This window comes from Sinohyriopsis cumingii, chromosome 13, assembly GCF_028554795.1.
Source record: "Sinohyriopsis cumingii isolate HCF-2022 chromosome 13, ASM2855479v2, whole genome shotgun sequence".
Classification (NCBI taxonomy): Eukaryota; Metazoa; Mollusca; class Bivalvia; order Unionida; family Unionidae; genus Sinohyriopsis; species Sinohyriopsis cumingii.
In genome coordinates, this window is record NC_142973.1 from 13,769,696 (window position 1) to 13,902,699 (window position 133,004).

Below are 133,004 nucleotides of genomic sequence, written 5' to 3' on the forward strand. Positions count from 1 at the left end.
TTGATTGCTTAAACTCACCCCTGCACCAAAAACCAAAGGCCCTTTTCAGGGCCACCCACCTCTCTCGAAAAGAGATAGACTTTCAATTGCCAATAACTTAAAAAAAAAAAAAAAAACTTTTACCCCTATATTACGTGTATATGAGTGCGTGAGTGTAGCTTCTTATTTAAAAATCAAAACTCAAAGACACTTACCTTTTTATACCTAATTTATTCTTTTATCAATAGTTACAATCCAATTCACAATTCACAACAGAGCACTTTAAAAAGTTCATACACTTCTTCTGTCTAGTCTCTTGTTTAGTCTCTCTGTTTTTTAAATTTCTTCACCGTCACAGTCCTTTCCTCCTCTTCCTCCTCACTTTCTTCCCTTCTTCTTTTCTTCTCCTGTTTTTTTTTCTTTACCTGGCTGCTTTCTTCCTCTGAAGAATCACTCTCTTCTTCTGAAGAATCCCTCTTTTCTTCTGACTCCTCTTGTTTCTTTTTTGGGCAATCTGGAGACCAATGTCCTTTTTCTTGACAATAATAACAGGTATCTTCACTTTTGTCTTTTCTAGCCCCTTTTTTTCTTTATTGACGGTCTGGACACTCTGAAGACCAATGCCCTTTCTTCTGACAGATATAGCAAGTATCTTGACTTTTAATCTCGAAAGGAAGGAGAGTAGTCCGTCGGCTGGTCTGAAGAGAATTTTCTAATGACCCCTCGCAAAGCTCTGATGAAATGTTCCATCTGGGTAGTCTCTTCCATCGTTGTGCTCGGTTTGAGAGTGAAATGAATAGTGAAAGGACAAGACACACACCCTTTTATATACGCTGGTCTGCCATGACTATAAATTAGTCAATGGTGTTTAAACTTGAGTCATTTGACGTTTTGCACTCAAGATGAAACGATCCAATTCATTTGAGAAGAAAGAAGAAGAAAGTAAGAGGCAGAAACGTGATCTATCGCCTCGTACCAGGGCTGAAGTCTTGGCACAAATTCATGCCAGTGATTTTGAAGAGGACATGAGTGAACCAGAATCCAAACCCTCTAAACGAAGTTCACCACCCTCAGTTAACCCTGAAAATTACTATTCCATTCGAGAGACGGAAAAGCGCTCCTCTAGAAAATTTAGAACCACGGCTTACAAATACACGGTGAAGTTTAAAGATTTCAAGGCTGAAGTACCGTTAGAGAAAGCAGAAGGGTTCATCACCGGGGTGTGGGATTCTTTACTTACCACACTCAAACAACAATGTCAACCCAAAGAAGACGATCGCTTGAGACTTTCCATACAACACGATGGTTTGAAATCCCCTGTTTGGATTGAGTTTAGCACCCCTGCAGAATTGACCGTTTCCAAAGTCATGGACAAGATTCAACACGTGCAACAATCCAATGACCAGTTTGACATCACCGATGGAAAAGCCACACTGTCCATGACTCACGTCTCTCCTCCTCAAGGGACCGGACAACGCAATAAGGTGTTATTGGTGAACGAACTTCGCAACACCAAAATAAGTCTCGTCCGAATTCACAACCCTCAAGACCAGATGTGTTTAGCCAGGGCTATTGTGGTGGGACGAACCTATGCCAACAAAAACGACACGGTAGAATGGAAAAGAGCCTGGAAAACTATTCAACGATCCGACCGAGCCAAACAACGAAGTGAAGCAGAACTCCTGTTGCAACAAGCCGACTTGCCCAAAGACAAACCCTGTGGCATTCCTGAAATGCAAAAATTGCAAGATGTCCTAGCTCCACGATACACCTTGAAAGTGCACCCTCAAGAAGAGCGCGGACCTCTGCTGTTTCGAGGGAAAGACTTTAAGGACGGAAAATACATTCATGTCTATTATCACGATGACCATTTCGATACCATTACCAGTATCACTGCATTCCTGGGATACGGTTATTACTGTGAGAAATGTGACTATCGTTATAACAATCGAGAGCAACACAAGCATTGTGGATTGAAATGCTCAGGATGTTTGGCCTCTCCACCCTGTCTGAGCGAAGGGCAAAAACCAGTGCATTGTTCAGCTTCTCTGCGCACGTTTGTCAGCCCTACCTGTTACCAACAACATTTGAAGACGCAAGGTTCACAGCAGAAATGTGCTTGTCAACTGCTGAGACTGTGCCCTACGTGTGGACAAGGTCTACGTACCAATAATGCCAAGGCACACGTATGTTCAGGAAAGAAAAAATGTCACATTTGTCACCACATCGTGGACTTGGAACACCAATGCTACGTGCAAAAATACCAACCCCCACCAGAGAAAGAGGACGGTCACAAGAAGAAAGGCAATTTCATCTTTTTCTATTTCGAATGCATGCAAGAGACCGGTATTCACATTCCTAATTTCTGCGTGGCTCATCGAGCGTGCGAGAAGTGCATTCAGGAACCTATCTTCAGTCATTGCCCTCGCTGCAGTAAGATTCCCGGAGGGCGTGAAAAAAATCTTTCCAGGACCGAACACGTTAGCCGATTTTGCACAATGGGTCTTAGACCCCATCGACAAGACGTGGAGCCAAGAGGACATCGAACGTTACGGAGATTGTCATCGTCATGCCACGGTGGTGGCTCACAATTTCTCCGGATACGATGGACAGTTTCTTTTGAGACACTATACGGAACAAGGCACCGAGCGTCCTAAAGTGACTTTGAACTTAGCCAAAATCATTTTCATGCAAGTGGGACAAGTACAGTTTAAAGATTCGATGAGTTACTTGGCCATGCCTTTGAGCCGAATGCCTAAAACGTTTGGAATGACAGAAATGGCTAAAGGGTACTTTCCACACTTTTTCAATACGGAAGCCAATCAACACGCCGTTCTACCCCATTTACCTGAGGCTCACTAGTACGACCCGACAACATGCGTACCGAACAACGAGAAGCTTTCTACGCTTGGTACCAGGCTCACGCCTCCGACCCTTTCGACTTTCAGGAAGAAAGTGTCGTTCCGACGTGAACATTTTACGACGTTGCTGTGAAAAATTTCGAGAACTGTTCATGGAACACGGAGGGGTCGATCCTTTGAAAGAAGCTTGCACCATTGCCAAAGCGTGTTCCTTAGTGTACCGGCAACGGTTCATGCCTGAAAACACCGTGGCTGTCATCAGTCCTCAAACGGCCAACTATGTCAAACGTCAATACTCGGTCAAAGCCCAACGCTGGTTACATTACTTGTGCGACAAGAAGACAAATGGATTCAGCATGCCCGCAACGGAGGAGGCGAAAAGACCATCGGAACGTATTCGGTCGATGGCTGGGACTTAGAAAACCCCAGGATCGTGTACGAGTTTAACGGTTGCTTATTTCACGGATGTCCCGTCTGCTACCCTGATCGTGACACTAAAAATCAGTTTTTACAACGGACCATGGAAGACTTGTACCAGGACACTTGTCAGCGACGCTTGAAGCTAGAACAGCAAGGATACCAAGTGGTGGAAATGTGGGAACACGAATACGATCACCGTTTGAAAATCGATCCCGAGTTTAAACGTGTCGTGGAAAGTTACCAGTTCATGGACCCCCTGAACCCGAGGGATAGTTTGTACGGAGGAAGGACCAATGCCACCTGTTTGCTGTACCAAGCCGACGAAGAGAAAGGAGAAGAAATCAAATACTTGGATGTGTGTTCGCTGTATACTTACGTGTGCAAATATTGTCACTTTCCTACAGGGCCCCCGCGATTGCTGACGGAACACGTTGACCTGGTCAACATTCGACAATACGAAGTCTTGATCAAGTGCAAAGTTTTGCCTCCCAAGGACTTGTACCATCCCGTCTTACCTCACCACTGTCAAGGCAAACTGATGTTTCCATTGTGCCGTACTTGTGCCGAAACGTGCAACCAAGACCAACCTTGTCACCACACCCAGGAAGAACGGGCCTTGACGGGAACCTGGGTCAGCGTAGAATTGTTCAAAGCTCTGGACATGGGATACCAGCTGTTAGAAGTGTACGAAATTTGTCACTTTCCCAAGACAGAACAATACCACAAGGGTGACCCCACTCAGAAAGGCATTTTCGCCGACTACGTGGATGCCTTTTTGAAACTGAAGCAACAAGCCAGCGGCTATCCTTCCTGGTGTCACACTCCCGAAGACCAAATAAAATTCAAAGAGAAATACTATGAACAAGAAGGCATTACTTTAGATCACATCGAGAAAAACGAAGGCAGGCGATCGTTTGCCAAAGTGATGTTAAATTGCTTGTGGGGAAAAATGGCACAACGTCCGTGTTTACCCAAGACGGAATATTTGACAGAACCTTCCCGCTACTTTCAGATGATTCACGACAAAACCAAATACATGAAACACGTGGATGTCGTTCGCGAGGATTTGATCTTGGTCAATTACGAAGAAGATCTGGACTTTGTACAAGACGACCCTTTTGGAAATGTCATCATTGCGGCTTACGTGACAACCCATGCTCGCTTAAAATTGTACGAAGCTTTAGAACTGTTAGGGGAACGCGTCCTGTACTTTGACACGGACAGTTGCATTTACATCCATCACCCGAGTCAACAGCACCCTGACATCGAAGGAGACCGTTTAGGAGCCTGGACAGACGAGCATCCCGACGAAAAGATTCTACGTTTCGTCAGTGGCGGTCCAAAAAATTACGGCTACGAATACCGGGACAAACAAGAAGTGCACACGACGTGTAAAGTGAAAGGATTGACTCTGAATTATCGTACCAGTCGAGTGGTGAACTTTGGGGTATTGAAAGAAGCCTTGCAATCTGCAGAGGATGAACACTTTAAAGTGACCACCTATCAACCCAACAAAATTGTACGTTTACCCACTCACCACATCGTCAGTCGGCCCGTATGGACACGTCGGTATTGGTCTGTATATAAAAAGGAACACTAGGCAAGAGCGATAGTTCATTGTGACTACCAAGACCAAGCGAACAAGATGAATACTTTCAGAGAAACACAAAACAAGTTCAGACAGGTACACTTCAAGTTTGGGGCTTCTGAAGTGGAATGCGATTGTGAGCCTTGCGATGGGAACGATGCTGTACGCTGTGACCTTAGCGATGCCGTAAAGCATCATGGGAACTTTGTTCTCACTACCCCTATCATGGAAAGTGATGCTGTGCGTGTCAAACCTGAGGGATGCGAAAGCGATGCCACTCGTCCTCTTGGACATTTTACTGGGTTTCGTTTTAAAGGTGGATGTTCACCTTCACGTCTACTTCCCTACGGATGTCATCCAGCCCTGAGCAAACTCCTGTCCATGTCACCCAGCCCTCATCGAAACGAACCTGTGAAAGACGAATATTCGTTTCCTGTGCGTTTGTCGGAATACTGCGACTTTGAAAATCGTCTTCAATCGTTCAAAGGAAAATGGCCTAAGTATCTGGGAGGCCCGACCACCGAAGAATTAGCCAGAGCCGGATTGTTCTACTTGGGCGAAGGGGATAAAGTCAAGTGCTTCACTTGCGGTGTGTCACTTCACCACTGGGAACCGCAAGATTCGGCCTACGTAGAACATGCTCGATGGTCACCGAATTGTCATTACTTATCCTTAGTGGGACCGAGACATTGAAGTAACTTACCACGTCCTTGACGAAGAAGAAACCAGATTGGCTAGGAGTGAAATGTTGGACATCACCGAGACCAGTATTTAAACTTCATTTCAAAAGCGATATTGAATCATTACCTAAAGAACTGCAAGAGAAGATTTACAAGGAAGTTTGGCAGGGGTTTGCCAGAGTGAAATCTCAATGGGTCACTGTAGAACTTTTGTGCCGAGAAATTCACAAGAGGAAAGTGAAAAAAATCAACCAGTGTGTTAGATTTCTCTGGGTCAAGTGTGCATTCGTCCTATTATATCACTCTAGACCGTTTACATCAAAAGAGTTCATTGAGATTCTTGGACGTTACCCTGAATGGCAGTGGTCAGAAATTACTCAGCATGTGGATTACTTTTGCTCTAGGAGAAGATTGTGAATTGTAAAAACTGACCTATTCATGGATACTTTACAAGAGAACATTCGTGCTTTGCCTGTGGAGTTGAGAGAACGCATTTACCGAGAGCTGGTCAAAATACAAGTCAAACGTAAAGAACAGTTGCATCCGTTACGTCACCAGATCTTTAACCACTGGTACCTGCATGGTATAAAAGAAATGATTCGTTAGAAATTGTTTCAGCGGTCAGACCTTGTTAGTGAGTTAGTGAATGAACGAAATGTTCATCATTTTGGTTACCTGGAGATTCACCTAGAGCAACGCATTGAGGAAAACGAGTTAAAGGATTACCAACATATGTTACGTGGAATCTGCTTAGTGGAAGAGAAAACTTCTAATCGAAGTTTGAACTGTAGGTTACAGTATTCTAGATTTCCTACTGGAGAACGAAGATGTCTGGGTAGAATGTACGTGTATTGCTTCCGAAAAAAGAGAGTATAAAAACAGGAATCCATGCCACGGCTTATGTCACAAGTGATTGAACAGATTCCGTTGAAGGAACTCAATGACCATATTCAAACCGTGGATCATTACCATCGATTATTAGAAGAACTGTATCCATTCAATTTGGGTCGACAAGTGGTGTGTGTCTTAGTGACTTGTTTTCTAGGATTTCGTTTACCAGCCGATTCCTTGTGGAATCTTTACGATCAGTACTTACCACCCCAATGACCCTAAATGGTCACGAAAGACTCCTTTTGCTGAAAGCCTTGCGTTTTCATCTGGATACTTCTCGACCTCTACGGGAAAAAAAGATTCGTCAACTTTTAGCTACCCAAGACGTGTATGACGATGTGTGTGTAGCTTGTGACTTACACCCCCATTGGACAGATGTCCGTGACTGGAAAAATGGGGATTTTGAGGCTTGGACCCAAGAAGTGGCCCAGTATGCACGAAAGTTGTTCAAGGAAAAAAGTTACTTTTCAACCTATGTTAGTGACAGTGCCAGAAGAACCCGTCACCCATGACAGGACTGTCGTGGACATGCCTGAAAGACCCTTTCGGGAAGACACTTGTGTGACCTTACCCCCTATAGAACTGGTCAGAACATTACCCAAAACATGTTGTAACAGACACTTGTGTTTATTTCACGTTAGTGGTTATCATGTGCCTTTTATCCTTGTACTTAAGCCTTTGGCTTTTATGTATTTTTGTCTTTCGTGTTCATGTTTAAAACATTCAATAAACGTGTTCTGAAAAAAGTATATAAACTCTCGTCTTGTTTGTTTTCGTGTCACAAGTGATATTCCTAACACTATGGCTACCTCTGCTGTCTCTGCTCCCTCTTCTTCCACTGTCAAAGTCATCGACGAACACTTAGATCGTGCCAGTTGGGAGGCTTTGTATCTTCGCCATCCCTTTAACACGCTCATTGCTGGACCTAGCGGTTCAGGCAAAACCGAATTCGTCAAACGTTTGATCGAACATAAACATCATTTGATCGATCGTCCACCTCAACGCATCGTGTGGTGTTACAAAGAGTGGCAAGCGGCGTACAGTCTCTTGCGAGAAAGTCAAGGCGATTCCATTGTGTTTGTGGAACGCATTCCTAAAGAAGACGATGGCATCGTCTCTGACTGCCGTCAAACCCATTTGGTCATTTTCGACGACATGTTAGGAGAAGACGAAGAAGAAATTACATTGTGGTTCACGCGCAAAGGGCATCATCGTAATGCCAGTGTCGTTTACATCACTCAAAATTTCTTTCAACAAAGTAAAGCCCATCGCACCATCAGTCTCAATGCACATTACGTGGTCTTGTTTAAAAGCCCTATAAAATCTATAAAAACCTCAGACCCTTTTCGTCTGTCTCACACACATTTTGAACATGACGTCCCTTCAGTCGCATCTTCCCGTCAAATTGATTCGTGCCTTGTATGGCATCAGTCGAGAAAAAAATCCACAAACACGAGCTCGTGTCGTAGAAGCTAGTCTCAAAGAAGTCTTACGATGGTTCACGGTGACGGCACGTCAATTACTCCAAGGGATCATTCAGATTCCTCATCAAACCAAACCCTTTTTTGATCGAAACAAAGTCGCCTTGACCCAACTGGCCGATCCCCGCATCGACACTCAAACCAAAAAACAAATCATTTTGAAACCTGGAGGGAGCGGTACTCTAGGAGGGGTCATCATTCGCTCTCTCTTAAGATGGGATCCTAATGCCCCCAAACTTCTCCCCAAGAAAAAAGTCAAACAACGCTCCAAGAAGAAGAAAAACACCAGGTCCCCAAGGAGAACTTCTCCAGTGGTGGGACCCTCCTATTACCAGACACCACCCCGGAAAAAGAAAAGAAGCCCCCAGAAAAAGAAACAGAGAAAAAGTCCCCAGAAAAAGAAAAGTCCACAGAAGAAAACTAGTCGCAAGAGAGGCACTTCGGCCAGGACGCAACCTTACACTCGCAAACCACGACCTGCCACGGCGGTGACTGCGTCTCCGGCATCCTCACGTTCATCCACTTCTCCGTTGATGACACCAAGAACTGAAGAGTACTTGGAGACGTTGATCACACCAAGAACTTCTCCGTTGATGACCCCAAGAACTTTCCCAGTGGCAGGACCCTCCAATTTAGTGACAGTGGCCACTGCTCAGAAAGTACCAGCTCCCAAAATCAAAGTTCAAGAAAAATCGGGCATGTTACAAAGTTTACTGGATTTGTCCAAGCAAGAACTGGCTCGATTTAGTCCGTTGCGTACCCCTGCACGACGTGTCATGCCTGTCCTCAAGTTGATACGCTATTAAGACAATCAGTGGCGACGCGTTCCAGTATTAAAAAGGCCTGTGACTAAGTCGGGGTATCAGTGTTTTTGGTGCTCCTGAAGACTCAAAGATGTCACCCTTCGGAAAACATCCCTCTTCTAAACAACCCCAAGGAAAGAAAAGGAAAGGACTGCCACCACGTTTAGTCAAACATGGGGACATGTTATCTGTCCTGTCCAAAGCTTCTCCACCCCTACGAAAAAAACTCATTCAATCAGCCGCCAAGGAGGTCATCGATACCGTGTGCGAATGTTGTTTGAACGTCTTGAAAGGTACGATCCCTTTGTCAAAACACCAGAAACAATGCTTAGGCAAACATTGTCACGTTCTTCGCCAAATGGTTCAAAAGAAAATTCCCATTCGTCAAAAGATGTTGGTCCAACGTGGAGGCATTTTACCCCTCTTGTTAGGCCCCTTACTGAAAGGAGTCTTGGGAACCATGTTGGGAGGACTGGTGGGAGCAAGATAAAAAGGCCCTCGGAAGTCCCAAGATCTCAGAATCGACCCCTGACAACCCCATGGAAGGACGAAAACTAGCTTTAGTACCTTACAAACGATGGATGGAATACCATCGTTGGCAAGAACAACACACCCCGCATTTACCTCCCAATCCCCATTTGAGCGAGATGTCCCATTTACAACACGAATTGCAGTCCTTGATGGATCGCCAAGATTTATCCAAAACAGAAAAATCGCAAAAGTAAGGTCAACTCTTGCAACAACTGCAACTCTTTCACCAGAAAGCTTTAGACGAAACAGCTCTACCCACTCTGAAAGATTTTAAGACCTTGATGAAAAGTCCAGCACCATCATCACTACCACCACCACCACTACTACCATCCCCAGGGGTCACCAGAGATGCTACCCCACGAAAACCTGAGGACGAAGAAATGCGAGAAGTGTTTCAAACACCGTCAGCAGCTCCCCTTTCAAGTAAGATTGCAGCATCCTTGTTGACCCCGTCCCCCACACCCCAACGAGAAGAAATGAAAGCTTGGGTTAAAAAGATGATGTCCACTCGTTCTTCGACAGAAGTGAAAAAGAAAGAAGGGAAACCAGAAGTGAAAAAAGAAAAGAAGACCAAAGCCATTCCATTGCCACCTCCACCACCACTACCTTCGACTTCTACTCCCGTAGCCCATTGGACACGAAAATCCGTTTCCAAACCACCCTTTCGTCCCACCCAAAGTAGCATCACGGAAGAGTGGGTGACTTATTAACACACAAACAAACAAAAAATGGAGAAGGTGTTAGCCAGCATTTACTACGATCCATCCCATCCTGCAGGATACGCAGGAGTTCAAAAATTGTATCGTGCTGCCAAAACTCGACTGAAAAGTCTCCGTTTACCTCAAGTGCAACGATGGTTACAAGAACAAGTTACCTACACTTTACACAAACCCATTCAACGCAAGTTTTCCAGAAGTCGCACCCGAGTGGAAGGCATCGATCATCAATGGCAAGCCGATTTAGCCGATGTCTCTCATTTGGCCAGCTACAATCGCGGCTACAAATATTTGTTTTGTGTCATCGACGTCTTCTCCAAATTTGTCTGGGTCGTGCCCTTGACTTCCAAATCGAGCAGCGAGTTAGTGCGAGCCCTGCAACGGGTGTTGAAACAAAGCGGTCGTCACCCTCTTCGATGGCAAACGGACAAAGGCACCGAATTTCTGAACCAAGCTTTCCAAAAAGAATTAAAGAAACGTGACATTCACTTTTTCACCACCGAGAATCCCGAAACCAAAGCCAGCATCGTGGAACGTTTTCAACGCACTTTGAAAGAACGCATGTTGAAATATTTTACGCATCACCACACTCTGAAGTACATCGACATCTTACCGCACCTGGTGCAAGCGTACAACCAATCTTACCATCGAAGCATCGGACGTGCCCCGCAAGACGTGACTCCCGACAACGAAGTGCTGATGTTTGAGCGCCTGTTTGGTACGTCCCCGACGAGAGCTGTCCCCAAGAAAAGTGGAGAGTTGGCCGTAGGAGATTGGGTGCGCATTGGCAAAACCAAACGCACTTTCGACAAAGGTTACTTACCTAACTGGACGACCGAATTGTTTCGCGTCACTGGACGAATGCATGGCCGTCATCCTACCGTCTATAAATTGGAAGACATGAACGGAGAAGTGCTCAAAGGAACGTTTTATTTGCCCGAGTTACAACGTGTCACCAAAAAAGAAGACGACGTGTACGACATCGAAAGCATTCTCGAACGCAGAACCCGTAAAGTGGGCAAACGACGTGTCAAAGAAGTCAAAGTACGTTGGAAAGGATATCCACCCAGTTTTGATTCTTGGATCGACGCTTCGCAAGTCATCGACTATAAAAAGAAGTGACCATCATGCCCTTTCACACAGACGCAGCTACGTCGACCACTCCTTCACCCAGTCCTTCTCTGCAAGATTTACAAAAACAACCCTTGTGGGTGTGGTGTGGAGAACGTGTGCCTAAAACGCAAATCGTCTTTTTCTGCCAAATCTTTGTGGTGTATTGTGTCATCGGGGCAGCCATTGCCAATATGACTTTGCAACAAGGAGACAAACAATTGTGGACCATTTTATTGAGCAGTTGCATCGGTTACCTGCTTCCCAATCCCTCCCTGAAATTCTTCTCGAACGGGAACCACGGAAACCTTGTGTCTAGTGCCAGCGCCAGTCACCACTCCAATAACAATAACAACAACCCCATTTTGGGCGGAGACACGCCTCTGACGTCCAGTAACCCCTCGGACAGCCACAGAACTCTGGAATTATGAGTCACCAAAACCAATTTTACTTAACCTTACCCAGTAACAGTTCCATGGAGGTGTTTCCCCACAACACGTTGTGCTGTTACACGGCCAAATTACCTCCGGCCATCCCATTAGATCACGAAGCCCATTGGGAAGTGGCTTTGGTAGAAATGATTTACCAAACACAAATCAAAAACATCACTGAAACTCAAAACAATTTTGAGGTCGAAATTCTGGACCCAACAGTGCAGCAAACCATGATGACCACTCTCAACATAAATCATTTCTTGCGAAGACCCCAATACTCCGTAGCAGCAGTGACACTTCTCCTCCTTTTTACGTTTATCACTTTAAAATTAACCCAGGCCATTATTTTAGTGGTCAACATCTGGTGGAGGCCATCGCTGACAAATTCTATGCAACATTTGACAAAGTTCTGACCAAACTAAATAAACGTGTCACCATTGAGTACCACAAACTGTGTCACCGTCTACTCATCAAATTTGAAAGTGAGGACAAAAATATACGTATTAAATTTTGCCCTGAATTGTATGACATTTTGGGTGGAGACCTCAATATGGTCACGGATAAAAAGACCAAAAAGATTGAGAAAGCAGACATTGACAACAATGGGCATTTCGCGAGGTATTTTCGTTTCGCGGTAGAACTGAACCAGGGACTGAATTTGATCTTTGTGTACTCCGATGTGGTGGAGTACAACGTGGTGGGACACACCTCCGTGCCGTTACTGCGGGTCATTCCTTTCAAAGTAAATTCTGCCACGGTCACTGACGAGGAAGGTGGAAACACCACGTTCACCGCGAATTTGTACATCCTCACTATCTGCCTGTCAGCAAGTCGTATTTGGACACGGTCAACATTGCTATAAAAGGAGATCTGGGACAAAATATTCCATTCACCAAAGGAAAAGTCACGGTGAAACTCCATTCTCGAAAACGGTTCTCTCACGACTTGTAAGTCATGTATCCAGTGTACCGAGGGGTTGCTCGACAGCGAGGACGCGGTTTAGGAGATATGTTGAAATCGGCCTTTCGTTCAGTGGTTCCGGTGTTGAAACCGATGGTGACACGCGGATTGCACGCCTTGAAAGATGCGGCACTGACACAAGGCAAAGAATTTCTCCAAAATGTCATCATCGACAAACAAAATCCTAAAGAAGCCTTCATGAGGGCAGGCAAAAATGTCTTGGTGCAAACGGGCAAAGACCTTTTGGGCCGACGAGAAACACCTATAAATGCCCTGCACGCTACCGAGTCAGGCATTCAGCAAGGACAAGGCAGAAAGAGACGACGAAGAAAACACCCTTTCACCAGACTTCACACGTCTAAAGCTAGAAAGACAAAGAAAAGAAGAACCGTTCGAGACTTAGACGTTTTCGATTATTGAGACACAGAAAAAAATGATGCACCGAGAGTCATGCGTCTGTTCCAAGTCGGAACTGGATCTGTATGCCATGCCCCCCACCATGATGACGATGCAAGAATCCCAGTGGGTGGAATTTCACCCCGTCTCCTCACTGACAGATTCCGCTCCCATCGAGTTTGAAATCAAAGGACAGCCCGAAGATTACATCGATCTGAATAGCAGTTACTTGTACTTGAAAGTCAAAGTTCTAGATAAGGGAGGAGATTCTATAAGCGGCGAAGAGAAAGTAGCTCCCGTCAACAATTTCATGCATTCCTTGTTCACCTCAGTGGATTTGTACTTGAACAACAAACTAGTCAGTAGCAGCATGGATACTTATCCTTACCGTGCCTACCTGGAAAATCTTTTGACGTACGGAATAGATGCCAAGAACACCCATCTCAATGCTTGCGTGCTATGGGAACCTGACGAAGCGGGCGATTTTGATGATAAAGGTCTTGGTGATAACCCCAAAACAAAAGCAGACACCAATGAGGGATTTGTAGAACGAAGAAACAAAATCAAAGATGGAAAGAGTTTAGAACTGATGGATCGTTTGCATTTGGACATGTGGTTGCAAGAGAAATATTTGCTGAACGGTGTAAATGTTCGCTTGAGACTGAATCGTAGCAGTGCTGCTTTCCATTTGTTGGCTGATGCTGATGCTACTACTGGTGGCAATCCTAAAAGCAAAATCGAGGAGGCCAAACTCTACTTACGACGCGTGGAAGTGTTACCTAAAGTGGGAAATGACATCAGTCAGACGTTGAGAAGAACGACCGCCAAGTATCCCATACGACGCGTGGAAGTGAAAACCTTCACCATTCCCGCTAACCATCAATCCATGATCGAAGATCATCTGTTTCAAGGACAGTTACCCAAGCGTTTAATCCTTGGTATGGTCAACAATGAAGCCATCAACGGAGACTTCGATAAAAATCCTTTCAACTTTCATCACTTCAACGTGAAGAAAATCGGAAGTCAGTCGCGATGGCAAGAAATTGTATACCCGACCTTTCGAACCTGACTTTGGTGACGCAAAGATGAATTACTTGAGATCGTACTTGTCCCTGTACGAAGCCACTGGACAGTTAGGGACCAACACCAGTCACGGCATTACGTACAAAGATTACGCAGGAGGCTATGCTTTGTGGGCATTTGATTTCACTCCAGACCAAGGCAGCGACGAGGGACATTTTCACCCTATAAAATCAGGTCAGATTCGTGTGGAACTTCAGTTTACAGAACCACTGAAAGAGACAGTGAACGTCATCCTTTATGCAGAATTCGATAATACCATAGAAATCAACAGTTTGAGAGAAGTCATTCTAGACTATTAGAAGCTATGGAAGACTGTTATCCCTCTTTACCTAGTGGAGAAACTTTGGAGATGGAATGTGAGGAGACCGTGGAAAAAGAATCTCAAGACAAAGACGACGAAGTTATGATGAATTCAAGATGGCCAGAACAAGAAGCGCAATTAGTCTCCTGTTTTGCCAAACACTTGGTCGAAAAAATGACGGAATTGATCAAAAAAGATTGCTATGGATGTCAAAACGATCATCCCAGTCAAATTCAACACGATAAATGCCTGATGCTGAGTCAAGAAGAAAAATTGGACCAATATCTGGACGAAGCTTGGAGTCTTATCTCGGACGAAGTCGTGTTGCATCAGTGGTATAAAGACTTGCGTGAACATTCTTGTCCACCATTAACCACTCAAGAGATCCATCGTATCGAAGCTCTCCTGAATCAAAGTGAGGAGACGAAACGAAGAAACGGTTATTTGTCAGACATTTTCAAGCAAAAAGTCAGGATCGAATTGATGACTTATTATTACCTGTGAAGAAGAAAAAAACCACACAAAAAATGGATACTTGGGAACTTTATTACCTATTGAACCACAGTTCGTACACGGCTTCTTGGAATCCTGTCGTCTGTGCTAAAGATGAACTCCCTCATCGCAAACCTCAAGACCATCTAGCTTATGTGATCAACACGGACGACAGTCATCTCCCAGGAACCCACTGGGTAGCCGTCTACTTTCCTCAAGAAGGATGCGTGGAATATTTCGATTCGTACGGATTGCCCCCTTTGGAAGACGATATTCATTGACTTTATGAGAAGAAATGCTCAGACCACCCGATTCAATAATGTGAAATTACAAGGCACAGATTCCTTGGTGTGTGGACAATATTGTGTGTATTTTCTGAATCATCGCAGCCTGGGCTATTCCTTAGAACATTTAGTGACTCATTTTGATCCTCGTTCTTCTTCTAGAAACGATGTGAAAGTAGATCAATGGTTCTGTGACCATTATGCTTATCTTTTGTCTCAAGCTAGGAAACGTAGTGTCCATCAATGGCCTAATGACTTCCAACAGTGGAAATCACAATTTCATTTACAACGTTGTCAGCCCTGTCCAAAATAATGTGTGAGTTGAAAAAAATGTTTGTCATTTGAAACAAAATGTTTGATGTTATATTGTTAGATTATTGTTAAAAAATCTTAGAGTTGTTTGTTAGTGTTAAGTGATTTTGAATAAACAAATGTTGTGTTTTGAAAAAAATGCCTTGGTCTTTTGTTTGGCTATAGGAATTTTGATTCATGCTCTTTGACTTCTTACTATCCCTCTCATGACACTTATTGAACGTTGCGGCTCGAAAACCGTGGAGGGATGTTTTCCTTCACGTCCGCGCTTTGACTTTAAAAAAACCGGGGTAGCCTCCAGTCTAACCATCCGTTGTTGACTCATCCTCCTACGAAGATGTGCTCCAAACTAGCTAAGCTAAACGAAGTCTACGTGAATTTGCATAGGGTCAGACAGTCTGATACCGAAGCCAGAAGAGATAGAGAATGCGAGAATGCTAAAAGTCACTGATGACCTGATAGAAGAGCTCTATCACAACTAGTACCAAACAAGTCTGGGATAAGATTAGATCAATTAGAGGAAAGACAACTAACACCACTCCAAAAATAGCTGGAGCCATTACTAATAAAGAAAAGGCTGACCGACTAGCTCAGCATTTCTCAGATATGAGTAGCAACACCAACCACACCCCAGCATTTCAATTACATAGGGACAAAGTAGAAAGAACCCATAGTAATCTCTTTAAAGACCTCGGTCCCAAAGTCTCGAACCTAAATAAAGACATTACAACTTACGAATGGGACCTAGCATTGAAAACCAAAAACGAAACTAGCCCAGGGGAAGATCAAATAGGATACACAATATACAAAAATATCCCAAATAACATTAAACAAACAATTATTAAATTACTAAACTAAATATGGACCTCAGGCAAACTACCCGATAAATGGAAACACGCAATAGTAATTCCAATACCCAAGCAAGGAAAAGACCCTAACGATATTAGCTCCTACAGACCCATTTCCCTAACAAACAACATTTGTAAGATCATGGAAACCATAGTCACCAACCGACTCAAACACCACCTAGAGAGCAATAATTTAATCTCCGATAATCAATGCGGATTTAGAAACAAAAGATCCACCACGGATCAACTAATACGATTAGAAACCGCAATTAAATTGGCGTTCAACTCCAAACGCAAAGCTGATAGGAATTTAATTGCAGTATTTATTGACCTCGAAAAGGCATTCGACCTTGTATGGACCAAAGGCTTATTAGCCAAACTCAACCACTACGCCATCACAGGTCGAATGTTTAAATTCATTGAAAACTTCCTCGCTGACCGTAAAATATCAACCAGAGTCGGCGACACCTACTCTGAACCACACACACTTGAAAACGGTACACCACAAGGGAGCGTACTCAGCCCAACCCTTTTCAACATCATGATTAATGACTTGGACACCAACTTAACATTAAAACTAATTGAACTCTCACAATTTGCTGATGATAGTGGATTATGGAGAGCAGGAAACCCCTCCAACCACAAAGTAATCAGCGATATTCAAACAAGTTTAAACAAAATAGGGAAATGGGCTGATAAATGGGGTTTCAAAATATCCCATGAAAAAACCATAGCAGTATTATTCACCACCAAACGTAAATTACAAAATCAGTTTCCCAAACTCACCATCCAAAATCAAGAAATTAAATTCGTAAATGTAGCACGATTTTTAGGAATGCATTATGACTCCAAGCTAAACTGGGGACACCACATAAACGAACTAGTCAAAAGGTGCAATAAAGACCTTAACCTCCTTACAACCCTTAAAGGAACCACCTGGGGATCCAATCAAGAAACCTTACTAGCTTTATATAAATCGTTAATTAGATCTAAACTAGATTACGGATGCCAAATTTACAACTCGGCACCGCAAAATAACCTCAAAAAACTAGATAGCATACAAAGAAAGGCCCTAATTATTTGCACTGGTGCACTACCATCCACATCACTAGTGGAACTTCAAATCTTAACTGGAGAACTGCCGCTCCACCTTAGAAGACAAGAACTCACCCTCAGATATGCAGCCAGGCTAACAACACACCCCGACACACTCCCCACCCGGCTAGCTATAAATAAATGCAACATACCTTTTAGAACTAAATTATCACAAAACATACCAGCAGGGAAATTAGTCCATCAATTAGTTGAACAACTTCCTATAGACAAACTCCAAGCAGAAATTGCAAATCACTATGACAAAGAACCATGGATAAATATCAACCCCACAGTTAACACCCTCATTACGAAATATGGCAATAAAAACGAACAGGAACTCAAACTAAACACAATCTGTACAGAGGAAATCAACTCAAAATATTGCAACTACATTAAGATTTACACTGATGGATCCAAAATTACAGAACCACCCAGAACAGCAGCAGCTTACGTAATCCCCGAACTTAACATTAAAGTAGGACGAAGACTACCTAACCTCTGCTCTATATACACAGCTGAATTCTGGGCCATACCTGAAGCACTCAAATGGATCAAAGAGAACAAAATACCCCAAGCGGTAATAATAAGTGACTCGCTAAGCGTCATAAACTCAATACTTAATAACAACACCAAATCAAGAGAAAACTATCTTAGGCAAACCAATTTATTGTTAAAAATACTGAACAATAATAACTTACAAGTAGAATTTATGTGGATACCATCCCATATTAACATACCAGGTAACGATATGGCAGATATAACAGCTAAACAAAAACTAAACGAAACCACTCACATCAACCTAGATTATAGCATATGCGAACTCAATAGCATATCTAAAACCCTCATTGATAATAAATGGCAGGAATTATGGAACACAAGCACTCAAGGCAGGAAACTAAAAACCATCATTAAAGAAGTATGTAGAAATAGGAAACCACCCAAAACAAAAGGCAGTGAACAAAAATTCATAAATAGAATACTCACGGGCAAAACCAAGCTGGCTAACAGCTTCAGACAGTACATAGGACCACAACCACATAACCCTAACTGCTACCACTGCAGGGTCCCAGAAGACATAGAGCATATTTTTAACAACTGTCATACACTTGAAAAAGAAAGGGCTAAGTTTAAAGTTAAACAGCATAAAATTGGATCCCCTACAACATACCCAGAATTCTTGATGAACACAAACCCCAATATTAATCTAACATTCAAAAATATCATAAGTTTTATACACGAATCCAATCTACTCAAAAAAATCTAAGAAAGTAAATCAAAGACCAGTTAAAAATATAACAAATCACTGTTTGGGAATTATGACGGCCGGCTCGGTCTCGTGGGTTCATAGACTGACACAGCCGTTCATAGCCCGAATAATAAAAACCAGTTAAGGACGAATATTACAAAATCACTGTTTGGGAATTATGACGGCCTGCTAGGTCTCGTAGGTTCACAAACTGACACAGCCGTTCATACCCCGAATAATAAAAACCAATTAAGGCCACAAAAAATTAAAATAGGAAAATAGGAATTAATTAAAACAGGACTCCATAATAACATACAAACAACCATAAAACAAGTTTTCATTCCAAACCAATAAGATAGGGAATCAAAATAAATAAGGAATTCATGAATAAAAAAAAAAAGAAAACGAAAAAAAAAATAAAAAAAATATTAAAAAAAATACTCCTAACCGTCTCCTTGTCTCTTAAACAACATCTGGCTGAACTTTTAAATCAAGCTTCCACAGCTATTTCTACTAACATACTCAGCCAAATCCAGGCAATGTTGGCAGACGACACTGAAGAATTTGAAACTTCCACGCTGGCAGCGGCCCTGGAAGTATCATCATCCAGCGGCGATGAAGCTGATGAACCTGCACCACCTAAACAGAGTGGAAAAAAGGAAGGCTCTGTCTACCGGAATATCGGACTGGGAAAGGCAATTGATGATATCAAAAAAGCGGGCCACTTCGTCAATGCCACAAGACCGGGTGTCCTAATGTGACGTCATCGCTGCCGACCAATCGTGGCGGGAGTAACATACTGCTTGGTTTGACACCTGGGGCATTTCAATCCAACTAAGAAACACGAGTGTGTGGTGTGACTATTCCCACTCATGTCTATTAGTCTTTCAGTCAGGTTGTTAAGGACTAGTTAGTCCTACACCTGAGTGGCTAAATTAAAAAGTACTCTTTGAGTACATAAAAGCCTGGGGGATGAGGCTCCTTTTCCTTCCTCCAGGAGTAATTAAAAATCACGCAGTGCGTGAATAAAAAAGTGGTACATGTTCAAAAGAACGAAAACCACTATAATCCAACTAACTAACTAACTAAGAGCTCTTCAGAGAAGAAGTGAACAGGGAGAAAGAATGGACAGAGAAGTACAGCAGCAGCAGGAACCTGAACCTGAGAGAGGCTTTGTCGATTGTCGTATCGACACCAAAGAGTTCTTCTTCTCTTTCCGAAGAAGCAGACCTATCGTCAGAAAGTCTATCCTCAGAGGACGTCGCATTCTTAGAAACTAAAAGATTGCCATAGCAAACTAAAAAAAAAAGCCCTTTTCAGGGCTAACCAATACTCTAGAAAAGAAATAACAATAGATTTGCCAATGTGTGTATGTAGAGTAGTGTGAATATAAACACTGACTCTTTTTTATAGTGTGAGTGTATGTGTTTGTGTATATAATTGTGTGTTTGTAAGTGCTCACGTACATTTGTGTGGATAGTAGATTATGATGATGTTTTTTTGCTGTTTGATGTGTGGGGAGAGTAGATTTGGGGTTTGATTGGATTGCTTTGCGTATGTGGATAGTATATTATCTGTTTAATAACATTTTTTAGAATAGTGATGGGCAGTATAAAAAAGTGAGTGAGTGTTTCTTTTAGGTCCGCGCGTTGTTTGGTTATGATCTAGGTAAGATCAATTTTGTTTTAGGGGGATGTTTTCCATCACGTCCGCGCTTTCAGTATAAATTAAAAATCGTTCGGCAGTCTAGCTACCCTTGTTAATTGATCAACACCACCAGAATGAACACCAGACTAGCTAAACTGCATGAACTTCATGTACACCTGGAATATGCCAGGCGTATTGTGAATGAGCTGGCTGCAGAGGCCATCGTAGAAGAGGGAAGGATGAAAGAGGGGGAGAGAAGAAACAAAGAAGAGGAAGAAAAGGAGAGAGGAAATTTCAGAATCCCAGAGACAGAAGATTGGAGTTCTGAAGCCACTTATCCCGCCTCTGCTCTCCCCCACAAAAGAGTGAAAAGAGACTGGGGAAGAAGATGTGTGTGTGGTGCCAGGCCTGGAAGGTGCCATCATTAACCAGGTGTCACTGGAGTTCAAAAACAAACAGCCCTTTTCAGGGCTAACCAATACTCTAGAAAAGAAATAGTAATCGATTTGCCAATGTGTGTATGTAGAGTAGTGTGAATATAAACACTGACTCTTTTTATTTGTGTGAATGTGTGTTTTTTATGTGTGTGTGTGTGTGTGTGTGTGTTTGTAAGCGCTCACGTACGTTTGTGTGAATAGTAGATTATTGGGTTATGTAAGAGCTTAAGTTGGTTCGTGTGAATAGTAGATTAGGGTTTCATTTTAATGCTTTGCGTGTGTGGATAGTAGATTTTGGGTTTGTTTATTGCTGTTTGACGTATGTGGATAGTAGATCATATGAAATGAGAAAAGTAGGGGATGTTTTCCTTCACGTCCGCGTGTTGTTTGGTTATGATCTAGGTAATATATATTTTGTTTTAGGGGGATGTTTTCCATCACGTCCGCGCTTTCACTATAAGAACCCACAGTATTAGTCCTTCGCACCATTCTAAGGAATAAACAAAGAAGATGGAGGTGACAAAATTATTTAACGATTTGAGACATAGCTATTTTTGGATCATGGATGGGACTTATGTAGTAGAAAGACTGAATAAGGAAGGAAGATTTGAAGGTAGCCTGAACAATGTGAAGAGTCTTGGAGTAGCAAAAGATCAAATAGGGGGAATGATTGAGGAAGCAGTAGAAAGAATCAGAGGATTCATTGACCCACCTTACGTGAGAGTAGGTACTTTAAAGGAAGCCTTGGATCATATCATAGAAGTCAGGAGCTTCCTAGAAAATAGCTTTCATTGGACTGACTGGTGGTACATAAAGTGGGCTTGTAACCAGTTGATAAAAGCAGAAGAACTAATTAGAGAGGCAATGAAAGTAGAAGTGATGAAGATAAAAGAAAAATGGATCAAAGAGAGAAAGGAAGAAGAGAATAAGAAGAAGAAATTAGAGTTTGAAAGATTAAATAACAACTGGATGAAGATCCAACAGAAATTTAGAGAGATGGGCCATCCTGACTGGATAACAGAGGAGGAGAAGAAGAGGAAGAAGAAAGGAATTTTGGGAAAGATAAGGGGATGGTGGAAGAAGTGGAGGAGTTAGAAGAAGAAGAAACCCAAAGGCCCTTTTCAGGGCCACTCCAATTTCTCGAAAAGAGATCGACTTTTAATTGCCAACCCCCTTTTTTTATTTCATTTTTTTTTAAAATCCCATGTTAATTTCCCATTGTTGCTCAACAGTCCCACGATTTATTCCCATGTTAATTTCCCCTTGTCGCTCAACAGTCCCAAACTCTATTCCCATGTTAATTTCCCTTGTCGCTAGATAGTCCCACGAGTTTTCTCCATGTTAATTTTCCATTGTCGCTAGACAGTCCCAAGGGGTCTTGTAATGCTAATTCCCATTGTCGCCAGATCGTCCCACTTAACTACTTACCAGTTTAAGCAGAGACTAGCTTAAGCAGTGAGTCCGGACTACCAGTTTAAGCAGAGACTAGCTTAAGCAGTGAGTCTGGACTACCAGTTTAAGCAGAGACTAGCTTAAGCAGTGAGCCTGGACTACCAGTTTAAACAGAGACTAGCTTAAGAAGAGATGTTGTTGAATCATGATAATTAAAGTTTTGTGTTATATTTGTTGAAATCTACATCAGTGGCTGCATTCAGTTGAAATATTACGATAATATTACTATGGGCCACAGTTTTTAACTTAATATGCTGCATCTCATGTTGGATCAGCGTAATCTGTATAAACTTCGAAACTCTTATTTCAGAATACTTTCTGCTAAGTTAGGTCAAATTCTGTTGAGCAATTTTGGGGAAAATGTCATGTAAAGGTTTTTATTTTGTTACTGTTGGCGGCTTTATTTAACTGCAGACTGGTATAATTTGTTTAAACTTGCAAGATCTTCATACCAAGATAATATTTGCTAAGTCTGTTGCAGTAGGAGACGTTGTTTATCGGTCTATTTTTAGTAACGGTGGCCATAATTGTTAGCGGATTGGCTTAATTTGTACAAACTTGAAAAGCCTTTGTACCAGGATGCGCTGTGCTAAATTTAATAATTTGGGTCTGTCCGTATTTTGATAAAAAGTGGAACATAGCAACTGTTGAGAAAAGATTATCAGGTTATCTTTATTTGGTGGCTATATATGAAAGTTCTTCATGTCAGTATTCTTTCTGCCAAATTGTCCAAATTATTTTCATTGGTTTTAAAGAAGTTATTTAAAGCTGTTTAGTAATGATGGCTATAACCGATGGTGGATCTGCATTACTGCACACAACTGAAAGGCCTTTATGCCCAGGGCTGCTCTGTACAGTTAGTACGGCAGCACTGAGAAGTGCTTGTAAGTAACTATTGTTGTCCAACGCCATACATACACTGCACACCGCAAAGGACCATACTATAAATAAACTTTTCTTTTGGACATGTGAGCTAAGAAGTAAACAAGAGGCAGCAGTTGTCTCACATGGCTGACACCTGCCTAACAGACAAATAAAAGGCAGTGGACCATGAAATATGGCTTAGTAAGGCGCATTCTGTAGAAACATGTTCCAATAATGTTGATTCACATATTACAAAACAATTATCTCGGGGTGAATATCTTCATTAATATCCGAGGAAAGGACAGCGAAATGTGTCCAGTGCAGAAAGACTGATCGGCCAGGATCCTCTCTCTCTCTCTCGCTCTCTCTCAAAGTTTGCAAACTTCTGTTAAGCATAGTTATTTAAAGTTGAAAAAATATTTTCTATTTTCAAATAACTGTGGCCGCATTTGTTGGTAGTCGATATCATTGGTACTGGAAAGGTGCTGAAGCTATGACCTCTCTTTCAAATGTGGACAAATTATGTACCAAGCTTAATACGTTAAGCTAATATGAATCATTTCCTTCAAATAGGGCGCCAAGATAAACGGGTATTCATTTAACACAGTAAATCGGTGCGCAACATTTAGTTGAAAGACAGTTCATTAAATACGATAGTTTTTTTTAAAACAAAGAAGGCATTGAGTTTAAATATAATTAGACTTATTGGACCATCTTTATGCTAACACGTAATAGTTCTGCAGCATGACCAGTTCCCAAGCTATTTCATTTCGCTGTTACTACTACTAACAATGTGGACTTAGTACAGCACTTAATCTCTATGTGCTTTATAACATTAGATAACACATAAAAGCATATACAATGACAAGATTACCAAAACAAGCACCATGAAATTACAAAACAAACAAAAACTTGCTGACAATAATTGAGGAAGAAACGTTGTTAAGTCTGTAAGTCTTTCTTGTCGTTGAAATAGGTGAGCTTTTAAGATTACTCTTGCATGCGATCAAAGTGTCGCTGTGCCTAAGATCTAAGGGTAATTCGTTCCACGTACGTTGTCCGTCTTACTTAGTTTTAATAGCCGGAACAATGAAAATGTGAGCAAAGGATGAGAAGCGCAAGTTTCTAGATGGAGTTTTAACATGGGTGAAGTCAGATAGGTATAGCCTTTTTCGGTAACCTCATTTTCTGCCCCTTTTTCCGAACTCTTCAGTGTACTGGGGTTGCGCTAGAAGCAATTGCGGTAGGTATTGACACTGGTCGACATTCACCGATTGCAACACGGAAGAAAGTGAATAAAATTATATTTCTCACCATGTCAAACTTTCCAAACAAACGCCATAAATAAATGCGTGATAAAGTAATTGACGATATGTGTTAGGCGCAATGGATATAATCATATATCAAAGAGTGTGTGTATAACCTAATCAGATACTTGTAATTGAAATTTTTTTAAAAAATGTAGAAGAAGACGATACTTTGCGAATAATAAAGTAGTGAAACACATTACTTGGCAAATCAACAACAATTACAACACAAATAAATTTTTAAAAGAAACGAATTAAAGTTACACTGAATGTTGAAAGTAGCATTTTATTTAAGTAAATCAATTATAAACCTTCATTCATGATTATTTTCTTTATTATGCAAAACGCTTAGCATATGAATCTGATGATGAAATCTTTCTGTTAACATTCCTTAATTAAACAAAACACAGACAAATAAAATAAATAAGTTCCACTGCGTATATTGTTTCCATTGCGCTAGTCTTATGTCACTTGTTAGGCTCAAATAAACAGTAACACAAGAAAGAGTGAAAACAACAAGCTTTCAAAAATATACAAAAATTTATTTCCCTGGAAAAATTCTGTAAAAATGAAAAAAATATGAACTTACGCTTTTATAGAATCTAATCCCAAAATAATCCAAGAATCATCCAAGAATATAATTTTGATAGTCCTAATTACAAAATGTTCTACTGATTTCACGTTTGAATCCCGACGAAGAATCCAAGATAGAAGACGATGATGTATGCTGCAATCCGTAGTGTTGAAGTTTACAGTTCCTTGTAGAAACAAGAATTATCAATCCGGTTTCTGATAGCTGAATAAATTTTTATTACAAACTGTCCTTGTTCCACAATATTACATGAGCACACGTATTTTCCAGAAAAATAACAGATTTAATCCTTTTGAATCCAAGTAATTTGAAATAACTACAAAGCAAGTAATTTGAAATACTCCAAACAGCACAACAAACAGTTCAACAGCCCAGCCTCTACTGACTACTGAGATTAATTCTCCAAAACATGGGTTATATGGTCTTTCTAAAAGTAAACAAGGGGTCACATGATCATCTTCTGAAAGGTTATAAAAGCAAGTACTTGTTACAGATCATGTTTACCCAGTATGACCCTGACGAAAACCAATCATTTTAAATAAAGAATTACAAAAAAAATCTTTACATCTTAAAGACAAATTCCCATCATGACGTTGAAAACAACCAATCATTTTAAAATAAAATAGAACTTGTTTACGAATGTTGCTATAAATTCTGAAACAAGGTCAGGATTTAGATCAACACCTGGTGTTTATAAATTAACAGTCAAGGTCAAACTATATTCTAAAAAAAAGTATCTCTAGTGAATAAATTTATATTACAATATCATGTAAAGAAACATAATTTTTTTTTTAAACTGACAAACAATTTGAAATAAATATATATTAAATCAGATATAATTAAATCAAATATACATAACACTAGAGCTTTATACTATCCAAAAAGTAGTAAATGAACATTATTATTTCATGTGATCGTTTTCATTTCCATACGACGATTGCGTACTTTCTCAAATGCACACATTTCATACAATTATTAGTGTCAGTTTTGAAACTTCATTCTATTTTCAGTTGCTCAATTCAAAATGATAAACAAAATGAATTAATTTCCATTGTTTATTTTATTTCTATTCTGTTAAATGTTTGAATTCCGTATTTTTTTTTCTCCCATGCTTTCCATTTTTCCCTTGCGTATTTTAGTCCTACCGAGCTATAATCCACTGATTATGTTCTTCAACAAATAGACCGTTTGTCAAGTCCTTATACAAACGGTGAACTGTATGCTCTTTTATTTGTGGACACTTCTCCGTCCTGTAGCTATGTTAAGCTCAGTGGCGTACTAATGGGGGTGCGAGGGGGCGGGGGCAGTCCGTCCCGGGTGACAGCCAGAAAGGAGAGTTTAAATACCAGTACAAGTTTTAAAACAAACTGAAAAATTCGCCCAAGTTATTTCCAATTTGCTTATGACAGCAATGTACTGTTTAAAAATCTACTTGCAAACATAATATATTTTCTGTGTGTTTACATTCTAAAATTGGGGCCCCGAGTGGCCGATTGGTCTAAAGCGCTCACCGTTACGGATCACCTCTGTCTGCGTCGGTTCGAGTCTCCGGTTCGGCCAATTTGGGTATGTGAGAAAGCTTGCCAGTAACTTCTCATGGGTCGGTGGTTCATTCCGGGGTTTTCCCGGATTCTTCCTCCACTACTTTTATTGGCCGCTATGTATAACCTAATTTGTGCTGATAATGGAGTTAAACCCTATAACAACAACATTCTACAATTATTTGTGGTGGTGCCAAAGGAAGGATCCGCCCCACGTACAAAATACTTTAGGTACACCCCTGGTTAAGCTATCGGCCTTGGAAGTGTTCCCTCTTACAACCATACGATAATTTTAAACGCATATATGTGTTATATATCCCCACAGTATAGGTGTCTGTTTTTCTTTAAAAAATCAGACATAATTTGCAAGACAAGGTTATTTACTATTTTTGTATGGGGTTGCTCTTTGTTATTCGCATTTTATTATTTTATAGTGGATCGTACTCACAAGGTCCCTGGAGCTCGTCCCCTTGTTTTCCTTCCAGGTGTATTTTCTATGATATATACTTCCCTCTCATACATTAGGTCTTGCGGAGGGTTTCTATATCATGGTCCCTATATTTTTGTGATCTTGGCCACGAATTAATTTAACGTCCGTGTGTGTTATGTGTATGCCATTGTTTTAATCATGCTTGTGTTATGACTGACAATTATATATATTTTAATTTGTATTTAATTGTTTATTTACCTTTTTATGAAAGTACCGAAAAGAAAAAATGGCATAAGGTATATTAATTATATAAAATTGTATTGTGATGGTTCCCTGGTCTCGGTCTAGTCACTATATTCTAAATAGTGACTAGAACTGTGTTTTTGTGTTTTATATATATATATATATATATATATATATATATATATAGAGAGAGAGAGAGAGAGAGAGAGAGAGAGAGAGAGAGAGGTTTTCTCGATTGCGTCGCTGTATACATATTGTAGCAGAACTACATCGGCTTCACTACCCCGAGTCTCGCTATCTCTGGTTCTTTTTAGAAAAGGTCTTTGTATCTGTGGTGATCCCACGCTGTTTCTTTCTGATGACTGGAGCTCCAGAGTGCGACAGATTTGTACCCCAGGGATATATCGTCTTATTCCTGGCTTCTTGTCGCCAACTTATTCGTCCACTGAGTCGTCCTCCTGGGTCGCCGACTGATACGTTCTCTTTTTTGGCTAAGTCGTCGACTCGGTCGCTTTCTAGTTCGTCGACCGGTTGTTGACGGGGTCGCCGAGTAGTCGAGTGAGTGGTTGAGACGTCGATATGGTCGGCCTTCTTGGTCGTCAACTGTGCCGTGTTCACGCGTCGTAACTCGCTCAAGATCGACAGAGAAACGAACAGTGCGAACTGACGAGAGAAGAGATAACTTCAGTTAAAATGTGTACTGTCGCAAGTTCGTTATTCCATGATTTTCGCGCTTCTTGGACGAGCAAGGGGACATCTTCACACATTAGCGCTTCATAACACCATTGCAGCGACAGTTAGCTGAGCAGCAGAGAGGGTGAACAGACCACTTAAGGGAGTGGTCACCCTTGTGTTTGGACCAAAAAAAATAGTGACCACTCATAGAGGTCAATACCACGTCTACGATTATTGTTTGTCCCAAACAGAATTGTAGACGCCCCCTCTCTGCTGCTATCCATGTTGTAAAGAAATTTTAAGTTTGATGAATATTTTTCTTTTCATCTGAATCATGGGAATCTTCATCTGTTTCATCTTCATCTGTTTCATCTTTATTTGTTCTATGTTTCAAGTAATATTCAAGTTCTGATGGTGGTTTTTCTATTTTTGGATTTATGTTCTTTCTGTGTTTATAATATATCATCAAACTTCTGTATCGATCTCCACCGCAATTTTTGCAAATCTGATATAATCCTCTAACGCCGTTGTTACATCCAACACAACTTCGTGGACCAGCATGAAGGTTTTTTTTTATAAGATAATTATGTTTCTTGCAATATTCTCCACGGCATTTTTTATTACAATTGTTAGTGGTTCCTTGACGCAACCACGCACAGTTGTTCATTATATTAATGATATCTTTTTAATTAAATTTAATTTTATCATCACCCCTGTTACCCAAATATTTTATCAAGACCCACACGATATCTTGTTCTTGGATCATGTAAATTTATTGTTATAAATCCATGTGGAGTAGCTTGCGCTCGTGAGAAGAAATTTTTGAAATTAATTATATCCATGTCACCACCACACCAAGTTTGATGAATATTTCTAAGTGTGTGTGTGTCCACGCCATTAAACACAACTAAAATGTTGCAGTTGTCTCTGATCACCTTCGGAATTTGTGTATATCGTTGAGTAACATAGATCACGTCTGTAGTTTTATGTCTACCTCGGGAAAATATTCTGGCTGGATTTGATTGTTTATCTAGCATCACATCGTCGTATACAACTAAATTATTAATAAATCCGTCTATGGAATCTACGGATGGTGCTTCATCAATATCGGTTATAAACTCTATAACATCATTATCTTCATCCAGTAATCGCGCGTTTTCATTGAAATCTTTAAGTACATCATAACATCGTTGACCATCAGCGGATGGTGCTACTAAATACAATTTATCCCATTTCAACCATCTCATTATCAGATTAAGTAATAATTGCGTCTTACCCGATCCAGATGGTCCTATGATAATCATTCTGATGGAATTTGGTAACGCATGGTGGTGTTTAACTGGCTCTCGTTTTCTTGTTGCTGAGAAATCAATTATATCCATATATTTTATAACATGAATTTATATTGCTTACGTTGTAGAGTTAAAACTCCAACTACTGATTTAGCTACGGTTACAACAAAAAATAAAAAAATAGCGTATGGTGGAAAATGTTCTATATGCGGTAGAAAGAAATTTTCGTTCTTACCTAATAAGCGTGGTGGTGATATTGCTAATTTGATGTCAAAGTTTCCAGGTGCTCCATGGGCTAAATACAGCGGAGAAAAACATCTACCGGGATATAATTATTGCGGTCCTGGTACCAGACTTGATATCAGGCTCGATAATCAAGATCAACCAAAACCAGGCGAGGAACCAATAAACGCTATTGATCGAGCTTGTCACGCTCATGATGTAGCTTATAAAAGTCAAAATCTACAAGATAGACATATTGCAGATGTGAAATTAATTCATGCATTAAATTCTATAAAAAATAAAAATATTAGAGAATCATTAACTAATTGGTTAGTAAGATCCTCGATGAAAGGTAAATTAGCGCTTGGGGCTGGTAATTAATAATGGAATCGATTTATTATTCACCAAGAGGATACTGGAGAGGCAAAGAAGCAATTGGTAAACTTGCTGATGCAGCAGCAGTTAAACATTCTACTGCTAAAACGTGGTTATCCAAACAAGCAAATGAGACGCAACAGATGGAACGGTAAAACAATTAGCTAGTAATTTTTCAGTATTTTCCGCGTGTTTGCACTCTAAAAACTTCGCGAGATTTTTCATCTCGTCATGGAGGGATTCTGTTCAATATATTTTACCATTTGGTCTGACAAACTGATCAAATTCACCTTCCTCATTACTTTTAAATAACCACACAGATACAGGATCGGTTTTACTTATTTCTTTAATAAAATCAAACATGCTCATACCTCCGGGGTAAAATCTAACAGTTCGATCACGTGGAAATATTGTTACTGCACTAGTCCATGCGTGCGCGTTATGATCGATAATATTTATTGGAGCTCCTTTCGATTTATATTTAGATTCGTACAGAATTTCTCCCGTTATTGTCGCTACGGTTATTGGAAATTTTAATAGTTTTCCTAGTTCAGCAACATCTTTTATTGTAGCACCGGTATCCTTAACTGAATCAGCCCACGAGTTTATTTTTTCACGCCTTAAATCAGTTAATCCATTTCCACGCATCGCGTTTGTAAAGTGTTCTATTACTCGCTCGGCTACACAATTTAACCTTGAAAATTTCATCGGCGCTAGTTTATCAACGTTGGGTTTTTTATGTATCTCATAGATTCCATAAATAACCGCTGTTACAGGATACGCTCGCTCATAATACGGTTTGTCAATACCCGTCAGTAGACCCGGTCTGGAATTTTTACTTAATATGACAGTTTTATTATTGCCAAGGACAGGATCATATTTGTCACGGATAATCCAACTACCTGTTTCTGTTAATACAATAAATTTTACTCTGAAGAAATATTTTTGATTGCCCTCGTATTCAGCGATGTAGTTAATGATAGTTGCCGCTCGCTTGTCGTTCATTGTGGCGTCCGTGACTTTGTCAGCTTTCTTGACTCCGTCAAGGCGTATGATCTTGAACGTTGACCATGTATGAGATGCACCATCCGTGTAAAATTCCTTCTTGGCGTCGTGAATTTTCGAGATCAAACTTTTATTTTTCGGATCAACCAAATCTCGCACTGGTAAGTCTGGAGATAATCTGTCGAGGTTGAATTTATATTTAACAGGCCTAGTTTGGGATAATCTCTCAAACTCGTTCATATAATTAAAACAAATATTTAAAATAAAAAATATTATATATACAATGTCTCAATGCAAATGGTTGATGATCGGCTCAGTAAATCGATGCAACAAATCCTGCAGAAAGGAATTTTGTTGGATGCACTCACAAAGCATACGACGAGGAAGTCTAGGACCAATACCATGTCTGCGGTGTGGTATTGGAGTGCGAGGAAAAACAGGATTATGTGGAAAGTGCGGTGGAAAACGGTTCAGAGAACTTAAAAGATATTATGACAAAAAAAATAATAGCGGTGAAAACGCTATAAAATCCGTGGAGGATTATATATCAAGATTTCAGACAAACAATGATTTAAACAAATAATATTATTATAATGGAGCAAAATAAATTTGTCCCACATCCTGTCATAACAAACTATGAATCAAATATTAATGGTATCATCAGACACTGCAAGTTGCAGAGACCAGTTGGTTGTATTAATAATCATGGTTATCTAAGGTTCACATGCGAGGGGGCAAAAAAAAATTATTTCTGTCATCGTTTCATCTACGAATGTTTCTTCGGAGTGATCAAAGACGGTCTTGTTATTGATCATATTGACGGGGATCCCCAAAATAACTCCCTGCACAACCTTCGAGTTGTCACACGAAGCGTGAACTCTGCATGTGGTAATACAGGAAGATGTAAGACAATCGTAAAGAGGGCGGTAATTTCCACAAACACAGAAACTGGCGAAAAAATTATATTTCAGTCTATGCGTGCTGCTGCAAAATATTTTGATATTGACCCGTGTGTGGTAAAATACGTCGCAGAAAATATAACCAGATCTACTTTCTCGAAAAAATACAAACGGAAAATCACCTTTCAGTATCAATAATTATCATCACCACATTGAATTATATCATTATTTGAGGGGGATCCAGTACTGTCTGATTGTATACTACTGAATTTTTGATTATATAAAAGGGAGATTACTTTGTAATATATAGTTTTCTTCGTAGATTTTTGATTTTTTTATGATCGTAATTAGTCAGTTAACTAATTACGTCGTAATTAATTACTCGTAGATGTATTATTTATGTTTTTTAAATATTTCCCATCATACAACATTACGAGAAATCAAGATAATGTTATTGATCAGCAGGGAAGCTGTAATACAGGTACAGAATAGAAACCGTTGTTATGGTATAAATCGATCTGCAGGTGTGTTCATGCCACTGTTATTATTGATTCGCAGTCTGCTTAGGAAAAACGCTGTTTTATATTCAGAAACTGTTGTTATAAATACAGAAACTGTTGTTATAATACAGAAACTGTTATTATTCAGAAACCGCTGTTTTAGTGTAAATATTGGTTCCTTAGCTATATATTAACTTCCGAAACATATGTTCGTAACAAGGTTCGATAGGTCAATCAGTATGGTATTGGACTGTGACGCTCGCGGTCCAGGATCGAATCCCCATGGCTGACAATTTGTCGGTGGTGTGCGCATAATTGCGATTTTTATAATAATGGGGGAACCGCAAAACCCCCCGCTCAGCAAAATTCAACCACAATATTGACTGGTGGTTGATACATTTTCGTATCACCCACTGGATTAATTATTGTGGGTGGGATTTTTGCTGAGCGTATATGTTTGTACTGTCCTTAGTTAAGTTATATGTTTGTGCCGTCCAATGCATAATCTGAGCTCGCTAATACACTCGATAGGGGCTCTTCATTCATTGTATATATCCATTTCATTGTATATATCCATTTCATTGTATATATCCATTTCCTTAATTAAGTTATATGTTTGTGCCGTCCAATGCATAATCTGAGCTCGCTAATACACTCGATAGGGGCTCTTCATTCATTGTATATATCCATTTCATTGTATATATCCATTTCCTTAATTAAGTTATATGTTTGTGCCGTCCAATGCATAATCTGAGCTCGCTAATACACTCGATAGGGGCTCTTCATTCATTGTATATATCCATTTCCTTAATTAAGTTATATGTTTGTGCCGTCCAATGCATAATCTGAGCTCGCTAATACACTCGATAGGGGCTCTTCATTCATTGTATATATCCATTTCATTGTATATATCCATTTCCTTAATTAAGTTATATGTTTGTGCCGTCCAATGCATAATCTGAGCTCGCTAATACACTCGATAGGGGCTCTTCATTCATTGTATATATCCATTTCCTTAGTTAAGTTATATGTTTGTGCCGTCCAAGCATAATCTGAGCTCGCTAATACACTCGATAGGGGCTCTTCATTCATAATCTGAGCTCGCTAATACACTCGATAGGGGCTCTTCATTCATTGTATATGTTGTGCTGTCCTTGAAACATCCCGACGAACTCGCTAAAGACTCGATAGGGGTTCTAGGGATAATTTTTTTTTATTTTAAAGATTTATATATTATATAATGAACCATGAAAATATCAATGATGTAATTGTTGCTATTAAAAAATTGAAAAAAAGATGGAATTAATATATCTGATGAACTTAATCCTGAAAAAATAGTTTCTGACTTTGAGATTTTACAAGAACGTAAAAACCAGGGAACACACACACTATCATCTGAATACAAGCTCATGAAACGGATTCAGGCGGCAATGTTTCAGTCGCTAGCTACCGTAGAAGATGATCATGTGAAGGAGTTTGTTCCTCTCTCTGCCGCCGTAGAAAGAATTAAATCGTTATTATCCCACGAGTACAAGGCAAAGAAAACGATTAGTACTCGTATAAGACAATTAAGAAAAATTATGTCAGAGAGTAACTTCGTTACTGGTGAAACGATCCAGAGTAACTTCGTTACTGGTGATAATGAAAATGAAAGTTTTGGTAACTGGGGTCCCTGTCAACGCTGACCACGTGTAGTGTAAAATGATCAAATTTTCAGAAAAAAAAATATTTTTTTTGCAAGGCCGATTAATTTGTACCAAACACAATTTTGTATCAGTAATAAAATATTTTTTACTTATTTTTTTAAGTTGATCGAATTTGAGCCTGATCTCTGTTACAAATGTTCTTCTAACTGTTAAGAAATCCTCGTGTGTAAAAACCCTCCATTACATAAAGATCTACGATTTCACATATAGATTTATCACAAGTCTTCTCCACGTATGTCAATTAAGCGATTAAGGTGGTCTGTGAGCTTAAAATTTATTCGTGTTAACATATTATTGTGACACCGTAGATACACAGGATTAGTTGGTTCTTGCACGATTAAACTTCCAGGGGGAACTTGTGGTGTGAACGTGTACAGGATGTATCCATGTTGAGCTTGATTTGATCTTCCGAGATCTATTTGATAGCTGCCATCGATTACGTCACAAACCAGATTGACCGCGACCGTCGGTGTTATATTAACGATTCCCGGAGATACGTGTCTTCCGCCGCCATGTGGATCATTATCATATCTAAGAACGGTTGGATATGGTGCTAGTTTTCTCCATGCATCGAGTATTTTAGGAAAAAACTCATCAATGACATCATTGACAGATTTTCTTAATTTATCCGGATTATAATCAGGAAACTTAAACGTTACAATGTCAGCTTCGGGTATTTTGTATTTGGCTGCGAAAAATCTTCTATTATCACCTGATGATTCAAAAACCAGGTTTATGATTCTATTATGAAAATATTCAATAGTATCAGCTATATTATTTAAAATTTCCACTCGTTTAATAATTTCTTCACGCGTAGATGTCACATCGGACAAATATTCATGAAAAAGGATACGTAAATTAACCAGTTGTTCTTCATGATCTGAATTTACGATATGAATAACATTATTGATATTCAAATCGTAAAATGAATTACCGCCATCAACGTTGTGTAAGAGCCAGTAGTACTCACCGGTTTTATCGACACGAAATTGATCCCGTTTATCCCATACACGTTTTTCTATATTCCACCAGAAACTTGTATAATTCATTTTAATATTATGATGAAAACTTTTCGATGATGTAAAATCATCCCGAGTTGGTTCTGGTAGTCCTTCATACACCGGGGAAATTTCAGGCCAACCTGGCACGGATCTGATTGAAGATTTATAAATATCAACTACGTGATCGTGAGAATGTATTTCAACCGTCGAGGACAGGGTCGGTTCATGAACATTAATTGATATTTTTGCTTCTTTTCCCGTTATTGATTTTATTCTACGTTGAAATTCCTCATTGATCTCTTCAATCTCGTAACTGCCAGTTGGTATTCCAACAACAACCCAGTCAGGTGTTCCATCGGGTTTATTTTTACTAGCAAATACAAGCGAATTATTTGCTGGTGCACCATGAAATGATTTTGATCTGACATTTGGCCAGCTGTAATATACCCGTAATTGTGCTAGTGCTATTTCTTTTACTGGAATTGCAGTAGGAAAATTAACACTAAATTCAGGATTAGTTGAACTTACCGAGATCATCGTTATCTTTGGCGGAGTTGTGTTGGTTACGATCTGCTGGAGTAATTCTGTCATTATTAATACTTGTATCTTTAATACCGATACTTTCGTCGTATATTTTGGTCATCATTGAAAACTCGAAATCAGATATAATTCCATCACTGAGACTCGCTGATAACAACGAGGATAATTTCGAGTATGCTACCGTCGCTGTATGTAATTTTATTTTGTAATCGGATAATTTTTCGTTCGTGCAAGTACATATTTCTTTTGTGATGATATTAAGCACACCTGCAATAGTTGTTGCTGCTGAAATACAAATAGTTACAGCTACTGGTGCCATCATTGTCAACGCTGATAATATGACACCGGTTTCAGCAACAACAGCGGATACTGAATAAACAATCACGTCAACGATAACTAATCGTCGTCGATATTTTTTTACTTTTACTGTATATTGTTCGACTTGATCTTTTAGCGCCGTATTGTGCACCGTCCATATATATTTTTATGCAGTAACCAATTGAGGTGTTTCAGCTGCAAATTCCAAACACCACCAGTAAGATGTTGCGGTTAATTTCTTATCAGCTGCTTCCAGAATAAATATTTCCTCGGTTCCGCTATTTAATATAACAGATACAACCCCGGAAAACCTGTCGGTGGAATGACGCCATGGAAACGTTGTAAATATTTCAAATTTTGCAGCACTAAACACAACCAGCCTGTACACGCCAGTGACTGTTGCGGTATATTTGATAGTATTATTTTGCTGCGACCATGTTGCAAATCCCGATGATACCGTGCATACGATGTTTGTGATGTGCCCGGGAGTTATTCCAGCTGGAATTTTAATCAAATTTATTTTGTTGACAATCTCAGGAATTCCCGCTACGATGTCTTGCTGTGTTCGTTTGATCGTGTCTAGGTTAGTTTTGATATCAGAAAGTTTCATGTCGATGACTGGAGGAGTTCCAAAGAACTCATCTACAGATTCATTGGTTTTTTGAAAGTTTCTCCGAAGTCTTATAAAAGCGGTTACGTGAACATCATACTCGGCCCGCAGCGTGGATAGTTTTCCATCCACGTTGTCGACGTATTTTTTTGTTGCTGCGTCTTCGTCAGATGTTGGATCTCTTAAAACTACTATTTTATTTCCGTTCATGCTGAGTTCACCCATCATTGTGTCATCGGTGTTTTTCATACGATTAGCAACGCTTCTTGCAATTTCATTTCTAATTGTTGCTAATGATACACTTGAATCTCTGATTTTGCCGCTGTCAGTAAACACGGGAATATTATCCGTAACTGCACCGAGTACTCGCCGGACTATATCATTCCATTTGATATTGCTGGTTTTTAGTTTGCCATATCGATCTTGAAAAATAACAACTTCATCTGGGTCAACTCCAGCCAGGTTCATAATATCAGCAAGGTCATCTTTGGTCGCATACTTTGACAGATCAACGTCGCCGGGTTTTTTCTTAACGCGTGAAGATCTTCCGTAAATATCAACCATTATAATAAGACCCGTTGTTTAAAACGCTTTACGCGCAACGAATCGGTTACTTGTGTAATCATGCACAACTTTATGTGGTGGTTTGGATGATTTTGATATAGCGTCGAGTACATTAATTACTTCACGGCCGCATATTGGCGGATCTGTCATTGTTTGTGTGGGTAGCGTTGAATACCAAACTCTGGTTCCTGCGTGAAGTGGTGCGACATACTTGATAAATTCAACGGGTGGAGCTAACCCGTACGAATCAAAATAAACGATTCCACGTGGATCAACCGCGTATGATACCCAATGAGTACCGGGTCCGGAACGTTCGTCAAGATTAATAATACCTGTTTCGAGTTTGTTTCGTTGTTTCGGTAATTGATCTCGCATAAAAACACCTCTAAAGGCTTTTATTTTTAATTTTTTAGCAGCATTAAGTAAATCAAAATTTGATGCTGGAACGTCTAACGAAGTGATCCTGGAAGCCTTAGGCCTCTCCCCCAACGAGATCCTGGCAATCTTAAGCCGCGTCCCTTTTTTTTGTATCCATTTCCTGTTGCTTTCTTTAGTGCCATTCCAGCAGCTGTTCCAACAGCACCTAACGCGGCTGCTTTTGCTACGGCTGGAGCAGCAGCAGCTATTAATGCCGGAATGGCCGCGAGAAGTGGAAATATACCACCTGTTTTAACCATGTCTTTGATGGCGCTCGGAGAGAGATGGAATTGAACTCCAGTTTTTGATTCTAGGGCCTTATTGAAATGTTTAATCTGATTATTTGTCAACGATAATTTGTTTGGACCACCACTAATCTGATCTCGTTTTAGTGATATTTTAGTTCCGCATTTGTTGGCGATTTTTGATTGAAGCTTTTTTACCTGACCGGGAGTCAGAGTAACATTAACATGACTATACGACATTTGTATATAAATAATATTTTTTCTGAATAATTAAAGATTTTCCACTGGTGCATCAACGACTCTCATTCGACCACTACCACCTTCAAGTAACATGGCTTTATCGCTAAGTATGACCGCGATTGCTCTGTAATCAACACCACCGGTATTTAATGTTGCTTTGAGATGTATATCAACAACAGATTGTTTTGATAGATCAAGATGTTCTAATGAAAAATAATAAATCGGATATAAAGTTCTGAAATCATGTTGTGATATTTGTAACCCAGTATCAACATTTTGATCACGTCCCATGAATGACATTAAACGATGATATGCACGTCCTATACGATTCTGTTCATAATTTAGTTGTATGCTCTCTGTTGGTTCTTGTTGCCCGTTTATCCGTAAGGAAATATCCGTAATACCTAGTTTGTCAAATATCATGCGAGTACGTTCTTGATTACCTAATCGATCATAGTTCTGAAAAGCAATAAAAATATGTCGTGGTGCAGAAACACCCTGTTGTGATGCTATATGCCATGTAAACTGACCGTTAACGTTAGTTTGCATGCTATCCGTGCTTGTTGTTAACCATGACAACAAGAACTTACCACCAGTGTCCATGAAAGAAATCAACTTTTGTTCTTCTGCGATCGTTGGAGTCATTACCGGCATCCACAGTGAAAATTTCGATAATACTACTTTACCAGCATGAGCAGCGGGTCTCCACAGAGCATCATTATCATCACCTTTTCTCACAAGAACAACCGTGTGTCTAGCTCCAAAAATAACCTTTCTAACATTCCTACAAAATCCAAAAATATGCGATAGTGGAATTGTACATGAAAATCTTCTATCGGCTCCTAGCAACATACTTTTACGCGCTGCAAATCCCAAGTTGAAATTTTGGACAACATTTCTAATCACCGGCGCCACATCAGCATCAGCGTTATTGGCATGATTTCTTGGTCGTCCTATATCATACTGATCGTTTTCAGGGTGACCGGTATTATCTTTCACAAACATCATTGTAGGACCTGCTGATCTTGTATAATCATCAGAATATCTTGCCAACCCTATTATTGTTGTAGCAACGTCTACATCTTTCTCAATCGATTCGATATTTTTTCCATCGATCATATATGTGGCGCTACTAAATAATGCCATGATCCCGTTGTTGACAAAACCAACTTTTATCGCATCTGCATAATTAGCATTGGTTACTCTTACAATTCTACCTTCTACCTCAAGAAAAGCATCAGTGGGTAAAAAGTATCTACTTGTGTCATGAACTTGTAGTTCAGTTCTTCCACGTCGATCTGGTTCTCGTGCGTCATAAGAATAAAACTGATAATCACGTACCGATTCATCCTTAAGGACGGGTGCTTCCATGTCAAATGCTGTGTCGGATACGCGCTTGAACATTTTATTATAATTATTTTTCGTCTAACACGTTGATTACCGCGTTCGGGAAATTCCACTTCGGGAAGTTCCACTTCCGGATATCAAACTTGAGATATTATTTCCAGATTCACCGAGTCCTTGATCTGCTAACGCTGCTAGTTTTTGATTTGCAGCTTGATTTATTATTTTACTGACATCTGCAGGCATCACCTCAGTACTTGGTAATTTTACCGGTTGTTGTTTTCGTCGCAATAATCGTGCTAGTCTTTCTTTGATCGCCGAGAACGCCTTACCAGCAACATTGACAATTGCACCAGGAGCTTTATCACGAACAATATCAATAGCCTTCATCGATAATTATTTTGCTACAGGTGCTACTTTTGGAGCTATCCTTGTAAATAATCCCTGAATAACATCACCAAGTCCATCTCCGTAAGTAGCTCTATAGATTGGTAATCGTGAGTTTACCGCTCTGACCTGTACAGGTTTGCGATGATTATTATGTATTATCATCTTATTTTTATTTACCATTTATCTAACAACTAGTTATCAACAAGTTCATCGATAAGTTCTCGGTAAATGCCAATATCCATGATGCCGCCACGAAATAATCGCTGGCAAATATCAGCTGCTTCATTAATTATTTCTGGTGAATTATTTCCGGCACGTTTTCCTCCTATGAGAACTTCTAACCGTGACACGTCATTGATGATGTTATCAGGACAAACAAAATTGTTTTCTTCCAATGTAGTCAGAAAACCACTTCCAACAGCGCTCGGAGGATCATCATCATCCCTTTCTGCCAACATCTGTTCTCTTTCTTCTCTAAACTCCTCAATTGGTTTCCTCAATATAGTACTTCGTCGGGTGTACAATCGCTGCAGAGGTGAAGATTCTTGCTGTGGTGGAGGAAGTTGATACTGGGAGAATTCTCCTTGTTCTGGTTGTTCCAGTCTCTCTTTGTAAAGTCTTTTTACTTCTTCATTAAGTCTTTTGAATTCTAGACCTCTAGCTTGTTTTTTGTTGTAATATACGCGATATATCCATTTAATGAAAATATCATCATTTGTTTTTTCATGAAGAGATTTTAAAATATTAGATTTGTTAAATATATTTTTTACTATCATCTCAGGTAATTTTTCTCTTTCAGTATTTCTAATAATATTAACAACTCCTTCGTTAAATCTTGCAATTAATTTTAAGTTTTCTTCTGCTGATTTGGATTTAGATGCAAGTTTTTCTCTCACATCGGCGACTTCAGTACGAAGTTTTCCAATACTTTCAAGTATCTCCTCACCAACAGGTGGAGATTGAGCTGCAGCTATGTCAGTTGGAAGGTCTCGTAAAATCTCCCTTGTCTGTCTGGTTTTTCTTATTATTTTTTCAGTCTGCGCTGCAGTTTGTTTTGATACCGGAAGAAGATCCTCTTTGATGACAGTTGTAACTTTCTCAGTAGCTGCAGGGACGGGTTTAAACAGTTTTTTAGTGTCCTCTTCGTATTCAACTTTTGCTTCTTGCTGCGCTTGCAGATTTTTTCTGAATGAGTCTCTGACAGGAAGAAATTTTTTAATTGCTTCTAATCGTTCTCGAGCTATTCTTGCACTATGAGATTCCGAATGTACCATTATTTTTTAATATAATATATCAATCTTTTAATTAATATCAGCAGAAGAGGTGTAAATTTAATTAAAAAGATATCATTAATATAATGAACAACTGTGCGTGGTTGCGTCAAGGAACCACTAACAATTGTAATAAAAAATGCCGTGGAGAATATTGCAAGAAACATAATTATCTTATAAAGAAAAACCTTCATGCTGGTCCACGAAGTTGTGTTGGATGTAACAACGGCGTTAGAGGATTATATCAGATTTGCAAAAATTGCGGTGGAGATCGATACAGAAGTTTGATGATATATTATAAACACAGAAAGAACATAAATCCAAAAATAGAAAAACCACCATCAGAACTTGAATATTACTTGAAACATAGAACAAATAAAGATGAAACAGATGAAGATGAAACAGATGAAGATTCCCATGATTCAGATGAAAAGAAAAATATTCATCAAACTTAAAATTTCTTTACAACATGGATAGCAGCAGAGAGGGGGCGTCTACAATTCTGTTTGGGACAAACAATAATCGTAGACGTGGTATTGACCTCTATGAGTGGTCACTATTTTTTTTGGGTCCAAACACAAGGGTGACCACTCCCTTAAGTGGTCTGTTCACCCTCTCTGCTGCTAGCTGGCATCTATACTAACAGGCTGCATCATGTGATTAAAAACTGAAACGCCAGATGGTGCCACAGAGATCGCTAACATTTAAAATCAAACATAAACTTTAACGAAACAAAAGTTAATTTGCTTATACGAAACGAAAACTGTCCATGGGTTTTTCAATACGTACTTACCCAGACCTTTCTCCCCATAGTAATTTATACTGTGAGAGGGGTTACAGCCATACAATGTAATACAGCATTGTGAGTATATTTCGCGTTTGAGCCAGGTTTGCAAGTAATCAAAAATATGAAGAGATTTCTCCCATCCTTCATGTTGAATGATACGAAAGCAACAGAGTAGTTTTCCATAAATGGGCAGACTGAAGAGGAGAATAAAAATACAAATATATGGTGTAGGTCTTTATTTCAGTCACTTGGTTGTGAAATGAAAACGCCCCGAAGACCATCAAGAGCAACATAAAAAAGAAAGAAAGAAAGAAGATACTTCAGTAGAAAATATGTTGGGGTTTATTTTGTTTGTTCTTAACTGCTAAATACTCTTTGCAACAAGCCATCTCTATTCTTATCGTATCTACCTACAGTTCTTCAAATTTCACACTTTCATGTTACAACTTCATCATGTTTTGTAAACAATCCTTTTTAACAAAGATGTGCTTCAAGTCCATGGCACAGTGTATGTAAATTGACAATAACCAAATGGAATCCAACAATATGCAAGAAAGAAATACAAATCCTTGTTGAAGCCAATGTTATTCAACTTACTTACAAAGTAGACAAATATGACCAATGCAATAAGAACAAAAATCCTGTCTTTGTAGTTAGTGTTTCATATTGATGCACATTTCCCATCAATATGCTATTCTCAACTGAATAGCAGATTTTGCATGTAACCATCAGAATATCTAAATTTATCACATGATTACCATCTTAAAAATGCAACACTTCAGGACATAACTAAAAGTTGGTCATCTTATAAAAAAAAGGTACGATGTTCCAGTCATACAAATGCAGATCAATGGTATCTTAAATCAGTGTGAATTTAAAGTGAAATTTGAAAACCTTCTTCAATACTTGTCTTTTTTGCTTGTAGAAGCTTTCAAAAAGAGAAATTATTGCTAATTTCATAAATTGGATATGATTAATATTTTAAGGTCCTCCATGTAATTCCCTTTAAACACATTTCTGTAAAATATCAAGTACTGCAAACACAGATTAATGTTGGGTACACTTTTGAACAGTTTATATCACACCATCACATCTTCTATCACTTTTTCCAATATAAATGTCCATGATTTACTGTTGATATCTTCTATCCCCTAATAATATTTGAATGTCTGGACGGAGATACCCACAAGAAACCAAAGAATAAAAAGTAAAAATACACCAAAGAGAATATCTAAATGAAGACATGAAAACACTGAGAAAGATACAACATATTTCTGATAATGGGACTGGAAGAAAAATCATATTTCTGGATGGAGAGCTGAAAGATTTTCTTTTCATCTCTTTGATTATGTACCAAACCCATGTACAACATAAAGCAAACATACAAACTTGGATCATGTTGTATCTGGACCCCACCCCCCAAATGCAGATTTTATCCAAATAAAGACTGTCCACAAGAATGATAAGGAAGTACAATTTGTTGATTCTACTGCTCTGCACAAGTGAAAAGTCTGGACTACTGGTTTGAAGATAATTAATCCCCAACTGTACTTAAACACATGTACATGTCACATAATACAACAATGTCCATTTATGCCTTTCCCTTCAAGTCTGTAGCAGCCACCGATTTATGCCCCATTTTACTATACAACAAGTGCTACTGGGAAACAAGTGCAGCTCATCTGTGTTGTGATGTGACAGACACTGATTAATGGCTGTTCCGTTTAAACATACATGGTACCCAGTGAAACAAGTTTTTACAAATAATATGCCAGGGTAAAGTTATTACAGGGTACTGTTATTACTCAGAGTTCAGATGAATATTACACAAATTCTAAACTGCATTTATAGGCGACTACTCTGCACTGAAAGAGTGCCTTCCCTGGGACCCCAGTATTTTTTCACTGTAACGTCTTAAATTCAGGATTCACTGTGTTACCAACTGTTGCTAGTCACCCAGGGAAAATAATCAACAAATAAAAGGTAATCTAAAAATCTGATTAATGGGACATCCTGCTGGAGATTATGGGATTATCAGAGTATAACTTGTACCTGGTGCATGTAGAACATATAGTGCCAGAATGATACATCAGCATGCCATTGAACTACACTGAACTGCACCATATATAGCAGAAATGTAACGTGGTTGATGCACTTTGAGTGTCCTGTACATGCACAAAGAACCCACTATAAACAAGTTTTCAATCATGACAAACATGGAAATGACTTTTGAACAAAATAATGTAAAAATGCAAAAACTTCCAATAGAGTTATTCTCTAAATTTGGGATTCGTAACATTTTCTCTTCAAATAATTAATATCTCTCTCATGATTTCTTTTCCAAACCAATTTAAGGAGAAAATCCAGCCTTCAAATTTCTTATGCTATATTCAGTCCTCATTCAAGTCCAAGCTATTTGCAATGTTAATGAGATAATCAAGATATAGACTGAAAGTAATTATCTAAATTCCTCAGATTACTTCTACATTTTTGTATTTACTAAGGTTTTGCCTACTATTAAGATCGATATTAATTGCAACAAATATGTATGCACACTAACTTTACATTTTTAAAGCTGCTAAATACATTTTTTTCACACAACAATCCATTCAATATCCACTTTTGTCAGTCAAAATCTTGAAAATGTTGAGAAATAAACATAATACACAAATAATATTAACGCTTTCTTTTTTAAATTAATTAGTTTGAGTAGGCCTATTATCTAATTATTGCATTTGACAAACCCAGTCGGCAGATTAATCATAGAACATGTTATCTGACATAGTTAGCTTGTCAAATACACATCACACTGCATGATGATAGCAGGCACCAAGAATTAGCTGAGATCAGTTATTAACACTTGTCATAATTACATGTTTTATATCACGCGACAATCTAGTTGACTTCAATAGATGGGATGTTGCTTGTCACAAATGCATTGTCATTGAAGAGAAAAGGCAAAACTCGCACATCAGAATAACTGAAATATTCAACAGCCAATTTCCCCATAACTGGGACAACTGTGCTGCAATTAAGTTGACTCTTTTGGCTAAGTACACTTTATACTTCAGCCCCGACTTTTCCTTGAAGGAGTTTTAAAAGAACTTGGAATGTTAATAATCTTTTTGAAAATGCTAAAAACATTTATGCTAGGAATGAAAGTAGCAGCAAAACATATTCTAGAAATGAAAAGGCCAGCAACTGGCTTAAAAGTGGTCATTTTTAGCAAAATGGACACAAATGTAATAAAAAGGATTGACATAATTTTAGAAGCAACTCGACTTCTCCAATATATATTTGCCTGAGGGAGTAAACTCGTTTCATATCATTTGAAAATATTTACTGCTTCAATGTACTTTTGAAACAACATCTCAATACTGTATATTCATTTCATACAACACAATATGAGAATGGCAGAAAAATCCACCTTAACAGAATTCTAAAACAGAAGAAACAAGAGTCCCTCAACAGGACTGATGCTCTACTGGCTGAAAGGAATTTCCGGGACTCTAGGCTAAGACTGTTTCTTCTTTTGAACTGTTGAGTGTTGAGACCATTGCTGATACTGTTGAAAGATAAGATTCTCACGATGGCCACCATAGCAGATAAATTGGATTTAATATCAACACCATTTTCGTTGATGGCCAACTAGATATAAGAAGTTTTTCAGTGAAAACCTCACGTTTATATGAAAATCTGTTTAGAAGAAATGGCAATAAAAATTTTGCAGCATGGTCACCATCGTGGCCATACTGGATGTCAGAGCAATACTATTTATATTTAGACAGCACAAGTCTTCTGGTGAAAAACCCATTTCAATACGACTTTCCATTTGCAAGTAGCAATAAGAAGATTTTCATGATAGCTGCTATAGTCTGAATATACCTTCCCATTTGTTTGTACCCCCCTAACGATTTAAAAGATGACAAGCACCAATGAGATGAAAGATGCACAGAATTTAGTCAGTTCATTTATTGATTTATAATATCAAACCCAATTATGCCCAGGTGGAACACTAACACCAGTATCGGCCGAGTGTTTCATTCCAAATGGAAGTTTTCAGTGTAAAAGACAACCTGTTCACCGGTCATTTCCAGATCCTGGACAAGTCCATTTTCAGTGAAGGGGTGTATTCACCACTACACATATATGAATGCAGAAGGCAAATACTATGCTGTTTACAATATTGGATCAAGCAAAGGAAAATAAAAATTACCAATTTGCCTTTCACGTTAATTTAACAAGTAGTGTAAATTCTATGTACAAGTGTGTCAAGGATATAACTGTAAAACTCTCATCATTATGGTAATTTACGGAATTATCTGGCAGTTACCAAACAGGATGAACGTCACAATGTTGTCTGAGGAAATCAACTTGCCCACAGTGTAAGCAAAATGGTGCCATTGTGAAAATTTTTTAAGCATGAAGGTGCAGAGAATGCCAGTGTTAGGACCACTCTCGTCACATTCAAGTTAGAAATTATAGATCAATGAATTAATTGGCATAGTTCTGTGCACTTTTTATCACAGTAAAGATTTCCATTATTGAAATCGGGGGGGGGGGGGGGGGGGGGGTACAAACAAACAGGCAGGTATAGTAGACTATAGAACCATATCATTTCTGTGGAAATTCCATGCTGATATGATTTAGAAGCAGTAGCTAACAAATTTGTCAAGATGGCTACCATAGCAGCCATACTGAAAGTCTGTTCAATACCATTTTTGTTCAGCATAGCCAGACATAAAATTCTTTTAGTGAAAAGTCATCTACTATTAGGAGTAGCAACAAGATTTTCATGATGGTCACAGTTGGCAGCCATACTGGATGTCAGACCAAGACCAATTTCATTTAGGCCTAACTAGAGCTGTGTGTGTGTGTGCGCGTGCGTGCATGTGTGTAAAATTTCAATGCAATCCTGCAAGTAAATACACCTCTCCCTCGATAACTCGCACACTATGAGGTCCACAAACATAGACCGCACTATAAGCAAGGCGCAAGTCACTGAGGGACCTCCAAAAATTGAAGAAAAAAAATCACTCTGACATCGAGAAAAACGTGGGGGTGGCATTAGGGAACTGGGCTGTTTAATGACTGAATCCTCATTTTACAATCATGTCAATAATATTTTTTAATAACGCACTTTTTCTAATGACGCTGTTCATTATTCAGTTTAAATAACATTTATTTTTCAAAATGTGAATATGAAAGATCGTTCCAACTCATCACTGCTTTTTATTTTCTTGATGAGTCTGGTTCCCAAAGTGGTGTTTAATAGTATCCTGACAAATCCTGAGTCCACAGAGCAGGGAACTAGACTAACTGTTAGTACACCACCAAACAAGATTCCTTTTTTCCAAATCATGCAACATTTATTTCGTGAGACAATCGTCTATGTCGAAACTCAATTTTTATAATGATTAATTAGTACAATATTGATGTCGTGATTTCACTGGAAGTATTAATGAAATTTCTTATCGTCCTTGAGGATATCTCTATGTGCCAGCTCAAGAATTCTCTGAAACCTGCTTGCTCACAATGGTCCGTATCTGTGAAATCAAGCTCTTTATTTTACGAAGTATTTATTTCGCTTGGCTGCCTTGTTATCTTTGATCACAGTTATGAAAGAGTCGATTAATTTAAGGTAGTTTATGTTACATACACAATAACATTTGTAACAGTGTTTGATTGATCAAATGAATTGAGTTCACCTGACATACGACTGGGCTAACTAGTTTTTATTTTGTAGGATTTTTTTGCCTTTTAGCTTATCTTTTATTCCACCTCCATTTTTTGATTCAAAAGACATAATTAATGTGATAATACAAAGGAGGCCATCTTTTAATTCAGTGCAACATAACAACAAATACTTCCACAAGTCAGTTATCAAAACACAGTCATTACTTAATTAGGTTCTCAGAGAAATGGTTGCAGACATAGCTGTTACAGTAGACTGATGCATTTTACATTTAATTACAGGAGGATATATTGCATTTATGATGATTACACTTAAAAGGCACTAAAGATAGTACTAGAATACAAATTTCAATTGATAAAAAATTATTTAATTTGTATTTATTTATTAAAGTACTGCCTCCACTCAGCCTGACATTTTCATTCATCAAAATTTCCTTACATATTGTTAATTGCAGTGTACTAGGAATGTCGCTTAGAAAGAAAATGTAAAAAATTGTATGACCTATTTTTAAATTTGATATTTCATAGCGTTGATTAAAATTTCCAGGTCCTATCTACTGTTTTCGACAATAAAACACGCAATGTATCAAACATTTTAAAACCAATTTTGATTGCGATATTCTTAAAGTTCAACAAATTGGGATCAATTTTTGGGGTATTTTCTGGTTTAAAAAATGGGATCCATGCCTGACCCCGCATTATAAGCGGGTTTGCGAGTTATCGAGGGAGTGGTGTATGGAATAGTATTAACAAAACTTGTGCCAAAAGGCAAATGTAGTATGGTTGGTAAATGGATGATGGACAGCAGGCCATTGCATTTGCTCTTACGTTCTATTACCAGTACAACTAAAAATTAAATTATACAGAGACATTAGTTAATGGTTCTGGTTCATGTCTGACTTAATGCAATGCAAATTCAAGCAGAAGCAAAGATAACAGAAAAGTGACTTGAAAAAAATTTAAAAACGTAATTTGTCATGAAACATCTGCAGAGGCAAATTATCTACATTTTATTCCTCATACAGCAAATTAAAATGCCACTTCAATAATATGTATGCATGGCCGCCTTAAAGTTAAAGTTGCAATTTTGAATTAAGAATGAAAACAATTAGTATCTTGTATCAGATGATTGGCAAAGTTTCACTTTCAGGTTCAAAATGAAGAAATAATGTGACAAATCAGCTGTATAAAAAGTAAAATGCAAACTATAATTTTGGAATAATAAAACCGACTGTACATGACAAACAGCCCTCACCCAAAAATTAAATCATAAGTGAAAACTTCTTATCAAAAAAGAAACTTGTTACCAATACTGACAAGAGACAAACCAGAAGGAAATTCTCGGAAACCATTTCCTTACAAACTGGTTTGCATTCTTAACAAAAGTAGTCATTAACATTAATTGTTCAGTGTAAACAAAAGCTATTAAATGCATAATGTAACTGAAATGAAAAGGGTTTATTTTTTGTAATAATTGTTAGGATGTCTTCTTTTTTTTTTCCTTCTCACAAAACTTGCTCCAATGTACAAAAGTACAAAATCTTTAAATGAACACATAATGTTACTTTTCAATACATGGTGATACATCAACACACACTACTGGAGCTGCAAATGATTAAACTGGGATTGTTCTTAATGATCTTATGTCCAAAAATAAGGAAACCAAAGTTTTAAAGAAAAACACCCCACCCTACTGGCAAATCTTGCTTCAAATGCACACTAGAGCTGGGAAGGTAAGAACTTCTTACATCAATAAGAATTGGACATCAAATACTGGTTTTATTTAAAGGTGCTGTTAGAAAAATTCCTGCTGCTTCAACAAAACTTAAGTTTTTTCATTGATTATTCAAAGCTTGCAAAAAAAGTTAACATCCACTGCAGTTATTGGCATCCATCACACGCTTAGGCCAGATTCATCATGCGGTCAGTGGAGAGGTGCGAGTCTGTTACTCTTGGACCATAGGGGCTGACTGCTGGTTGAAATTGGGTTTGCCAAATCCACCGCCTCTGCTGGTGTCAGGACCACCACGACTCCCGCCCCTGGGCCCTCCTCGCCCCACTGCACGCATGCCTGCAAATGAAAGCCAAAAAAAGCAACATAAATAAACAGAACATGCCACACAAGAAAACAGTGCACCAGAAAAACGCATAATTCTGAGTTCTGTGTAACTTAGACTTACATAATAACAAACTTATGTGTGGTTGCATAATGCGATTGAGATTAGCATATGTACACAAGCTGTTAACTGATTAATCTATCGTCATAATCTGGAAAGTTTAGGCCAAGTGCCAGATTTTTTAGCGGTATCATAAGACACAAAGGGATCAATATGGTCATGTTAAAAAACGACATTTCTTTGGTGGAGTCGAGATAAAAAGGAAAACCTAACTAAAAATTATTTTGGCAAAAGTATTTTTTGTATGGTCTTGTTCAATTGCTATTGTGTTGTTCAAGCTGTTTCAAGTTTAATGAAAAAATAATTCAGCTTCCCCTTGCTTGAGCTTACACTAATGGAATGAAACAATGGTTAACCATATTAAGCAGCATTTATGAGCAATAAATGTAAACAGAAACTATAAATCTAGACACGCTTCAGATGCTAATGAACATAAATACTGTTGATTCATTAAGGACATTGTCAAAGCAATAAGACAACAGTTGATCTTAGGATCTGATGGAAAATATGGCTTTATGTGAAATTTTTGTTTAGATCCAAGTCAATTTAATATGATTTTGTTTTTATCTTTTCATATCTGAAGTGTAGCAATCACTATATTTTGTGACAAATAATATTAAAAAGGGGGCATGTGGAAATTGAGCACTGGCTATCTATATATTAGTTTTTGTAAGTGTGAGTGAAATGGAGACCATGATATTGAAGGTGTAATGAACAAACAGCTTCAAGTTCAGAAGTCACTCGTACATGCAAATTAGGTCACAATGATCTGGTTTTGGTGTGGCTTAGTTACTTTGTCTTATGAGTAGGGGAAACAAGAGTCCAAGATACTGAAGGTGTATTAGCAGATAGGAAAAATACAGAAGTCACTCTAGCATGCAAATGAGACCAGTTACCTAGTTTTGGTATGGCTGATTACTCTGATGCATCCAAATACCAAGTTTCATAAATGCAGGTGAAACATGGTCTTAGAATTTGAGTGGTGACAAAATATTGAGAGGTAACGAACAAACAAATGAACGTAAATACAGATGGGCAAAATACCATAAGGGATATCAACCTTGTTGGTTAGGATATCTGCAGAATCCAGTCTCTCATCTGCAAAACATGCTATCACAAATCCCCATTGTGTATTTCAAAATATTTAAGCACACATTTTCAAAATTTAATCCAAACATTTTTTCTCCCCTGCTGTTGTAAAAAAAAAAATTATGGTCTTACCATCTGCTATTACAAGCCAGTCTAATAAAGAAAAAAAGGAAGACTGCTGTCATCCCTTGAAATACAACAGAATCAACTGGGTACATAAATATAAAGCCTTAAAAGACCAGTTGGAGATGCATGCCCATGTAAACTTGGTTTAAACACAAAGCTAGGAGTTTCTTAATGGATGGTGCACACATACATGCAGATTTTTCAACAAGCTCTTGACAAACAAGTTTTATGTGAGAAGCAACAGCATAACACTAGTCTGTTCAAAGATAAATACAAACTGACATTTACTTTTCTTTTTGAACTAATTATGTAATGCATTAAACTCCAAACTGCTATACCTTGATCTTCCCTATTATAATTCTAAAAGAATTACAAGTCAGTTACCTTCCAGTTTTCCTTTAAGTAGTAAAGAATGGCATGAAAAAGCATCTAGACACCTAATACAACTTATAATGTTACATTCCCTGAAATGTATTCCCAGTGCATGAATAAATTGGCAAAGTGCATGAGAACTGACCTAAAAATACCAAGCCGAATGTCTTGGGTATTAATGACCATGACCAAATTCGTGTGCGAAAACAACGATAAAATTGTAGCTTTTGACAACATTGGATTTCTAAATAGCACTGATGGAAATATTTAACATTTCTGTTTTCAAAAGCCAGATGACAAATTTGTTTTTGGTTTGATGGGTGTAAATAGTCTTTTTTTTTTTATACAATGAACAATACAAATCATTAAAACAAATGTACTGAATATTTATAAAATGATGCAATGTATTTACGAATTACTTTTGCACATGCATAGGCAAAGACTAGTCAGTAACACATTGTCTGCATGAAGATAAATCATTTATGTGAAGACAAGAACCAAAATAGTGTCATGTTAAATCATTTACGTGAAGAAAGAAACCAAGATAGGGCCAAGTTTTCTTTATAGTGTCCCAAATATGGCATCAAATACATGTTTGTCATCATATATGTGCAGATAGGACACACACCTCCACCACTGCCATGTGAGTTTCCTCCACGAGTATTCACCGCCCCTCCGCCACGCTTCTGGTAATTATTGTTGTTGTAACCACCACTGTTGTTGTAGCCCTGGTAGCCATCTTGGTGATAATAACCTCTCTGGTCTCCTTGGAATCCACCTGCAACACACAGGAAGGAAATGAAAAAAATAATTCCATAAAGTCTGGCCAGCTACGATTACAGTGTGAAACTGACTAAAATCAACCACATTCACATTCAACTTGCATTCTCATTTTCCATTCATTTTACTTTAAATTATGATCCCAACCAGATTTATTTCCTTTGTCAGAGGATAGACTTGCACAACAACACAAACTGGATGACCAAAAAATGACCTCACCAGTTTCAACTAGAAAAAATTACCTATTGGCAAAGCCCAAATTAGCCTCTTTATACAGGTGGCATCTGAATAGCACTTCAACTACCAAAACTTAGTTGCTGTGCAAATAACTTGCAACAAATACCATTATTATTACTGTGCAAATAACATGCAACAAATACCACTATTATTATTATTATTATGTTCTTCTTCTTCTTGCTGTTTTTACTGTTATTTTATCCATTGTTATGATCATATAAATTTGAAAGGTATATTCCTAAAATTTTCAGAGCTTTTTTAACATCATACTGAATGGAAATATTTCATGAAAACAGTTCTTAAAGCATGTTTCATGTAGTGCAATTCGCTCAAATGAATATGGAGACAGCTGACTCAGCTGCTTGAATTGACTGTCTTGGAAGTAAAACTTGAAAGTGTCAACCTGTGGTGACTGTGGCAACCATAATGGATATGATCAGATCAGCATGAATAAAACATTGGGTCAGAAAATGATGCCAGTACACGCGAGTGCATGTTATTTGTGCGAACTCGCGTACCTTTAAAGCAATGATACTCGTTCAGCAAATTACGTCAAAATCGCGGATATAAAACATGTGCTTTGCGTAATATGCAGATTTTTATTAAACTTTAAAAAGTGCATTTCACAATGTCATTCGCGCTGCCAGTAGCAGTCTCACAGTGCTTGATGCAACATCGAGATAGCTGGATACTTCGGTTCAACACAAATGGCTGTTAAATTAATTTGATTGGTTCACTGGTCTTGGAACAAGCATTTCATGGTAGTGTTTTAAACTTATTGTCATCATGGAAGTTTTACAAATGTTTGTTTCAAATAATGGCCAAACTGGAAACCAAGATGTCTGAATCACAACAGGGTTTGTCTTCAGACGAAGTTTTCAGTTGGCAAATACTGGCTGGTGATAGCTATGATGACAATGAATTTCATGTATATCGGTTTGTTGGACATTGGGAAAATGTCACTGGAAATACCAGTGTGTGATTTTGAGCCCAAAACTGATGCCGAGTTCAAGTCTGGTGTATGTGTTGGATGGATAATATGCCGGTTATATTTATTCAAGATACCCATGTCTGAACAAGCAGACTATGGGAATGCTGGACTTAAAACCCTAATACAGCATTATGGAAGAGAAAATAATCTGGAATAATAGGCAGCAAAGCACTGATTCAATGAGTGAATCTTTGGCAGAGTTCGTGTTAGTGAAGACTCAGAGGTCTCGGAAATGCTTAATCACGCGTATTTGGATGGCAATTTTTTTTAATTGGGGATGCAGAAAATGAACTTAGGGGAGAGTCCTCCGTATGCATGTAATAAGTGAGCGGCGAAATTCAAAGACTTGCCAGTCCTGCTTCAGCCACCTGCTTAGTGGAAAAATGTGTTGATCAATTAGCTGTGCTAATATTTACAATGACAGAATTTAGAGACTGAAAGTACCCCACTCCCATGTACACGTCACCATTATAACAGTACATCAAAAGAACATGCTGTAATAGCTGGGCGGCAAGATCAAGGGCTTTGACTGGCAGCTGGGTGGGAAAATCTAATGATATTTACAGTGCTTGAATTCAGAGGCAGAAAAACCCAGAGATTTACATGTGGTCACTTATAACAGTACATCAAATAAACAACTTGAGCTTTCATTATTGCGATCACTTCTGAGTGTAGCAGAATAAGCAGTGCACGTGACCTCAGAATCATGACATGCTGAGACTTAGACTTGAATTAGTATTTTGGGGTTTAATGGCAAACCGACGAAGATTGTAACGAGATTCAGGAGAGTGCTAAGTTGCTAGAACCGATAGTTTGGATGGGACAGTAGCCAAGTGTAAGAAAGTGTGTAATGCCTAGCTTAGTGCTATGAATAAGACCTTCCTTGGATTGACAAATTTCAGACTCACTCTGATGGACAAACAAAAGATATGTCAGTGTAATAAAGAATGTAGAAATTAAACTCAATGGCAACCAATAGTTCTTGTAATGTGCATAGTTTCTGGGAGGGGACTGCAGCGTTTGCTGGTGGGACTCCTATTTTTACCAAAATGTGAATCCTGGATCCTAGTTTTAAAATCCTAGTGAGACCTCTAGAAAACTTTTCTTTCTGGAACAGAGATATCCAAGAGAGAATACCCATGGGGCCATACCTGTGAGATGTTGAAAACTGCATAGCCATAAAGAACAGTAACTTGTTCAAGCTAGTTATGCATATGCGTTTAAGACAGCAGGCAATGAAAGGAGTTCTCAGCACAGAATAATATTCATACACAGAGGAGGAGGATCATATTAAATTTAGAAACAATTAACAGATTAATGATCATTGGAGAATCCCCATACAACATAATTACGTGTGTGTATATCTAGTCAGCAGAACCACTATGGCAACAAAAGAATAAGACGACATAAACTTTCATATCATGCAGATGTATTACCAAATTAACTACATGCTCTCTATGTACAAAAATTAAATGACATCAAACATAAGAGACTGACTGATCTGTGTAAACTCAAAGCAAGATTGATAAAAAAAATCTGTATGTGTTCGGTTCTTCCTATTTATATTTTGATCATGGTGGTATTTTCTGCAGACCTTCTGGCACTTATTATCAAGCCATCATTTGGTATTTGTATTACAAACTGGATTTCTATTATCTAGTACACAACATTTTGAAGCAGTGTCATTAACTAATGATGACACTGATGACAAAATACTTGACGTCATTCTGATATATGGACTTTTTTACTACACTACTAATCTGTTCATCCTGATTCTTTTTACCATCTCCTTTAGTTTTACTGATACCAGTACTTTTAATAAAATTATAACTTCTATTTTCTTGCAATCTAAATATTTGTAATCATGTATTATTGTCAAAAGGTAAAATGTGCTTAGTTTTGTTGTAAAATCAAATCTAAAACTATTAATTAGCATGGAACTAATGTAAAAAGTGGGTCAACTTCATGTGTGCAGAAATTATTGCCATATTACAGTGTTGTTAGAAACAGAATAGTCGTACAAGATGTATTCTGCAAAGTTGTAGAACCAGCACTCGTACTGTCACCACATATTCCATTTAAATAATAATATCATTATTTCTGCATACTCCTATCAGCATTTTCCCAGTGGTATTAATTTTCTGATCTGATGTCGTTTGTTTCTTGTGCAATTTTTACACATCAAGAATTCTCAAAGTATCGTTAAACAACAATGTAATCTGCACCAAACTGAGTTGTTTGAGAAGAAATTCATTTTTAACCCAAAAATCACCGAAGCTATGAATTCTGGCATTAAAGTCTCACATTAAATAACATTTGAAGTAGCCATGATAGTAATTTAGGATGCAAATGAACTAATTTCACCTTTGGTATATTCAAATCTTGAAATGATGGAGGAACATGGCTCCAAAATAAACACATCAATTTTAGAACCTGTTCAATGACTATGAATCAAGTATATAATCCGAGTCTTACTGAATTGTTAGAATTTTTTAAAATTCTTTTTGACAACATCGTAATTCGCTGTCAAATATGGAGTAAGCCTATGGTCTTTCTGCCATCCCAACCAAGACCCCACCACAACCACATGACTATGCCCAATGATATCACAGTAATAATCTCTATACAACTAGAGATGACATCTCTATGAGTATTTTAATTTCAGTAGAGCCTTAACAGAGTGGAACAGTAAGAAAGAGTGACAGATATTTAAGTGTTAGGGAGATATTTAACAATGGCTATTCCTCCCGATTCCAATCTCTCACTGGAGATTACACACACGCTAAACTTAAAAGTAAATTCTGAAATCCTGGCAGCATCCTTGCAGGGGAGATAACGTGACTATTTTAATTGATTTTATTGGTCTCTGGTTATCCCATGGTATTTCTTTTACCTGAACATTATCTTATAGTGTGTCCAGTCAGCATGGTTGAAAAAAGGCTTACAACCATCGAGTCACTGAAGGACTCACTACAGATATGAAAGAACGACAACCATACTATAAATCAGTTTTTTAAAAATAAGAGTATATATGGGTTTGACTGTCCCTGATTGGTTGATAATGAAAGTAAGATTTTAGTAAAACGAATCTTTTGAGAGACTGTCCTACTTGTAACAGAAAAAAGTGAGGGATATTGTTTTCATTAACATAATTTCCACCCCTATACAGTCCCCGAGTTTGGAGGACTCTTTACTGAATTCAGCACCCGAGTCTTAGGTGCAGTATTGAAAGCACACATTTCAAATTTGTGTGGGTCCAGAAAATGGTGCAGCTGTTATGGTTTTCCTTTCACAAAAGCCGTCATCATAGATGTGTCTATACTGATACAAATTTGATCATGAGCACTTGAAATTTTTTAAGTTACTGAATTTTAATATCATGGTGTTTGCAGAGGTTTACAGTGGGAACTGAAATAGTACAGCGAGTCATGAATTCTTGAGTTTTGTACAAAAACATGGAAACCAAGCAGAATACATCCAGAAATGTAGAGTTTTTCACTCTTGGATTTAGTCTCCCCGTTGCATATCACATTGATATGCATATTCACAGACAGTTAGCATGGTAGTAGGAAAAGTAAGTGACAAATTTAGATACATATCATAAACAAGACAAACAGTATGTGGGGGGACAAGATCATAAGAACAGGCTGGAATGGAGAAGTATATGAACAATATGAGTAGAAGTGTGCCTCTTTTTTATGTGTGCAACATTATTTTCTCTGATTCAGTAAGAAATTACATCAATGGGAAGACAATAAAGGGTGTACAGTTAAATAAACCAGTGTGAATTTAGTTACTTAAAAGATGTATGAAATCGATTTTAACCTTCTGGTTATATCTGTTCTGGTCTGTTTCTGTCCATCCTAGTGACAATGTCCACAGAATCAGTATGGTTGGAAAAATATTTGGCAGATTATAATTACTGGTATACACTGTACTTCTGCCTGAGAGATGTGAATAATTTTATTTCTTGGTTTGTTGATTCTGGTTGTTGCTCAATTCAAATGCATCACTGAAAAACACTGATGCATTCTCCTACTTTGTTACAAATATTTATTAGAGATGCATGTCTCCAGATATCGGTGAATATAGGTTGAATACGTTATAACAGTTCTAGTTGCAACAATGGACATTGTTGGAGAAACTTTCAGGGTAAACTTTTTGGCAGGGTGTGATGCACGATTGCTTAAGACTTCTCCATCTCATATGCTCACCATGAAAAATCCATTTGTACCAAGTGATGATGACTTTTTGGTAACTGTCAGAAAGGCATAATTGACAATGTTCAAAGGTCTGCAAAAATTACTTGTAAAAATTTATAAACTCACACAGCTGTGGCAAAAATGATAGACTAGTACCTTTGCTGCTGCTGCCACAGTGGATTAATTGGTTGATTTAGTTTGGTCAGGGTTTTTTTTGGGAAGGGGGTAGCAATATATTTAGGTGGAGGAAGAACCCTGAAAGACCACCAACCCAAATTGGTTGATCTGTGACAAAAACTCACTCTGAGAGATGTGCAAGTGATGTAAAAGCAAGCACCTTAGTACACTTGGGCACATGGAGCCTCTGTTGATTTAATGTTTATCTCCAACAGCCAAAGTCATTTTGACATGAGATCTCGGGTTTCGGTAGATCATTATGGCCTTTACACCATTTTCAGATGACGACTATATATGGCAGCCTGATTTACTGCTGAAGAAAATCCAAGTACTTTGGAGATGCCAAACACCACTTATGTAGAACCACTGACCTTCCACAAGTAACTGACAACATTATCATTTACACATTGGAGGCAAGTAATCACATGACAAGCATCTTGTATCACTGCCATGGAAGCCCCTCAGATCTGTATCACAAGACAAGCATCTTATACCACTCTGCCATAAAAGCCTCTCAGGCCATAGGTATAAGTCTCATATGAAAGACTAGAAGTGGAGATAGAACTGTGACAATTGGATTGAAAAGTGCAGAATGTTACTACTAGGCCTTCAGTGATGATGATGATGCTGTTGATAATACAGTTAACTGCAATGACATTGATTTTACAAGTACTCTGGAAAAAATGAATCCTTGACTTTCATCCATTTTCTAAAATCTAATGACATAAAAATGTTTGACTTGCTATATTTCTTTCGTTTTTTAAACTTTATATTAGTCTTGCAACAAGCATAAAAATAAGACATTGGTAACTGAAATATATGTTCTTTCAAGAAATGATATAGTGCAAAAGTAGGTAGAAATAATGCAACATCATTTCCACGGGCAATAGTGGTTTTTTAAATTACAAATTATGTATTATAAGTTTAACAAGACATTTATTGAAGAAAAAAACACAATGAATCATAGCATCTGACCACACATTTAAAGCAATACGTGATTTAACTATTATTCTAATCAAAAGCAGCATGCCTGAGAACAAAGAAAAAAGGCAAAACAGTGATCACTTTAGTAAACACAGTTTAGTAAGGATACAAGTTCATGATTTCTGTATTAGAATAGAAATATCTATTATAAAATCATGGATGTTAAATTAGTAGGTATAAAGGGACTGATCAATGACATACACAAATAATAAGCCACCATGAAAATTTGTGATTTCACAGTATCAGAGACATACATGGCTGACAGACAAACAAAAGGACAAAAGATTGATTATAATGAATGAATACAAATAAAAATATGCAGTAGATTATATGATCTATAAGAATTCAGTAGATTACCTCCAGCCAGATGTCATTTAAATCGCTTCTGTCCCCAGCCCAATATTAAAATCACTTCTACCGCCCAATAACCCATAGCCAGAAATTATGTTAAAAAAATATGCTTCTGTAGGGGGCAGTGTTTTTCGATTAAAGCAAAACTGATGTTGGATCATAATTTTTTTAAATTGCTTCTGTTGTGGGTTGGCTGAATTTAAAAGTGCCTTCCCCCTGGAGGGGTATATGTTTTACTGGAACAGCCCCAAGTCTTTAGTGAAAATCCCATGACAACATGATTTTATCTTAAGGAGTAGCAATAACACGATTTTCAACTGCCTATCAAGGTGACCATACTGGACATCTGATCAGTGCCATTTTCATTCAAGACCAACCAGACATTACAAAATGAGTTTTATTAAAAATTCCATGTTGATATAATTGTCCATTCAAGGGGAGTAGCAATAACAAATTTTCACGATGGTTTCTCTGAGCAGCACCATTTTAATGTAGAATCAACTAGACCTAAGGATAAAAAGATGTTAAGATTCATAGATATCCTCAAAGTAGTTTCGGATGAAAAGCCATAAGAACTAAAAATTATCCTCAAAAGAACATCAAATCACAATTTTGTTATATAACATTTACAATTTGCACCTTGTTATGCAATTATGGTCTATTTAGAATTGCACTTGAATGATATACATGTACTGATGGCACTTATTAGCACAGCAACACAAGTAGGCTATTTAGTGCTCAGACAACTTAATTCATGTGTCTTGCCTAAGGTCACATTTTGGCACCAAATGTACTTGCTTATAAGACGTGCAGTTGCAAACTACACAGACCCAGATCTGCTGGTGCATTATGTGCTGTCAGATCTAGCTCTGTGCAGTTTGTTAGGAGTAATCAGTAGAACACACAAGATAGACTCTTATCTACTGGCACACATTGCTATGGCAGATCTGTATCTGTGTTGTTTGCAATATGACCCGACTTAAAAGCCAGTAAATATGGTAGCTGATCTGGCTAGTCCAATTTTAGGATATAAACCTGCACCATTTTGGTCTCGACCATGGCTTGCTATCCATTCAACTACTGCATCTCCTTGTACATGCACTGAATAGAAATGGACTACTTAATGAGTCATACAATCAATAAATCTGCCTATTCAAGACCATAAACAACTGATCAGGCTTTCAATAAAGTTATCCTATTTTTTATTGCTATGAATATATATATTCCATCTTGAGAACAACTTTCCAAGTCATCACACATCTCTGCTATTTCTTACAATAACTAACTCCTTGTTAAAACTGGTGAGATCGTCTTGTTGGGTGTAAACTGTATTCAGCCTGGCTGAACAGTGCCAGTCCCAACAGATAAAACTGAGATGAAAGAAGCTAGCATTCTTCAAAGTATGCCACTCAGTAAGGTTGTGAAATATACAGCTTCAATTATCAGCACTTAGGGTCATTTCAAGTGTCATCAAAATTGATTAGAAACATAGCCCATAGAGTGGTAACAATTTTGGCCGATCAAATGCAAGATAGCCTTTATAATATGTATGGATCTTAGTCCTAAGTGAACTCAACCAAGACCCTAACAATATATTCCAAGTCTGAGCTACAGCTGGATCAAAATTTGGCCTCCAAAATTGGTAATAACTTTGGTCAATCATATGCTAGACTATCTAATTCATGTGCATGAATCTTGCTCATTACTTGTCTGTGATTGTGATGATTAATCTGATGGAAATCCCATGTGATAATCAGCAAATGCTAACAAACAGATCCTGGATGCCAGGCCATACCATAAGCTCACCTGACCTTGAAGTCAGGTTTTCTTGTCCAGAACTAGTTTGAAAATGAATCAAAATATGTGTTACATGGAATGTTGACTCTTGCCTGTGACAGATAATAGTTGGTATTGTGCCAATCATGTCTATGACAATCAAGCTAAAAACTAAATTAAAACTTAGACATACTGTAGTTGACAATGATATTGTCATTGATGTAAAAGTAATGTCTTGCCAACCACGGGCTAGACATTATTCACAAAATCCATTCTATGGGATAGAAAAATTGACATGCCAGTAGCCTGGAAAACTTACAATTTAGCTTTGCAACCAAATATCTATGAAGTCAAAGCACGTATGGACTATCAGCTTTTACTGACTGTTGTTTCAAACAAGTATGTTTGTCATGATACAAAATCAATAAAATGGGCTCTGCATAAAATGGCAAGTAAAACATCAAATTTCCATGTATTCTGCATGAACTCTAACTATAAATTCTGAATTAATTATATTGGAATTGGCATATAGCTTATTTACATGGACACCCTGGCATTTTGGAATTGGCATATAGCTCTTTTACATGGACACACTGGAATTTTGGAATTGGCATATAGCTCTTTTACATGGCCACCGTAGCATTTTGGAATTGGCATATATCTATTTTACATGGCCACCCTGGCATTTTGGAATTGGCATATAGCTCTTTTACATGGCCACCCTAGCATTTTGGAATTGGCATATATCTATTTTACATGGCCACCCTGGCAATTTGGCTGTGCAACCAGATTATGTTTGTCCAGTGGCCAACCATGCTTCTGGATTCTAAAAGCAGATACTTGATATATATCACAAAAGTAAAGCATGGAAATTTTGCACCTTTTACATGGTTTAAAGATAATGTGTGGATGGACTTGCATAAAAACATGTGAAGACAACATACTTCCTCCCCTTCCTCTACTGCCTCCTCTTGGCCTGGAGAAGCCATTAGTCATTGCGCTATTTCCTCCACTACCTCCTCCACGCCCACTACCACCACCCCTTCCACCACGATAACCGCTCCGACTTCTCTGTGATTGTTGATGGAAGCCACCACTGTTAAAACCAGCATCTAAAACAGATATATGATTTCATAATGCAGTTTCCTTGGTGCAAGTCAATCATGATCATTTTAAAATGTCAGTGCCAAAGGGAATTGATGATGGACAAATCTGGCACTTGCATTAGTGCAGTGTTTCCCTTTATGCACATTTGTGCATCAGGGGTGCACACATGAGAAAATTGATGCACACATTTTGTTGTCATGCATTTTGACACAAAGGATTTGCATAATGCAATCAGGATTTATTTAATATCCAATACAATGGATGAGGGATGGCACTGTGTATACTTCGAGCATAGGCATAGTCTGGTTCCCTGCTTCGTCTGCTCCCTGCATTGCACTCCACTATTCATATAGCAGAGTGCAATGCAGGGAGCATACGAAACGAAGCCAGACTAGAATAGGCAATGTTATGATGGAGTAGCTTCCCCATATCTCGCAAGCTTTCACGCGATTTACATCCAGCTCAGCAAGAAGTCATCCAGATGTTTAACGTCAATGCTTGTTACACTAGAAAGTGATCTCCAGATTAAAACAGCATGCACTAAGAATCATTAGCCAAGAAAGTGAAAGAAGCAAAACACAAGAGTAACAGTGGAACTAACTTAATGAAAAATGGAGAAAATAATTCCCTTGATTGGAATATGGCACATCCATTGGGACTTCTGATTGCGTAGACTGCAAAAGTGAATAATCCTTTCGTGACAGGGTTTAAGAATTTTAAAAATCTGCCCTTCTTCACCACAAGATACATGGAAAACATATTATCACCCAAGACATTCTTTCACAACAAAAAAAATCAGTAGTTTTGCAGAAACAAATGCATTATTTATATTACAACGTCAGGGGATCATTGCAGATTTTATTGGTTTTTAACTTTGCTGCAATAAAAAATAGATCAAAAATTTCAACTTATTAAAAAGATGATAATCATTAGCCTCTTGGATAAATGTGTTCTTGGACTAAGTACAACGAAACCAAATATAGTACAAATTTTATGACAGGCAGTAAATTAACTGCCATTTGTTTATAAAGATTTAGTTGGCTTTTTGTATTGACTTATATGTAATGTGTTGGTCTATAATACTGCTACAAATAGATTATAAGGAGACTATTAAAAGTAGGACTTTAAACTAAAAGGAAAATGAAGTAATAAAATTATTCTTGGGATGGACAGTGCATTTGTTTGTTAATTGTGCATGTTGGTTTATTTGTATTTTTAGAGAGAGAGGAAGTAGGTTGGGCAAGTTGCAATATCCTATTTCAAGAAGAAAAAGTACTGGTTAGATGAAAATTTGTCACTACATTTTTGACCCTCACATTTTTTATTTGACCCCCAATTCTGACACCAAGGGTTTTTTTAACCCTCAATTTTACACCCCTGGGGGATACACTGCATTAGTGTCAGAACTTCTTAGTCTGTACTCTATTGCAATCTGAGTTTCCAATCATAATAATGATGTGGAATTCCTCTAGCATATGCACTCCAACACTGTTGATATTTTAAAGGTTAGTATAACAAGTAAGATAACGAGTTTATCTGTCCTAATCATCCAATGTAGATTTCCATTTTTTAATACTTCATATGTACCACTTCAAGTACCTGAAGTTAGTAATTTTCATACTTCAAATGTACCTGTCAGTAATTTTCATACTTTAAATGTACCTGTCAGTAATTTTCATACTTTAAATGTACCTTTTAAGGCATGTAAAGACAGTCATTTACACAATATATGTACAAGTACTTCAAGTCAGTAATTTTCACTTTATATGTACCATTCAATATTTTTCATACTTTATATGTACCAGTCAGTATTTTTCATATATATATATATATATATATATATATATATATATATATATATATATATATATATATATATATATATATATATATATCAAGTACTTAATGCCAGTCATTTTTAAGGACCCTGTTGCATTTCTCTTTACTGACTCTTAACAAAATTCATGTAATACAATTTGGGATATATGAAATGGAAGTGAACATCTTAGTTCACTAGTCTTCTGAAAGCTTTCTGTATCTTTGCCAAAGGAAGGTTACTAAGACTGGAGTCCCTCACAAGGTGTAAGAAACTCTACTAGCTACAAATATTGATGCAAGAAACCACAAAATACTTTTGTTTTGGTTTCGTTTTTGTAAGTGCTGAATATAAAAATCCTCTATAATATTGTTGAGATCACAATATTTGGAGAAAAATCTCTGATTACCAGATCACCCGTAGCAACTCATGGAGATGACCAATAGTGAAAAAGGAGCACAATCTACTAAAACTAGCACAAAAACATTGATTTGTTGTCATCACCATATGTGAAATATATCATCAAACTGAAGTCTAACATGGTTCATCCATGAAACTCGAACAGTTATAACAGGGACAAAATCAGCCATAAACTATATACCATTGACCCTGACCATGAAGATAGGACCCTAAATGTGGAAAGCAACAAATCTTCAAGACTATACAAGTTATTGAGCAATGGGGAATTTTTTATATACTAAAACCCAAAATCTAGGCCTGTGACCTTGACCCTGAAGATAGGCCCCCTAATTTGGTACATGTAAATTAATGTGTTGCATCCTTTAATTACAAAGGCCTTAGTGCTAAATAATAGAAGGAAATGAAGAAAAACTTAAAATACTGACCAATAATCATGATGCTGAAGGTTGTCCTTTAATGTAGAACAGGACACACCTTCTAATGGTAATGTGCAAATATCATCTCTAAAGAGTTTTAAAGTTAGAGTGTAGAAAAGAAAAGTTTAGGTAAACGCAAAATAGACATTTGACCTTGACCTTGAAGACAGGACCACTAATGCAGACCTGCCAACCCTAACAAGACCGTCTCAATAAATCAGACAATATTTTTCCTTACGTCAGACTGATTTTCAGCAGGGCATAAAATAGCATGAACTGATATTGTCAATTTGAGAACATGCATACAAAAAGGTCAGGAGTGTAACTGGAGATAGATGCAACAATGGTCAACATGTTCAACTAAAAAGATTGTAAAATACACATAGACCTAAATTACTTCCAGTACAGTTTCACAAACTGCAATTCCAAATGATATGGAGTTCAATGGCTTCTTGTATCTTAATTTTTTCTCAATTTCATGTTGCAAAACCAATAATCTCTCCCACCACGAGACATGCTCTAATCAACACATAATGTCCTTCTTGCTTCCACATGCTAAAAAATTACGAATACTCTTTTTTTATTATCTTTTGTGCAGACAGTTTATACTTTTTAAATTCTATTGTCCTTTTAGTTTAGAATATGTATTGTTTGCATGAAGCCCATTCTAGAAAATTATATCAACAACAGCTTGGTCATATATAGACATTTTGTATTAAGAAATAAGCGCAGTTTAAAGCATCTTATAAAGTTAGTCTGGTTCCCTGACCAGCTCCATTGATTCTAATATGAAATCTGTATCCAAATAAAACACAGACAAGCTTGTATCTGGATTTTACTGCAACTATCATATTTTCATAAATGTTGCTATTATTCCGTAAGTCCAAATTTTAAGATTCCTTAGGTCCGTATTTTAAGGGTAATTTTGCTAAGACTTATGGCCAATGTAGTACACAATACATTTTCTTATAATTGATATTATATGCAACATTTTCCTTTACCTTTATTAGTGCTGAGACCAACACATTTTTAATCTGACCCCCAGTTCTGACACCAAGGATTTTTTAAAATACTGAATCTACTCTCCACCCAGTAACTTGTGGCACTAAGGGACTTTTGGTTCTCAATCTTGCACCCATAGAGTAATCAATGTATAGGTATGCAAGTCTCATTCCTTAAGCTCCCAAAGCTCTTACATTTTAGACCAGAATAAATTTGATTTCATTTTGGTGTTATACATCACAGTAATCCTAATATTGTAGCATCAACAATTTTTCTAGTTTTTGTCACTGTCCTAACCACAAATTTAAATCCCTGATAAATTAACCACATGTGACAACGACCTGATCAGCCCTACTCCCCCCATTTGTTTTTCCTGTTTTAAAGTCATGAAGGCCATTTACTTCCTCTAAATCTAGAATACAAGACTGATAACCCCAAAAATACCAGCCAGAGTTACAACTCAAACCATGCTGAGCACCACTCCTTGGAAAGACTCATAAGATATATCCACAAGAATTCTAAATACTGACAGCACCACCAATCTGTGATGCTGGCAAAGCTGTGAAAAGCAATTACTTAAATCTCTGTGAATGAATGTTCTAAAGATGAATTTATCCAGTTTTATTACTGTTCACATTACTGTGTTCAAGAAAAAGGGGAGAAAAAAAAGTACCATAAACAGGACATTTTACACCAACCATATCGCAAACATGATTGCTTTTATGTAAAACTCTCTTCCATTTGTCACATAGCTAACACTAAAAGACACAGTACTTAATTAACTTAAAAAATTATGCTAGTGACAGTGACCTTGACCCTAAAATCAACAATTTCTTACATGATTCAAATGCATGCTTGCCAAAAATGCAAGCTGCTATGAACTTTCCACTAATGATATGGCATATAAGTGAACATTCTTGATGTCTTTGTGACTCCAACTTGACTGTTTGAATCAGAAATCAATAGGTGTCTTCTGCATCTCAACTGCAAACATATGGTCAAGATCAGACATGATTTTGGTCTTCCATAAAAAACCTGAATTTTTTTAAGGGGGATATGAGGGTCCTCCCCCAACGGGGTCTCGAGGGACTGCACCCCCGATCCATGGGTCCAGGTGGCATTAGTCCACTGACCAAAAATGTATTTTACACTCATAAAAAACTGCTCCTGGTGCAACTTATGATCATTAAATAAACCAAAATGATCATTTGAAAAACTAATAAACATACCAAAAATGTTCAACTTGACTTCAATAATTTCACAATATTTATAGTCACATGAATTTGTTCTCCAATACTATTGATGCTTAAGTTTTTTCATGTGCCTGTCAGTGTTCACGTCATAATTAAGTCACAATAATTTCTCAAATTTTGCAACAAATTCATTATACTTCTCTCTTTTCATAACAAATCTGTAAAATAAACACTCAAGTACATCAACTATATACAAATAATCCCAAACAGTCACTCGTCTTTTTCTCCAATGGACACAGCCTGTTGATATGTCAGTCGAGGTCTTTTTGTGGCTTTGGCAAAGATTTCTTCAGCTTTCCTTTTTGTCACCACTGACTTTTTTAGCTCAATGTGCAATTGTTTCTTTTCCTTCTCAATGAGAGCCTTTTTCCTTTCAAGCTGGTGCTTGTATTGGTGACATGCAGTGCACATATTCTGACAGAGGTCTACATCTGTTCTCTCATGCAAGAAATCTTTCTTCTTATAGTAATTAATTGCACTTTTTCCAGATGCCTTCTGATCTTCAATTTTTCGTATGCTGCTTCTTTTGTAGGTGCTGTTCCAAACTCTTCCAACCGCGATTACTGTAGAACAGAGGTCACAAAATGCCAGTCCTCTAGCGTTCCATTTTCTTATAAACTGACCAACTAAATTTCCGTTAACTTTTCGCTCCAGCCATTCCCATACGTTTTTTAAACCTTTATCTAAACTTTTCGTGTCATGGTCTCTCTCAATAACTCGGGATGCCATGTTTTGCAAGCATGCTTCTTCTTTCCATTACCATCAGTTTCCATTACATGAAGATTCATTGGACAAATTAAAACCTTTGACCAATCAGAATACTCATCACGACAGTCATGTGCTAACTAATACATGGAACGAATAATTTACAAGGGTCGTTGCGGAATGGGAGTAGACAAACATTGGACTATATCAAGAAAAATCTGATTAAAGTCAGGAGAAAAGCAGAATTCCACTTTAAAACAGAAAAATCATGTCTGCAAGATAATATACACAGAAGTGGAATAATTTTGCAGAACCCATTTTGTTCTACATCTGTGACCTTGACCTTTAACAATATTGTCCCCAAAGGAAATATTTTTCTCGTCTTAAAAGCAAGCCATCCACAAGTCATACCATTTAGATACTGTCAGGGCAAGAAGTTAATTTTTTTTATCAGATGTAGCAAAATGTTTATAGCTGTTACATTTTCCAATAAAAACTGCTATTTACTAGCATTTCAAAAATGTAAATAGTCAAATGCATGCTTGCAATCAATTTCAAACCCAAGTTTGATCAAAGTATCTGGGATACAAGTTACTGCATGAAAACAGTTTTCCTTTTTTCAGACCCATGACCATGAGCATGGAGTCCAACTTACAAGTTTTATTTTCTTCCCTAAATTCAAGCATAAAGTTTGGTAACAGTAAATGGTGGAGGAAACTTTGTTTCTGTGTAGAAACAAAACTGGGAAGATTAACAAATGGGCAGACACATATCAACAAAATAGGACACAATTCACCTTTGTATAAAAGAAAGAAAGAAAAACATGATAAGTTACCTTGAAAACCTGTTTGATTTATGTCTGTAGAAATTTGGATATCTGACTTCTGTGACTCGCTATCCCCAGAGCTGGAGTTCTGGTAGATAAGAGATTGAAATTCACCTGCATTGGGATTCATTGTGAATGGTTTTTTCTCTCCCTGGGACTGCTGCTGGTTTTCCTGCAATACAAACAACATCAGTATACCATACAAACAAAACAACATAAACCAGATATAATGTAATGTAATAACCATACACTGAACTTAAACCATACAAACAAAACAATGTAGACCAGATATAATGTAATGTAATAACCATACACTGAATTTAAACCATACAAACAAAACAATGTCGACCAGATATAATGTAATGTAATAACCATACATTAAACTTAAACCATACAAACAAAACAACATAGACCAGATATAATGTAATGTAATAACCATACACTGAACTTAAACCATACAAACAAAACAATGTAGACCAGATATAATGTAATGTAATAACCATACACTGAACTTCAACCATACAAGACTTACATCTAGAAATTTCTTTGCATGCCTCATAAAAAAAGGTTAAAAAAAATCAATTCAGACAGTAAGAACACAAAATGATCAGAATAATCTGTTTTGAATGTGTCATCAATTTGTAGCAAGCACTTACACCAGCCAGCATGTTCTTGAATAATGAGAAAATAATCTAAACACATTCCCAATACCACTACCAACACAAGTGAAACTGATATGGTACATCATATCAAATTTCTATCCTGTACATGGTCATTTTAGACACAGTGGCAAATCTTTCATCAGTTTTCTCATCAAATCTCACATCAAATTTCTATCCCATTCATGGTCATTCTAAATACAGTAGCAAATCTTTCATCAAGTTTTCTCATCCTGTATGTCGTCATTCTAGATACAGTGGCAAATATTTCATCAAGTTTTCTCATCAAACTTTCACACAAGATACTATTCATTACTATTATAAGCAGATTTAAAAGCCAAGTCGAATGAAGAGACCAGTCACCGAGTCTAATCAATAATTTAAAATTATGGGGTGGGGGAATTCTGCATTCCAGTTTAAAAAGGGATGGTATTTTCTGAATACAGGATGTATTTAATTAAATAATAAATGTAGGGTTTAAGGATGCACCATTTTCATGCATTTTTGGGTACTATTTTTTTTTTATTTGCATGAATTCCACAATCATGCATTGCATAATAGACCATGCAAGTCATAAACTTGCACAAACTGGAGTATCAATCACAAAACATTCAAAATGGCCAACAGAACTGCCATATTTAATTTAATATCAGCAACGGTACAAGTTAGGACCAAATTAAACTTAAAATGAATGCATTTGTTACATTATACTACCAACTTGCAGTAATTAACAGGAATGGCAATACAAACATTAAAGGTGTTAACCAATGCTGCCATAACGAAGGTGCAATTAGATCTTGCAAGGAACCATGTTCATTGCGAAATTCAACACACCAGCCCTACAAGCAAGTTGCAATTAAAAACTATTCACCAGGATAAGTGATCGGCATTAATTCTTCAAAAACTGCTGGATTCTGGGACAGCAATTATTTTAAAATTCATTGTAAAGGAAACAGAACTCTGCACTTAAAATTGAGTAGGAAGTAAAAGGAAGATGATGACAATGGATGTGGAGGCATTCCCTCCCATCTGCTGAGGTGGTCTAGTCACCCCCTGTCCCTGACCAGTGTCATTACTATTGTAACTCATCAAAGGGAATTGTTATGGTTGATTTATTTGTTCTACTAATCACTTAGCCTTGTCAGTGAGAGGTTTATATACCCCTTTGTTGCCTGTTCCAACCAAAAGGCAACCATCTGTTGGAAACCAATCAGACAGATCCCCAAACCACCGAGAGCCTGATGAGTCAATACAAGAGTGCATTAGCACTCCTGTCCAGCTCTTCTACACTTACAGACCTGCCAGCCCTTACGAGGCCGTCTCAGTAAGGCAGTCGATTTTTTTCTGTAAGATTGACTAGTTTTCAGTAAGGGTGTAATAAACTATCAATAACTGATATTGTAAAGCTGGAAAATGTAATTAAAGTTCAACACATCGACGATAAACTTTATGTTCAACTGAAAAGTTTGTAATGTACGCATAGACTTTATTTACCTCTAGTTCACTTGCACAAACTCTAGTTCCAAACCCTATGCAGCTCAATGACTTGTTGCTATCTTTCAACTTGACATAATTCTTGGAAATTCTTTTCCATTTCACATGATGATGGCAATCATATCTCCTGCCATGAGACATACTCAAATTGGCACATAATATCTAATAAACCCAATTTTGTCCTTTCCAGCTTTTATTCACAAGAATCTGAATACTCCTTTTTATTCTTCTGTGTTGATTATTAACACTTTTCTAGAAGCTTATTTTCCCTTTCATCTTAAACATGCATCGCTTTCTGGACGCCATTTTTAAAAATTATATAATCAACAGTCTGATCATGCAGACACTTCACATGAACAAATAGGTGCAGTTCAAAGCATCTGGGTGCTGTTGTACAGTTAGTCTGGTTACCTGGCTAATTTTACTAATTCTAAGATGAAACCCAGATCTGAATAAAAGACATAAACCAATTATCCGATTTTTCGGCAGCAACAATTTTTTGGTAGTTTTTGCTAGTATGCCGTCTGTATTTTAAGGGTAATTTTTGTAAGGCTTAGGGCAAATCGTAAGAGTTGGCAGGTCTGCACATACAGTTGTTAGAAGAAATGAGATCACATCCAAAAAACAATTTATTTTGAAGATCTTTGTGTAAATGAGATTCCAGGCATTTTAACTTAAACAAGTTAATGGAAACTTTACATTATGAGATCAGAACCATACAGCTATTTTATACCAAAATGGCCACAGAAGGCAACAATTCCAACTTTGACCAACTACACCAACAAAGATGATACATGGAAAAATAGTTTCAAAATTCTAATTTTGGTCATTTTTGGAAAATAGTTACATGGAATTTCGCTTGCCCAACAATCATATTTAGCTGTCTAGGCTACTGAATTGTTGTCTTCTAGACTATATACCAATCTATACTCCCCAATTTCTGGATGGTCAAATTTTTTACAGGAACTTCTGAAATACAGATATTAGACATGCAGTAATGTAATCCACAAATTTCAGCTAAAAATGGTGTAAAGAGATGACTCTCAAAAATCAGCATTCCTAGGCAAGACAAAATTCAAAACAATGTTTGGCCACAAATTGTTAAACTTTAAAATACAGTCAGGCTTGACTTGAATGACCACCTACTTGTAGTATCATGTCCCACCCAGTTACATTATCCTGACACCAGGCAGACTAGTCCTTAACTAACCTCTTAATGCAGAGCACCTAGCGAGGCAGATGTTAGCACCATTTTTATGTCTTTGGTATGACTCAACAGGGTTTGAACCCTCAATCTTGTGCACCCAAGGTGGACGCTCTAACCACTAAGCCACTGGAGCAGTCCTGACATCAACGTAAGGTAAAACCTGAACGGCTAGGAAGGCAAAATCTAGGTTTGTAACAATGGCTATAATTGATGATAGATTCGCATCATCCAAGTCTGTTTGGCAAGGCTTGATGCTGGCAGCAGGATTTATCAAATAAAGAAGAGTTGTTTTTGAGATGTTTGATAATTGTTATAGTTCAAGAAACTGCACCCATATTTGATGGCAAATTGACATAATTTTTGTCAGGGCTTTCATTTTGATTGTAAATGACATCTTGCACAAATGTATGACTTTGTATTATATAAAATATGTAATGCATATATACTCTGACACAAATTTATAAGAGGAGGATGGAGGAAATTATTGAAGAAAACAGTAGATGACAAGTGTAAAATTAAACCTGTACTAGAAAACAATTTCCAAATAAGTATCTTTTTTGGTGCAACAAATAATTAAATATATCCCATAATATGTATCTTATATCCAGTGGGGGGGATACTAATCTGCAGCAAAAATATCATCACAGAATTCCTGATCTGTACTAATTTTAAAAGTCCAGACTCGAGATTTTCCCTCCTATAAATGTGGTCAAAATTCTCTCAAGCTGTGTTTCAGAAGCCATTTTATTGTTTTCATTTTATTTTTTATTAACAACTACTACATTGAATGCAGACTATCATAACCTGAAAAACTTTATGAAGGCCTAATTTGAATCACCATACAAGATTCTGTGTCATTTTGTTAAAGTTCTTTACCTCTGGAGTTGTTCTGTTAATTTCAGCTAAACATCTTATCGTCAATTTCTTAAAGTGGTAATACAAGTTTCTACTGATTTTCAAGAAAATGTTCAATATAACAATGGAAATAATACAACTCCGATTCACAGGATCCAGAACTACATGTATAGGTGGGTTATTTCCTTCACAAGATCCAGAACTACATGTATAGGTGGGTTATTTCCTTCACAAGAACCAGACCTAGGTGTATAGGTGGGTTATTTCCTTCACAAGAACCAGAACTACGTGTATAGGTGGGTTATTTCCTTCACAAGAACCAGAACTACGTGTATAGGTGGGTTATTTCCTTCACAAGAACCAGAACTATGTGTATAGATGGGTTATTTCCTTCACAAGAACCAGAACTACATGTATAGGTGGGTTACTTCCTTCACAAGAACCAGAACTATGTGTATAGGTGGGTTATTTCCTTCACAAGAACCAGAACTACGTGTCTATGTGGGTTATTTCCTTCACAAGAACCAGAACTATGTGTATAGATGGGTTATTTTCTTCACAAGATCCAGAACTATGTGTATAGGTAGGTGGGTTATTTCCTTCACAAGAACCAGAACTACGTGTATAGGTGGGTTATTTCCTTCACAAGAACCAGAACTACATGTATAGGTGGGTTATTTTCTTCACAAGACAGAAAGGTAGGACAATAATAGCCCTACAGACCCATGATATGGACTCCAAAAACATACCAGGGTCATGAACCATTATGACACTTTATATAGTTGCAATGAAGAGGATGAAACTAGCCCTGCTAATCAAAATGAATGCGATGCAGACCAAGACACAAGTGCCAGTAACATGCTAGTTCTCAATGTAATGAGCCATACTGGCACTATAGTTGCAACATTTTCCAAAAAAATTTGGTCCCTCATAGTTTCTTGCAAATATGTGATGTGCAACAGGAGTCTGGTTTTTAATTGTAACACATCATCTGCCACTGAATATGGCATTCAAGTAGCAGAACTGACCAGTGCACTGAAACTTTACTATTGGAAGGAACGGTACACTTGGTGCTCAATACAAGAAATGATGTTAATACGATTCTGATTGTCTGTTACAGGAGTCTGGAAATGCAAGGGAACACCCTGAATTGAAAAACTACAAAAAACTTTGTAAGTAGGTAAAACTATGAACTGACAATCACTTTTGGACGTGTGTACTGACCAGTCAGGTCAGGCGACCTACGTATCATCTTGTGGGGTCCCTCTGGGTATGGAGGGTTCAACAAAATCAAATTATCAAAGAATGATTGGCAACGTTTAATGAACAATCATTTGTGTTTTTGGGGCTCTTGGTGGGTAAGTGGTCTCAGGCACTTGTTTTTGTAAGTTTGTTGGTGAGGGTTCAAGTCTTGACTTTTCCAGTTTGAGTAAGCGAGAAAATTTACCAGTAGCTTCTGGTTTGTCATCGGTTTTTCAGCCACCAAAATATTCTGACTGACGTGCAGCCTAGCATGTGCTGAAAATGGCATTAAACCCACACAACAAACCCAAAATCAACTATACTTTTTATAACAGAATATAAAGCAAGTCTTCTGTCTAATTGTTAACTTTTTTTAACCCATCACAGGAATGTAAAATATTTCAATAATGGCTTCAAGTTAATTCAGCCTTCCATTATTTAGTAAAACTGGCACCAACAATAGGGAAGAACACAAATTTGGTGGTAAACTAATAGATTTTAAGAGATACAACTAACTCAACCATGTCAAGCGATTCCCCACACTAAGTACAATTTGGTTGTAATTCTATTTGACAGCAGCAACTGATGTACAAGATAAGTTACCACCAAATACCAAATACCTTCAACACTACACTTTAATACTGATGACACTGCTATCAGAAGTGATATATATATATATATATATATATATATATATATATATATATATATATATATATATATATATATATATACACACACATACATACATATACACACACACACACACGCATACATATACACATATGCATCATACATACTCGCTTATAAGTTGAGAGTCAGATTGCAAAAGCAAAGATCCAGATCTGAAATTGCATAATGCATCTGCAGATCAGGGTCTAAGTAGTTTGTTCTACTGATTACTCCTAACAAACTTCACAGACCCATTTACAGGCAACAGAGCTAGACAGGTTTCTAAGTTGCAAACCCATCCTGCTGTTTGAATGTGTTTATGTATGCAAGCATGTGCATACAAGCAATTTCAACACCCACTTTCAACAATGGAGGCTGGTCGAAAACCCACTGTTGAACAATGAACAGATCTATACTGCCAAACAAGTTGCCATAATAGATTAACTGAGAAATCAAAACATTTATATCCTTTATATTTAAAAACCTTTAATACGCCTCCAGAACTCCACGAATACATCCCTTATTCCACTGAAATACACTTCCACAATCATGATGCACATGCACACATTATAAGCCCACCTGTGTTTGATTATGACTGGGTGGCATTGGAATGGAGGGTGGCATTTCAAATTGGGACATTGTTGCATCACTGACACTCTGTCCAAGCATGGAATTTGAGTCCTGCACAGAAAACAGTCTGTCACTTTGTTGCAATGATTGTGAAAGATGAGTCTGTCCGAAACTAGAACCAGAATAGTCCTGCTGCTGAACTGAAGATGCTACTTGTTGGTGTGCCGCTGCCACTGCTGCAAGTAAAGATGCCGCTGTCTGATCTGCTGATGATGGGTTTTCACTGATTAATTGTTGCTGGTCACGAAAACCAGTCGTGAAACTGCTCTGTGAATGGGAAAGACTGCTTATATCAGGAGTCTGTGATGAAGTTGAGTGTGGGGGCAGGGGGGATGCTGTCCGCATTGGATGGGCTGCTACCACTGCTGGATCCATATGAGGGGCTGAAACACGATTAGACAGAAGTTCAACACATCTGACACAAATGAAAGCTAAATATGATGATTAAATTAATGCAGCATCCAGTTTCATTACATTCCAGTTAAAAACAGAATTAGCTGTAGGTCTTTATACTTTTTCTTAAAAGTTTATATGTTGTCTAAGGATAAAAATTTACAAACATCATATCCTAGTTGCAGAAATGTCCCACCTGATATAAACTTTCAATTTATCTTAGAGAATAAAATGTACGTTTTCCCAAAAAATTTCACGTCAGGCTTATTAGAGTTTACAGTACAATAAATACTCAAATACACATTCCAAAATGAGAAGATAGTAGTAATTTAAAAAATAAGAGGCCAAAATGGGCTCACCTATCTGACACATATCAACAGCTAAATATGAAAGCCACTAATGGCATAATATTATGCTGACATACCAAGACTTTCCATTTTTTTTTGCAAAAAAGCCATAAATGATGACAGATCAGTATATTATGAACAGATTTAGAATGATGCTTTCAATCAAATTTGGTCAAACTCTGCTCAGCAGTTTTTGAGATGAAGTTGTTATAATGGGTTTAACAGTGGCAATACCTTATGACAGACTGGCATCAAGATGTTTTTCTGCTGGAACATGAGCTGGGATTCAACTCAGGAGTAGCATGAAACACCAGTACAAATATCAGGAATATGTGCCAATACAACCGCAAGATTCAAGTGATTATGTGGTTTTATATTACTGAAAATTGTTTTAAAAACATGCTATGGAAATACATTGTTGCAAGCTGATGCATAATGATGCTTAGCACATAGCATTTAAATTATCTGTTATTTTCCTTCGACTCGACAATGTTCTTAACATACTTGTAGCAAGGCATGATGCAAGTACTTCTGGCTTTATTGCCACTTAAATTTCTTTTCATCTCGTTCATTTCCAATGGTGGACCAAGTGAAAGAAATAAGCCTCCAAATACAATTTCCATCTGACAGCATCACATCAATTTATTAATTACAGAAATTTTCGACTGCTCCGGTGACCTAGTGGTTAGAGCATCCACCTTGGATGCGGGAGGTCGTGGGTTTGATCCCCAGCTGAGTCATACCAAAGACTTACAAAAATAATGCTAACAGCTGCCTCGCTTGGCTCAGCATTAAGAGGTTAGTGTTAGGACTGGCTGGCCTGGTGTCAGGATAATATGGCTGGGTGGGACATCATGCTACATGACTGCGGCATGATGCCCCAGTGCTCGACATCACTGCAGATACTGTGGCGAGATGACTTAAAAATTGTTAAAGCTACATTAAAAATCCAAAACAAATCACATCACAGAAATTTTCTGTGAAAAGTTCTCAACAATTACATGAATCACCTCTCATAAAGTTGCCCAACCAACTGATTATCACTTATCACTACGTCCAATATGGCCTTAGTAGCATAATTTTTCAGTGTAACCAGTCTAACAGAACCATTAGTCTCTGGAATTGAATGCTCATCTATATAATGCATGCAAAGGGCTGAATTCGCAACCAGAAACATGATGTTTAAAGGCACATGTGAATATTGCAAATTATTTTAACACTGTGCCATGTGGACATATCTTTCATTATCAAGTGGCACCATTGGCACAAAAAAGGAACCCTGCCTATTAAACTTTTATAGCTATTGGGCAACTCATCTGAAAATTTTATTAACCATTTCAAACTTAGGTTACAAGACCCAAATAATTTGGTTACCTTGGACATTGAGAACAGAAATTAATAGTAAGAAAAATAATGACAGAAAATTACAAAATGTGAGGGTGTTAGTTAGGGCTAACTTGAGAGCAATGATAAAAGATAATGAAGTTATATATAACAGTATACCTAGATCTGTCTGAAAATAATTAACAAGATCCAGTGTCTGAATCAGCCTCTGGCCAGCCAGTAAAAATAACGAACTGGAGTTCTCTAAACCATTGTTTCATATTGCCTGACCTTAAATTCACTGATAAATGACCGTGATCTTCATTTTCTTCTGATCATTGCTTATAATAACTAAAGTTTCTTAAGTGGCCAACACTATACTGGCTGAAAAGAATTTTCAGGAGTTCAAGACCAGATCATTTCTTACTTTTATCTGACAAGTGCTGAAATGATCCAAGATATTCTTCAGTAATGACAGGATTTTCAAATTTGATGCTGTGGATATCAGAATGTCACCATTTTCGTTTAGAACCAACAAGGCATCTTAAGAAACCTTCTAGTGGAAGTCCCATCTTGATATAGCTTACCATTTTGAAGAAGAAACAATAGCAAGATTTTGAAGATGGCAACCATGTCAGCCATACTGTATATCAGATTGGCACCATTTCCATTTATGACCAACTAGACACTGTAAGTCTTTTGATGAAAGCACAATATTGATATGACCAGCCATCTAAGAAATAGCCGTAACAAGATGGCCTTTGTGATAGCCATAATGGAAGACAGATTGGCACCATTGTTATTTAAGACCCATGTTGATACGACCATCCATTTAGGAGTACCAATAGCAAGATTTTCAGGATCACAGTTATGGCAATTTTGTCGGATGTTCAAGCAGCACCCTTTTCATTTAGGACTTCACAAGAATTCTGGTGAAAACCCAACTGCCATATTACTTTTGTTGCAGATGAGTCTTTTGGTTAAAGCACAATTTTGATATGACCAGATATTCTGAAAAAGTAACCAGAACAAGAATTTCAAAATGGCTACTGTGGCAGCTATACTGGATCCATGAGCAGCAGCATTTTCATTTAGGACCATGTAGACAATTAAATAATTTATTACTTAAAAAAACCCGAAGTTAATATGACCATCCATTTATGAGTACCAATAACAAGATTTTCAAGTTGGCTGCTGTGGTCATCATGCTAGGACCAATTCTTTTTTACCAACTAGATGGTAAAACTGCTGGTAAAAACCCCATGTCAATGACTTTGGAGGAACTTCAAGATGGCTGCTGTAATGCTTATATTAGATATCAGATCAGCAGCACCATTTTAATCTTAGAACCAACTAGACGTCACAAGTCTAGTGAAAAACGTTGATATGACCGTCCACTCAGCAGTGACAAGATTTTCAAGATAGCTGCTGTGACACAATATTGGATATCATAGTGGCACCATTTTCATTAAGGACCAACGTCCTGATCAGAATGGAAAGAATGTGTGTGTAAAGTTTCATGGCAATCATCCAAGCAGTTGAGGAGTAGTGATAACAAACTTGTGCTAATAGAATGATGGACAATAGACCACCCCATAAGCTCTTGTGGTCTATAACACACAAAAAAAGAGTGCTTCCTACTGCACTGTTATTAAAATTATGGTAGGTAGATAGTTTTTTTTGTTGGTGGTAATATTATAATATTAGTATATATAATGCACTAAGCTCTTTAAGTACTGGGCTAAACCAGCTCAATTAGATGTACAAATCTATTTTGAGAATTTCTAAAAATTATTTTTAAACATAATACACATTATAATGATTAGTAAATATACTGTACAAAGCACTTCAAGTACTGGGCTAAACCAGTTCAATTAGATGTATAAATCAATTTTGTGATTTTCTTTTTACCAATGTGTGTGTGTGTGTGTATGTGTGTGTTAGGGTCAGCAACGAAAAACAACAGTCGGCTGTCAAGAAACTTTTTTGTGCTTCAGATATAATAAAGCCATAGTCATGTCTGTAGTCATATTTACTAGTAAATTTCCTGCATTTGCCTCTATGTCTCTATTTCACCAGTTGTATGCCATTACTTAAGGATTCCTTTCTGCAGTGTTCTGGTTGTGTGATTCATTTTTTCCCCACTGGCAATGTATTTTCAACCATAATGGATATTTGGAGGCATGGATTGCAGTGAGATGATAGTTGGGTGATTTGTTTGAAGGTGCAAAATGAAATGGGACAAATGCTCAACTGCCTGAAAAGAATTTCTAGGGGTTCAAAAATAGGGCCATTTTTCTTTTTTTAAGTGTGGAGTATTGAAACCAGCTTTGATATTCTTCAGCAATATCGAGATTTTCAAATTAGCAGCATGGTAGACTAATGAATGTCATCAGAACACCATTTCATTTAGGACCAATACAGAATCAAAAGAAGTCTTATGGTGGAAACTGCATGTTGCCAAGACTTTTGGTTTTGTTGGAGCAGTAATAAAAAAATGAAGATGGATGTCATATTGTCCGAAGGAGCAAAGATAACAAGATTTTCAAGATGGATGTCATGGTGATCACATCTGATACCATTAACTAGACCACACTCTTTTAGTGAAAGCCAAATTTTCAAGATGGCTACTGTGGCAGGTACAATGAAGACTTGAATGGCACCATTAGTACCTACTAGATATTATAAAAAATAATTTACTCACGATACCGTGATAAGATTTTCAAGATGGTCACAGTGATGCCCAAATTGGACATATGATCAGACCATTTTCATTTTAGACCAAACTGCAGTCATAAGACGTCTTTTAGTGAAAAGCCCATGTTGATATGTCCATCCATTCAGGAGGAGTACCAAAAACATTTTAATATGGACAAATGTATAGCCAGACACATGTAGCAACAAGTGCTACGAGACTTCTATCTGCGGCATGACATATTTTGTAACAAGGGCTTTAAGAGTTAATAAAATAAAATTGAATACTAGACAGAGCACATTTTTACATGTGCAACTTTAAACTATCTGCAGGAGTTTTCACTCATTACTTGCTCTCCAAACGCATGAAGTCATACAAATTTTGAGCAATTTGCTTGCCCTGGCAACATCTCTTTCGCAAATGAAAGCAAGATGCACCCTCCCAAAAACATGACAGACAACACAACTAAAGCAAGGTAGAGGAGACAAACACTGAATACAAAAAGGGAGGTGAAACGCAAGAAAGACATTAAAGATGAACTGAAATATGAGCCATATAGCTCATATATAACATGCATGCCGTCCAAGGAATTAAGAAGACGTTATTCCATATATTGGTCATGACTAGGGTGCCAGACTGGAATCATGTTCTTTTCAATTCTGGCCCTCCAATACTAAATCGAGGAGGAAATAATCTGCTTGGACTGGGGACCCAAGTCCTGGAAAAATAATGCAGTAACAGCAGGCACTGTATTACACATTATAAATAATAGTTTTCTAGTGTTTAGTTTATGGTTTTTTGACCAAAAAAAAAAAGAAAAAGAAAACTGTTTCATCTGGCAGTTAATGTTTATTTTTAAACACTGGTCCAAAACCAAGCACTTGGCATCAAAGGCGCCAATCAGTGTCACGTACTTCCTGACTGACCTTTGTTGACTTGAGGCAGGAAGGTAAGGAGCAGAAGCCAACTTCAAAGTAAGAATATCACTCCTTGACTGGTGCCTGGTGCTAGAGTCATGAAAAAAGTGAATAAAAGTAACCTTTTTAACAAAAATCATTTTTACTGACGACAGCCATTGATTGAGCGCATAGCTATCAGTACAGAGTATATGAATTCTGCATATTTAAAAATTTTCTTGCTCTTAAACAATGTCACCAAGTTCATAGATAAAGTTACAGAAGAACATTTTCTAGCATAATGTGTATTTTAGGGGGTATTAAGTCAATAAACATAACAAGTCATTATACTCTATGTAATTCTTCATGCATGTGTGCTATAAATACTATGGTATTTCTAATCGATATTGCATAGCTTTGTTATTTGGGGGTTTAATGCCATTTCTAAAGGCAAGATAGGCTATACATAGCGGCCAGAACAATTGGTGGAGCGTGTGTATGAGTGTGTGATTTGGATTTTAATGTAGCTTTAACAATTTTTCAGTCACATCACCACGATGTCTGCAGTGTGACAGTTTATAGTGATGTCTAGCACTGGGGCATCATGCCATAGACATGTAGCATGATGTCCCACCCAGTCACATTATCCTGACACCAGGCCGACCAGTCCTAACACTAACCTCTTAATGCTGAGCGCCAAGCGAGGCAGCTGTTAGTACCATTTTTGTAAGTCTTTGGTATGACTTGACCAGTGATCGATCCCACGACCTCCTGCATCCAAGGCGGACGTTCTAACCGCTAGGACACCTGAACTGTCTGGTGGTGGAAGAACCCCAGAAAACCCTATTAAGAACTACCAACTGGCAAGCTTTCTCACAGACCCACATTGACCAAACCCAAGACCTGAACCCATGTGGAGGGAGGTGCAATGGCAGTGATTGGTAAAGGCAAATGCTTCAGACCAATCAGCTACCGAACGCCCTCAAATTTCATAGTTCACATCTTTTTTTGCATCATGTAAATATACAATGGCACATTATATTCTTACTAAAAAAACTTGAAGAAAAAAAAGAATTATGAAAAGCATTATGTTTATCCTTTATACTTCATCACAGATGTACACTATAAATAACATGACCTTCATTTGTGATTACTAGTAGCCATAATTAAATTGAAAGTTTATCTTCATTTTCAAAAATGACAATGGTCTACAGCCAAAATGCTTCCGAAATAAATCTAGTCAAACTTTACTAATTCTGTGTCAGTATATACGACCCTTGACTTGGGAATGGCGGAGGATAAAAGTGAGGTACAAAGGGATGGGATCTCAATTTAATTCAGAAATGACTAAAATACATTTTAAACTGGATCTATGAATAAATCTATGACTGGGTTTGGACAGCTCTTGCTTTTTAGTCAAATCAATGAATGACACAATCTGAAGCTGGTATTGCATCATACATAATATGATTTGCATCACATTATTCCTAGAAGTAATGGATGATGCAATCATAACTAAGCTTACATCACTCTGCTGAATAAATTGCCACATATCAGTTCTAGAAATCATACAGTGTCGTGCTCTCTTATTAGTCAGTGTTTGATTTTGCAAAGGGACACATATCTGTTTAGCCAAAGTGAGCACATATGCCTTGCACTTGTGTGAACAATGCGGGTAACTTCTGCTATGTTTGTGGTGAAGTGACTTTTGCATCCCAAAGGCGCAGTATAACCACTATGGTTAAGAAAGCTATCACCTTTATGTTGGCTGCAAAACTAGAGATCAGGACAAGAGATGGGCACCACACATATGCTGCAACACTTGTGCAACAAATCTTCGCCAGTGGCTGAACAGGAAAAGGAAATCTATGCCTTTTGCAGTGCCAATGATTTGGAAAGAGCCAACAGATCATATCAACAATCGTTACTTCAGCATGGTGCCTCCAGTTGGGAAATGTGTGTCAAAGAATAAAAAGGGACTGCATTATCCAAACATTACATCAGCTATACGCCCAATACCCCACTACTGCCAGTTTCTGATGCACCAGAATCATTCTCACTCGAGTCAGACAATGAAACTTCTAGTCCTGAACCATCAATGTCACATGATCCATATTTTCTCCCACCCTCCTCCTCTGAACCACACCTCATAACACAAGGTGAACAGAATGACCTTGTCAAGGAGTTGCAACTAAACAAGAGTAAGGCAGAACTGTTGGGCTCCAGACTACAGCAGTGGAATCTCCTGCCAGGTGAAGTTAGGGTTTCCATGTTTCATGACGTCAAAAGGATCTTGTCCCATTCTTCTTCATGGAAGGTGATTTTGCAGCCTGCAACAACACTGATGGTGTTACAGCAGCCCTCAACATCGTTCATGATCCAGATGAGCGGAGACTGTTCATCGATTCACCAAAGATGAGTCTTAAATCTGTTTTGCTGCATGATGGCATAAGTTTTGCCATCAATTCCAGTTGGTCATGCAGTTCATACGAAGGAAACCTATGCAAACATGAAATAACTTTTGAGGTGCATAAACTATGACCAACATCAGTGGCAGCTTCGTGGTGATTTGAAGGTTTTTGCTCTCTTGTTTGGTCTGCAGACTGGATACACAAAGTACTGATGTTTTCTCTGTGAATGGGATGGTGCTGAGCGAGATTTCCACTACATCAAGAGCAACTGGCCACTCCGACAGTCATTGGAGTTGGGAGGAAAAGTGTTCAGCATCCACCACTTGTTGAATCAAGGAAGATTTTGTTACCACCCTTGCATATCAAGCTGGGTTTGATGAAGAACTTTGTCAAGGCCATGGACAAAACACAAGCAGCTTTCAAATACCTCTGTGGAAAATTTCCAAGGTAAGTGAAGCTAAGATAATGAAAGGTTTCTTTGTCGGTCCTCAGATTCGTGAACTTCTTTGTGATGAGGCAATTAACCATGCATTGCATGGCAAGGAAAAGACAACATGGAAACCCTTCCAGTCAGTGGCAACAAATTTCCTCAGAAACAACAAGGCAGACAACTACTGGGAGTTGGAGAAAAACCTCCTCAAGGCATACAAAAGCCTTCATTGCAACATGTCACTAAACATAAATCTTTTGCACTCTAGACCCCCCCACCCCCACCTAATGAGCAGTTAGTATGAGCACGGCAAGCGATTTCACCAGGACATTACAACAATGGAAAAAAGCTCTCAGGGCGAATGGAGCCCATCAATGCTTGCAGACTATTGCTGGAGAGTGACAAGAGATGTTCCATTTAATAAATACAAGAGACAAGCCAAGAGGTGCAGAGTAGACACTGAACAAGGAGTAAACTATATACTTATATTATACATAATAGTTTGTTGCCTTTTGTTACATAATAAATTTTATTTATTCAACCCTTTTGCTGTTTTTTGAAGTGTTGCATAAACCGGACAGGTGAAATATTATCATGTAAAGCAACCATAAACTGATGAGAAGGCATAGGTTTACAATTTTTGATTAAAACTCTATCTACACAATATACATAGATGTAAAATGTAAAAAGATTTTAGAAACAGTAGCCAATCAGTTTTTTTGTCCTATTTTGAATTTATCACATCAAAATCCATAATAAATAGCACATTTTATCTCTAAAGCAGATGACTTCTAAAAAAAACTGTAGAACAGTTATTATTGTAGCACATAATATCTATACAATCTGATACATTTAATAAATCAATTATCTAATAAAACTTGCTTCAAATCTTACCTGAAGGATGAATGCAATAAATGTGCTATGGTATGTTAACAGCATTAGGGTTTTTCCCCATCTCATTTGTTTAGTATCAACTTTCTAGATGAATGCGATCAATTCAGCAAGGGATGCCATAATAAACCCAAAGGCCCAATACAATCTGCACTGCAGTTCCACTACATTCAGTGAACATCCAACAGTTATAATGTACACCCATATGCAGTAGACACTTAATCGTTGACTCCCATGTCCATGGTATTGAGCTTGCAACCCAAAATCCACGATGCACGTATAAAATGCTGCATGGAGTTCTTGAGCAACTCCCACCAACTTTACCCAACCTAACATATAAATGGGACCACAGGTGGCAAAGTGATACAAGGTACTTGCCTTTACAGATCACTTGCACATCTCACCGCTGTCCATGCGAGTTCAAGTCTCAACTTGACAAATGTAAATATGTGAGAAAGCTTGCCAGCAGCTTCAGTGGGTCAGTGGCTCTTCCCTGATTCTTCTTCAATCAAAAATATACTGGTTGCCATCTATAATCAAGCATCACCAAAAAAGGTGTTAAACCAAACAAGAACAACCAAAACAATCATTACTTGAACCAATTCTTCAAGTCAATGCATATTCTTAAAGCATAAAAGAAGCTTTATTAACTTTTTTTCTACAGACCGGTGCCCAATCAGGGATATTTTTTTTTATCAGTTAAGCTGGTGGATTTGGGGGGGGGGGGGGGGGGGGAGACTGGAGATTTGCCAGAGTTTTCACGTTTCACTTTTATGCATTCATTTGACAGCTTTGTAATATAAACATTTGGTTTACTAAAAATACTGAAGCAGCCAAGTGAAGGCAGTCCTTTTTGCATCCTTCTGTCAGAAATGAGAGGTAACAGGAACTACTTAAAGCTGTGATGCCAAGCAGAAACAGAAAACTGAATACTTACACTCCATGTCAATGGTGGATTCTTGAAGGAAGTTAAAGCTGCCCTGCACAGATGAGACTATCTCCTGTATGGGCCTCTGCCTTTGTCGCTGGGACTGTGGGGGCTGGGCTGCCTGAGGAGGGGCATGATGCTGATATGTTTGTGTGGCTGAAAAAAACAAGTCTGCTTCAGCAGCCGTTTTCTTCAATTCCCGTGACTCCACTTCATGGGACCTCACTTCTTCAATGAGTTTGTTTGACTGACTCTGTATATGTTGGGGCATGGGGATTTCTGGTTCTACTTCCTGCTGGTAGGAGTCGAGATCATCCTCCGATTTGGGCCCCTGACCTTCAACAAGGACAAACTCATTCTCTTTGCTGTCTTCCTTGTCATCTTTGTAGGGAAAGTTGTCAAAATAGCCACACCCATTGATCAGGTCCAGAAGTTCCTTTAAATCCTTGTAGGTTGTGCCAGTCACCTCCTTCTCACGGGCATCCAACAGGCTGACAATATGCTCAGCTGCTGAACTCAGACTTTCATTGTAACTCCTTGGCCCATCTCTTGTTGGACTTATCAATTTGTACAGCTCATCCAATTGACTAATATTCTCCTCAGTTAACACCTAGAAACAGAAAGACAAAATCTATAGACTATAAGACCCTACCAACACATAAGAGACCTAAATAAGCTAAGAAATGCACATGCTGCTTATAAGACTAAATATAAATGAATCAAACTTGGCCAGGTACTGGACCTGCCAAAACTCAGACTCTACTAAAATTCTGGTATATGACTACCCCATGTTCACACACAAGTCAAACTTTCAGGCTTGATGCCAGGATAGTCCAACAAATTGGGTTAAAATTTGTTAAGCATGTTTTTGACATGTCAATGAAAGGAGCTGATTCTTTTAAAACCATTTTCAACACGTTTCACTTAGACACAGATCTAACAGTAGTCTGCATGTGCATGTCTTTGATTTCGATTTGTAACGTATCTTTAACAATTTTGCAGTCATATCGCTTTGATGTCTGCAGTGTGACAGATTATAGTGATGTCTAGCAATGGGGCATCATGCCACCGACATGTAGCATCACATCCCACCCAGTCACATTATCCTGACATCAGGCCAGCCAGTCCTAACACTAACCTCTTAATGCTAAGCGCCTAGCGAGGCAGTTGTTAGTACCATTCTTTTAAGTCTTTGGTAGGACTCAGCCAGGGTTCATAACCATAACCTCCCACATACGAGGTAGATGCTCTAACCACTGCTAAATCCCTAAAAGTAAATTAAGCAACTGATTTGTAGTTTGTCATACTAGTTCTGAAAAATTATCCAACTCCAAAAGTTAGAAAAACTTAAGTGGCTATTTCGAGGTTCTATTATTTTTGGTCCTCTACTCAGCTGACAAGCCCCCACCCACCACCCCTCTCCATTCTTTTCTAGACCAGCTAGTTTGCATGAACTATGATATGTAGGACCACAGTTCAATGTTTTCTTCTTCATTTATATTTTCAGACCATCCAACTAATTAATTAGAGTGCTAAGGAATCACATTCCTTTATTTCACTTCTCACCAGTGGTCTTGCAAATGACCTTGAGACTGCAAGCCCAGCTATGCAATGCAATTTGAAAATCTCCAAACATTACAAAGTTATTAGCTAGAAAATTTTTAATGGAGAGACAGCCAGAGAGACATACAACACAATTTAAGCCCAACTTAAGACAGGCTTAAAAATATCATATAAACTAGGACAATGATAAATTTACAAGCTGCGGGCTAGCAAACTTCCATAAATTTCAAGCCATGTAACATTCACAACTCATTCATGATCAAGTTTTGAGAAAATTCACAAAATATGCATCTGTCTGCTGCTCGGAAAATTCCTGAGCACTTCTTGATTGTTTTTAACACCATCTCATTTATTATTGAGTTATCATACGTCCAATCAGATTCACAATAAACTTGCAGGCTTGACATGTGATGACCTCATTCATGGTCATATAGATGCTTGAATTCATGCAAAACAGCATTTTGATGTGCTTCAAATAACTGACTTGAAGAGTCTAATAAATAAGCAGAACTCCGACTTAATGCATATCTGCAGAAAGACATGGCCTGTAAATTGAGCCTGTATTTTTGTGGAGATTTCCCCAGAAAAATGAAATAGTGAATAGCTATTCTAAAAGCTCTCAACCTTGGTCTGAACTCATCAACCTGCCGTCAAGATGTCCATAGGATTCTTAATTTTCAGCATTGATATTTGATGGTTGGTGTACATTATTTTTACAAACAGAAAATTCTTAGAGCTATAAGGCATTAAAGTTGGCCCTGGCTTGGTTTAAGGACTTTCACTGTCCTTTAAATTCTTCATTTCCTTCTAAGCAGCAGAAGACTTGTCAGACTGGGATTGCTTCATTCCCTGAATCGGAGAAAGAACTCAGTCGCCAGATTCTTCACAATTTCAGACATGCCAACCCTGACAAGTCCGACTCAGTAAGGCAGTCGATTTTTTCCCCGTAAGATTGACCAGTTTCAGTAAGGTGCAACAAAATATCAATAACTGCTATTATAAAGCTGGAAAACGTAATTAAAAGTTTGATGCATCAATGATAAACATTATGTTCAACTGAAAAGTTTGTATGTAAAGTATGTGTTGACTTTATTTACCACTAGTAAAATTGCACAAACTCTAGTTCCAAAGCCTATGCAGCTCAATGGCTTGTTTCTATCTCTCAACTTTACATAATTCTTGGAAATTATTTTCCATTTTACATGATGACAATCATATCTACTGCCACGAGACATACACAAATTGGCATGTGATGTCCAAGAAATGGAACTGTCTTTCTTTTAGCTTTTATTCACAAGAATCTGAATATTCCTTTTTATTCTTCTGATTTGATTATTAACATTTTTCTTGAAGCTTATTTTCTGTTTCGTCTTAAACATGCATCGCTTTCTGGACGTCATTTTAAAAAATTATATAATTAACAGTTTGATCATGCAGATGCTTTGCATGAACAAATAGGTGCAGTTTAAAGCGTCTGAGCTGCTGCTGTAAAGTTAGTCTGGTTCCCTGACTAATTTCACTAATTCTAAGATGAAACCCAGATCCAAATAAAACACAGATGAACCAATTATCTGGATTTTTTGGCAACAATCATTTTTCCGTAATATTTTCTAGTATGCCGCAAGTCTGTATCTTAAGGGTAATTTTCACAAGACTTATGTCAAAATCGTAAGAGTTGACAGGTCTGCAATTCTTTTTTACATCAGCCAGGTGGTGTTCATATTTTATGAACTGGCATGGTTCATGTCATAAAAACTACCAAAAGACATGGAAGAAAAAATTGAATCATTTCGGAATTTTAACCAATACAGAAAGGAGCTCTCATCTGAACCATCCACAAATTGAAAATTTGGGTGTGACACCTATTACCTTTGTTCATCCAAGCAACAAGAGTCAATGCTATTTGTGAGAAAACAATTCTGTAAAAAGCGGTCATGAAAATGCACAAAATCATGGTTGTTTTGGCCTGTTTAGCATATGGTCTTTATTTTTAAATGGAAGACTAACGAAAAGCCTGGAATTTCCTGCACGTGGCACAATTCACGCACATCAAAAGGGATGGATAGACAAAAGTGGAATGACTGGAGAAAGTTTTAAACAAGAAACTAGGTACAGTCATGGATCAGACTTCCAAAGAGCAACTCGATATCAAGGTGCAACCCTCAATGGTTTTTACTGTGATCCTGCAAAACCTTTGAAAATTCCAAAGTGGCATCTATGCAGTGGTAAAGTTCCACAGAGAGCACCATGGAACATGAAAATGCATGCCAACAGATTTTACCCACATCTTCCAACAAGCTGTTGGAGACATCAATTCCTCTGAAGGGAGATCAACATGTGAGGTTACTGTAACCAGAACCCAGTCTTTAGTTCCAAGGACTTTAAAGATTTAACTAGGAAATAAACTGACTGAAAAATGGTTAAAGCCATGTTAAAAATCCAAATCACACAAACACTGTACAGTATTGAAAACCAACCATTTCTTTTTCGCTCTTGTACGGTATCTATCTTGCACAAAAATCCCAGTAGTCAGATATAATTCAAGATCAAGCAAATCTCAATTTGAGAATTTTTGGGAAACTGTAGCCAAGACTGCAGCTCTAGGTGTAGATCACAAGAGCTAAAAGTTTATCTGGGCAAGCTAAGATGGTACATGATGATCTCACCACAGCTCCATGCTTTCCCGTCTGAAAATCATTCCTGACTGGTTCAGATCCCATGTTGTCCAGAAGGTTCTGCAAAGCCAGGATGTCACGGGTCCGCTTGATCTCAGCAGTCTGTTTCTCCATCTTGTCTCTCTTAGCCTGTTTCTTCTGCAGCTTCTCTGCCTGAAAAACAAATACAAAAAAGTATGAATCATAGATCTCCACAACACAACACTAAATTGGACACAAGCATATGCATCATCATGTTATATCTCACATTTCCAGCAAACTGTATCTGACCCATGTATGCTGTTTACACAAGGTTCAATCTTTATAGTGAAAGCTGCTGAATATTAAGGAAATTCTCATTTCTTATGATACAAAATAAAATTCTTTGTCTAACACGTTATATTCTAAGCAAGAATTCTTCGAAAACAGCCAAAATTATGTAATTTTCCCAAATTTCTATTCTGACAAATTTTCCTATCACTACACTCATATGGAGATTTCATTAAATACTTGAATTTGCCTTAATCAATACAAAATTTTAAGAAAATCCGACCTGCTAAACGATCTGCAATTTCATCTCAAATATTTTATACACATTTTAGCTTTTTAAAACCCAGTATTCACTCAGTTTCACATTTCAGCATGCAGAGCTAGATACCTGCAGGATCAAATAAAACAAATGATTCTCACCAACAAAAGCATTCCTGGATTCTATCTGTATACAATACAAGACCAGATTGCTAACAAATTATTGGGATCCACTTTTCAGTTAGAAATTCGTCCTTGTGCAAATCACAAAACTGTGGACAAGAACCTTAAAGCTCTTTTTTACAGGCACATTTTCAAATACTCCACTACCTATCAAACTTTAACTGTACTTGTAAATATGAAACACTTGTAACAGGATTATCAACTATATTTAATTAAATCAAGTCATGCTTATCCCCAACATGTTTAATTCTGGCACAGACTGAAGCCAGTAATGCACTTCACATGACTGGGGATGGGGGTAAGAGATAGAGAGGGAAAGGTTCACACCCCAAACTGCCATTTTCTCCCGTGAATATAACATATCCCAATATCACTATTATTAAAGGCAGACGTAAGTACATAAAACATGCCCCTTACAGAACAACCAAGATGCATATACCACTAAGATGAATTTAATCAAATAGCAAAAATGTAATTAAGCTAAAATATTGCACTAAATAGCATTCCATTTGGAAAATTTTTCACATCATAAAAAGTTCATTTGTGTCTGTGTATGGATTCTGCATTTTAGCTAGCAGGATCATTTTGTGCTAACAAGACAAGAGCTGTTAAATAATCTGAAACCACAGCTCAAGCAACTTCTGCCTTACCTCGGTATTAATGGCAAGAAACTGCTTCTGCAGCTCTCTTGCACACTCCAAACTAGTGATGACTTCATCATAATGCTGAATGGCAGCCTGAAATGGAGAAAATTACACAAAAAAATTAAACAACCCAACAGATTCAGACAGCATGATAAATTGACCAGCATTAAAATATGTATAACTATTAATCAAAGAATTAATAAAATAACACGTCCACATCTCAGACTCTGTCGGTCCAATTAAGGCATTTTCTTTTTGCCCAATGAATATTGAAAATGCACCCATAATGCCAAGTTTCCAGTGTAAGTGGATGCATGTTTTTCTGGGCATTGACAGTACACTGTAAAAACATTTTTGAAGTGTTATTCAATGAAAACTGAAAATCAGTCAGTTATCTAGATGCCTGAATAAACGATGAATGGAATCATAAACTCGAATGCAAAAGAGTAGTTATCACATATCTCTTGTTAGAACAACAGATTCAATTGAGAAATACTATACTATGCCTTAAAAGTTATATAGTGAACAATGACGGAACAGAACAGAAATGCCTGGATTATGTTTCTTGAATAGGAAGGTACAAGTTATCAGTTATGAAGAACAAAACATCAGTCAAACTGGACTGTGTGCTTCAGACAAGTGATATTATTCTACATTGCCACTGTAATGTATTGTTAATGGATTAAGAACAATGAAATCTGCATTAAATACTTGATCACTGATTATCATTTGATTTGAAAATGCACACATCTGCCATGGTAAAGCACTCCATTTTACTGCAATACAGTGCACAAGCAGCGATCATCCTGGGCTTCACCAATGTCGCAAACTGCAATTCTTTTCCCTTATTGGCGACAAAATATACCATCTGGCAATTTTTTTGGTGACAGCCTTTTGGGCTGTTTAATTTGTACATACAATCATGGATCTGGAGTAAAGAATTTCAAAGGGACCACGAAAGGAAGCCATAAACTTGGATACACAATGCACCGGACTCTGTATCTGTTACATAAATCTTTTGTTCATATTGACAAACCCATCTTTACAGTGCTTTGTTACATCATAATCTGCTTATGTTGACAACTGGCCTGAGTACTATATGCTTTGATATGCTCAGTCATGCTACCTAACTATACCTACAATTGATCGACCTCTGAAGATGTGAACAAAAATGGCTACAATTAATTGAATGACGGCTAATCCCTGTTTTTCGTAACAATGTGTTAATAAAATAGTTTTGCTGAATCTTCAGAGAAAACTAATTACCTCTGAAGTACCAATTGCTCTGTATAAATACAAAGAAAATGGAAAAAATTTCAATCAGAATTATATCAAATCAACAGTGCAACTTTATCATGGGTAAACTTAAGACAGACGTTGCGTGTTCATCATCTCATCCTAAGAGTAAGTTAACAAAATGAACAGCATTTGGATTTAGTGCAAATTCATCAGACAACAGTCACTGAACTGGATGTTATACCCGACAGTCCAACATCATCTACATGTAGTGATGGTAGTAATGCTTCAAGTGCGACACCACATTATGATGAACGTGTCAAAAGTTCCCGAAAATTTCAACTTGGGTGTTTGTGGCTGAGATATGATACAAAGATAAAGCAGATGTTCTGTGCTTATGTATCAAGGGATAAGTCAATTCATTTACAACTGGTTCTAATATTTTGAAGGAGTGTGTCACCAAACATGAATCCAGACAGGGTAAGTAATATGTTAATTTTGAGAATTGATCTTTTGCTTTTGCCATCAATCAAATGTTACAACTCCATGGACTTAAACTATGCAACAACAAATAACAGAACAAACAAGTTTTGTATAATTGAAAATAATTTCTCAAAATACAGGAGTGAAAGAATTAAATTAACTTACAGCATGGTGAATAAATTCCTATTTCCTAAAAGTCCTTTCAATTCCAATAGTTCCAAGAAATCTGAATATGTTCCACAAAAAAAAATGCCCCAACTGTGTTGAAGTTTCAAATGTACAGAAAGATTTCCAAAAAATTCAAATAGTTGTTGAATAAATTTAGTTAATACAGTAAAGTTATTCTAGCGTGTCATGCAAAAAATAAATCTTTTCAAAAATCAATCTGGGAGATTGAATCCAAAAACACGCAGATTGGGACCTACCATTGGAAAGTTTTTTTGTGCATATCATTTGCACCAACTATTTCTTCTGTTTCTTTATTCCTTCTTTTAATTTAATTTTAATTAATGCTTATATATACAGTACATAAATGTCAGGTGTTGTTGATTCCTGTAAGTTTCATTGGTGGGAATGGAGATCCTTGTTTGCTTGTCAAGAAAAAATCTACAGCATTCAGTGACCATTCTTGGCATTTAGGAATCAATTCACTACAAGCAAAGCACCGCTCCGGTGGCCCAGTGGTTAGGGCGTCCGCCTCGGATGCAGGAGGTTGTGGGATCGATCCCCAGCTATGTCATACAAAAGACTTACAAAAATTGTACTAACAGCTGCCTCGCCTGGCGCTCAGCATTAAGAGGTTAGCATTAGGACTGGTCGGCCTGGTGTCAGGGTAATGTGACTGGGTGGGACATAATGCTACATGTCTGCAGCATGATGCTCCAGTGCTAGACATCACCTAAAACTGCCACACTGCAGGCATCGTAGCGATATGACTGAAAAATTGTTACAGCTACATTAAAAATCGAAATCACACACACACACACTACAAGCAAAGCAAATAAATTTCTTAACTCCTGTTTGGTGGAGACGTATTTTGTGAAGCTAGCCATAAAATGAGGGTGGGGGCACGGATATTTAATTCCTGAATGCATGAAACTGACGGCCATATTATACGTCACTTATCTTACATTGCAAAGTACGCTCATAGGGTTTTAGTATTAAAATGTCATTAACTAAAGTTCTTTACGAAACTATTATTAGGAAAATAATATATATAATATAGAGTTGCTTAATACCTGATGTTTCTACCTGATGGGCTCGGCCAATGTGGGTATATGAAAAAGCTTGCTGGTAGCTTCTCATGGGTCCAGTGGTTCTTTCCCGGGTTTACCCGGGTTCTTCCTCCACCATTAATACCAGCTGCCATGTATAGCCTATCGCTTGTGCTAAAAAATGACGTTAAACTCTATAACAACAACATTAATAGACTTGGGAAAATAGTCACTACTTGTTCTGGCAACATTTTTTGAAATTTTGTTTTTGGAAGGCGGATATACCGAAAAGGCGTAATCCATATACGTTTACGCGTAAGGCGTAATTTAGTATATAAAAAAAAAAAGCGTAATGATTACGCCAAAAGCGTAATAGTTGGCATGTATGTGGTATATACCACAATACTTTTCACTGCACCAGGGATTGTGCCGGCATTAAAAAAGCCGTCACCAGAAATTTGCCAACTGCGTTATTTTTTAAAAAGCAATTTTAAAAACGTATTACCATTTTCATGATACAGTAGTACCTGTTTATCTCAACATCCTCAGGACCAAGGTAATACTGTCCACTTAAGCAGATGTTGAAATATGTGGGGTGTGTCTAAAAATGTGAAAATCTTGTTTAATTTTAAACATATCTAGTCTGAAATACTCTTGTGCATTGACAACTTACAATTTTGTAGTAGAATCCATATGGGTCAAGTAATGTATATTATGCATATGAAAAATACATTAATTCGAGTATATATCACGTTGGAAAATGTATGTATCATTTACATCCTGTTAGAAAACACAAATAACACACCCATATATGTTTCTCTCATTTGATTTTTATCCCTCTGTCAAAAACACGTCACTAAACAATTCACTAAGATAATTTATTATCACCAATAGCAAGTGGCTGTATAGCTATTTACCTGCTACATGTACATGTACTTAAATTGACCTAAATTTTGATCAGCTGGAGACAGCTATCATCTTGCTAAGGCTACCAATGAGATGAGGCTATTTATAGGGAAATGAAAATGTGAATAAATTAAAAAGTTTAACAAACATCCTTGCAAGATGTCCCACTGTCAATTAACATGACAACCAACCAGATATCTAAAGTTTCAAAATGTCTGAAATGGTAACGTTTTACAATTGGAGAAAAAATATTGAGGTTGGTGATCTTTATGATGACAAATGTTTTAAAGCAAGCACATCCCTGATTGTATGTAACCCAGGCAATATGTTTCAGTCGTATGTTAAATGCTTCATTATACACAAAATAAAAAGCTTTCTATATAAGCATGCAAGTACAAGGTCCTGAGTGAAGGGCATACATGGGGATGAATATTAATAATTGATGTCTTAAAACAAGTTCAATAAAATTCTGTTAGTTTTCTAGTGGAAAATTAGATTATTGATTTTTCATTGACAAGCCCAATGGACACTTCACACAGAAGTCAGACAATCAGATTTTTTGAGCACTAGTATATCACTATAAATTTATCATGAAGACGCCAAGAACAAGAAATTTCCCATTATTTTGAACAAGAAACATTATTCAGAATTACTTATATACCAGTCATACATTTAAAGCATGTAGCTGTACCGTATGTATTCTAATTGTACAATATGTATTGATGGACTGAACATAAACCTCCATTAAAACCACAGAAAAATTACGAATTTGTTTAAATACAATACAAAAGTGAAAGCAAGCAGACTTACAATTTGATCCTTGGCCAGAGTTTCCCCTCCTGCGATTTTGGCTTTATATGCATCTAACTTCAGCTGAAAGGAGAGAACAACATGATAATGTTCTTGCATATCACAGCGAAACATCCTAAATAACATAATAGATCCTGAACTAAATTGGAAGAGTTTTCATGTTTTTACCCCATCTGTCTTTATTATCCAGTGGATAGTGGGAATGTACTTTTTTTTTTTTAAAAGAAAAATATTTCCCCAGTGAAATGGAAATATTGTACTGTCAATACAGAATCATTCCACTTCAAAGTCACATATTTTCTTGGCTCCCCTTTAAAAAAAAAAACACCACAGAATTTCTTGGCATTATACCAGAGGTCTTGCTAAGATTTCACAATTATGAGTCCTGGACTCCTATTTTGGTAAAAATAGGAGTCCCACCAACGTAAGCTGCAGTCCCCTCCCATAAGCATATTGGGCATAACTGAAGTGGCTAAATGTCCATATGAGAAGTACCAGTGGATGTCATTGAGCTTACCTTTCCAAATTCTTTACACCACCGACGTATAGTTCTTGTTTGTCCTTTGAATCAGACTGATATTTGTCAATTCAAAGAAAGACCTTATTGCAAACACTAAGCCAAGCATCAAACATTTTCTTACACTTAGCTACTGTTCCATCTAAACAATCAGCCTTCGTCAATTTGCCATTTCAATACTTACTCAAATTTGCAAATGGCATTTTGTGTAAGTCTTGACTTTGTGGTCATATGCACTACTTATATGGCTACACTAGGAAATGAACAAGATAATGAAAGCTAAAGTTATTCACTTGATGTACTCAGACATGATTTTGGTATTCAAAAAAAAGCTGAAAATTTGGAAGGGGGGTTTGGTGGTCCTCACGGCCAAAAATGCATTTTACAATCATAAAAAACTGCTCTTGGTACAACTTATGATCATAATATATAACAAAATAATCATCTGAAAAACGAACAAACTTATAAAAAAATTTCGACTTGAATAATTTCACAATATTTATTGTCACATGAATTTGTTCTCATACTATTGATGCTTAAGTTATTTCATGTGCATGTCAGTGTTCACATCACAATTAAGTCAAAATAATTTCTCAATTTTTGCAGCAATTATATTATATTTCTCTCTTGTCATAACAAATCTGTAAAATAAACACCGAAGTACATCAACTATATACAAATAATCCCATACATTCACTTGTCTTTTTCTCCAACGGACACAACCTGTTGATATTCCAACTGAGCTCTTTTTGACACTTTGGCAAAGATTTGTTTAGCCTTCCTTTTTTGGCTCAATGTGCAATCGTTTCTTTTCCTTCTCAATGAGAGTCTTTTTTTCCTTTCAAGCTGGTGCTTGTATTGGTGACATGCAGCGTGTATATTCTGACAGAGTTACATCTGTTCTCTCGTGCAAATCTTTCTTCTTATAGTATTTAATTGCACTTTTTCCACATACCTTCTATGCTTGAATTTTCCCGTATGCAGCTTCTTTTGTAGGTGCCATTCCAAAATCTTTCATCCGCGATTGACGTAGAACAGAGGTCACAAAATGCCAATCCTCTAGCGTTCAGTTTTCTTATAAAATGACCAACTAAATTTCCGTCAACTTTTTGCTCCAGCCATTCCCATTTCCATACATTTTTTTAAAAAACCTTTATCTACACTTCTTGTGTCATGGTCATTCTCAACAAATCGGGACACCAACTTTTTTTTGCTGCAAGCACACTTCTTTCCATTACACGAAGGTTCATTTGATGAATTTAAACTTTTGGCCAATCCGCCTACTCTTTACAAGAGTCGTTGCAGAATGGGACAGAACAGACCGTTTTTTAAAAACTGGACCGGAGATGATAATGTTGTTGTTGTTGTGGGGTTTAATGCCATTTTTCAGCACACGATAGGCTATACATGGCGGCCAGTATTAATGGTGGAGGAAGAACCTGGGAAAACCCCGGAAAGAACCACCGACCCACAAGAAGCTACTGGCAAGCTTTCTCACATACCCACATTGTCTGAATCCGAGACAGAGGTGAGATGGCAGTGATCTGTAACAAAAAGTGCTTTAGACCACTCGAGGCCCCCTGGATATGATAAAAGCGGAATTCTGCTTTAAAATGGAGAAAAGTCATGTCTGTGTACTCTTATAATGACATGTACATCTCTGGGTCTTTCTGCCTCTGAATCAGCCATTCTAGATATCAGCACATTTTCTCACCACTCAGCAGCTATTCTAAGTCTCTGAACTTGCCACCCAGCTATTATGTCATGTTCTTTTGATGTACTCTTATAATGACGTGTACATCTAGGGACCTTTCAGCCACTGAATTCTGTCGATGTAAATATCAGCACAGCAAAAATTATCATTTGATCAACACACTACCTACTCAGCAGGTTGCTGAAGCAGGCCCGGCAAGACTTTGAATTTGCTACACAAGCTATTGCAGAGATCTCGCTAGGATTTTAAAGCTAGGAGTCCAGGACTTCATTTTGGTAAAAATAGGAGTCCCACCATCAAAAGTTGCAGTCCCTTCTGTCCTACAGAATCAACACAGATGAGAGAGCATCTAATTTTGGATGGAGAGGTTTTCATAATGTAATCACTCACTTTAATCTAGCTTCATTACAACAGTCCATCGACAGGATTGCAAATTTATGGTTTATTTATTTGTCTGCGTCCTTGTAGTAATTTTAGGCAATGGTTAAATAGTATCTGATTTGCTGTTCCCCCCCCCCCCGTATTTTCGCAAATACATGTCAGGTCGGAAAACATTTTAGACCTTAAAGCGCATCTCACGAATTCCACAACATAGCATTGTCCCATACATTTCTGACCTACATAAGTTGCATTTTAAAGTTAAATCTTCAATAAAATAATACCTTGGCTTTGCTTTCAATGATGTGTATATGTTTCTGAAAATATCTGCCCAATGATTTACGAAAACAGACAATCTAATAAACTGGTACATCCCAGACATAGCGAAGTCCGCCATTATTTCCCGTTAGGCCTACTGGTTCACCTACAGTTTCAAACTAATTTTATGTAAAAGAGGCAGTTAATATATATCCAGATCACCAATTCTTATCTTAAAACACATGTTTGTATGTTTTATCATCAAAGGATATCATGCAGGAAATTGATAGTTGCTACCTTACTCGGAAAAGGATTAATGGTCAAGCAGCTATCAAAACATATGCTTGTGAATGGGCAAGAGTTTCTTTGTCAACGTAATTGATATCAAAACTAGGCCTAGCTACTGATGTCTTGATGAATACATTTCACTACAACACTAGAACTAACCGAGCTAAGGCGAGGGGCATTTAAAAAAAAGTATGGTCAGTCATTGTACCTCTTAAATAGCTCTTGTTCGTCCACCAGAGTGATACTGAATATCTGTCAGTCCAAGTAAGGACTTGTTCCAAACACTAAGCTAGGCATCACACACTTTCTTACACATAGCTACTGTCCTATCTGAACTATCAATTCTAGCAGCTTTAGCAGTCTTCTTAATCTTGTTACAATCTTCGTAAGCTTGCCGTTTAATCCCAAAATACTTATCCAAATTTATGAATGGCATTTTGTCTAAGTCTCAACATGTCATTCTCATGCACTACTTATTCCGATACATTCGGAAATGAACACAATAACGAAAGCTAAAGTTGTTTATTTGATGTACTTTTATAAATGACCACATGTACATCTCTGGGTCTTTCTGACTCTGAATTCAATCACTGTAAATATCAGTACATTTTCGCATCCGGCCACCAGTCAAAGCCTTTGAAGTTGCCGCCAGCTATTGCATCATGTTCTTTTTGATGTACTCTTATAATGGCAACATGTACGTACATCAAAAGGTCTTTCAGTCACTGAAATCTGTCATTATAAATATCAGCACAGCTAACTGATCAACACATTTGCCCAGAAAGCAGGTGGCTGAAGCAGGACTGGCAAGTCTTTGAATTTTGCCGCACACCTATTACATGTGTACGGAGGACTCCCACCTCAGTGATTTTCTGCACGCCAGATCAAAAATTTGCATCCAAATACGCGTAAGTAAGCGTTTCCGAGATCTCTGTATTGCATGCATACAGAGGATTCCGACGTATGTGACTTTCTGTGTCTCAGATGAAAAATTTGCATCCAAATATGTGTGATTAAGTATTTCCAAGACTCTGAATACATTTCTTAAATTCGAAATCAGTTAAAAGGATGTTAAGAATCTGGAATAAAACGAAGCTACATAAACACATTCTTCAATATTAATACATTTTTTATTTGCTTCATTTTAAGAAATATACGTCAACTTAATCAAATTTCAGCATTCCCGGCTTCCATCACTCTCCAGGCAACTGAAATGTAGGCCAACAGAACTTGAAAACAGGTCAATTTGATTGTGTGAGAATTTGAATTTATTAGAAAAAAAAGACATCAAAGTAAAGTATGACTAAAACATAATGACTTTAATTTCTAGAAAAGCATCAATATTTCAAATGTGATATATTCCTGAAAATTGACTTCTCGTTATGATGTTAGTCGACATCGAAACATGCTACACAAGCACCGTTGCAAAGCAGTAAGACCTCGACCCTCAAAACAAATATCTGGGTCGATGTCTTACATTGTTGGACTAATTGTAGGGTTACCCTAGTGTAAACTATCCTTGTTCCAGGCTTCCTTTGCCGTCACGAGATCCAATGTCATAATAATGATGAAATAATACCTAAAAACAACTGTACCAACTTGACGGTTATAAGGTAAAAAAACAAAAAAAACAAACTTATAGTGACTGGGTCTACTAGAGTTTTCGAAGGCACACCAGGCAGCCATCTTGGATTTCTCCATCTTAAATTTCCCGTTGTATTTGACAGGAAAACCTGAAGACTACCATCTAAATATAACAATTATTTTAACATAACTTTAAACTATAATCAGGCCTGATCTACATTTTAGAGAATTTCGTAAACCACCAAACAATCTAACCCGGCATGCTGAAAACGAAAATAGGGTGAATTCTACAATGACAAGCTCTTTGACGGGAACAAGCATGCAACATTTCATACAAGCAATGTTCTTACCTTTCTCTTTTCAAGATTACGGACTTTTTTGTCCACAACCGCAAGAGCTTGTTTGATCGGTTCATTGACCTCTAATGAGGCCTTAATTTCGGCTTTTGAAGAGGCAGCGGGCATCCTTCCACAGCAACAACCAGCATATATTTTTCACGTGGTTTCGAGTTCTCTCTCTCCATATACCCTTTTCTCTACTGACCGTAAATGAGTGCAGTCACTCCAAGTGAACAGTAAGTTTGATAATATTTATTATGCGTCAACGTTATTAATGTAAAAAGTCTTACTAAATCCGATTTTAGTTTTTCACAAATGTATAGCCAGATTTTTATTTTGTAGAGATCGTCATTCCATTATCGTACCACATTAACCGAGGTAAAATGACGTCATTTGTCCCTCCCTACCAAGCGCCCTCGAAACAAAGAATACACAACTGGTAACTGTTGCAACACTACGTAGCTCTTGCTGTATATCCTAAAATAGAGATGTACTTGCATTATACGGCACCTCACCACAATAGCTGTCATAACGCGCCAACTAAAGGTGAAGTTCGAAGAAAGTACAATGAATTGCACATACATTTAGGAATATAAAACCATCCAAATAAACGAAATGCGAACAGCAAGAAAATATAAAACGTGAAGATGTTACAATTTTATATAATAATAATAATAATGAGGACTTTGTATAGCACCTAATCTTTAGAAGCTCTAAGCGCTATACAACATTAGACAACACATATAAGATAAAAAACATATAATGATATGACTACAAAAACAAACACCATGAAATTAGAAAACATTTATAAAAAAACATTTAAAAAACATGCTGAGAATATTTAAGGTAGGAAACATTATTAGGTCTTTAAATTTGTTCTTGCAGTCGAAATAAGTGAGTTTTGAGAGCCCTCTTGAATGTGATCACTGTGACTTTGTGTCTAAGTTCAGTGGGCAATTCATTCCACGTTGCTGGGCCCTTGTATGCAAAAGAACGCTGTCCATATGACTTGGTTTTTATAGTGGGAATAATGAGCATACGATTGTCAGAAGAGGAGCGTAAGTATCTTGCTGGTGTGTACACATGGGTGAGGTCGGATAGGTATGTTAGACTAGAGTCCGACAGTGAAACGTAGCACAGAGAACAAATTTTGTGTTTGATTCTGGATCGAATGGATAGCCAGTGTAGGGTACAGAGCAGCGGGGAGGTGTGCTCTGATCTACGTATGATCCGAGCAGCTGTGTTTTGAACTTTTTGAAGTTTCTGGAGCAGATATTGAGATGAACCAGACATAATTGAGTTACAATAGTCCAGTCTTGAAAGTACTAATGAACACACAAGTGTTTTAGTGGCATCAACTGAAAGATATTTGCGAATTGAGCTGATGCGTCTCAGCTCAAAATATGCAGCCTTAATAGTAAATGGGGATACCGTAGGGACTAGGGGACTTATCATTAAAAACATGGGTTTTGTACCGTACGGACTATAGGAAAAAATCCGTTGTACTATAGGGACAACATAATGTTATTTTCCCATAGTCCCTAGAGTACAAATAACTTTACAAAAAATCATAGGTATTATAGGGACAAGGAAATTGAACATGGGGGAAAATAACATTAGTTTCCCATTGTGGCTCTACAGTCTCAAGGGAATGGAACATGGATGGGTTTGTATAGGGACAATGGAAATGTAACATAGGAATACAAGACCGGTACTTGGGGGACAATGGGACTGTAACATGGTGGGTTTGTATAGGGACAATGGGACTTTAACATGGGTGGGAATATAGAGAGACAAAAGGTATTAGGACTGTCTAGGGACAATGGTAAAAATCACGCTAGAAACAAAACAAACTCTTGCTTTACTATTCACAAACCCCTAACCAAGGTGTATTGCCTATGTTAAATTTCCCCTTGTCGCCAGGGACTGTCTAGCGACAATGGGAATTTAACATGGGAATTTGAACAGGGATGGGTCTGTATAGCGACAAGGGAAAATGAACATGGGAATATATCTTGGGTTTGTATAGCGTCAAGGGAAAATGAACATGGGAGATGGAAATAACACAGACAAGAGACAAACACTGAGTTCACAAGCCAAATCTAACCCCAAGCTCTATTATCCACACAGAAGGGGAAGGTTAAATAACCACACACTCTACTATCCACACAAACGTACGCGAGGGCATACAAAACCCAGTCATATACTATCAACACAAATGTACGTGAAGGCATGCAAAACCCAATCATATACTTTCCACACACGCTAATCAGTCAAATCAAACCTTAATCTACGATCCACACACGCTAAGCAGCCAAATCAAACCCCAATATACTATTCACACGCTGACAAGCTAAAAACATAACCACGATCTATGGGCAGGGTTATACAGTGCAATGTCACTCGAGTCATTCTTCAACATTGTTACAATTTTTTTTCCGAACGTGTGTTTTTGGTTTTAGATTTCAGTTAACCATAGGCAGGGTTATACAGCTCAGTGTCACTCGCGTCATTCTTGAAAAAGCCTTGTGTTTGTTTCCTTTCTTGAAAAAACGGTAGATCTAAGGTTAGAATTTTTCCGTGACACATTGCAGTGCCAAAACAAAGAGAAAGCTACGATACCTGAATTGTACAAGCTCGTCCACTCCAGATTTTATTTCATCCACCGATTTACTGATTTACAATTTGTAAAGATGTAAGTGTTAATACAAAAAAAAATTACATGACAAACGGAACATTTCACAGAAATAGGGTGACTACTGGTCACAATTTTGGAGAGGTATCTTCACACGGGAACAGATACCTTTAAGATTTCAAACAACACTACGATGACGGAGAGAGAGAGAGAGAGTTATTCCTACTGTAGAACATATCAAGACACTTACGTTTGTTTTTACAGTCCATTTTCGTGAAGAAAGATTCAAACAAACACTCATTCTACTCAGATAATCACAGCCATAGAAAAATTTCACCATTATTAAATATCACCAGAGTGAACTGCTGATTTAGGCAACTAAAATTCCCTCCTTTTTTGATAACGTGGATGTAAAGTTCTCACAGAATAGTTCATCCAAAATATGCTGTGATGTATTTGACTATAAAACTGATACAATTTCTGCGGGATCGCCCAGGGTACGATTGTTCTTGCGTTAGTTTTACTTTTTTTAATTATTTTATTAATCGACTAGCAGTGAGACACGACTTATCTCGACAATGTGTGAAGAGATACTGAAGTCAGTTCGTAGTGAACACGGTCAGAAAATAAGTCTAGCCAATGAAATCGTTTATGATGAGCGATGCATTGTTTTGTTCGAAGTTAGTGTGGCAAAATAATGCCTACGCTCTTGCATTGTTACCATTGCAGTGCAGACAGACTGAATATGAACTTGAATCGCTCTGTTGTGTATTGTACAATTTCTTCTAACCGTATCAACTACTGAAAGGTCACAGTACTGGTTCACTTTTCTGAAATTGTCAATTTCTTTTTTACCTCGCTTAAACATTTTGACATACACACTCACATAGGTGGAGTCAGAAGTGTACTGAGTGGCATGGTTTTTTTTTTTTAATTGTGAATCGGGGGTTTTTATGAAGTAAATAAACTAAAGTATAGTGAACCTCAAGGATGGTGACCCAAGCTGTCTGTCTATTGATGCGTGTATTTACTTCAGAAGAAATAGGACTTCTAAAATAACAAAGATATACGGCAAACATGATTAGAATGAACACATTGGCAGCTAACTGTAGGAACAAAGGGGGTGTTTTCCTTCACGTCCGTGTAACTTATACTTTCATTCCTCTTTCAAGACAAACTTGTATCCTTTTGTAGGGCTTGAAATAAAAACTGAACAAACGTAAGCATTTTGCTCTAGATATTTCCATTTTGCAGCAACAGACTATACAGCATAAATACTGTTACAACAATAGAAAGCCTTAAATCTTCTAGCAAAAAAGTAATCTCGACTCTCACACATTGGTAAATGGAATACTGTTTCTTTTCTAGGGTTTTAGTTAGCCCCTATGTTCTTATTCTACAACAAAGAGACACTTACGTTTTATGCCAGGTCTATTCTGATCCAGTGAGAGTGAAATGAATAGTGGACCGTAAGACACACCCCCTTTATATAGGCGCTTGGTCTGCCATGGTTATAAAGTAGCCCATAGTGTTTAAACTTTAGTCATTTGACGTTTTGCTATCAAGATGAAACGATTGAATCATTTCGAGAAGAAAGAAGAAGAAGAATGCAAGAGGCAGAAACGTGATCCATCGCCTCGTACCATCGCTGAAGTCTTGGCACAAATTCATGCCAGTGATTTTGAAGATGATATGTGTGAAGCAGAATCGAACCCCAGTGAGTCTGCACCTAACCCAAGTTCACCAGTCAACCCTGAAAAGTACTATCACATTCGAGAGACGGAAAAGCGACCCTCTAGAAAATTTAGAACCACGACTTACAAATACACTGTGAAGTTTAAAGATTTCAAGTCCGACGTACCCTTGGAGAAAGCAGAAGGGTTCATCACCGAGGTGTGGGATTCTTTGCTCACCACACTCAAGCGACAATGTCAACCCAAAGAAGACGATCGCTTGGGACTATCCATATATCACGACGGCTTGAAATCCCCTGTTTGGATCGAGTTTATCAGACCCGCAGAACTAACCCCTTCCAAAGTCATGGACAAGATACAACAGGTGCAACAATCCAACGACCAGTTTGACATCACCGATGGAAAAGCCACAGTGAAAATGACCCACACCTCTCCTCCTGAAGGGAGTGGTCGCAAAAAGGTCTTTATGGTGAACGGCCTTCGTAGTATTAAGCGTAGCCATGTCCAAATTCACAACCCTCAAGACCAGATGTGTTTAGCCAGGGCTATCGTGGTGGGACGAGCGTATGCCGACAAGAACGACACGGCAGAATGGAAAAGAGCCTGGGAGAACATTCGAAAATCGAACCGAGCCAAACAACGAAACGAAGCAGAACTCCTGTTACAACAAGCCGGCCTGTCCAAAGACACACCCTGTGGCATTCCTGAAAAGCAAAACTTGCAAGATGTCCTAGCTCCACGCTACACCTTGAAAGTGCACCCTCAAGAAATGCGTGGGCCTCTGTTGTTTCGAGGCCAAGATTTTAAAGATGGAAAATACGTTCACCTTTATCATCACGAAGAACATTTCGATACCATTACTACCATCACTGTATTCCTAGGATACAGTTATTATTGTGAGAAATGTGACTATGGCTATAACAATCGAGAGCAACACAAGCATTGTGGATCGAAATGCTCAGGATGTTTGGCCTCTCAACCCTGTCTGAGCGAAGGGCAAGAACCAGTGCATTGTCCTGCTTGTCTGCGCACGTTTGTCAGCCCTACCTGTTACCAACAACATCTGAAGACGCAAGGTTCACAGAAGAAATGCGCTTGTCAACTCCTGAGACTGTGCCCTACGTGTGGACAAGGCATACGTACCAATAGTACCAAGGCACACGTATGTTCAGGAAAGAAAAAATGTCACATTTGTCATCACATCGTGGACTTGGAACATCAATGCTACATGCAAAAATACCACCCCCAACAAGAGGAAGATGACAGAAACAAAGGCAATTTCATCTTTTTCGATTTCGAATGCATGCAAGAGACCGGCACTCATTTTCCTAATTTCTGCGTGGCTCATCGAGCGTGCGAGAGGTGCATTCAAGAACCTATCGTGAGTCATTGCCCTCACTGCAGTAAGATTCCTGGAGGGCATGAAAAAATCTTTCGAGGACCCAAGACGCTAGAAGATTTTGCCCAATGGGTCTTAGACCCCATCGACGAAACGTGGAGCCAAGAGGACATCGAAAGTTATGGTAATTGTCATCGTCACACCACAGCGATGGCTCACAATTTCTCCGGATACGATGGACAGTTTCTTCTCAGATACTATACAGAACATGGCACCGAACGTCCTCAAAGTCACTTTGAACGGAGCCAAAATCATTTTCATGCAAGTGGGACAAGTACAGTTTAAAGATTCGATGAGCTATTTGGCCATGCCTTTGAGTCGAATGCCTAATACGTTTGGAATGACAGAAATGGCTAAAGGGTACTTTCCACACTTTATCAATACCAAAGCCAATCAACACACCGTTCTACCCCATTTGCCTAAGGCTCACTATTACGACCCCGACAACATGCATACCGAACAACGAGAAGCTTTCTACGCTTGGTACCAGGCTCACGCCTCCGACCCTTTCGACTTTCAGGAAGAAATGTTAAAGTATTGTCGTTCCGACGTGGATATTTTACGGCGTTGCTGTGGAAAATTTCGAGAACTGTTCATGGAACACGGAGGGGTCGATCCTTTGAAAGAAGCTTGCACCATTGCCAAAGCGTGTTCCTTAGTATACCGGCAAAGATTCATACCTGAAAACACCGTTGCTGTCATCAGTCCTCAAACGACCAACTATGTCAAACGCCAATACTCAGTCAAAGCCCTACGCTGGTTACATTACTTGTGCGATAAAGAAGACAAATGGATTCAACATGCCCGCAACGGAGGAGGCGAAAAGACCATCGGAAATTGTTCCGTGGATGGCTGGGACTTAGAAAACCCCAAGATCGTGTACGAGTTTAACGGTTGCTTATTTCACGGATGTCCCGTCTGTTACCCTGACCGTGGCACTAAAAATCAGTTTTTACAACGAACCATGGAAGACTTGTACCAGGCCACTTGTCAGCGACGCCTAAAGTTAGAACAGCAAGGATACCAAGTGGTGGAAATGTGGGAACACGAATACGATCGCCGTTTGAAAACCGATCCCGAGTTTAAACGTGTCGTGGAAAGTTACAAGCTGATGGACCTCCTGAACCCGACTGATAGTTTGTACGGAGGAAGGACCAATGCCACCTGTTTGCTGTACCAAGTCGACGAAGAGAAAGGAGAAGAAATCAAATACTTGGACGTGTGTTCGCTGTATCCCTACGTGTGCAAATATTGTCACTTTCCTGCAGGGCACCCGCAATTGTTGACGGAACACATCGACCTGGCCAACATTCGACAATACGAAGGCTTGATCAAGTGCAAAGTTTTGCCTCCCACCGACTTGTACCATCCCGTCTTACCTCACCATTGCCAAGACAAACTGATGTTTCCTTTGTGTCGTACATGTGCCCAAACGTGCAACCAAGACCAACCTTGTCATCTCACCCAGGAAGAACGCGCCTTGACGGGAACCTGGGTCAGCGTAGAATTGTTCAAAGCTCTGGACATGGGATACCAACTGTTAGAAGTGTATGAAATTTGCCACTTTCCCAAGACACAACAATACGACAAGGGTGACCCCACTCAGAAAGGCATTTTCGCAGACTACGTGGATGCCTTTTTGAAACTGAAGCAAGAAGCCAGCGGCTATCCTTCCTGGTGTCACACTGCCGAAGACCAAATAAAATTCAAAGAGAAATACTGGGAACAAAAAGGCATCCCTTTAGACTACATCGAGAAAAATGAAGGCAGGCGATCGTTTGCCAAAGTGATGTTAAATTGCTTGTGGGGCAAAATGGCACAACGACCGTGTTTACCCAAGACGGAATGTTTGACAGAACCTTCCCGCTACTTCCAGATGATTCACGACAAAACGAAATTCATCAAAGACGTGGACGTCGTTCGTAAGGATTTGATCTTACTCAATTACGAAGAAGATCTGGACTTTGTACAAGACGATCCATTTGGAAATGTCATTATTGCGGCTTACGTGACAGCTCATGCTCGCTTAAAATTGTACGAAGCTTTAGAACTGTTAGGGGAACGCGTCCTGTACTTTGACACGGACAGTTGCATCTACATCCATCGCCCGGGTCAGCAACACCCTAGCATCGAAGGAGACCGATTAGGAGCCTGGACAGACGAACATCCTGATGACAAGATTCTAAGTTTCGCGAGTGGCGGTCCTAAAAATTACGGCTACGAATACCGTGACAAACAAGGAGAAGTGTACACGAAGTGTAAAGTTAAAGGATTGACTCTGAATTATCGCACCAGTCGAGTGGTAAACTTTGGCGTATTGAAAGAAGCCTTGCAGTCTGGAGAGGATGAAAACTTTAAAGTGACCACCCACCAACCGAACAAGATTGTACGTTTACCCACTCACCACATCGTCAGTCGACCCTTGGAAAAAGTCTATCAAATCGTGTACCAGAAGCGAGTGCGTCTTCCCAACCACTTTACTTTGCTGTACGGTCACATCGATATTGGACAGTAAATCAAAAGGAATCATATGCAAGGCCAATAGTAAATGGTCAAGTGTCAGAAGAACCCGTTACCGAGGACAACCTTTCCCTTCAGGACAGGACTGTCGTTTACATTCCCAAAAGACCCTTTCGGGAGGACACTTGTGTGACAATACCTCATGTAAAGACTGTCAGAACATTACACTCTGTCCCTAAGACATCTTAGTGACCAAACACATGTTTTACAGAGACTTGTTTCTATTTCACTTTGATCGTTTTCATGTGCATTTTATCGTTGTACATAACTATTTGACTTTGATGTATTTTACTCTTTCGTGTTTATTTTTGAAACCTCAATAAACGTGTCCTGAAAAAGTATATAAACTCTTGTCTTGTCTGTTTCGTGTCACAAGTGACATTCCTGACACTATGGCTACCTCTGCTGTCTCTGCTCCCTCTTCCTCCACTTTCAAAGTCATCGACGAACACTTAGATCGTGCCAGTTGGGAGGCTTTGTATCTTCGCCATCCCTTTAACATGCTCATTGCTGGACCTAGCGGTTCAGGCAAAACCGAATTCGTCAAACGTTTGATCGAACATGAACATCATTTGATCGATCGACCACCTCAACGCATCGTGTGGTGTTACAAAGAGTGGCAATCGGCGTACAGTCTCTTGCGAGAAAGTCAAGGTGATTCCATCGTGTTTGTGGAAGGCATTCCTAAAGAAGACGACGGAATCGTCTCTGACTCCCGTCAAACCCATTTGGTCATTTTCGACGGCATGTTAGGAGAAGACGAAGAAGAAATTAAACTGTGGTTTACGCGCCAAGGGCATCACCGTAATGCCAGTGTCGTTTACATCACTCAAAATTTGTTTCAACAAAGTAAAGCCCATCGTACCATCAGTCTCAATGCTCATTACGTGGTCTTGTTTAAAAGCCCTCGAGATAAATCGCAAGTGCAAGTCTTAGCCAAACAGTTAGGAACGCCTTGGCTCACTCAGGCGTACGACGATGCCACTCAAACTCCACATGCCTATTTATTCGTCGATTTGAAACCCACTACCCCCGATGACTTGCGATTTCGTACCCATTTGTTTCACCACTGGTGTCAAGACGGAGGGCCTGTTCTCTACATGTCCCCGTCCTCGACTTAACTTCACTCAAAAAAAAATCTATAAAAACCTCAGACACTTTTTGTCTGTCTCACACAGCGTCAACGTGACATCCCTTCAGTCTCATCTTCCCGTCAAATTGATTCGTGCCTTGTATGGCATCAGTCGAGAAAAAAATCCACAAATACGTGCTCGTGTCTTAGAAGCCAGTCTCAAAGAAGTCTTACGATGGTTCACGGTGACAGCACGTCAATTACTACAAGGGATCATTTAGATTCATCATCAATCCAAACGCTTTTTTGATAGAAACAAAGTCGCTTTGACCCAACTGGCCGATCCCCGCATCGACACTCCAACCAAAAAGCAAATCATTTTGAAACCTGGAGGGAGCGGTACTCTAGGTGGGGTCATCATTCGCTCCCTCTTAAGATGGGATCCTAATGCTCCCAAAGTTCTCCCCAAGAAAAAAGCCAAACGAAGCCCCAAGAAGAAAAAGAGCCATTGTGTCAAGACCAGGTCACCACCCCAGAAAAAGAAAAGCCCACAGAAAACATGCAAGAGAGGCACTTCAACTAGGACGCAACCATACATTCGCAAACCACGACCTGCAAGGGCGGTGACCGCGTCTCCGGTAGCCACAGGTTCATCCACTTCTCCGTTGATGACACCACAGAAGCCCGTGTCTCCAAGAACTTCTCCTCCAGGGGTGACACCCTCCTCCTCTTCCTTAGTGCCAGTAGCCGCTGCTCACAAAGTACCTGCTCCCAAAATCAAAGTCCAAGAGAGATCGGGCATGTTACAGAGTTTACTGGATTTGTCCAAGCCAGAACTGACTCGATTTAGTCCCTTGCGAACCCCTCCACGACGTGTGATGCCTGTCCTCAAGTTGATACGAAGTAAAGACAATCAGTGGCGACGCGTTCCAGTATAAAAATGACCTGAGACAAAGCCTGTTGACCCCATCCCCCACACCCCAACGAGAAGAAATGAAAGCTTGGGTTAAAAAGATGATGTCCACTCCTCCTTCGACAGAAGTGAAAAAGAAAGAAGGGAAACCAGAAGTGAAACAAGAAAAGAAGGCCAAAGCCATTCCATTACCACCTCCACCACTACCTTCGACTTCTACTCCCGTAGCCCATCGGACACGTAAATCCGTTTCCAAACCACCCTTTCGGCCCGCCCACAGTAGCATCACCGAAGAGTGGGTGACTTATTAACACACACACAAAAATGGAGAAGGTGTTAGCCAGCATTTACTACGATCCATCCCATCCTGCAGGTTACGGAGGAGTTCAGAAATTGTATCGTGCTCCCAAAACTCGACTGAAAAGTCTCCGTTTACCTCAAGTGCAACGATGGTTACAAGAACAAGCTACCTACACTTTGCACAAACCCATTCGACGCAAGTTTTCTAGAAGTCGCACCCTAGTGGAAGGCATCGATCATCAATGGCAAGCCGATTTAGCCGATGTCTCTCATCTGGCCACCTACAATCGTGGCTACAAATATTTATCTTGTGTCATCGACGTCTTTTCCAAATTCGCCTGGGTCGTACCATTGACTTCCAAATCGAGCAGCGAGTTAGTGCGAGCCCTGCAACGGGTGTTGAAACAAAGCGGTCGTCACCCTCTTCGATGGCAAACCGACAAAGGCACCGAATTTCTGAACCAAGCTTTCCAAAAAGAATTAAAGAAACGTGACATTCACTTTTTCACCACCGAGAATCCCGAAACCAAAGCCAGCATCGTGGAACGTTTTCAATGCACTTTGAAATAACGCATGTGGAAATATTTTACGCATGACCACACTCTGAAGTACATCGATATCTTACCGCACTTGGTGCAAGCGTACAACCAATCTTACCATCGAAGCACTGGACGTGCCCCGCAAGAGGTGACTCCCGACAACGAAGTGCTGGTTTCTGATCGCCTGTTTGGTACGTCCCCGACGGTGGCTGTCCCCAAGAAAGGTGAAGTGTTAGCCGTAGGAGATTGGGTGCGCATTGGCAAAACCAAATGCACTTTTGACAAAGGTTACTTACCTAACTGGACCACCGAATTGTTTCGTGTCACTGGACGAGTGCATGGCCGTCATCCTGCCGTCTATAAATTGGAAGACATGAACGAAGAAGTGCTCAAAGGAACGTTTTATTTGCCCGAGTTACAACGTGTCACCAAAAAAGAAGACGACGTGTACGACATCGAAAGCATTCTCGAACGCAGAACCCGTAAAGTGGGCAAACGACGTGTCAAAGAAGTCAAAGTACGTTGGAAAGGATATCCACCCAGTTTTGATTCTTGGATCGACGCTTCGCAAGTCATCGACTATAAAAAGAAGTGACCATCATGCCCTTTCACACAGACTCAGCTACTGCGACCACTCCTTCACCCAGTTCTTCTCTGCAAGATTTACAAAAACAACCCTTGTGGGTGTGGTGTGGAGAACGTGTGCCTAAAACGCAAATCGTCTTTTTCTGCCAAATCTTCGTGGTGTATTGTGTCATCGGTGCAGCCATTGCCAATTTGAGTTTGCAACAAGGAGACAAACAATTGTGGACCATTTTATTGAGCAGTTGCGTAGGTTACCTGCTTCCCAATTGTTACGAAATGCCCGATAGGGCTCATTTAGTCTTCCATACTTTTCATTTAAATCAGGTTGTCTTGTTTCACGGGCCATAATATTTCTGTAAATGTAATTTTTCGTCGTATCGCGTGACGCTTTTATTGCTCGCGCGGCACGTGCGAAATAATGTATTATTGCACACTACTATATATATATCGGGTAGAGATATTGAAGGGCACAGCCAATATAGAGGTAAGCTCTTAAACATATTCAGCTGTCGGGCAGGTGCCATTGTAATTTCGTTAAAGCCAAACAGTTGGGTGAGTCGAATGTTTTTTTAGTCAACTCTTTTTATTATTTACAATAATTATTCAGTTTCGTAAAAGCACGTTCATTGTTGTATTATGTGGTCACATCGTTTATCGTATTTGCAATTCAGTGTATTAAGATATAACCTAGGCAATGTGGTAGCGAGTTAATTTCATCTAGTCGCTATCACGACTAATTTCGAAAATATATTATGTATGTATTAATGTCATAGCATTACGTATATTTGTTTTTACTGCATAGCATTCCTATGTCATACTTCGTGCCTATCGTATATTCTTAAAGTAGTTGCAACAAAACCCATCCCGATTAAATTAGACTATTGGAAAGGTGTGTTTATTTTCCATATTCAGCTCGCCGGTTATGAGCAGCCGGATGGGCTTGTGAATACCATGACGTCTGGTGTACCATTACTAGTACAACCCACCAATTCAGTGCCAACGTACGGGTACAAGTGCGGAGGGGAAAGTGACCGTGCCAGAGAGAAGGCCGTGTCAACGTGTACTTTCCAATCAAGTAGTGTTTTGACTACAAGTAAAGCACAGTAACAAGTAGTGTTTTGACTACAAGTAAAGCACAATAACAAGTAGTGTTTTGACTACAAGTAAAGCACAATAACAAGTAGTGTTTTGACTACAAGTAAAGGACAATAACAAGTAGTGTATTGACTACAAGTAAAGCACAGTAACAAGTAGTGTTTTGACTACAAGTAAAGCACAATAACAAGTAGTGTTTTGACTACAAGTAAAGCACAATAACAAGTAGTGTTTTGACTACAAGTAAAGCACAATAACAAGTAGTGTATTGACTACAAGTAAAGTACAATAACAAGTAGTGTATTGACTACAAGTAAAAGAACAATAACAGGTAGTGGTTTGACTACATGTGAATTATGACAGTAGTGTCTGACTACATAAATGTTTGCAACCAGCAGTTGATTATATGGGTTTGCAACAAACATTTGTTTATATGAAAGTTTGCTAGAGATATTTGTGTACATGAAGTTTACATGGAGTTTCTATAACTTTTTGACTACTTGAATGTGACATAGTAGTCAAAGTATATTTCGTATGTTTTATATTCATTTTATATGCTTTTGTGTTATTTTCATATCATTAGTACCAGTGTTTAATATATTGTCATTTGTCATCCACGAACGTGTTTATTGTTTCTTTAAAACCCTGCCCGGTCTCAAAGGGTCAGCTCGACTACGTTACACCAATCCCTCCCTGAAATTCTCCTCGAACGGGCACAACGGGAACCTTGTGTCCAGTGCTAGTGCCAGTCACCACTCCAACAACAATAATAACCCCATTTTGGGCGGAGACACTCCTCTGACTTCCAGTAACCCCTCGGACAGTCACAGAACTCTGGAATTATGAGTCACCAAAACCAATTTTACTTAACCTTACCCAGTGACAGTTCTATGGAGGTGTTTCCCAACAACACTTTGTGCTGTTACACGGCCAAATTACCTCAGGCCATCCAATTAGATCACGAAGCCCATTGGGAAGTGGCTTTAGTGGAAATCATTCACCGGACCCAAGTCCTCAATGCCCTTCCCAATCAAAATTTTGTTTACGGTGGAAGTTCATGACGAGCAAATGCAAAAGTACTTGAATACCCATGTCAAATGTGACAATAAAACCTATGATGACAAAACTCAAAAGTGGACCTACCAGTTGTTCGTTCCCCCAGGCTATTATTTTAGTGGTCAACATTTGGTCAGCACCATAGCCTCCAGGTTTAATGGCGTGTTTCTTAAAGCTTTGGAGAGTGTCAGAAAAAGTGTCACCCTGGAGTACCACAAAGTAGCTCGTCGCTTCCTGGTGAAATTTGAGGGAGGTAAAACGATCTTTATTTTATTTTGTCCTGAATTGTTTGGCATGTTGGGCGGGGACATGCAGATGAGAAAGAAATTTGAGCAAAAAGGTGAGCTAGCAGTCATTTCCGACAACGATTCTTTTAGCAAGTTATTTCGTTCCCCGGTAGAAATGAACCAAGGACTGAATTTGATCTTTGTGTACTCCGATGTGGTGGAGTACAATGTGGTGGGACACACCTCCGCACCGTTACTGCGTGTCATTCCTTTCAAAGTGGATTCTGCCACGATCGCTGACGAGGAAGGTGGAAACACTTATCACGTTCACCGCGAATTTGTACATCCTCATTATTTGCCCGTCAGTAAGTCGTATTTGGACACTGTCAACATTGCTATAAAAGGAGATCTGGGACAAAATATTCCATTCACCAAAGGAAAAGTCACGGTGAAACTTCATTTTCGAAAAATGTTCTCTCACGACTCGTAAGTCATGTATCCAGTGTACCGAGGGGTTGCTCGACAGCGAGGACACGGTTTAGGAGATATGTTAAAATCGGCCTTTCGTTCGGTGGCTCCCGTCTTGAAACCGATGGTGACACGAGGATTGCACGCCTTGAAAGATGCCGCACTGACGCAAGGCAAAGAATTTCTCCAAAATGTCATCATCGACAAAAAAAAAACCCTAAAGAAGCCTTCTTGAGGGCAGGCAAAAATGTCTTGCTGCAAACGGGCAAAGACATTTTGGGTCGACGAGAAACACCTATAAATGCCCTGAACGCTACCGATTCAGGCATTCCCGCTTCCCTGACTCCACAGCAAGGACACGGCAGAAAAAGGCGACGAAGAAAACACCCCTTCACCAGTCTTCACACTTCTAAAGCTAGAAAGACAAAGAAAAGAAGAACCGTTCGAAACTTAGACGTTTTTGATTACTAAAAATTATTGAGACACAGAAAAATGATGCACCGAGAGTCTTGTGCCTGTTCCAAGTCGGAACTAGATCTCTTTGCCATGTCCCCTACCATGATGACGATGCAAGAATCCCAGTGGGTCGAATTTCATCCCGTCTTTTTTTGACGGAATCAGCTCCCATTGAGTTTGATATCAAAGGTCAACCCGAAGATTACATCGATCTGAATAGCAGTTACCTGTACTTGAAAGTCAAAGTGATCAAAACGGACAACACCAATCCAGGAGCCGATGCTAGAGTAGCTCCCGTCAACAATTTCATGCATTCCTTGTTTAGCGAAGTGGGCTTGTACTTGAATAACAAACTGGTCAGCAGCAGCATGGATACTTACCCTTATCGAGCCTACCTGGAAAATCTCTTGACGTACGGAAAAGAAGTCAAGAATACTCATCTGGATGCTTGCGTGGTATGGAAACCTGACACAGCGGGTGAGAACACGTTTAACGACACAGTCCTGACAGCAGATGACGATCCTCACAATGCAGGGTTTAATGACCGTCGTAAGAAAATTCTGCAAGGGCGAAGTTTAGAACTAATGGATCGTTTACATTTGGACATGTGGTTACAAAAAAAAAGTATTTGCTAAACGGAGTGGATGTCCGCCTGAGACTGAATCGTAGCAGTGCCGCTTTCCATTTGATGGCCCATGCCAACGAATACAAAACCATCATCCAAGAAGCCAGGCTCTACGTGCGTCGTGTGGAAGTGTTACCTAAAGTTGGAAACATCAGTCACACTTTGAGCAGAACCACCGCCAAGTATCCGATACGAAGAGTGGAAGTGAAAACGTTCACTATTCCTGCTGGACAGCGATCCATGATCGAAGATCATCTCTTCCAAGGACAATTACCCAAACGTTTGATCGTTGGTATCGTCAAGAATTCAGCCTTCAATGGACTTCACAACGAAAACCCTTTCCAGTTTCAACATTACAACGTAGCCAAAATCGAAGTCAGTCGCGATGGCAAGACCTTGTGTACCAGACCCTTCGAACCTAAGTTTGGTGACAGGAATTATTTGAGATCGTACTTGTTCCTGTACGAAGCCACTGGTCAGTTAGGAACCAACACCAGTCACGGTATTACGTACGAGGATTATGCAGGAGGCTATGCTTTGTGGGCTTTTGATTTCACTCCAGACCAAGGCAGCGACGAGGGACATTTCCACCCTATAAAATCCGGACAGATTCGTGTGGAACTTCAGTTTGCAAATCCACTTCCAGATCACACAGTGAACGTCATCCTGTATGCCGAATTTGACAATACCCTAGAAATCAACAGTTTGAGAGAAGTCATTCTAGACTATTAGAATCATGGAAGACTGTTCTCCCTCTTTACCTAGTGGAGAAGCTTTGAAGATGGAATGTGAGGAGACCGTGGAAGAAGAATCCCAAGACAAAGACGAAAAGGACATCGTGATCAAGTCGAGATGTCCAGAACAAGAACAGCAATTGGTCTCCTACTGTGCTACATACCTGGCAGACACAATTACGATATGGATGAAGCATGATTACTATGGATGTCAAAACATCAGTCAAGAAGAAAAATTCAACGAATATCTGGACGAAGCTTGGAGTCTGTTTAAAAAAGACGTGTTACGTTGGTGGTATAAAGACTTGCGTGAACATTTCTGTCCTCCATTAACGACTCAAGAAATCCTTTACATCAAAGCTCTCTTTCACAAATTCAAAGAGAAAGTCGAGATCGAAATTGATCACTTATTATCAGCAAAAGAACATTTAGTGACTTATTTTGATCGTGATTTTTCTAGAAACGATGAGAAAGTAAATCGTTGATTTTGTGACTAGTATGCTTATTTTGTTGTCTTCAGCTAGGAAACGTAGTGTCCATCCATGAGTCAATGACTTGCAACAGTGGAAATCTCAATTTCATTCACCATGTTGTCTACCTAATAGAGTGTGAAAAAATGTTTGTTATTGAATTGAATGATTATTGTTGAAAAAAAATTGTGAATTGTTAGTGTTAAATGATTTGAATAAAAATGTTGTGTTTTGAAAAAAAATGCCTTTGTCGTTTGTTTTGCTATGGGTATCATGATTCATGCTCTTTGACTTCTCTCTATCCCTCCCATGTCACTAATTTAGCGTTCCGACTCGATCTGTAGCTGCAAAAGGAAATATCTAGAGCAAAGTGCTTACGTTTGTTCACTTTTTTATTTCAAGCCCTACAAAAGGATACAAGTTTGTCTTGAAAGAGGATTGAAACTCTAAGTTACACGGACGTGAAGGAAAACACCCCCTTTGTTCCTACAGTTAGCTGCCAATGTGTTCATTCTAATCATGTTTGCCGTATATCTTTGTTATTTTAGAAGTCCTATTTCTTCTGAAGTAAATACACGCATCAATAGACAGACAGCTTGGATCACCATCCTTCAGGTTCACTATACTTTAGTTTATTTACTTCATAAAAACCCCCGATTCACAATTTAAAAAAAAAACCATGCCACTCAGTACACTTCTGACTCCACCTATGTGAGTGTGTATGTCAAAATGTTTAAGTGAGGTAAAAAAAGAAATTGACAGTTTCAGAAAAGTGAACCAGTACTGTGACCTTTCAGTAGTTGATACGGTTAGAAGAAATGGTACAATACACAACAGAGCGATTCAAGTTCATATTCAGTCTGTCTGCACTGCAATGGTAACAATGCAAGAGCGTAGGCATTATTTTGCCACACTAACTTCGAACAAAACAATGCATCGCTCATCATAAACGATTTCATTGGCTAGACTTATTTTCTGACCGCTTTCACTACGAATTGACTTCAGTATCTCTTCACACAGTGTCGAGATAAGTCGTATCTCACTGCTAGTCGATTAATAAAATAATTAAAAAAAGTAAAACTAACGCAAGAACAATCGTACCCTGGGCGATCCCGCAGAAATTGTATCAGTTTTATAGTCAAATACATCACAGCATATTTTGGATGAACTATTCTGTGAGAACTTTACATCCACGTTATCAAAAAAGGAGGGAATTTTAGTTACCTAAATCTGCAGCTCACTCTGGTGATATTTAATAATGGTGAAATTTTTCTGTGGCTGTGATTATCTGAGTGGAATGAGTGTTTGTTTGAATCTTTCTTCACGAAAATAGACTGTGAAAACAAACGTAAGTGTCTTGATATGTTCTACAGTAGTAATAACTCTCTCTCTTACTCTCTCTCTCTCTCTCTCCGTCATAATAGCGTTGTTTGAAATCTTAAAGGTATCTGTTCCCGTGTGAAGATACCTCTCCAAAATTGTGACCAGTAGTCACCCTATTTCTGTGAAATGTTCCGTTTGTCATGTAATTTTTTTTTGTATTAACACTTACATCTTTACAAATTGTAAATCAGTAAATCGGTGGATGAAATAAAATCTGGAGTGGACGAGCTTGTACAATTCAGGTATCGTAGCTTTCTCTTTATTTTGGCACTGCAATGTGTCATGGAAAAATTCTAACTTTAGATCTACCGTTTTTTCAAGAAAGGAAACAAACACAAGGCATTTTCAAGAATAACGCGAGTGACATTGCGCTGTATAACCCTGCCTATGGTTAACTCTGAAATCTAAAATCAAAACACACGTTCGGAAAAAAAATTGTAACAATGTTGAAGAATGACGCGAGTGACATTGCACTGTATAACCCTGCCCATAGATTGTGGTTATGTTTTTAGCTTGTCAGCGTGTGAATAGTATATTGGGGTTTGATTTGGCTGCTTAGCGTGTGTGGATCGTAGATTAAGGTTTGATTTGGCTGATTAGCGTGTGTGGAAAGTGTATGATTGGGTTTTGTATGCCTTCACGTACGTTTGTGTTGATAGTATATGATTGGGTTTTGTATGCCCTCACGTACGTTTGTGTGGATAGTAGAGTGTGTGGTAATTTAACCTTCCCCTTCTGTGTGGATAATAGAGCTTGGGGTTAGATTTGGCTTGTCAACTCAGTGTTTGTCTCTTGTCTGTGTTATTTCCATCTCCCATGTTCATTTTCCCTTGACGCTATACAAACCCAAGATATATTCCCATGTTCATTTTCCCTTGTCGCTATACAGACCCATCCCTGTTCAAATTCCCATGTTAAATTCCCATTGTCGCTAGACAGTCCCTGGCGACAAGGGGAAATTTAACATAGGCAATACACCCTGGTTAGGGGCTTGTGAATAGTAAAGCAAGAGTTTGTTTTGTTTCTAGCGTGATTTTTACCATTGTCCCTAGACAGTCCTAATACCTTTTGTCTCTCTATATTCCCACCCATGTTAAAGTCCCATTGTCCCTATACAAACCCACTATGTTACAGTCCCATTGTCCCCCAAGTACCGGTCCTGTATTCCTATGTTACATTTCCATTGTCCCTATACAAACCCATCCATGTTCCATTCCCTTGAGACTGTAGAGCCACAATGGGAAACTAATGTTATTTTCCCCCATGTTCAATTTCCTTGTCCCTATAATACCTATGATTTTTTGTAAAGTTATTTGTACTCTAGGGACTATGGGAAAATAACATTATGTTGTCCCTATAGTACAACGGATTTTTTCCTATAGTCCGTACGGTACAAAACCCATGTTTTTAATGATAAGTCCCCTAGTCCCTACGTTATCCCCATTTACTACTAGCCTTGCATATGTTCATGACATGTTGGTGCAATGTGAGAGTACTGTCCAGAGTAACACCTAGGTTTCGTACTGATTGTGTGAATTTAATGTTGGTGTTGCTGAAATTTATTGTTCGAGGTAAAAGATGTGAATGAGAAAGTCTTTGTGTTGTGATGAGAATGGTCTCAGTTTTATCATCATTCATCTGCAGCTTGTTACATGTTATCCATGATTTCACATCAGAAATGTACCTCTCTACACCTTGGATGGTAGCATCAACTTCAGTTGGGTGGCTAGATTTGTATATTTGGGTGTCATCAGCGTACAGTTGGTGAGACACTGGATGATGATCTATGACACTTGAGCGACTGAGTGTACAGAATGAAGAGAACCGGTCCAAGAACAGACCCCTGTGGAACACCACAACATAGATCAACTGGGCTGGAGTGTACTCCATTTGCAGACATAATTTGTGTCCGGTTGACCAAGTAGGCCTTGAACCACAGTAAGGCTGTATCATGAATGCCAAATACATGCTGGAGACGGTGAAGTAATATATCATGGTCTATTGTGTCAAATGCTGCAGACAAATCAAGGAGGGTGAGGACTGTACTCTTTCCGCTATAGCAGCAGAGAGGGCGATCAGACCACTTAACGCGTCACGTACGTTTTTTAGACAAAACAAAATAGTGACCTCTCATAGAGGTCATTAACATTACCGCGTCATTGATTGAACCAGACAAACAATGGATGCGGTCCACGCCCTCTCTGCTGCTATTAATTTATCCAAATATTTTATCAAGACACACACGATATCTTGTTCTTGGATCATGTAAATTTATCGTTATAAATCCATGCGGAGTAGCTTGCGCTCATGAAAAGAAATTTCTAAATTTATTATAATCCATGTCACCACCACAAAAAGGTTGATGAATATTTCTAAGTGTGTGTGTGTCTACGCCATTAAAAACAACTAAAATATTGCAATTATCTCTGATTACTTTCGGAATTTGTGTGTATCGTTGAGTAACATAAATGACATCTGTATTTTTATGTCTGCCACGAGAAAATATCCTGGCTGGATTGGATTGTTTGTCTAGCATCACATCATCATACACAACTAAATTATTAATAAACCCATCAAGATCATCTACGGACGGTGCTTCTTCGATATCTGTTATAAAATTAATAATATTTTCACCGTCATTTATCAATCTTGCATTTTCGTTAAAATCTTTTAATACTTTATAACACCTCTGATCATCAACGGATGGTGCTACCAAATATAATTTATCCCATTTCAACCATCTCATTATCAAATTAAGTAATAATTGCGTCTTACCCGATCCAGATGGTCCTATGATAATCATTCTGATGGAATTGGGTAACGCAGGGTGGTGTTTAACTGGCTCTCGTCGCCGAGTTGCTGAGAAATCAATTATATCCATATATTTTATATCATGAATCTATATTATTTACGTTGTAGATCTAAAACTCCAACTACTGATTTAGCTACGGTTACAACAAAAAATAATAAAATAGCGTATGGTGGAAAATGTTCTGTATGTGGTAAAAAGAAATTTTCGTTTTTACCTAATAAGCGCGGTGGTGATATTGCTAATTTGATGTCAAAGTTTCCAGGTACTCCATGGGCTAAATACTCAGGAGAAAAACATCTACCAGGATATAATTATTGCGGTCCTGGTACCAGACTTGATATCAGACTTGATAATCAGGATCAACCAAAACCAGGCGAGGAACCAGCAAACACTATTGATCTAGCTTGTCACGCTCATGATGTTGCGTATAAGAGTAAAAATCTGCAAGACAGGCATATTGCAGATGTGAAATTAATTCACGCGCTAGATTCTATACAAAATAAAAATATTAAAGAAAAATTAGCTAATTGGTTAGTAAGATCTGCGATAAAAGGTAAATTAGCGTTTGGGTCTGGTAATATATAACGGAATCGATTTATTATTCACCAAGAGGATAATGGAAAGATAAAGCAGCAATTAGTAAACTTGCTGATGCAGCAGCTGTTAAATATTCTACTGCTAAAAGTGTGGTTATCCAAACAAGCAATATGGCAAATTTACCTACCACCACCTAAGCAAATTCAGTACGCGTATTTCGATGTTAATGTTCCTAATGAAGTTCATCAAGCAGATATTTTATTTTTACCACATGATACTGTACGTAGAAAAACATACAAGTACGCGTTAACTGTTGTTGATGTTGCAAGTAGATATAAAGATGCAGAACCGCTATCAACGAAAACATCATCTGAAGTAGCCGATGCGTTTGAACGAATTTATCAACGAGGACCATTACGATGGCCACAGCTGCTACAGGTTCATCCTGGCAAGGAATTTCTTGGTCCAGTATCATCGTTGATGAAGCAACATAATACCAAAATACGACGAGGGCATACTGCAATTCATCGTGATCAGGCAATTGTTGAACGATTTAATCGAACACTTGCTGAACGGTTATTTGGATATCAATACGCGAGGGAATTTATTCAGGATACGAGATCTCGTGAATGAGTTGCAAGATTACCAAGCGTGATAGCTGCATTAAATAATGAGATTACACGAACATCCAACATGAAACCCATTAATGCAACTGCAAAAAAAAAACATACCAATACAACGAAAAGATATTGAAAAACAAAAAATACTGGGTGATGTTATAGTTAGATATTTATATGAACCGGGTGAACTTGAAGGTGGTAAAAAAAAAAGCTACTGATCCTATTTGGAGTGTTACCACACACAAAATATCCACCGTGACAAGATCCCCAGGTAGACCTGCAATCTACAGATTAAATTCGGCTGCTCCTCAACGTGGATTTACACGTGAACAATTACAAGTAATTCCCGAGGATACACAACTACCACCGCGATCACTTAACTAGCGCCTCTACGCCGATTACACTCGAGACAGGTCAACATCACATTTTCTCGTGTATGACCGCGACTACTATCTTTTCTGTCTACGGTAAATTGTCTTGAATCATTACTCGAATACCTCCACAGCATTATACAATTACAACTTGCGCAATGATTATTCTGCTATTGTTTTAACTCAGTAATAAATTCAACATCAATCTCAAAATCGCGTTTATTTTTTTATCAGATTGTTTGTATCCGATTAATTTTTTTCTTACTATATCACCATCGATGATGTTAAATTTATCAACGATTTCAGGAATTATAATTCTCCGTAACTGAGACATTTTTCTAACCCTTGATACCGCTAATAAACTAAATTTGACCACTCGATACGATCGTCTGCAATCCAGACTCGTGTATCAGAAATAGTTAATCCCTGAGACGAGTGGATCGTCATAGCGTATCCCAATACCCATGGAGATTTGTCAGCGCGTAATGCATCTTCGACAACACCTATATCAACAGCGACAATATCATTTAATACGAGATTTTGCTTCTCAGTCTGTCCTGGAATATCAACATTAATATTCTGTTTTCGTGTATCTGATGGTCTATAACATAACGGTACGGGCAATTCTGAATATTTTTCTTTATGTAGCTGAAATAAATGCTGTTGTAAAGCGTCTCTGATTATTTTCCTGCTTGCTACTATCAAATCGCTGGGTCTCCATAGTTTTAAAAAATTACTCATTGAGGTCTCTGAGTTCACTCCGCGTATTATTTCACACTGAATTTTGTTTGATTGTAATCTGATTAATTTTTTAAACTCCTTTAAATTTTCATCAAGAGCTCTATGATCATCATCTATTTTTCCGTAATAATCAACGAAGTTTTTTTAACCAATCATGTGAAGATGGTCCAACAAAAGGCGGCGGTTGACCATGATCGCCACACATTATTATAGCGGTATTTTTGGTCAACAACCAATCAAGAAACGTTTTTAATGTATCCAATGACACCGTACATATCTCGTCCCAAATAATTATTTTAGGTATATATTTTTCTCACATTCGTTAAGGAGTCCATGTATCCCCGCGCCACCGAAAGAAACTATGATACGTGCACGATTGTACTTGCCGTTGTTTCATCTCTCGTGCAAGTCTATGTGTGGGTGTCAGCACGATCATATCTGAATTTCTAAAAACATTAATTGCTCGAGTCGTCTTGCCGCATCCACCATTGAGATATACTGTCTTATATCTAGTTATTGGATCACTCACTGACGGCGCTTTCGACATTTCTGATATTTTATTACCTTTACGATAAAAAATTTTCATCGGAACATCTGCTGATTCTGTATAATTATGCAATATTTCCTTTTTTATTCTCCACGAACTCCATCGTTCATCATTACTTGTAAATTTCATAACAGACTCTAAATATTTACTCGAAATAGAAAACGAATCTGTTGCGACTCTGACTACGGTCTCAGGAAATCTATTAATCATCGATAATAAATTTATGGAAACATAAGCCAACATAGAAGATCTTAGATGAGTATACTGTGGGGATACATCATTTATGTAACTAACGATCGTACCCAATTTTGTTCCGTCGGATAAATAAACACTTTCTCGATTTACAAATATATTTCTCGCTGTTGTATCAGCAATTATAAAATCGTGCTCGGCATCATCTAGAATTAATCGTGCGTGATGTCTTTTATGATCATGTGCACCACCCTGAGTAAATTTACCTATAATTCTTCTACCGAGATCTTTTGCGGTTTTTTTGTTATTTTTAAGTTTAATCTCGAGAATTTTAGGAGCTTCTTTGATAATATCATCTTCGGAAACATCAGGACATTTTTCCTTAAATTCCTTAATAACTTCATCGAGACTGATAGAAGCTGGCATGGGTAACCAAACTTCGGTCTGCGCGTGATATGATATAATCGCCTCACTGACAACCAACGATGTCTGTACCGCACAATCTAGCATATATCGCAATAAAACTATAGGCATCCAACGTTTTTCACAAAAATGTCTGCCAAACCAAACATAACAAATCTTGTGAAGATTTTCGTTAAACTCGAATGATTCCACACAAGCGAATCCAGTCAGATCAAAATCAGGTAATGGTCCATTAATTGCCAATGGCATCATCTCGTTTGTAGGGTGACCAAATCTTTTAAAGTACACAGAACAATCTCCGTATCCTAGAAAACTTCCCGGATAACGTGCAACCATATCAACTGAAATAACATCATTGTAATTATATTTGGTATTCCATAATCCACCGTGTCCGTATTCGACGCAAGTTGCGCGTACGTCCTCGAGTAAATCAAATCGTGTTGGTTTCCGTAAAAAATTTTCTCCAGCAAAATGAGCCGCAACAGATGGAACGGTAAAACAATTAGTTAGTAATTTGTCAGTATTTTCCGTGGAGTGCTTGCACTCTAAAAACTTCTCCGCGAGATTTTTCATCTCGTCGTGGAGAGATTCTGTTCGATATATTTCACCGTTTGGTCTAACAAACTGATCAAATTCGCCTTCCTCATCATTTTTAAATAACCATACCGATACAGGATCGTTTTTATTTATTTCGTTAATAAAATCAAACATACCTCCCCCCATATCTGAGGGGTAAAATTTAACAGTTCGATCACGTGGAAATATTGTTACTGCGCTGGTCCATGCATGCGCGTTATGATCAATAATATTTATTGGAGCTCCTTTCGATTTATATTTTGATTCGTATAATATTTCTCCGGTTATCGTTGATACTTTTATTGGAAATTTTAATATTTTTCCTAGTTCAGCAACATCTTTTATTGTAGCACCTGTATCCTTAACTGAATCAGCCCACGCGTTTTTTTTTTTTTCACGTCTTAAATCAGTTAATCCGTTTCCACGCATCGCGTTTGTAAAGTGTTCTATTACTCGTTCAGCCACACAATTTAATCTTGAAAATTTCATGGGTGCCAGTTTATCAACGCTGGGTTTTTTATTTATCTCATAGATTCCATAAATAACTGCTGTTACAGGGTACGCTCGCTCATAATACGGTTTATCAATACCAGTCAACAGACCCGGTTTGGAATTTTTACTTAATATGACAGTTTTATTATTACCAAGGACAGGATCATATTTATCACGGATAATCCAGCTACCTGTTTCTGTTAGTACAATAAATTTTACTCTGAAGAATATTTTTGATCACCTTCGTACTCAGTGATGTAGTTAATGATAGTTGCCGCTCGTTTGTCATTCACTGTAGCGTCCTTGACAGTGTTGTGAATAATCTTGAACGTTGACCATACATGAGAAGCACCATCCGTGTAAAATTCTTTCTTGGCGTCATGAATTTTCGAGATCAAACTTTTATTTTTCGGATCAACCAAATCTCGTACTGTAAGTCAGGAGATAATCTGTCGAGAATAAATTTATATTTAGACGGCCTAGTTTGGGATAATCTTTTAAACTGGTTCATATAATTAAAACAAGTATTTAAATAAAAATGTTATATATACAATGTTTCAATGCAAATGGTTGATGATCGGCTCATTAAATCGCTGCAACAAATCCTGTAGAGGCGAATTTTGCTGGATGCACTTACAAAGTATACGGCGAGGAAGTCTAGGACCAGTACCGTGTCTGCGATGTGGTATTGGAGTGCGAGGAAAAACAGGATTATGTGCAAATTGCGGTGCAAAACGGTTCAGAGAACTTAGGAGATATTATGACAACAAAAAAAATAATAGTGAAAACGCTATAAAATCCGTGGAGGATTATATATCAAGATTTCAGACAAGCAATGATTTAAACAAATAATATTATTGCATAATGGAGCAAAATAAATTTGTTCCACATCCTGTCATCAAGAATTACGAATCGGATCATAATGGTGTTATTAGAAATTGCAGGTTGAAGAGACCAGTTGGTGTTGTAATAATTCTGGTTATCTTAGATTTACTGTTGTTAAGAAACCTTATCTCTGTCATCGTTTCATTTACGAATATAACAAGGGGTTGACCAAAGATGGTTTTGTTATTGATCATATTGACGGAGATCCTCAAAATAATAGTTTATCCAACCTTCGAGTTGTTACGCAGAGCGAGAACACTGCACGTGGTAATACTGGAAGATGTAAAACAATCGGAAAGAGGGCGGTAAATTCTACAAACATAGAATCTGGTGAAGAAATATTTCGTTCGATATGTGCCGCTGCGAAATACTTTGATATTCACTCGTATTCAGTACAAAAAGTAGCAGAAAATATATGTAAAACTGCTTTCTCAAAAAATATAAACAAAAAATCACCTTTCAGTATTGTTAACTATCATCACTACATCGAATTAATTTTTTTTAATTTATGTCACAGTATTTCCTCCATACATTACTTATATTTTGACTCACGAAAGGGAGATTACTTTTGTATTCGTAGATTTCTGATTTTTTTATGGTCGTAATTAGTCAGTTTTAACTAATTACGTCATATATCAGCTCTGTATATAAATTATTTGTAAAAGTATATTTATGGTTTTTAAATATATAAACGTATTTCCCATCATACAACGCAGCGGAGTTATTTTTAGATCTGTTATGAGAAACTGAGGTAATTTACAATCTGCTTGACCGTTGTTATTGATCCGCAGGCAGTTGTGTATAGGCAGAACACACTACATTTACAATCTGCTCAGAAACCGTTGTCATGGTACAAATCGATCTGTAGGTGGAACACACTGTATTCACAATCCGCTATTGATTTCGCAGGTTTGTATTTGCAGTCTGTTACGAAAAACGTTGTTATAATACAGATATATTCAGAAACCGTTGTTTTAATGTAAAAACAGTTATTTAAATTAGAAATCATTATTATTCAGAAACCGTTGTTTAGTGCAAATATATGTACCGTAACTATATATTAATTTCCGAAACATATGTTTGTAAGAAGATTCGATAACTCAATCAGTAACGTATTGGACTGTGATGCTCGCGGTCCAGGATCGAATCCCCGTGGCTGACAACTGTCTGTGGTGCGCATAATTGCAATTTTATAACAATTGGGGGGCACAGCCAACCCCCCCCCCCCCGCTCAGCAGAACCCTCCCAACCACAATCACCGGTGGTTGATACATGTTTTATATCACACACGGGCTGATTATTGGGGGGTGTTCTGCTGAGCGTATATGTTTGTGCCGTCATTCATTCATTATATATATTATAAATACTACGTGTTGTACTGTCCTTCATTCATTGTATATACTTATTCATTGGATGTTTGTACTGTCCTTCATTCACTGGATGTTTGTGCCGTCCTTCATTCATTGTATATATAATCTGAGCTCGCTAAAACACTCGATTAGGGGCTCGTCATTCATAATATATGTTGTATCGTCCTATATTCTGTATCCTCTAAACTTAGTAGAATGCGGTGGCAAGCTACGAGTTTAATGAGGTTGTAAATATGTAAATACTATGTGTTGTGTTCCATGTTGTGTATCCTCTAAACTTAGTAGAATGCGGTGGCAATCTACGAGTTTAACGAGGATTGTCTTCACCAAACACACCCTCTTGGGCCTCTAGACCGTTGTTTGACGGGTTAGGGGTTCTCATAGGGGGTAGTGTTTCGTGTATCCTCTAAACTTAATGGAATGCGGTGGCAAGCTACGAGTTTAATGGGGTTGTAAACATGTAAATACTACATGTTGTGTTGTCCTTGAAACATCCCGCCGAACTCGCTAAACACTCGATAGGGTTCTATAGGGATATTTTTTTATTTTAAAGATTTATATATTATATAATGAACAATGAAAATATCAAAGACATTATTTCTGCTATTAAAAATTAGAAGAAAACGGAATTAATATATCTGATGAACTAAATCCTGAAAAAATGATATCTGATTTTGAAACGTTAGAAGAACTTAAAAATGAAAATAAATATGTTCTATCATCTCAATATAAGTTCATAAAGCGGATTCAGGCAGCTATGTTTCAGTCACTAGCTATGGTGAACGATGATCAAGTAAATAAATTTATTCCTCTTTCTGTTGCAGTAGAAAAGGTCAGATCGGGATTATCCAGCGAGTACGAAACGAAAAAAACAATCAGTACCCGCATAAGATACTTAAGAAAAATTATGTGAGCAGGTAACGACCAAAGCAACCCTGTCTGAAATATAAAATCTGATTAATTGGCATAATTCCAACCACACGATGGTTGAACTCTCAAATATATAATATTATTAAGAAAATGACACTTTACCCATCACCCATTGTCATGTATAATCACATCAGAATTAATAAATTGATTAATTTACACAAATTTGAGTACCAATCACCCCATCAGAATTAATAAATTGATCGATTTACACAAATTTGAGTACCAATCACCCCATCAGAATTAATAAATTGAATTGATTTGTGTAATTTTAAGTACCAACCACCCCATCAGAATTAATAAATTGAACTGATTTGTATAATTTTAAGTACCAACCACCCCATCAGAATTAATAAAGTGAATTGATTTGTATAAAAAAATAAAATATTTCTGAATAAAAACATATTTCAGAATACTTTTTGTAGTATTTTTTGGAAAACTGATTGATTTGTATAATTTTAAGTACCAATCACCCCATCAGAATTAATAAATTGATTGATTTGCATGCTTTTGAGTAGCAATTACCCCATCAGAATTAGCAAACTGATTGATTTGTATAATTTTAAGGACCAACCACCCCATCATCAGAATTAATAAATTAAATTGATTTGCATAAAAAAATAAAATATTTCTGAATAATAATAAAATATTTCAGAATAATAATAAAATATTTTTTTGGTAGTATTTTTTTGAAAACTGATTGATTTGTATAATTTTGAGTACCAACCACCCCATCAGAATTACAAAACTGATTGATTTACACAAATTTGAGTACCAATCGCCCCATCAGAATTAATAAATTGATTGATTTGTATAAATTTGAGTACCAATCACCCCATCAGAATTAGCAAACTGATTGATTTGTATAAACAATAAAAAATATTTCAGAATAATAATAAAATATTTCAGAATAATAATAAAATATTTCAGAATAATAATAAAATATTTTTTGTAGTATTTTTTGGAAAACTGATTGATTTGTATAATTTTAAGTACCAATCACCCCATCAGAATTAATAAATTGATTGATTTGTATAATTTTAAGTACCAATCACCCCATCAGAATTAATAAATTGATTGATTTGCATAAATTTGAGTACCAATCGCCCCATCAGAATTAGTAAACTGACTGATTTGTATAAACAATAAAAAATATTTCAGAATAATTTTCTTTTGCAAAGCTGATTAATTTACCCATCAGAGTCGAATTCATAAAAAATAAAATATTTCAGAATAATATTAAATTGTTTCAGATTATACAAAACTGATTAATTTGTGTAATTTACCCCATCAGTGATTAAATAACCCTTACATTTATTTATTTATTCTGAAATATTATTTTTTTAAGTTGATCGAGTTTAATACAGGAGCGTGTATAATTTAGAATCTGATCTCTGTTACAAATGATCTCGATAATATGTTCTCGACGGAGTTCATCTAACTGTTCTTGTGTTAATAAGAAATCTTCGTTTCCGTGTTCATCAATAACTAAATTAACGTTAAATTGCTCTGTGTTTTCTGAAAAGGCAGTTTTGATGGCGTTTTCAAGTATTTCTTTGTCATGTATAAAAACCCTCACGTGGTGGTACATTACGTAATATTTACCTGATTAATTAAGATTTCACATACAGATTTATTACAAGCTCTTCTCCACGTAGGTCAATTAAGCGATTAAGGTGGTCTGTGAGCTTAAAATTTATTCGTGTTAACACATTATTGTGACACCGCAAATACACAGGATTAGTTGGTTCTTGCACGATTAAACTTCCAGGGGATACTTGTAGTGTAAATGTATATAAAATATATCCCTGTTGAGCTTGATTTGATCTTCCGAGATCTATTTGATAGCTACCATCAATTACGTCACAAACCAGATTGACCACGATCGTGCTGGTTATATTAACGATTCCCGGAGATACGTGTCTGCCGCCGCCGTGTGGATCATTATTATGTCTGAGAACAGTTGGAGGTGATGCTAGTTTTTTCCACGCATCGAGTGTTTTAGGAAAAAATTTATCGATGAGATCATTGGTGGATTTTTTTAGCTGGAGCACATTATACCCAGGAAATTTAAAATTCACGAGGTCAGCTTGTTTTATATTGTATGTGGTTAAAAATTTTTGTTTATGCTGATTTATATTATCATCAACATAATTAATTGTTGCCTGAATTACTCGCAGGTGAAGATATTCCATATCGGATACCAGCTGATTTAATATTTCTAGGTGTTTGATAATTTCTTTATGGGGGGTTTCATCTCCCGATGACAGATTAAGTAGATGTTCCTGGAAAGCTTGTTGTAGTTTTTCTAAATATATCCCATGCTCTTGATTAATGATCTCAAAATATTTTTATAGTTGAATCAGGTGAATAGCATAAGATTCTGTGCTTCCTCGGTCTTTTTGTTCATAAATAAAATCCCACTGCACATGGTCCGCATTACTGAATGTAAATCTACTGCCTAATGTTGCGCTTGCTATTTCTAGTAAATGATCTTTGTATGATGGATTAATTTCATGATATGATTGTCTGTCTGTGACATAATCATATTTTTTTGGTTCTGGTGGTCCCTCATACACTGGGGGAACATCCGGCCAACCTAGTACGGATCTTATCGTGGATTGATAAATATCAACGGTATAATCAGGAGAATGTATCTCAACCGTCGAGGACAGCGTCGGTTCATGAACGTTAATTGATATTTTCGCTTCTTTTCCGGTTATTGATTTTATTCTACGTTGAAATTCCTCATTAATTTGTTCAATCTCATAACTACCAGTGGGTATTCCAACATCTATCCAGTCAGGAGTACCATCTGGTTTGTTCTTATTAGCAAATACAAGCGAATTATTTGCTGGTGTACCATTAAATGATTTTGATCTGATATTTGGCCAGTTGTAATATACCCGTAATTGAGCTAGTGCTATTTCCTTTACTGGAATTGCAGTAGGAAAGTTAATACTAAATTCAGGATTAGTTGAACTTACTGAGATCATCGTTATCTTTGATGGAGTTGTATTAGTCACAATCTGCTACAGTAATTCTGTCATTATTAGTACTTGTATCTTTAATACCGATACCTTCGTCATATATTTTAGTCATCATTGAAAACTCGCCATCAAATATAATTCCGTCACTGAGACTTGCTGATAACAACGAGGACAATTTCGAGTATGCTACCGTCGTTGTGTGTAATTTTATTATGTAATCGGATAATTTTTCATTCATGCAAGTGCATATTTTTTTTTGTGATGATATTAAACACACCTGCAATAGTTGTTGCTGCTGAAATACAAATAGTTACGGCTACTGGTGCCATCATTGTCACAGCTGATAATATAACACCTATTCCAGCAACAACAGCGGATACTGAATAAACAATCACATCAACGATAACTAATCGTCGTCGATATTTCTTTACTTTTACTGTATACTGTTCGACTCGATCTTTTAACGCCGCCTGCCATTCACGCGCTTGATTATACCTGTATTGTGTACCATCCATAGATTTTTTATGCAGTAACCAATTGAGGTGTTTCAGCTACAAATTCCAAACACCACCAGCAAGATGTTGTGGTTAATTTCTTATCAGCTGCTTCCAGAATAAAAATTTCTTCGGTTCCGCTATTTAATATAACAGATACAACCCCGGAAAACTTATCAGTTGAATGACGCCATGGATACGTTGTAAATATTTCAAATTTTGCAGCACTAAACACAGACAGCCTGTACACGTCAGTGACTGTTGCGGTATATTTGATAGTTTTATTTTGCTGCGACCATGCTGCGAATCCAGATGATACTGTGTATACGATGTTGGTAATATGCCCGGGAGTTATTCCGGCTGGGATTTTAATCAGACTAGTTTTATTAACGATCTCAGGAATCCTCGCTACGATGTCTTGCTGTGCTTGTTTGATCGTGTCGATGTTCGTCTTGATATCAACGAGATTTATGTCAACGGAGTGCGGAGTGCCGAAGAATTTATCTATAGATTCATCGGTTTTTTGAAAATTTCTTCGAAATCTTCCAAAAGCGCCTAT

The 133,004-nt window shown here is 38.0% G+C and overlaps 1 protein-coding gene across 1 annotated transcript; it reads right to left on the reverse strand.

The window, feature by feature from the left end:
• Window positions 1-48,878: 48,878 nt before the first annotated feature.
• LOC149784958 (uncharacterized) lies at window positions 48,879-100,497 on the reverse strand. The gene is made up of 10 exons (XM_089978612.1): window positions 100,310-100,497; window positions 95,221-95,283; window positions 90,578-90,664; window positions 89,229-89,390; window positions 85,009-85,609; window positions 74,635-75,068; window positions 67,936-68,098; window positions 61,326-61,493; window positions 51,512-51,661; window positions 48,879-49,190 (listed from the first exon to the last, which is right to left on the reverse strand). Exons 1-10 carry the CDS (start codon window positions 100,421-100,423, stop codon window positions 49,066-49,068), a joined length of 2,067 nt encoding a protein of 688 aa, XP_089834738.1. The 5' UTR covers window positions 100,424-100,497; the 3' UTR covers window positions 48,879-49,065.
• Window positions 100,498-133,004: the final 32,507 nt, after the last annotated feature.

Bases quoted from the DNA above. Each gene is read 5' to 3' on its own strand.
- LOC149784958 (XM_089978612.1), bottom strand. From the start codon at position 100,423: ATGCCCGCTGCCTCTTCAAAAGCCGAAATTAAGGCCTCATTAGAGGTC. The intron at 89,391-90,577 runs GTAAGGCAGAAG...TTTGTTTTTCAG, and splicing joins TTCTTGCCATTAATACCGAG to GCAGAGAAGCTGCAGAAGAA. The intron at 61,494-67,935 runs GTAACTTATCAT...TATCTGTTTTAG, and splicing joins AAATCAAACAGGTTTTCAAG to ATGCTGGTTTTAACAGTGGT.